This window comes from Lampetra planeri, chromosome 5 (genome assembly GCF_965212315.1).
Source record: "Lampetra planeri chromosome 5, kcLamPlan1.2.h2, whole genome shotgun sequence".
NCBI classification, from domain to species: Eukaryota; Metazoa; Chordata; class Hyperoartia; order Petromyzontiformes; family Petromyzontidae; genus Lampetra; species Lampetra planeri.
This window is the reverse complement of record NC_136111.1, coordinates 22,033,350-22,177,528: the sequence shown is the minus strand read 5'-3', so window position 1 is coordinate 22,177,528 and position 144,179 is coordinate 22,033,350. Positions and strand designations below refer to the sequence as shown.

The 144,179-nt window shown below is 48.0% G+C and overlaps 3 protein-coding genes and 1 long non-coding RNA gene across 4 annotated transcripts in view; 2 read left to right on the top strand and 2 right to left on the bottom strand.

The window, feature by feature from the left end:
* The window catches only part of SELENOI (selenoprotein I), a 25,326-nt gene extending 19,651 nt beyond the window's left edge, over positions 1-5,675 (top strand). Inside the window, exons 9-10 of the mRNA XM_078595023.1 lie at positions 1,344-1,529; positions 3,246-5,675. Coding sequence (XP_078451149.1) covers positions 1,344-1,529; positions 3,246-3,311 — 252 coding nt within the window. The 3' untranslated portion in view covers positions 3,312-5,675. The remainder of the gene's footprint in view (positions 1-1,343; positions 1,530-3,245) is intronic.
* Positions 5,676-25,956: 20,281 nt separating this feature from the next.
* DEPTOR (DEP domain containing MTOR interacting protein) lies at positions 25,957-69,895 on the bottom strand (the record flags this gene model as incomplete). Its single annotated transcript, XM_078595021.1, has 11 exons — positions 25,957-28,605; positions 29,488-29,592; positions 30,383-30,453; positions 31,447-31,584; positions 33,251-33,442; positions 35,824-36,002; positions 38,704-38,827; positions 41,106-41,284; positions 58,565-58,656; positions 65,421-65,506; positions 69,658-69,895. Coding segments are annotated over 11 exons (1,530 nt in total), but the record flags the coding sequence as incomplete, so codon positions are not given.
* An 838-nt stretch (positions 69,896-70,733) lies between these two features.
* Positions 70,734-86,397, top strand: LOC144719149 (uncharacterized). Its single transcript, XR_013585534.1, has 2 exons — positions 70,734-73,866; positions 85,896-86,397. It is a non-coding gene; the product is annotated as an uncharacterized LOC144719149 (long non-coding RNA).
* An 8,400-nt stretch (positions 86,398-94,797) lies between these two features.
* LOC144719147 (uncharacterized) lies at positions 94,798-138,807 on the bottom strand. The gene is made up of 4 exons (XM_078595020.1): positions 138,609-138,807; positions 136,214-136,273; positions 113,190-113,296; positions 94,798-99,574 (listed from the first exon to the last, which is right to left on the bottom strand). The coding sequence occupies exons 1-4, from the start codon at positions 138,699-138,701 to the stop codon at positions 99,115-99,117; spliced, it is 720 nt and encodes a 239-aa protein (XP_078451146.1). The 5' UTR covers positions 138,702-138,807; the 3' UTR covers positions 94,798-99,114.
* Between the last annotated feature and the right edge of the window lie 5,372 nt (positions 138,808-144,179).

The following is a 144,179-nucleotide window of genomic DNA, read 5'->3' as shown; positions in this document are numbered from 1 at the left end:
ACCCAATGCCAACAATACCTGGCAAGCCCCGGTGCTCGCCCATCAAAGTCAACTCTGCTTAGCTTCTGAGGTCTGATGACATTGGGCGGATTTAGTGGCCGATTTTGTAAACGTGCGTTCTTCACCATGCTGCGAGACAGTTGTCCAATAAAATCCCAAACACTGGCCTGAAAAGCAGGGCTTGATAGCTGGAGAGAGAGAGACGAGTCTCGCCTAGCTGGGGGGTTGACAAAAGTTGTTACCGTTTGGTGGTGGCGGCGCTTTGAGGAATGGCTGTGACTGTGGCTCCTCCCAGTGGCCAAAGAGCAGCCAGATTTAAATAGGGACTGCTTGACTGGGAACATTGTGGCCCTCTGGATGAATGTGGATTGTCTAAAACATGTGGCCAGACTCGTTGCTTAGCAATATTAATTAATTGTCATTGGCAGATTTTTTTTTTACTTCTGCCCATGACTGAGACTGTAAAATGGGATTATTATACAAGTGCAGTCATCTACAGTTAGTAGAGCGCCTCACATTTAGCACTTCCCATTTCAGTTTCTGAATATATATGGATAAAAAAAACAACTAAACCTGATTGAAGTTTTTTCCACATCGCATTCAAGAGTCCACCTTGTGTGTAGGGTTCGTTAATTTGGCGTGGCATTTGGTGCTTTTGTGCCAAATGCGTCATGTGTCGTAGAATCTGCGGGCGGTCTCTCGCAAAGCAATGCGACGCTTCGTGTTAGAGAACGGCAGCAGCCATCTCTGAAATCCCTTCAAACGTTCTCTGATTCACACAGTAGGGGGCAGCATCTGCCCGTTTTTTCTGCGTTTGTTGCAGAGGTCGCAAACGAGTTTTGATTCCTTACCCGTACTCGACCGCACCAGGGTCGCAAACGGGTACCCGATACCCGGCCGGGTACGGGTAGCCGGGTATCGGGTAGGGTACGGATATCGGGTACCCGACTGCGACCTCTGGTTTGTTGTGGTTCGTGTCAATTGAGGCCTTCACTAACCCGCTGCTTTATGAGTCAAGTGACAATACCATTCAATAATTACAAAATTGCAAGACTAACATTTCCATAAGGTTTTATTCTCTGCATTCATATATTTTATAATAATATGCAATAATGAGTTTCACGGTACCGTAAGCTTCCTTGCCTAGGTTTCATAAAACACATTTTTCATGCATCCAAGGTGTGAAATCGCCAACTGTAAGATACCAGTGCATTACTGCAAACAATCATATTGATGGGACTTGCTCGATTGCGTTGTGGTTTGTGCCCGTCCACAATCGTGGATTCTGGCAGCAATATCCGATTGTTTCTGTCGTGTCTTGTGTCTCCCGTGCACGCGAGCAGTGCAAGCTGATCGTGTGCCAAATGAGCAGCACGCGCTGCCAGCCGCTGAACTGGCTCCTTGCGCCGCTAGCGTGCGCCGTGGCGTTCGTGGCGACTTTCCAGCCGAAGGTGGAGGTCGAGACGGCCGTGCTGTTTGGCATGACGGCGCTCGTGACCGCCGCGCACATCCACTACGGCGTGTGCGTGGTAAGTGGCGCTGGGCCGGACGGAGCAACACGGAGGCGGCGCTCAACGCAACTAGCAACCTTTAAACTAAAAACTAAAAAAATTTTTATTTTACTAGGTAAGGCCCACTGACCTGTGTTTTGCTTTTTTTTAGAAGTGACCTTGCCACAATTGATAGCTCAATGAAGTGGCTTATCATGTGGAAATTTATAACAACCAAATACTCTTAAACGCATGTTTCTAAATGTGGAGGGAAACTCGGAGGACCCAGGGAAAAATTCTCGTGATCACGGGGAGAACACGCAAACTTCAAATATACAGGCGTAGGGTTTGTGATTGAACCAACGACATCCTGTATACTAGGAGAGGTGATTTATTATTTATATTTTATTTATATTATTTTTATAAATAAATGTTTTTATTTATTTATCCCCTACGTGACTTTACCGTAAAAACCTAAGAGTACTAAGAGAGGTAGTTAACATCTCGCAACCTTGTCGCTCGTTTCCACGTAATTTTGCATTTCAAATGTGCGCATCCGCGATGAATATTTTAAGCGAATTAGTGAACAACGTTGCAGCACGAGTGAGCTGCAGCTCACTGCTTTCATGGACATCGTGGCTCACATGGCCAGTGTACAATACCTCCACTGTGCACTTAATAATGACATCTTTACATTTAAAAAAATTCACATTGATCAATGACATTCTTGGTCTTAAAAGAAAGAATACAAAATAGGCGACGTTTCGGGCAATGGGGCCTTCTTCATAGCACCTGATTGCTGTGTTCATGATATCCTGCTTCGCAAATAATAGAAACGTTCAATATGAGAGCCTAAAATAATTTAGTGATGCGCGATGAAGAAGGGCCATTGACCCTGAGCGTCACCTATTGTATATTTTGCTTTTTAAGGCAGTGGTTTTGATGTTATTGACGAATATATTGAGTTTGTTACTTGTTCTTGTGCACCACTGCCAATGCAGCATCACCAAATAATTTGTTGACATGTTGGTCTGTTAAATTATAAATGAAGCATGCAGCCAGATTCAACGGAGACGTTGGCATATTCCAAAAAGTTGACCCTAGAGGCTACAGAAAACGTATTTTATATAGGACAATTTGTATCTGAATATTTTTACGGAATAAAACTTCTGATCACAAGTTAAATTTTAAATGGTGTAAAATGTAAGTTAATGTTTGTTAAATGGTAGATTTAATTTTGTGCAAATATGAAATAAAAATGTCAATGGTTTTGTACCATAGAATGTATATTTTTAAAGCAAAAACTGATTTTAGTTGCAACAGAAATATAATTTTAAAATGGCTTTGATAGAAAAAAAATTGTCATTTGTGGAGTTAAGGGAAAGGCTCCTTAATACTGGAGTTTCAGATTCCTCACTTCATATCTCTTGGGTTGATGTGACCCCGGGGAACACAGCAGGATTACGCCGTCTAAATTGTGAGTAAAACGCCCTCCGCGTGGCGTCACCCAAGGGTGTCTGAAATCAAGTGCAGCAAGCCTGAAGTGGCAATAAAATGTAAAACCCGCGAAGAGGGCCTTATGCTCACACATTCGTGAAAACGTTTAAATGAGGATGTGTGTTAACCAGCGCTGGTGAGATTTGATCTCGCACTTCGAGCCACTCTTAATTTCCTCTGCCGCCTTCCGCCCCCCCCCCCCCCACGTTTCCCTCCTTCCTTTTTTACCCCCCCCTTCCTTCCTCTGCCGCCGTTCAGGTGAGGCAGCTGTGCCGACACTTTGGCATCCGAGCTTTCTCGCTCGCGAAGCCAAACAGCGACTGACGAGCCGGCGGCCAAGGGGAGGACAGCTTCTTCGACGAGCAGAAGCAGCCGCTGGTGTAACGCGGTTCGGTGCCCCGTCCCCCCGTCCAAGCCAAGTGACCACTGCCCACTCTTACTCTAGGCAACGCACGCCTCGCAGGCGCTTGCGTCCCCACGCCCCCCCCCTTAACTTTCATCGTCGGCACTGCGCACAGAGGCCCTGTACATTTAGGGGTGGTTGCATTTTACGATCAAATTTAGTGAAATATTGACGTTTTTGTTTGTTTGTTCATGAACGTAGTGTTGTGTAAATATCCAAATACGGCAGTAGCCTGGCGCGGGAGAGATTGTGTGCGTGGGTCATTCGTTAGTGGAGCACATTCTAACGGATGACTTTGTTGAAGCTGGCCACGTCCTCAGCATTGGTTCATACTGCATGCTTTGTGTTTTGCCTGCGTGTGCCGTGACTCGTGTATGCCAGTTACACGGCGCACCTTTAAATGCAGTAACGACATCGAGCAATGCTGTAGTTCGTCACCTCCCCAAACATCTTTGGTACCATTTTATTAAATTGGTTTCCCTCCCACCCACAAAGCAGACTTAAAAAAAGCCACAGAGCGGGTCTATGTATAAAGCCACAGAACGGAGTCTATATTTTTCTGTGGGACCATTCGTGCCTGTACGGTCGTGCAAAAATGATGCACGAACTTGCAATCCATTTGGCCATTCCTGTAGCCACGTGACCTCTGAACTGTGGCAGATGATTGGGCCTCCCTCCGTTGCTGTCGCAGTCCAGAGTGGTCGAGTGGTGGCATCACGTTGGTTTTTTTCAAGACTGCTGATGAATGTTGTGATTAAACATGCACTCCACAAAAACACATTCGACCTTTTGTTCAATAACATCGGTGTCCTCTAACATCGGTGTCCTCACCTTGGCGTGTCACCTAAATCGTCTTTTGCAAGAACCTTGAAGTTGTGATCTGTCGAAGCGGCTGCGTTGAAGTCAACAGGAAAAATAACATTAACATGATCGTAGGTTTACATGTATCCAATTTCAAATATATGAACGAATGTATAACGGTCTAATTTATTTATATATAGTATATATATATTTCTTGATTTGTATTTGAAATTGATTTATCCATTTGAAAATTGCCTAGAGTTTAGTGGTGGGCACGTTAATTCACTTTAGTTTGTGATCGAAGTATGATTTTTGAGCGCCAGTTGCCTTCTCGCGGTTGCCGTGTATGCAATGAAGAGCGCGCCCTAAAATCTGACACAGGTGGGGCGCGCGCTGATACCCCTGTACACGCGCACGCGCGCACGCGCACACGGCCTCGCCCGACGCCACGTCAACCCAAGTGGCCGGGTCGTAACGGGATAGGGAAGGGAAACCGACGAAAGACGCCGGTTAATTCAAACTGAGCCACCGTGCCGCTCCCCCACTGCTCTCGCCTCCGAGGAGAGCCCCACCACCCCAGGTGAGGCTACACTCTTCTAAAGCCAAGGAATTCAATTGTTATATTTTTTAACCGCGTTTAGTCGCCTGGTATTTTTCACCCATCCTCGCATACTCGGCACGAGAATAGACCGATCCAGGTTTATCTGGAAGTAAATGACGACCACTCTTTGTGCTATCTTCCGGAGCGTTCCATTTCGGTAGCAAGTGTGTGAGAACACCTGATGTTACGCTCATTAATTTGTTAACCACTGGGACCCTGTAATGGGTAAAAACATCACCGGCTTGCTACTTAGCCAGATAAATATACAACGTCATGTTTGCTTTTAACTTTTAGTTTAAGTTCTTTGGATTAAACTGGCTGGCTCTGTGCATCGCAGGCAGAAAAAAAAATGTTTGTCAGTGTTCTGTAACACGTTTTCCACGGTTGCTACAAATGCATCATATATACGTGCGTGTGTATATATGGAATATAATATTCTCATCGAAAAAAGTGTATTTTTAGCAAAGTGTGCGGCTGAATTTTGTAACGTAATCATGAGTAACAACACCCGTCTTAAATAGCCCCCTGCAATGTAATCGTACCGAATTTACAAAAGGTCATAGGCACAACTTTTAACTGTATGGAACGTGTGTGGCGGTGGTTAGCGTGGTTGTGGCAGGGGGGGGGGGACAACTTTTTTTTTACATTGACAATTCTCGTTTTTTTCCAACGCAATTTGACTTTAGCAATCGAAACAGTGTTCGTGTGTGGTGACTGTGACTTCCAACGCATGCTATGAATTATCATTATTATTGCCACTTGCCTTCATGGAATGGCTCTATGGCAAGTGGGTGTTTGTTGTGTCCATGTTATTAAATGATTTTTTTTTTCTTTTAAAATTAGTTTTGTGTTTTATGAATTAATACAAGTGCAACCCACTCTACCTCCGAGTGTTTTTTTTTTATCAGCAGGCTTGCAGTGCTGCACTGTTGGATGCCACTGTTCACAACCTGTGTTGTTTTGTTGGGAAATTCCAGTGCTCTGTGGCATTTTGCTGAGCTTTGTTTATATTTTTTTTCTGTCCATTTATCACATACATTGGCTGCATTATTTAAACACTACCAAAAAAACCCTGCAGCCTTTTTAACCGTCGGAGCTCATCAGAGGTCGTCACTTCGTTGTGTTAATCAGTTTCTATTTTACAATGCATTAATAACTGTTCACTGTTTTGACACATACCAACATAGCTTCTTTTCTGACGATGGCTTTTTTTAAGCTGCTGGTTTTGTTTAAATGTGTTATAAAATCTTTTCAACATTTACGGTATTTTTTTTATTCATGTTTGCCTTATCCCTCCTCATGAGCCAATGGTGCACTGCTTTCACTCCAAGTACTTGCTGTGTGCATCTGACGGGATTCGCTTACACGTGCCCAGTGGGTTTTAGTTGCATGTCCTGTAAATGCCCCTTGTAAGAAGGTACTCTGAATCATTTGGCGTTAACGTTTTTCAAAGAAGGAAAATACAAACGTGACGGTGAGGTGCATTAAATCGCGTTTTGTAATTGAGCTTTTTTTTTAATCTAATTTAAATTGACTGTCAATGAACTGTGGCTGTTTCGCTGGCACAATATTAGCAAGCTTTCTGGTGTTTTGTGTGCATTGGGTGTGAATTGGTGAAACCTCGTTTTTTCAAAGATTATAAGTGGAAATAAACTGGATGTAACTGTTTATTGCAGGTTGGTTGAGTTTTTAATCAAGTGTAGCGTTCAAACATTGTACAGTTTACTCGATGGTTCTTTCGGTAAAGTCACGTAGAAAGAAAATAAATTAAATGATAATAGAATACGACGTTTCGATTGCAACACAAGCAACCGTCATCAGGTAAGAATGAATGAGAAAACAAACTTAGAAATATAATGCGACACAACACAGTCGGCTAACACAACAGTCAACACCCTACCTGGTTGATTACGTTCTTCCAAAGATTGCTAAATTTGAGAGAGACAAAACAGACACGGAGACACACAGACAGACACAAGCAGAGAGAGACAGAGACAGACACCGAAACAACGCCTCTGTGTCGAGGCCTTAAAAAGAGAGGGGGGTGGTAGAGAAATTAGCATGTCAATGAGAGAGTTGTGTGGACATTTTTTTGAGCGAAATATGAAGTTTGAGAAAACAAACTTAGTAAAATTTGAAAGTGTAATGCAATGCAACACTAAGAGTCGATTAACACAGTTAACGCATAGCCTGGTTGATTACGTTCTTCCAAAGATTGCTAAATTAGAAGTTAAGTGTGAGTTGTGTGGAAATCCTCCCCGTAGAGGTGGTTCGAACTAGATTTGTAGCTTTCGTGACTGCAGGAATTACTCTGGTTCTTTCGGTAAAGTCACGTAGAAAGAAAATAAATTTAATAATAATAGAATACGACGTTTAGACTGTGTTGCATTGCATTACACTTCCAAATCTTACTAAGTTTGTTTTCTCAAACTTCCTATTTCTCTCTCAAATTTTGCCATGCTCGTTTGTTGAAAGGTCCATTTTCTCTCCGGCCGCTACGGGGTGGATTTCCACAACTCTCATTGACATGCTAATTTCTCTACCACCCCCCTCTCTCTTTTTAAGGCCTCGACACAGAGGCGTTGTTTCGGTGTCTATGTCTCTGTGTGTCTCTCTCTGCTTGTGTCTGTCTGTGTGTCTCCGTGTCTGTTTTGTCTCCCAAATTTAGCAATCTTTGGAAGAACGTAATCAACCAGGTAGGGTGTTGACTTGTGTTAGCCGACTCTCTGTGTTGTATTACATTATATTTCTAAGTTTTTTTCTCATTCGTTCTTACCTGATGATGGTTGCTTGTGTTGCAATCGAAACGTCGTATTCTATTATTTACTTTATTTTTTTTCTACGTGACTTTACCGAAAGAACCAGAGAGTAATTCCTGCAGTCACGAAAGCTTCAGTTTGTTTTATTTTAGTATCCTTGTTATGCGACCACCCAGAAATGAGGTGGGAAATAATTGGCCGCTCAAATCACCTCGGCTGTGTGTCACTTCATTATTTGGTGATGGATGATGCTGCCGTTGCGTTGGCAGTGAGGCCATAGACGCTTCACGTCAGCGATGTCACATTCAGCCAAGTCCCTGGCATGGCAGCAAGAGCCCCCTACTGTGCTGCCCGTGTATTTGGAAACGTGTCAAAATGCAATTAAATCCAGTAACAGCACAGCAAGGTTACAACGATGGCAGTAATTAAGTAGTGCACTAAGGCACAGTGGTTTGGGTCTGAATGTGTGTGTAACAATTCCCTACTCTACTGTTATTAATTGGTAGGCGTGCCAGTTTACAGGCACGAGCTGAGCACGGTGACAATGTGTTACGTGCCTAATGTGCGTGCGATGTTAAGACGTTTCACTAAACTGTTTACAGGTTTACTCTGTCCTTGTCGGAGTGCGCTGCTTAATAACTGCCACGCACACAACCTTGCTGTTACCATTATTGTCGGGGGGGGTGTGTACATTTTGACGCACTTTCAAATGTGCTGACTCGGCATTTTTGTTGGTGTAAATTAGGGTGGGGAACGTCCGGCCCGCGGGCCGTATAAGGCCCGCGAAATCATTTGATCTGGCCCTGCCAAGGCAACCGCAGGCGAGACTCGAAATTAAATTAATCTAGGAGCAAACCTGGAAAAGCAGTTGCGAGTAGCAACATCATCAATATCCAGCTAACATCACACGCCTCACCAAAGAGAAGCAGTTCCAGCCATCACATTAGGGGTGAGTTCATTAAATGTTTGACCAAATATAACAGGCTGATTTTTAAGTTGATAATTTTGTATGGCCCGCGAATGTTAGAAATATCCAAATGGCCCTTGGCAGAAAAAAGGTTCCCCACCCCTGGTCTGTAAAATGTTGCGGCCTCAGCCAAGCCAAGAGCAAATTTAAAAAACGCGTGAACATCGCCCATCGCGTGTGATTAGTCCTGTGACGTTACGTGCGTATGCCCCCAGCCACTTTCCAGTAAACACGACACGTTGACTCAACGTTGGTCTTACGGTGCCAACCACGTCATGCCAACGTTGATGCTGTTTACTGGGTTATTCCTCCATGATGGGTAACACCGACCCTCTGTCTGCCCTGCATCGTCACATTATATGAGCGTGGAGAAAGAGACGCGGTGAGTCAAGTCATGAAAAAATGGGGGTGGGAGGGGGAGGTAGAGAGATTTTAGTTTTTACATGTATGGACACAGACCGAGGCATTTTGGGATGAGTAGATTTGACTTCGCGAGGCTGGGATAGGGAGGGACAGTGTGCTGTGTTTTAGCTAAAGAGGCTCGGAGTCCGTAACTTCACAGAGGATGACAGACAGACGCTCAATCATAGTTATACGAATCTGAATTTTAAGGAAAAAAAGTTGAAATGGATAAAACATGGGTAAACAATTATGTTCAAGTACGTAGTTATCTGGGTTCGAGATCACGTGAGACGCGTGGTGTTGGTTATGTCATTGTGTGTAAGTGGGGAGCGGTGGTGCAGCGGTTAGCGCGCTTCGCTACGAACACGGCGACCCGGGTTCGATTCTCGCTCACGGCCAACACCAGTGGCGATTATCTGAACCGGTCCTGGGTTTCCCCTAGGTCGACTCAGCCTCAAATTAGTACCTGGTGCGGTGTGTAAACATCACAACTAGGGAGACAAAGGCGGCCGGGCGTGGTGTTGGCTACCCACCCCCTCGTGTGCCGTGCCGGCCTTCATAGGTGCTCGCTAACAGCACTTGCCCCAACAGTCTGTTCAGGCTATACGGAGGATCTTTGCATTTGGGGGTATCGCTTTTCCGTGTTTCACAATAAACAAAAACTACCCGCACGAGGGGAGAAGAGGGATCTTTGGACCACAGCAGCGGCGTCAACACCGCCACAGTTCGTGAAAGGGGCAGCGATCTTTTCCGTTCGCTGTGCGTGGGTTTGGTAATAACGGGAGTAACGCGTTTGGCCTGCGTCGCTCACTAGTCATTGGACGCCGTTCCGATCCACAGCGCACTGCGTGGGCTTTACCGGTCAATTTTGCGTGTGCGCACCCCTCTGAAATTACCAATGGATTTATGGGGTGGGACCCTGATTTATGCAACTGACAAGCAGGCGACTCTGCGCCTCCTTTCCATCTGGCGTTACACGAGAAAAACATGAAAGTGTTATTTGACACACACACAGCCTTGCGGGAGCGAATGTTCAATTTCTGTCATCGTTGTTATCGTATGAATGTGGATTTAATATTTTAAAAACGTCGATGAGCTAAATAAGACACACTCCCGCTGGTGGTGCTATTCCCCGTTTTCGTTCAGATCTATTTTGAAAAGACCGATTATATTATCCAACTAAAAACTCTGCCGTTGTAAGTTTGCTGAACGCAAACTGCCAACGCAGATGCGCCACGAGGTGTCAGCATCATTTTCAGCTGAGAGACGACTTTTTTGTGAAGTTCGAACGGCGTTATGAACCAGTGTGCGTAGCACCTCCTAGGGCCGTGTTCTTCATCGCAAGGCCCGCGGGGGGCACTGGCGGCCCGTGGTGGCCTTTAGTGCGGCCCCCGACAATACACAAATGGTGAAAACATCCCCCCCCCCATCATCATCGTGCCGCTGTCAAACCACCCCAATGGTTTCAAATTAGAGGCCGGCCGAAATTGAATTTCTGGTTTCGGCCGAAACCGTAAGTTAAAAATTGACTTTCGGCCCAAACAGAAAGTATGCCGAAAGAGGTAATTTAAAGTTCAAGTTTCAAGTTCATTTATTAGGTACTAGCGGAAGTACCCGGCTTTGCCCAGGTGAAAAATATGTTTCTTAAAAACCTTACATATATATGTAGTGGTGATACGTGCTGGCAGGCGGGATCGTGAGGCAGCGCGTGGTGGGTGGTTACATCACGGTCCGCAAGCGGGTGCTCACATCGCGGTCCGCATAGGCTCCACCCCCTCGGGAGCGGAGGGCTATGTAAGGCGATGCGCGCGGGCACTCGGGGAGTTGGTAACCGGTGAAGACAGAAAACGGAGGAAGAGATAGGCCCTGGGACCCCTAGCCCCGCTGCCCTTGTAAGGGCCGGGGCTCTGTGAGGCTCAGAGGCGAGGCCTTGGGATTCATGGTCCAACGCCCTTGTAAGGGCTCGGGCTGTGTAGCCCAGTGGTCGAGACCCGTGGCCTGACAAGGCGGGTCTGATAGCTCCCCGTGGGGAGAGCGTAGCCGGAGAGCCTGAGTTGAGGCAGAGATAGGCACGCGTACCCTACGGGAGAGACTGAGTGCGGCCCGAGCCGGATGCGCGTAGGGGTCTGATAGCTCCCCGTGGGGAGAGCGTAGCCGGAGAGCCTGAGTCGAGGCAGAGTTAGGTACGCGTACCCCACGGGGGAGACGGAGTGCGTGGCCGAGTCAGGCACGCGTGACATAGGTGTTATCTCGGTTGGGACTGTTACATGTGCAACCGTTGTGAATAAACAGTGCTGCCCCGTCAACTCGTCTCCCGCCATTATTGAAGATATTACATATACACAGATACTAAGGTATTGTCAAAGCCCGGTGGGCTGTTTGTACATTTCTCCACCAACAAATATATAAGAGGCTTTCACAAGTCCAAAAAGTTGTAGAAAGTGTGGGGTAAATAGTTGATGTCAAAAGGTTTCCGAAAATTGTGGTCTCCCCCCCCCCCCCCTCAAAAAATATCTTTACCCCTCGTAGGTATATATACTAACAACACCTTGCATACAACAGAGGAAGTGGTATCTATTGACTCTGTAGTAGTATCTACTGACTGTACTGTAGTATCTACTGAGCCAGTAGTAGCTACTGACTGTGTAGTAGTGTTTAGTGACTGTAATAACTACTGACCATAGTAGTATTTACTGGGCCTACAGTAGTATCTACCGACTATATACTCATAACGACTAACTGTAAAGTATCTGCTGACTCTATAGTTGTATCCACTGACTATAGTAGTAACTACAAAATCTATAGCAGTATCTACTCACTCTATAATAGTATCTACTGACTCTAGTAGCTACTCACCGTGGTAGTATGTACTGACTCTATAGTAGTATATACTGACTGTAGCAGTATTGACTGACTGTAGTGGTATATACTGACTGTTTTAGTATTTACTATAGCGGTATCTACCAACTTGATAGCAGTATCTACTATCACTACAGCAGTGTATACCGACTGAGGTCGTACCTGCTATCACTACAGCAGTGCATACTGCTGTGTTGGTACCTGTTATGATGACAGCAGTGCATATTGTGGTGGAACCTGCTATGATTACAGCAGTGCATACTGCTGTGGTGGTATCTGCTATGATGAGAGTAGTACATATTGTGGTGGTGGTACCTGGTATGATAACAGAAGTACATACCGAGTGTGGTGGCACCTGCTATGACGACAGCAGTACATACTGTGGTGGTACCTGCTATGATGACAGCAGTACATACTGTGGTGGTGGTGGTACCTGCTCTGATGAGAGCAGTACATACTGTGGTGGTGGTACCTGCTATGATTACAGCAGTGCATATTGACTGTACTCATCATTCACCCTCACCATTCACCACTCACAACTCACCCTTACCACTCATCCTCACCACTCACCACTCCCACTCACTATTCACCATTCACCCTCACAACTCACCACTCACCAATCTCCCTCACCAATCTCCCTCACCACTCACCCTCACCACTCACCCTCACCACTCACCCTCACCTCACCACTCACCCTCACCACTCACCAATCACCACTCACCCTCACCACTCACTCTCACCACTAACCCTCACCACTAACCCTCACCACTCTCCCTCACCACTCTCCCTCACCACTCACTCTCACCATTCACCTTCACCATTCAGCCTCACCACTCACCCTCACCACTCACCCTCACCATTCACCATCACAACCACCACTCACCCTCACCACTCAACCTCACCCTCACTACTCACCATTCATCCTCACCAATCACCACTGACCAATCACCACTCACCACTCTCCACTAACCCTCACCACTCAACCTCACCACTCACCCTCAAAACTAACCACTCTCTCACCACTCACCCTCACCACTCAGCACTCACCCTCACCACTCACCCTCACCACTCACCCTCACCACTCACGCTCACCACTCACCCCTCACCGCTCACCACTCACCCATCACCACTCACAACCGCCACTCACCCTCACCACTCACCCTCACCACTCACCCTCACAACAACCACTCACCCTCACCGCTCACCACTCATCCTCACCAATCACACCCTCACCACTCACCAATCACCACTCACCCGCACTGCTCACCCTCACCACTCACCACTCACGCTCACCCTCACCACTCACCCCTCACTAATCACCACTCATAACCGCCACTCACCCTCACCATTCACCACTCACCCTCAACACTCACCCTCACCACTCACCCTCACCACTCACCCTCACTAATCACCACTCATCCTCACCAATCACACCCTCAACAATCACCACTCACCCTCACCACTCACCCTCACCACTCACTCTCACCACTCACAACTCACCCTCACAACAACCACTCACCGCTCACCACTCACCCTCACTACTCACCCTCACCACTCACCACTCACCCTCACTGCTCACCCTCACCGCTCACCACTCACCCTCACCACTCAACATCCCCTCACCACTCAACCTCACCCTCACCACTCACCCCTCACTAATCACCACTCACAACCGCCACTCACCCTCCCCACTCACCCTCACTACTCACCACTCATCCTCACCACTCACCAATCATCCTCACCACTCACCACTCATCCTCACCAATCACACCCTCACCAATCACCGCTCACCCTCACTGCTCACCCTCACCGCTCACCACTCAACCTCACCCTCACCACTCACGCTCACCACTCACCCCTCACTAATCACCACTCACAACCGCCACTCACCCTCCCCACTCACCCTCACCACTCACCCTCACCAATCACCACTCACCCTCACCACTCACCCTCACCACTCACTACTCACCCTCACCACTCACCCTCACCATTCACCCTCACCACTCACCCTCACTATTCACCCTCACCACTCTCCCTCACCACTCTCCCTCACCACTCTCCCTCACCACTCACCCTCACCACTCACCAGTCACGCTCACCACTCACCCTCACTACTCACCACTCACCCTCAACACTCACCCTCACCGCTCACCACTCACCCTCACCACTCACCCTGACCACTCACCACTCATCCTCACCAATCACACCCTCACCAATCACCACTCACCCTCACTGCTCACCCTCACCAATCACCCTGACCACTCATGCTCACCCTCACCACTCACCCCTCACTAATCACCACTCACAACCGCCACTCACCCTCACCACTCACCCTCACCACTCACCCTCACTACTCACCACTCATCCTCACCAATCACACCCTCAACAATCACCACTCACCCTCACCACTCACGCTCAACACTCACCCTCACCACTCATGCTCACCACTAACCCTCACCACTCACCCTCACCACTCACTAATCACCTCTCACAACCGTCACTCACCCTCACCACTCACTCTTACCACTCACCCTCACCACTCACCCTCACAACAACCACTCACCCTCACAACAACCACTCACCCTCACTACTCACCACTCATCCTCACCACTCACCACTCATCCTCACCAATCACACCCTCACCAATCACCGCTCACCCTCACTGCTCACCCTCACCGCTCACCCTCACCACTCACCCTCACCACTCACGCTCACCCTCACCACTCACCCCTCACTAATCACCACTCACAACCGCCACTCACCCTCACCACTCACCCTCACTACTCACCACTCATCCTCACCAATCACACCCTCAACAATCACCACTCACCCTCACCACTCACGCTCAACACTCACCCTCACCACTAACCCTCACCACTCACCCTCGCCGCTCACTAATCACCTCTCACAACCGTCACTCACCCTCACAACAACCACTCACCCTCACTACTCACCCTCACCACTCATCCTCACCAATCACACCCTCACCAATCACCACTCACCCTCACTGCTCACCCTCACTGCTCACCCTCACCGCTCACCCTCACCACTCACCCTCACCACTCACGCTCACCCTCACCACTCACCCCTCACTAATCACCACTCACAACCGCCACTCACCCTCACCACTCACCCTCACTACTCACCACTCATCCTCACCAATCACACCCTCAACAATCACCACTCACCCTCACCACTCACGCTCAACACTCACCCTCACCACTCACCCTCACAACAACCACTCACCCTCACTACTCACCCTCACCACTCATCCTAACCAATCACACCCTCACCAATCACCACTCACCCTCACTGCTCACCCTCACCACTCACCACTCAACCTCACCCTCACCACTCACCCCTCACTAATCACCACTCACAACCGCCACTCACCCTCCCCACTCACCCTCACCACTCACCCTCACCAATCACCACTCACCCTCACCACTCACCCTCACCACTCACTACTCACCCTCACCACTCACCCTTACCATTCACCCTCACCACTCACCCTCACCATTCACCCTCACCGCTCTCCCTCACCACTCTCCCTCACCACTCTCCCTCACCACTCACCCTCACCACTCACCAGTAACGCTCACCACTCACCCTCACTACTCACCACTCACCCTCAACACTCACCCTCACCGCTCACCACTCACCCTCACCACTCACCCTGACCACTCACCACTCATCCTCACCAATCACACCCTCACCAATCACCACTCACCCTCACTGCTCACCCTCACTGCTCACCCTCACCACTCACCCTCACCACTCACGCTCACCCTCACCACTCACCCCTCACTAATCACCACTCACAACCGCCACTCACCCTCACCACTCACCCTCACCACTCACCCTCACTACTCACCACTCATCCTCACCAATCACACCCTCAACAATCACCACTCACCCTCACCACTCACGCTCAACACTCACCCTCACCACTCATGCTCACCACTAACCCTCACCACTCACCCTCACCACTCACTAATCACCTCTCACAACCGTCACTCACCCTCACCACTCACTCTTACCACTCACCCTCACCACTCACCCTCACTACTCACCACTCATCCTCACCAATCACACCCTCACCAATCACCACTCACCCTCACTGCTCACCCTCACCGCTCTCCACTAAACCTCACCATCACCACTCACGCTCACCCTCACCACTCACCCCTCACTAATCACCACTAACAACCGCCACTCACCCTCCCCACTCACCCTCACCACTCACCCTCACCAATCACCACTCACCCTCACCACTTACCACTCACCCTCACCACTCACCCTCACCACTCACCCTCACCACTCACCCTCACCAATCACCACTCACCCTCACCACTCACCCTCACCACTCACTACTCACCCTCACCACTCACCCTCACCATTCACCCTCACCACTCACCCTCACTATTCACCCTCACCACTCTCCCTCACCACTCTCCCTCACCACTCTCCCTCACCACTCACCCTCACCACTCACCAGTCACGCTCACCACTCACCCTCACTACTCACCACTCACCCTCAACACTCACCCTCACCGCTCACCACTCACTCTCACCACTCACCCTGACCACTCACCACTCATCCTCACCAATCACACCCTCACCAATCACCACTCACCCTCACTGCTCACCCTCACCAATCACCCTGACCACTCATGCTCACCCTCACCACTCACCCCTCACTAATCACCACTCACAACCGCCACTCACCCTCACCACTCACCCTCACCACTCACCCTCACTACTCACCACTCATCCTCACCAATCACACCCTCAACAATCACCACTCACCCTCACCACTCACGCTCAACACTCACCCTCACCACTCATGCTCACCACTAACCCTCACCACTCACCCTCACCACTCACTAATCACCTCTCACAACCGTCACTCACCCTCACCACTCACTCTTACCACTCACCCTCACCACTCACCATCACAACAACCACTCACCCTCACAACAACCACTCACCCTCACTACTCACCACTCATCCTCACCACTCACCACTCATCCTCACCAATCACACCCTCACCAATCACCGCTCACCCTCACTGCTCACCCTCACCGCTCACCCTCACCACTCACCCTCACCACTCACGCTCACCCTCACCACTCACCCCTCACTAATCACCACTCACAACCGCCACTCACCCTCACCACTCACCCTCACTACTCACCACTCATCCTCACCAATCACACCCTCAACAATCACCACTCACCCTCACCACTCACGCTCAACACTCACCCTCACCACTAACCCTCACCACTCACCCTCGCTGCTCACTAATCACCTCTCACAACCGTCACTCACCCTCACAACAACCACTCACCCTCACTACTCACCCTCACCACTCATCCTCACCAATCACACCCTCACCAATCACCACTCACCCTCACTGCTCACCCTCACTGCTCACCCTCACCGCTCACCCTCACCACTCACCCTCACCACTCACGCTCACCCTCACCACTCACCCCTCACTAATCACCACTCACAACCGCCACTCACCCTCACCACTCACCCTCACTACTCACCACTCATCCTCACCAATCACACCCTCAACAATCACCACTCACCACTCACGCTCAACACTCACCCTCACCACTCACCCTCACAACAACCACTCACCCTCACTACTCACCCTCACCACTCATCCTAACCAATCACACCCTCACCAATCACCACTCACCCTCACTGCTCACCCTCACCACTCACCACTCAACCTCACCCTCACCACTCACCCCTCACTAATCACCACTCACAACCGCCACTCACCCTCCCCACTCACCCTCACCACTCACCCTCACCAATCACCACTCACCCTCACCACTCACCCTCACCACTCACTACTCACCCTCACCACTCACCCTTACCATTCACCCTCACCACTCACCCTCACCATTCACCCTCACCGCTCTCCCTCACCACTCTCCCTCACCACTCTCCCTCACCACTCACCCTCACCACTCACCAGTCACGCTCACCACTCACCCTCACTACTCACCACTCACCCTCAACACTCACCCTCACCGCTCACCACTCACCCTCACCACTCACCCTGACCACTCACCACTCATCCTCACCAATCACACCCTCACCAATCACCACTCACCCTCACTGCTCACCCTCACTGCTCACCCTCACCACTCACCCTCACCACTCACGCTCACCCTCACCACTCACCCCTCACTAATCACCACTCACAACCGCCACTCACCCTCACCACTCACCCTCACCACTCACCCTCACTACTCACCACTCATCCTCACCAATCACACCCTCAACAATCACCACTCACCCTCACCACTCACGCTCAACACTCACCCTCACCACTCATGCTCACCACTAACCCTCACCACTCACCCTCACCACTCACTAATCACCTCTCACAACCGTCACTCACCCTCACCACTCACTCTTACCACTCACCCTCACCACTCACCCTCACTACTCACCACTCATCCTCACCAATCACACCCTCACCAATCACCACTCACCCTCACTGCTCACCCTCACCGCTCTCCACTAAACCTCACCATCACCACTCACGCTCACCCTCACCACTCACCCCTCACTAATCACCACTAACAACCGCCACTCACCCTCCCCACTCACCCTCACCACTCACCCTCACCAATCACCACTCACCCTCACCACTTACCACTCACCCTCACCACTCACCCTCACCACTCTCCCTCACCACTCACCACTCTTCCTCACCACTCTCCCTCACCACTCTCCCTCACCACTCACCCTCACCAGTCACGCTCACCACTCACCACTCACGCTCACCACTCACCCTCACTACTCACCCTAACCACTCACCACTCACCCTCAACACTCACCCTCACCACCACCACTCACCCTATTCCCGTTTTAAAAACTTACTTACGCGTCGCCAAGTATGCTTGAGGGTGATTGGTGATTGGTGAGGGAGAGTGGTGAGGGTAAGTAGTGAGGAATAGTGGTGAGGGTGAGTTGTGAGGGTAAGTGGTGAGGGTGAGTGGTGAGTGGTCAGTGATAGTGAGTGGTGAGTGATAGTGAGTGGTGAGGGTGAGTGGTGATGGTGAGTGAGGGAGAATGGTGAAGGAGAGTGGTGAAGGTGTATATATTTTTGCCTATGATGACAGCAGTACATGCTGACGTTTTGTATGTTAAATGTACAGTGATACCTCGGTTCACGAACGCTTCTGTTCACGAACAACTCGGTTCACGAACAGAAAAGTTCATAAAAATCTGCTCCGGTTTACGAACTCCGCTTCGGTTCACGAACAGGAGCCGCGGCCATTTCAATGCTATTTCCAGGCTGTCACGTGGTCGTGACTTCCTGTAGGAAGATCGTGGAGAGAAGCAGAGACGCAGAAAGAAGTACTGTGAGTACTGTGAAGACACTTTCAGTGACTTTTTGCTTTTTGGTGTGCTTTTTAGCACATACAGTACTGTACTGCACTACTGTACTTACTGAAGTCATCTCAAGCAAGGTTAGTGTTCTCTCTTTATACATTACTATACTGTGTAATGTAATTTGTTTCATATTTTTGTGCTTCAAAAACCAAAAAAAAAGGTCAGAACGGATTAACCGGATTTACATTGAACCCTATGGGAAAACGTGCCTCGGTTCACGACCAATTCGGTTCGCGACCAGAGTCAGTTCACGAATTAAGTTTGTGAACCGAGGTATCACTGTTAAAGCTAAATGTGTGAATGTGTGTGTCTGTTGGCGACACGCAGTTTGTTAAAAACGGAATAGGGAGATTCTAAAGTAATCTCCAACCCTCGATTCCTTCGCAACGATTGCAAAGAATCGCTTTTTTTCGCGCTTGGGCTACATTTTTAATTACAGAGTTTTATTTTCATTGATATGTTATGTTTTAAAGTTTTCAGGAGTTTTTAATTATATTTTTGCCCCAGTCAACGCCGGATATTTCCCATTTGTAGCAGTTTATATCAACTCTATAACCAACATATATTAAACGGGAACAGGGCGATTCTAAATGAATCTACAACCTTCGATACCTTTGCGCGATTCAGAGAATCGATTCTTGGTTTGTCGGTTTTACATTTTAAATTACGCAGTTGTATTTTCATTGGTATGTTATGTTTTAAAGTTTTCAGAAGATTTTAAATGTATTTTCCCCCCGGGCAACGCTGGGTATATCGAGTTTATACCACAAAGTCGTCGCCTGAGACGTGTGGGGTGTCGAGGCCTAGTACCGTGCAGAGCCTCCGGCCTCGCCTAGATTGCCCACCCGGCCGAGGCTGGGTGCTGTGGCCGTTACCCCCCCCCCCCACGCTACAAAAATACTGTCTAATCGCTATAATTGTATTATCTACCGACCCTATGATAGTAATTGCACACATTGGGGTGGGGGGGGGAGTGAAGAGGACGTGAAACTTTGATGAATTTACCTCAGCGTCGCGTGTTAATGCGTGTGCATATTTTTAACGGGAATTAAAAATGGCGTCCACCCCGCAGCGACGGCGTTACTGCCCGTTGCCAGGGGCCAACCGCCCGTTGCCAGGGGCAACCGCCTTCCCGCATGCCAGTCGGCAATAGTAAATAAATAAATAAAGAGAAATCGCACTAAATCGATAATCGGTCCGATTTAAAGTTTAGAGACGAAAAATCGGAAATGTCTAAGTTTACCGCGGGGCCGGTGCGTGCCCACCGGCAAAAATTTAATCTCGGCGAACCCCACGGTCCGAGAGCTAAATCCCCCGGAAGCGAGCGTACGCAGACGGACGGACAGACAGACAGACAAAAAATGAATTATATAGGTTAGATAGATAGCCCTGTGAGCCATTCGGCTCTTGAATCGGGTGCAACCGCAACAAACAAAAAACATGAACAAGAAAACATCTTAAAGTGACTATGTGCAAACAGAAAATTTGCCAACTTTCGGCGCCGAAACCGAATTTCGGTCGGCCTCTATTTCAAATGGTGTGGCGGCCCTCACACTGATGATGTCTGAAAATTGGTGAAGAACACTGCCACAAAAGCGTGGAAATTGACAAGCGACAGCGAACAAAAGCTGACAAAAGTGTGCAGAGAAGGGCGGAGGCGGCGCGCTCTTGGAAGTTGCACAGAGACGCAGAAACAGGAGGCACATGGGGCACAGGGGACACAGGGGTCACAGGGGTCACAGGGGGCACAGGGGGATGAGAGAACATTCGCCGCTGGTTTAGAGACACCGCTTTGGGGCCGGCCATAAATGACGTCACGCACCTAGGGGGAGGGGGGTCAGACATTTGTGACGAGGCGGGGGGGGGGGGGGTTTGAGAAATGTGACGTCACATCAAAATGCGCAACTTTAAATACATATAGAATTGATATAACAACACTCCTACAACATCAGAGTGCAGCGCCACATTAAATACGCACTACAATGGCAAAAGTTTAAAGCGATTTGAAGCATGTTTTATTTTCAAAATGGAAATATGGTTTTGGGGGGGGGCAGAGCTTAAAGACGTTATATTTGAGGGGGGGAGGTGTGGCTTTTTGTGACGCCGTGTGACGAAGGGGGGGGGGGGTCAAAAATCGTCCAAAATCGCGTGACGTCATTTATGGACGGCCCCTTTGTTAAAAAGTAAGCGGGCTTTGGGCCAGACGCGTCACTGCAGGAGAGGGATGGTGACCACTTCGTCGACTCATGGCGGAGTGGCAGCCAGAGAGAGGGACGGACCGCGCTCAGAAGGGCGTTCACACGAAGAGGTGCAAAGTGATGAGAGCGGCTCGCGTGCAGGAGGAGCTGGATGGATTGCTGCAACATGACACATCGAGAGATGGCGACGGCGTGGTGAGGACTTCATCCTGCTGTGGATCAGGGACGTGCGGTCAGGGGAGGCAAGGGAGGCAGAGCCCTCACCTGTCATTCTCCAATGAAAATAGCTGTTACGAAAAGTAGAAAAAAAAATAATCGAATCAAATAAATATTCAGATTGTTCCACTGATCTGTGTTATAAATGTCATTTCTGTACGATTCCAATCATTTTTATAGTCAAAATCCCCAAATTTTCGGAGCTCCGCTACAAATACAGGAAGAGACGAGAGGTGAGGCAGCGACAAGCTCAGCCTCCCCTCTGATTGCGCAACCCCTCAGTAACTGGATGGAGCGCGGGCAATAAGCGCGTGCCTGCTACTATCTCAGTATGTCACCAATGTAATGTTTGTAGACCCCTTCATTTCATGTCCTCCAGGTAACTTATTTCACGTATGTGTAGAAAGATATTTAGGCTCGCTGGTCTCGTCAAGAAATTGCAATGAAAAAGCACCAGGGGAGGCAGCTATTACATCTGCCTCACTGAGGGGGACGTGTCCAACACGCCCCCCTCAGTGAGGACACGCCCCCTCCGCGAGACCACGCCCCCTTCAGTGAGACCACGCCCCCTCAGTGAGGACACGCCCCCCTCAGTGTGTGAATCTGGCTCTGACACGAGCCATTGCCTCCCCAGCCATTGACCTCACCCCATGTCACTGCTGTGGATAGATCATGGCTGACGATGCCGATGAGCTATTTCATTCCTCAATCCAATAGCCGCAGATTGGAATCGAGACGTGTGAGAAATGCAAGTGAAGGTTTCCTTCGCTTTGTACGGCTTCCATTTGCGCGCTTTCGCCTTACATGCGGCGAACCTATTTCTAGTCGCGATATTGTGCGCTTTGACTGCGCTCATCATGCGGCTGTGCGGTTGGACGTGGGGCAACATTGTGGACAGTACCGTGTACGCTCCTCGGCAGGAAGCCGCGGTTTCGTTTTTTTTTTGGAACGCATCTACCGCACAAAGCGAGGGAAACCTGTCAATCGCCTGTGGGAACTCAGGAAAGTCATTAGTAAAATAATCCCTGGCTTCACATTTCTCCGTTTTCATTTAAATTGTAGCGTAGAGCAGCAACGCATGACTCCGCTGTTGGCTCATTTCAATACACGCCCACGACTCCTCAAATGTTTGCCCAGGTTATTGGTTTTGCTACGAAATTAATTTGACGGGGCAATGCGATATGGATCTCCGGGCTACTCGTTCTCATCCCACGTGCACCGAAAACAGGAGGACCCTCGTGGAAGACACGGGGAGGCGTTCCTGGGGGGGGGGGGGGGTGGGGGGACGTTGGCATTGTTTTCACAAAAGCAGTACCACATCATTATGTATTCACAAACCCGGTATTTATATATATTCCAAAGGAAGCAAATGAGACATCATGCTCATTAAGATGGAGAGATTGTGTCAATAATATACCTGGAAAAACGAAAACAACCGTCGCTCGGTTACTGACAGATGGTCCAATTTGCGAGCACCATTCAGCAGAGAAGACATGTAAATGCAAGCAGGTCGATTTATAATACAAAGGTCCAAATTAACATTTTTCACAGAAGTATGGCAAAGACAAAAAAGACAAAGATCCCCCGTATAGCCTTGACAGACTGTTGGAGCAAGTGCACTTAGCAAGCACCTATGAAGGCCGGCACGGCACACGAAGGGGGTGGGGTGGCCAGCACCACGCCTTTGTCTCCTGAGTGACAATATTTTTAGGCATCGTATCATATACTCATTTGAGGCTGAGCCGACCTAGAGGAGGTCCAGGATCGGTTGAGACAATTGTCACTGGTGTTGGCCGTGAGCGGGAATCGAACTCGGGTGGCCGGGTTCATTGCCCAGCGCGCTAACCACTACACTACCACTCCCCACATTAACACACACAAGCATGTATACAGATCACGAGTGCGTGTTTGCTTGGAGTTTGCATATTCACTCAATCCAATTGATTCTCTAAATTCGAGTTGAGAATGCAATATTTTCTTGTCCGGGTTTTACCATCTCAATCTTTATTTGAAGCTTTCGTGACTGCAGGAATCCATACTCTGTGGTTCTTTCGGTAAAGTCACGTAGGTATAAAATAAAATAAATCACGTTTCTGGCGCAACACATGATGGACGCTTGTGTTGCGCCCGAAACGTCGTGATTTATTTTACTTTCTTTTTTACCATCTCGTTTGCATTGATGATACTATTGTTCTGGTTTCGTTATACAGTACAAGTTTCGTTTGTCCCAAAAGCCCTGGCATAACATTCGTTCGTTTCGTTTCTCAATCCACTTGTCCTGGTGGAGTCGTGGCGGTCGCATGTTGAGTAGGGCGGTCCAGACCTCCCTTTCCATGGCGACGGACTCCAAATCTACATTACTATACACTACTATACACTACACTATACACTACTATACACTACACACTACTATACACTACTATACACTACTATACACATTATACACTACTATACACTACACTATACACTAATATACACTATACATTAATATACACTATTATACACTACACTATAACCTACACACAACTATACACTACTATACACGACATTATACACGACAATGCACTACACTACTATACACCAATGGCGGCTGGTGATATTTATTTTTGGGGGGGCGCATTTTTTTTATTTTATTGAGGGCGGCAAATAAATATAAAGCAGTACCAAAAACCATTTTGACTACTTGAATATAAATTTTGATGATCTTTATTTACATTTCAGACCAAAAGAAGTACCAAAAAGCATGTTTCCTACTTGAACATAAATGTTTCTCTTTTATATACATTTCAGACCAAAGTACCAAAAAGCATGTTTCCTACTTGAACATAAAAACGTTAGTTTCATGCTATTATCAATATGGCTGCGGCTACTTTCATGACGTTTGCATTTGTCAGAGAGATGTTTGAGGTCTCTTACCCCCGTCGTTGTCCACAAAACTTCAGTGCCGACACTTTGAAATAAAAGACAGGGAAAACAAAAAAGAGAATTGCTAACATCACATCCAGCCAGCCACCTCCGTTTCTCATAACAAGCGCGGGTGAAGCTTCGTGTGTAGCTTCGTCCTCTGTCACTGGCCTGCTGCTGGATTTGTAAATCGGGTTGGTCCGGTCCGAGATCCTTTATCTTTTTTATTTCTTCCAGCGAAAGCCTTGTGAAAGGGTTTTTTTGTAAATAAATTACAGAATTTGGATGAACTGCTGCCATTTTTTACACAAAAATTTGATCAGCCTAGCAAGTGTCGAAGTGGTGTCGCCTGCGCACTCGCAGTAGTGGCCCAGAGCGTAAATTTGAATGACAGGTGACGAGAACCAATCAGATTGGATAAAATAACATGTATCCAATTCTGATTGGCCAGGAACGCAACGACTTGCGCCCCGAGGAGAATCTTTAAGAAACCAATTAGAGACCAGCTTCAGGTCACATGCTGTCCGAAAATTTAAAGTCTCACATAGACATCCATTTGTCCGGCGCCCCGCATGAAACACATTGAAAAACATAGAAAATAGTTGACCGATTAAAGCCAGTTTTTATTAAATGCTGATGCTTTTCTTACTACCAGCCGGCACATCGTATGAAAAAAATATTTTATTTATGTATTTTTATATAATTTTTGTATATGTATATTCTTGAATCGTGATGGGGGCGGCGCCCCTGCGCCCTCTATTGACGAGCCGCCACTGCTATACACTACTATACACTACACTACTATACAATACACTATACACTACACTACTATCCACTACACTATACACGACACTACTATAAACTACACGATACACTACACTACTCTAGCTCTTCCTGGGGGATTCCCAGGCGTTCCCAGGCTAGCCGAGCGACAAAGTCCCGCCAGCGTGTCCTGGGCCGGCTCCTGGGTCTTCGCCCAGTGGGACGTGCTGCCCGGTAGAGTTCCAGGGTGAGTCTACAAAGAGGCAGCCTTACCAGGTGCCTGAACCACCTCAACCGGCTCCTCTCGATTCAGAGGATCAGCGGCTCGACTCTGCGGCTCTCCGAGATTACCGAGCTCCTCGCCCCATCACGGAGAGTGGTGAGGCCCGGCAACTCTGCGGAGAAACCTCATCTCGGCCCCTTGCACCCGCGATCTCATCCTTTCGGTCATTACCCAAAGCTCATGGCCATAGGTGAGGTTGGGAATGTAGATTGACCTGTGAAGCTTACATAACACGTGTAGATCATATGCATCAATATAAACAATCCATTCAACACGATTGTTCGATCGCTGCTAAAATAGCAAGACCAAAAAATCACACATGGGTAAAATCGTCAAATAATTTTTAGTGTAACGTCGATGAGAAATCAAGTGCAAAAATATCAATCCCGCATTTTCTGTTCGTCTTTATTTTAACTTTTGTTGTAATCCACACAGATACACTTTCATTTGACAATTCGTCAAACTATACAATGATCAAACGCAGCATTAACTTGTGCCTCTAAAGATCACTGCCCATTCTCTCTTTTTTAAGTAACTAGCTTCAACACAAAAGATGAAAAAATGTAATCTTCACAGTGTTTCCATTATGGTACCACTCAGCACAACCTCAACAATATCTCAAAGACATGAATGCAACGCGTAAAGTACGTTCGGCAGGAAAGCCTTGGCATTTTGTTGCATCAAATCTCAGTAGTTTACAAGGGTGTGCCACATTAAAACTGCAGAAGCACGGCTGACGCGGACATATGCTGCTCATGTTTTCATTACCCTTCCATATCCTTGCAGCAGAACATGTGGGCACAATGGCTTCAGCAACCAGCAACAGCTCGGAAATCGCTTAAGTATTTGGCCATTCTGTTTCATCCCACGTACATGCCACGCCGACTAAGGCCTCACTTTTACATTCGGTCCCCATAGCAACGTGGTGATCGCTCTGCTCCTATGGACTCGTGTGCTCCATTTCGTCCTTTGGCCGAGGAATTGTTGCGAGTGATTTTTTTTTGTTACAGCTTAGTTTTGGCGGCTTTTTCAACAAGTACCCAATGCGCAGCTTGTGCTCAAAATGGCAAAGGTTGAATTTGGCGGGCAATGCCGATGCGACCCGTCGATTCTTCCTGTGCAGATGCGCGGTGGCTGTACGCGTCAGGGCGCACGGTGTGCAGGATAGCAATGGCCATTATAGCATCTTTTTTTCTCCTTCAAAGCACTTAACAGCGTCCACATTAAACATGTTGACGCTTGGCCCATTGATATTAAACGGAAGAAACAATAAATATTGCCAATCGTTCTTAAGGGGTTATTGCAAATGAGTCCCATCGTAAAAAAATCATCGGTGCTCTGAAAGTCCATTTGATCCCCCTCCATTCTAATGTAAATACGCCATGGAGAGGGTACCATACCCCATGTAAGGTCGGTGCTCTACCTGATTAAAAACACACACATTCGACTCATGGGCACAAAGTTCACGCAGAGCCCCATGGCAGAATGGTAACTAAGTAAACAAAGCACAGTTGTGTGTTGAACACTCCCAAAATTAAGCCATCATTGTTCAATTATTATGTCAATTAGTGTTTGCCTTTATGGATATTTCCCTCCTCCTGTGTTGGGTACGAGACGGCCGTTTTGTATTTTTCGCGGGGGGTGTGGGGGTGTCCGGTACGATTCGGCATCTCGTGAAAGTGTGGCCGACGAATCTTGCCTTGCCGACACCACATCACACAACCCCGTCGTGACCCCCCCCCGCCTCCACCCCCTGGATTAACGGTGGCGCTAGTTCCATCTGTTCGCATGATAAGAAAAACAGATCAAACCACAAAACTACCTGAATAAAGAGAGACATTTGTTTTGTTTTTTTACCGAGCTGAATATGCACAGCAACCCGGGAACCTTCGTCCCTTTTGCTTATTCACATCTGCAAGAGTTGAGTAAAAAAGAAACAACTTTAATTACATAAAACGTATCCAAATAAAGCACGCAAACCATTTGGGCGAATGTGCACACTAATCGCGCGTGTGAGTGTGTGTGTGGTTTGTTTCATGCATTCGGTAATTCCCGTAAAAAGGGAAACACCTCGCATCTGAGAGTTGATGCGCAAGGTTCGTACAATCCAGTGGTGTGTATTTGACGATCCGGTGGTGTGTATTTGACGATACGGTGGTGTGTATTTGACGGCATCCGCGTTTGCCGGACTGTAAACGGCACACGCACCAAATTCCTCCCGACTGGAGCGGCTCCGCTTACACCGCACGCGGAAAAACACCGACGTCGTCTATGTACAAGTAAAAAAAACCATCAGGTCGCGCATCGCCAGCCTCGCGATGCCAAGGACGCACGAGCGACACGGCGCGTGACAGAAGCAGCAGCTGCTCTTTCGGCGACGGACATTAAAAAAAAAACCTGACAAATACTTCGGTAATTTCTTCACAATTTTTGGGTTTTTTATTTTATTTGAGCGAATCGTTGCGTTTCGTTGATCGCAAACGGAGTCGTCCGGCTTCCAGTCCATCGACAGCCAAAAACGGATGTATATACTTGTCCCGAACGCCGTGGCTGCCGGCGCGTGAATGAAACGCCGCTCTCCTCTTGAGCCCATTGCAAAGCCCCCACACGCCTGCACGGTTTCCATGAAAGGAGGCCGACTGCACGCGACCCCCCCCACCCCCCCCGTTGATCAAACACAGATTTTGGCCCCGTGCTTAAAAGTCGCACTGTACACAAATGGCTTTTGGAAACAAGAAATTATGACCACTTCAATAGTTTGAAATGTTCACGAAACTAAACTTTTTTTTGTTATCCCTTTTAACATTATTTTCTGTTTGAAACTCTTTGGCATGAATAAACCTGTGACTTGAAAAGAAACTAGATAACGAACTAAACGAAGCTACTGGATGAAGTGAAAACCGAGTCCAAAATCAGACCATGTCTTCCATGACCTCAAGGACGATTGTGCTAGGTCCCGTCAGGATGAGGTTGCTCAGGGTGCGGTAGTCGAGAGATAGAACGTTGTGCCCGTTCACCGACACCACAAACTGGCAAACCTGCATGGCCGCAAACAGCAAACGCGACGGCATCAGAGTTGGCTCCAAACACAAAAACCAGCGTCGGTGTTCTCCGAGAAGTACGGGTTTTGCATGCACACGCGTGATCTTAAATATGCGCGCGTGAAATTACTCTGCTCGTTTACAAAGTCTGGAGAAGTGCCAGCTTCAGTGTGATATCCCACACGGAAGTGAGAAAATACAAATGTACATTGCTTTGCCAATCGACTGTAGGGAGAAGGCTACCCTCCCGATGGTTGCCAGTCAGGGAGGTCGTTTGACCATACTTCACAGCGGAGGTCAGTGTGGGTGGGTGAAATGGCCGATGTCGGCCATGGCTGGGAATCAACCTCAGGCCGCTGGGTTCAAAGCGCAGGGCCGCTAGCCGCTCCACCCACGTGGAACTCTCAATATCGTGATTGCAGTCGGCCATCCTAGCTTCACGACTATCCAAGGAAGCGCACGTGAAGGAGCATCTGGAGATTATAAGGCTCGGCACACATTCGTCAACCACACAAAGCCGGGAGTTTGTTTCGAGTGTGTAATGTACACCGTCTAAATGTCATTAGGCATCCCCATCCAGATCAATATCAGTGTGATAAATCCGCACCCCCCACCCCCCACACAGCCATTTTTATCTCCGCAGTTATTTTGCTGTAACAGGTGCTTGTATTTGGCCGAGTCAACCTAGGAGAGGCGTGGAACCGGTTCACGGATGGCACTTGTCGGTGATGTGCATGGCTGGGAATCAAACTCGGGCCACCGAGAGTTAAGATCAGTGCGCTAACCGCCACGGCACGGCTCACACTCGCTTACACGGGCAAGCACACACAACAAGATCTAATTAACACTTGAATATTGGACAGCAAAAGCTCAAGGTACCTTCATGCCAGCTGTGGCCGCGGGCCCGCTGGGATCCACAGCCTGGATGTGGCACGGTTGAGCTCCCCGCACCACGAACCCCCAGCCAACTGCATCCCCCAGCACCTGCACGAGCCACCAAAAAAAACGACAAAGACCCCCCGTGTTACAGCCTTAACAGACTGTTGGGGCAAGTGCTGTTAGCGAGCACCTTTCAAGGCTGGAACGGTGTACGAGGGGCTGAGTGGCCATGCGCAACGCCCGGCCGGCTTTGTCTCCCTAGTGGCGATATCATCTGTCCCTCCTGTGTAGGATAGAGTATTGTCCCCTTGCACGTGTGGGGTTTCTCCAGGTGTTCCAGTTTCCTCACACATGTGTCAACTCATTTAAAGGCTGAAACATTATTTATAGGACAGCAGAGCTTGGGAAATTGTTGGTAGCGCCAGCATGTCTGTTGGTTGCTCAGCAATTGAGAAGCAATTTGCAGGAACGACTCAATATATATAAAACCAAAATAAACATCACATGCAATTAAATTCCTAGTCAAACACAAGATTATTTTTTTCTGGAAGCGTTTGCACATTTTTGTAACATCTGATAAAAAACACTTTGAAATCGAATAAACACCGCCCATTCTACACATTCTAACAAAATTGCTCACTGGGAAAAAAAACATTGTCTGGAGTTGTCCTCAGCAGCAAACATTGTTGTAGCCAATAATACCTCTTCGTTTACTCACCAAACGGTACGTCGTGCGCTGTTTTCACCCGTCTGTCATTCGCTCGCTCACTCATTCGGAACAGAAGATACTGGCGTTATCGTGCGCTGTATCCACCGGCCATTCATCCACAGCAGACAACCCTGTTGCACGCACCGTTCTGTCCGTCTCCCATTCACGTTTTCATCCCCGACTCACCGTCAATGTTTTCTTGAGGAAGGGGGCGCCCGCCATCAGCAGTTCCTCAACAGACACGGGACGTTTCAACACTGTGGCAACAAACAAGAAAAGTGGGAACAAACAGAGCCGTTGTTTTAAAGAGACAACCTCTCTATCTATCTGCACACACATATACCACACACACAGGCGCAGAAGTTACGTAATGAGCTCACATTTTTCAGTGGTCGAAAAAAAACACCGCACAGAAAAATGCGTGGCACGCCAATCCCCGCGGCCGTTGTTTGAATGGTGCCCACTGTACGAGGCGGCCATGAGCTCGTGAAAGGAGAAAAAAAAGCGCGACGCGAACGAGTCCCATGGTGGGCGATCGCTCGCACGGCGGAAAGTCGCCTCTCCCCGTGAACGCATGCAATGCACACCACCATTTTTTCTGCATTCTGCTAAATCGCACAAACGTACGTTAATCCGGGCCCCACGCTTTGGGTTCACGTCGGCGGGTTCTTTACGTCTAGGAATGCGTTCACTCGAAGAGGAAAGGTGTAGTTTGGTTTGCGCTAGTTACCCGATCAAACATTTATGGACATTTTTATTTGAACAGCTGTAAAAAGAGACGTAGACGTAGCAGCCCCCAGCTGCTGCAAGGGTCACACGCGCACACGACACGTACGATTCGATGCGTGTACCGCGAGCTGATGAATCAACGACTCAAGAGTGCTTGGCACGAGCGAGGCACTTCCCAGTCAGCATGCGAGCTGCATTTCAAGTTCCCGCATCCAGCGGGCTTCTATTAATCCGGAGCGGAAATAAAAGGAGATATTTTCTTGCGTGGTGACGAACTTATACACAATTCCTGTAAAGTGCACTGTGAGAGCAAGCTTAGCTTTTAAAACGCAGCTGCCCCCCCCCCCCCCCGTTGCTTGGCTCGACGAATATTTGTACGTTCGGCGCGCATGATTGGCCGGCGACATGAAGGCGATATTTTTTTTGTTCCACCGCGGGATCCAGTCGGGGGTTATCGATCGTGACGCAGCCTGACGCAACAAGTTGTTGACAGCGATGAGGTTTTAAACGAGGGATCGTACCTGACCGGGGCATGTACAGCATGGGAGGAGGGCTGCTGCTCAGGTTCAGGAGGGCATTCCAGTAGCCGTTGCTGGTGCTGCTTGTGCTGCTGTTGCTCATGCTGTTGCGTCGCAACACTATCTCCTTCGTCGGATTCGCTGCTCGACGACACCACGCACGCAGCCGGACAGGCAAAAATGAATTAGCGTCGCGAAAGAAAAGGCACCGCGTGTCACCGTGAACTTAGCGTGCACCGCAACGAGTCATGATTGTGTTTGAAGGCTCACTTTAACTTCATACTTTGTGTGCCAATGGCATCACTGCAATGCGACGTCGGAATTTTGCGCCCGAGCAGCGCTGAGAAAGCTGCACTTATACGATTAAAATGATTAAGCATTGAGACAACTGCGGCAAGATCAGGTCTGCCTGACCGGTTTTACACACTTGTACAAGTGGAAATGCTTCTTACCTTGTCCTCTGAGCAAAATAAGCGCAGATGCTCAGAGCGGGTCACATGTCTTTTTTTTACTGCCAGAAGTGGACACATGATGCTTGTGTATAATAATGAATGAGTCTCATAATACAACAATTTGGATTGCGATCTTCTGCACAAAATGTAAAACACTCATTCATGGAATTGGCCAAACAAAAAAATTGCAGCACTCCCTCCTAAACAACAGAGAATTTTAAAGTCTTCTCTCCTGGGCAAATGGCATTATTGTCGTAAGTAGGAATGCGCAGGGATAACTGGAATATACATTTATTTTTAGAAGACTTGTCTGCCAGGGGGAAGACGTAAGGTGTGGAATACAACAAGTCGGTAGAAGAATGTACGACACCACCAGCCACAAACATGTTGTGAGCAACGACAAGAGACGGAGTCAGTTTCTCTCTGTAGTGGCTTCATTATATTTCAGTTTTCCAACCATAATAACATCGCTTGAGGAGTTTTCTAAAAATACACTGCAATTTGTGTCATTATAACTTGCCAATTGTTACTGGAATTCCATCGACTAAACACAGCCCTGTGGATTAGTGTCAGATGACAATATATTTTTTGAGATTTGCCAAAAAGGTTGTTTTTTGTTATGTATTATTTTCCTCAATAGCCATTTGTAGATTGGCTATATGTTTAAAATAATGAAACACTAAATACTTTGATTCTCACCCTAACCAAGGTCCCAAGTGTCACATGACAGTTACTTTTTCGTAATTGTGGCTAATAAAAATGAAAAAAAAACTAAAACACAAGGTTTAAAAAAAAAATTCAAACCAACGACGCATATAGGTCTCATTAAACGCATGCAACCCATATATAAACTGGCCCAACAAAACAATAATACGACTCTGTGCCAATCCACTGCTTGGATGAGGGCCAACAAAACTCTGCGTCAGTCATGGGGGTGGTTCGGCCCTACTTCACCACGGTGGTCAGCGCGGGTTTGGCGAAGGCGGGGAGAGCACAGCTGCGGAAGCATATGAAGTTCAGGGTGGCAACTGAATCTGATTCACTGCCCTCTGCTGCCCAAGGAGTAGCCCCGCATCTGCCCTATCACGACCTATTTGCGTGTGGCGGTCACCCGTCCAACACTATGGTCACCCGTCCAACACTATTCCAGGATCAACCTCTGCCGGTCTTCCTACATCTGCCGAGTTCGGGCGCACCGTGGGTAATCTGTTCGTGGACGCAACACAAATAAGAATTGAGCAGGGCGAAAGAGAAGAAAAAAAAAATCCAAATTCACAACGGTTTGTGAATTTAGATTTTCCTTCTGGTTTTTTTTCTTTCAAAGTAGACAGCCGAGGCCTTGGCACAGAGCTCACCCATTAAGAAGCAGGAGAAATCGAAGTGGCCCGACAGCAACTGCTTGCGCAGGATGATGTGGCTCTCTCTGGTGGGGTTGGGCCGCACCGTTCGCATCCCGGGCACCAGGTCAGTGACCAGGTAGTCCTGCTGGAAGTCGAGATGGAAGAAATAGACCAGGTTCCTGTCCAGGAATTGGTCTGCCGGGGAGACTGCGGCGAGCCACAGATACAACCAACAGCCGAGGGTGGTGTGTGCGTGCGTGCGTGGGTGGGTGAGTGAGTGGGTGGATGTGGGCCAGCAAGGGGAGGGCAGACGGGGTGGTAAGGGAGGGAGGCAGATGGGGGGGGGGGGGGAGTTGAATTTCATAGAATGAAAGCAAATGCCACAATGACGAATGAGCGTCCACAGTCGATTTGACGAGTACTGATTTTGGACAAATTCGTCGTGCTCGGCTCTGGCTGGACACTTTGCACACCCCCACCGAAGGATCTCAAGTGGCTGGCCTCGCGTCTCAAATGTTGAGACAGATTTAGTTTTCCCTGGCATGAGCAGTGACCCTGCCCAGTAGTGCCTGCCGTAGTGCAGCTATAGACCCGCGTGCTTGCGTAATAAACAAACACACATGCCCACCCCAGTTCTCCCCTTAGCACGATCTACACTGGCGTGAGGATTGAGTTGTGTGCGTGTGCTTATTCGACAGCACACTTCCCCGATGTGGCGGTGGTGGTACTGGTGCTGAAACTTTTGGGTGATGCGTCATGCCTTGGTCTCCCCAGGACATATTAAGATCTGCTGAGTTAATGTTCTGCCGCAGGCAATCTGCACGATGAGAAACGAGTGGCTTGCAGCCTGTTTCCTCGATTACCAATGCGCGGTGGTGTTGCAGGGGGAGGATGGCGGCAAGGTGCGTCACTTAAACAGAGCTAATACATTGAGGCACTCTTTACTACGTTTAACAAGTGTTAAGGCAGTATTAGCAACAGGGACCAATTCCTTTTACCGTTGATCTCCTGAGTCACATTCTTCAACATAAGTGAAGGGTTTTGGATCAACTGAGCCCATCAAGAACGTGGAATTTTTACCAACAGGTCAGAGCCTACTGGAGTGGAGTACTGACCAATGCTCACCTGCTCACCGGAGCATGACGATAGGTCCAGCAAATGTTTGTGTTTTTTCAATTTTGGCAATATTTTGCCATCAAAGCTCTAACCTCACCAATTTAACCCCCACCCCCTACAAAAGGATGTACAGTAAAACCTTGGATTGCGAGTAACTTGGTCTGCGAGTGTTTTGCAAGACGAGCAAAATTTGTAAATAAATATTAATTTGATAAACGAGCAAGGTCTTGTAATACGAGTAGTGCGTATACGCTTTGTCTGCCGAGCGTCACGTGATCACAACTGATATACGAGTGCTTTGGATTACAAAACACGTTTCCAGAACGAATTATGCTCGCAATCCCAGGTTTAACTGTAATCATAATTCAGGCTCCAATTCATTTCTATATCAACCCAAGAGCATCGGTGTTTATCCGATGGTTTTCTAGAGCAACGGGACGACAGAGACCAAGCACGAGGTCTGTGTCATCAGCTTTCAGGGCGTCCTTCTGAAATTCCACGTGAAGAGAATAAACAAAAGGCCGAAAGGGAAGGTTGCCAAAACAAACACATGCAACAGCAGTTGGACTGCGGGTCATCCCGTAGGGGCACACTGGGTATGTGTCAGATCGAAATTCCATTAATTTCCCAAGCCAGGACATCAAATGATGATAAATCAGCTCTAATTTTGTCATCTAAGAATGTATAGGATTTAGGTTCACATCACCTGACTTTTCACAGATATCCAGGGAGAAGCCTCATTCATTAAGAATGACTCAAAGGCACACGTGACATTATTATGGATCGCAACAGCCTGGTGAATCCATACCTTGTGACCTAACTCTAGAAAAATGCAAGATACAATCCTGTATTGGCTAGCTTGGACTGGTATAATATTAATAATAACTCCCATCCCTTGTCGGTCTACTGCTAGATGAAGGCTTTCCAACGACGTGCTGGACATGAGGGTTGTTTGACTACACTGGACCAGACTTCACCGCGCTGGTTTATGGCAGTTCGAACAGCAGCGTGGTGTCCACAACTTGCTCAGATGTGGCAGGGAATGGAGCTCTGGGCGCCGGGTTCGTCGTGCACTCCGCGAATCACTTTGCCACCACTCCACCCCGCCCTCGACTGATACAGAAGAAAATAAATAAATACGTAAATAACAACAGGCTGACACCGCACCCCAACAGCGTTACATGTGCATCTACCCCCCTAGCCCTCCCTCCTTCCCTCCCTCCCTCGCCCGTGCGTTTCAGAGCAGCACAGTTCCTGACCCCCTGTACCAACGGACGTGCCCCTCTTGACACGGGGCTGATGAAGAATCCGGTCGTATCCCAGACCGGGCGGTGGCAGCTCCATGGTAGAGCGGTTGTGGGTGTCGATTTGTGTGGAACGTGCTACAGACAGCACGGTGGGGGTAGCTAGGTAGGGCGGAGGAAGGGTTGAGGGGGAAGGGCAGAGGTAAGCGGGCAGGGGGGGGCACTCACTGTTTCTGATAATGTAATGGTCGAACATGCGCTGGCACAGCTGTGTGGCATCCTCGCGGTTCGTCGCCTCGCTCTCCCACAACAACCAGGTGACCAGCTGGAAGCCGAGGAACACGAGTTCGTACACCGAGGCGTCATCGCCCCGCGTGCGCAGCATCGGGCTATTCTGTTTGTGCAGCCTGGCGGTGCCCGCGGTGGCGGGACGTCGTGGGGGTAGGGGTGGATAAACAAGGAGATGGCATTATCATCGTTTTCTCGCTTTATTTGCAAATTAACGTAGTGTACACGAGTGCTGCCATGGAGCGGTGGTTTATTGCACAGCGCTAACCCCCCCTCCCCACTAAAGGACATGGCGTGGGGAGGCCTTCACCCCAGCAGTGGTTTGACAAACAGCTATAAGTTGCATCGCGTTAGGTGTGCAGTAAACGGAGCCCTCTCGACACAGAATGGCGATAAACTAATTTAATTCACAACAGTATTTGGCGATCAGGCAGCTTCCGCTTACCGGGAGGCTTCACTTGAAACTCAATGGAAGAATTTTTCTTCCAAGGAAGAAACAAATCGTGGCTCGTGCAACGCGTAAGAAATATGCGACGTTCCAACTAAGGTGCTGCACTCGGGGTGAAAGTGCGTCTGTGTTGGTTTTTCATGCCAACGTGAGCGCAGCGGTGGAATAATGGCGGGGGCGAGGTAAACACGAGATATCGACACCGCTATTAGAGCCCCCTGAACCCCAGCACACGGTCACAGGGGAAGAGCGCTGGCCGGTTAAAAGCCAGCGTCGGGAGGCACACCATATCGTGAGCTGGCAGTGCGTGAGGAGGTTTGGGAGTGGGAGAGCTTTGGTTTTTCAGCTGAGTTTGTTGGGACTTTTGCGGCGATTGTCCGACATAAACGCATCTCGCCTCACATTGTTATTTGTCAAACTTGTAAAGCGGCAAACATTTCATCCGTAGATCTCACTAACGCGCCCCCGCCGTGTATGGAAGGCCAGGAAATAAACAACCTGCAGGGTAAACGGCCCGAACTAAGGGGGTGAAGGCCAGTTTTAAAGAGGTGCGTTCTCAAGGCAGACGTATAAATATATCAAACGACTCTTGATTGTTCCAAAACCCTGGGAGTTGCACTGGCAAAAGGCCCGATCACCCCAAACCATCGGCACAATGAAACGATACCGAGTCCCAAATGGGTTGCTCAAACCTCCCAGCAATCGCACGCATTGCTAAAAGAGCCCAAGAAATAATTCAGTGGCTCACCTGGGCGGCACGCATCTGGGGCGTATATGCGTGACATTAAAGCATAGGCTACCGGACATCCTCAATCACACTTTCCCACCCACCCTGCCGCAAACAGTAACATCTGTCGCATGACAGTCGAGGTGATATTTTGTCAAATTTTGTCAAATTAACCTAATTTTATGTGATGGGGTTATTTTCATGCAGGCATTGGTGACTGGGCTGACAGGACAAGAAGAACCAAATGATCTGCACTGTCGAGAGAAAGGAGTTGAATAGATATGAGGGCAGGAGGTCCGACAAGGGGTTAAATAGGTAGCCGTGGCATACCGCCAGTCCTTGTCTACTCTACGAGAGCACAAATAACAACACAACTGTATCATTAGACCTCCTTTTCCAGTACCAAAATATAATAATATGGTTTTTCCCCTTTTTTCTGGCAACAAAACTTAAACCTTTTTACGAAGATTCATGTCTGCATTAACCACAATGCATGAATCCTTGTAAAAAGGTTTCAGTTTTGTTGCCAGAAAGAAAAAAAGGGGAAAAACCCTATTATTAAAACTCAACTGGTTCGCTCATAACGCTGTGGGGCCTGAAAATGAAAAAATTAACCCGTAAAAACAAAGTTTTTCACTATAAATCCTTTATATGTAAGATCACCTCTTGACATGCCCCGTATATTCCCGAGGGCACTAGCGTTGACCCGTTTAACCACTTTCAAGAACCTGGCGGCTTCAATTTAACTGCTCTATAAATAGTCTCCACTATACACCGTGGGGGCAGGGATTTCATGCCATGTGGTTAGTCAACATTTGCGTCATCATGAAACGGGCGGCTAGAATCCTCTCGTCCTCTGGCTTGAGATGGCTGCCACCTATGGGTCAGATGATTGTCTGCCACCATTAAGCAATTGGTAATTAAATATATATAAAAAATTCCCTAAACAGTGTAAAATTTTCACGAAAATTAATTGTCACGAACAACGAGTCTGTGTGCAAAATGTCAGCTCGATTGGATCATGGGAAGTGGGTTAAAAAACGACCGAAAGATTTGCACGGTCGTAAGCAAGCAAGCACGCAAGCATGCAAGCAAGCAAGCAAGTGAACTTAATATAAAGGATTTAAAAATATCTAATCGGCAACGTTTCTGGTAAATGTCCCTTCTTCATTGCCAATATTATCAGCCATCATCATTCCACTGCTGCTTGCAGCCCTCCCTAATAATAACACTGGATCTCATCACAGTAGTATTATTATGATTATACTTGTTTACGCAGGAAAGCCTCAAGCATTTCAAGGTGGTTCCTGCCAAATATTCGCAGAAGGTATTACCACGTGCAATCCCAAATTAGCAATTTGTGGGTAATTTTACAGCATTGGGATGTTTGCCCATTACCCAGTTACACTGTAATGTGTTTTGAGCTTTGGGAGGAAACCGAAGAACCCGGGAGGGAAACCCCACGCAGAACGGGTGGGAGAAGGTATAAACTCCACACAAAAACAAGGTGCCCATGGTCGGGAATCAAACCCAGAAAACTCCTTACTGCCGCCCAATCAAATGGTGGTAAATCACGTGGTCCCCAGGCCTGCGCTGTTGAGAGCGAGTGAGAGCGTGTGCGAGCGAGTGGTGCGGCAGCACTTGCTTTTCAAAGATACGCTGTCCCCGCAAAAACATCCTGACCCCGTAGTTGAGTGTGTAGGTTCCGTCATCCCTGCGGAAGCGGTAGAACAACTTGGCATCCTTGAAGTCCTTGTGCTCGTCAGACACTGGGAGGGGGGGGGGCACACACAGCAACAGGCAGGGCTATGATTAGACAGACAAATACAAAGAGCCCCCGTGTAGCCTGAACTGACTGTTGGGGCAAGTGCTGTTAGCGTGCACGTATGAAGGCCGGCAGGATACACGATGGGATGGGTGGACAGCACCACGCCTGGCTGCCTCTGTCTCCCAAATGGCGATGATTACACGCTGCACCAGGTAGTCATTTGACACCGAGTCGACATAGGGGAAGCCCAGGACCGGTTCAGATATTCGTCACCGGTGTTGGCCATGAGCGGGAATTGAACTCGGGTCGCCGGGTTCGAAGTGCAGCGCGATTCGGGCTACGATTAACACACGCGCGCACGCACGAGCGCGTACCGACGTTGCGGAGGCGACAGATTCACGATCACTCTCCCATTCCGCACACCAATCGTACAACCTTTACGATAATTTTACAATGCACTTTACAGGCCAGTTGCGTCACTGCACTTTACGGCTGTCGCCGAGTTGGCCGTAACTCAAGGCGTGTAAGAAATTAACAGTTTATTTTGTGTTGCATTGCCAAGGTCTCTTGACAGTTGCGCTGTCGAGTTAGGAATCCCATAGCGGGGCTTTATAATCACGAGGAGCATCCTTCGAATCTAGTTTGAGCCCGAAATGTCGTGATTTAATTTATTTTATATTTTATACCTACGTGACTTTACCGAAAGAACCAAAGAGTAACAAAAACACATCGCACTGACCACCTCCTCCATCCTTAACTGTTGTATTACTGCATTTATCTTCATCATTTTGTTTCTTTTCCCGCATAAAGTTAAAGGTGCAGCCCTGCAAATGCTTCCTCAGGCTACTGCTAGCGGAAGAGCCTTCAATAGAGGGAGCTTAAAAGAACCCCGGCAGAGGGTATTTGGCTGATTCTTCCATGCCGGCCAACCGTCTTTGACGAGGTGTTAGGCCCCACACTTTAGCCCACCACTCGTGAGCTGTCAATCAACCGAGTGTGGTGATGACGACAAAAATGAACAGGCTTTGCCATTTCCGGCAAGGGTACAGGTGTAAAGGCTGGTCTAACGCTGGTGAGACGAGATCATAAAAATTAACCCGTAAAAACTAAGTTTTTCACTATAAATCCTTTATATGCGTGGCGGCTAGAGTCCTCTCGTCCTCTGGCTTGAGATGGCTGCCACCTATGGGTCAGATGATTGTCTGCCAGCATTAAGCAATTGGTAATAAAATATTTAAAAAAATTTCCCTAAACAGCGTAAAATTTTGGAAAAAAATTTTCACGAAAATTAATTGCCACGCACAACGAGTCTGTGTGGAAAATGTCAGCTCGATTGGATCACGGGAAGTGGGTTAAAAAACGACCGAAAGATTTGCACGGTCGTAAGCAAGCAAGCAAGCACGCAAGCACGCAAGCAAGCAAGCAAGCGAACTTCATATAAAGGATTTAAAAAGGAGGCCGTCTCTGGTGTAGGCCAATCAGTTTCAAGGACAATGCATAATATTATCAAAGCCCATTTGTTAGCATGTTTTACCACAAGCACGTGTGGTTAATGCAGACTTGTTCCCTTGCGATAGGTGCCTATTTGGTGTTTGAACATCTTGCCGGGAAAGGGTAAAAAGCCCATTCATCATCTTGATATCGGCAAAAAGGGAGTCCTGAGTGTGTGGTGAACCCATTCGAACTGTTGGGCGGACAGACGCAGGGCAGGGGCATTTAAGAAACCTGCTCATTCTTTCGACTGCGACACCAGCGAGAATACATCGAACGGACAACCTCTGGATTCCAAGTCCAGCGTGATAACCACTACACGATGGCAGAATCCCCTCCACGCTGCACGACAACTCTCCACGGTCTCCGTTTGACCGTGCGGTGTGGGTCAATATTAAAACACATATATAGTGCATCTACTGGTTACAGAAAGGATATGTACAAATGGAGTGGCAGGGTGGCACAGTGCTTATACTTGAATCTCACAACAACAAGGGCCTGGGTTCGATTCACGTTTTGGGCTCCTCTCTATGTGGGGTTTGTATGTTCTTCCCCTTTTCTGCATGCGTTTCCTCTGGGTTCTGCGGTTTCCTCCCATAGCTAAACAAATCAGACAATGTAACGAGTATTGACCAAACATCCCAATGTGAAAAAAATCACCTGCTAATGACTCAATTTGAATTTCACGTAAGAGCATTGCCCACTGCTATGAAACACTTGGCGCGTGCACCCTTCTGAGATTCAGCGAAGCTCACCTAGGTAAACAGGCGTGACGTGAAAATACTAACCGTGGTGCACGATGTTGTGCGCCATGAGAACCTGCATGCAGCACACCGCTGAGGGGCGGTCCTCCACTTCCTCGCTCTCAAACAGCCAGTCCACGAGCTCGCGCCCCACAAAGCAGTTGGGGTAGGTGCGCAGGTGGTGGCGCCTGTCCTTGATCACTTTATCTTTGTGCATGCGCTGCCTGGGCGCATGTTGGGCCGATGGGGAGAGGGCGGGGAGGGGAGGGCACAGGGGGACGGCACAGCGACATGAACGATGCATCAGTCTTCCGCACAATCCCACAGTGCCGGATTATCCTAGCAGCAAAAGTAGCTACAGATGCTACGGGCCTCGCACTTTCAAGGAACCCGCACTAAATGCTTTTCAAGCTATCAATTCAGGTGCAGTGATTCTGCACTTGCTCTATTACTATAGTACTATACTGTCTTCAACTTTTATGAACGACTGGGTGTTTAAGGTTAGTGATTTGTCAAATTATCTGGCTGTATTGCAAATGAAAAAATACAATTACTTCACTATGTAAGTAAAAAATGTGTCTTTTAATATTTATGTGTTTTTTTTTATTTGGGACCCCCTTTATAACATATGCTACAGGCCTCGCAATAGCTTAATCTGGCACTGCAATCCCACCCTCCTAACTCCTGCCCCACCTCCCACTGTTGTCAAAACAAGCATTGCAAACGGTTTTCCATTCAGCGGCAGGGAAGTGTCTGCGCTCAGACGGCTGGTTGTTTTCCTTTTTTTCCTGCAAAGGTAATGAAGAGAAACACGGGCGAGCGGTTGCGCATTTTCAAAATAAACAGACCAACGTTGACGTTGGCATGTGGTTCGCACAGTCGGACCACCATTGGCCGAACGTTCCACGCACACTGGGTCGACGTAGTTGCAGGGGTTCGCGGTTGGAAGGCCTGAGGGCCGCTTTGGTTCACGGTTGAAGCCCCAAGGGCCGCTTTGGTTCATGGTTGGAGCCCTGAGGCCTGCTCTGGTTCACGGTTGGAGCCCTGAGGGCAACTCTGGTTCTTACCACTGGGGGTTTTAACAATTAAAGGGGTTACATGCTGTCCGCTTCCCAGGGCCCGTTAATGATCCCGTTACTTGATTCGAACAAAGAGTAAAGCCATCGCCATGTGCCTGCATCACGCTCTAAATTTTCTAAACAAAATAAATACCTGCAAATTACACAATTGGGAATATGCACAGCAATCATCTTGTTACCCCCCCCCCCCCTCTGCTGTGAAATTTAGCAGAAACGTCTTCAGATTGCGTGAGGTTTTCTTGGGTAAAAATGTTAAATAATGATAACATTCTTTACGTGTGCAAAAGGGACATCAAGGCAAGTGGTGGTGTGTGTTGTTTGTGCATTCTGCTAATGTGCATAATGTCAACGTGAAACTTAAACATCATTGGCTATAATTGTTTAATAAGCAAAACAAAAAACCCCACTCAAAATGGCTATAGACAGCGAACCATCAAAGATTTCAATACAAATCAACGTTGAAATATCGTCGAGCTTCGGGCAATGAGAAGCATCATAATATAAATGTATTTTGAGTTGAGTGAAGTCTTCCCAGTGAATTACAAGAATTCCCTTCTGAGAAAAAAATTATTCAGAAACTTTGCTACATCAGTGGATTTTCTATTACTTGCAGGGAACATGTGAAATAACAATGATAAACTATGATGGGTCATTGCCGGGACAAACTATTGTTCAACAGCAACTTTATTTGCTAAGACAGTAGAATCTGTAATTACAATTTCTGCTTGTCCATTTTGTGACAACAATGTTGTAACATAAGGCTCGGAGTACAGCTTGTGGGTCCAACGTCAATCATCCTGCATGAGCACTATCCCGGATTACAGTTGCATTTGAGTCGACAAAAATAAAAGCAACTTTGTTGAAACAGCCTTTTTGGAACTTGTCTGATTGCAAACGCAATGCGCAACACGATTGGCCAGGTGGAGTCGCACGGCGTCATGGCAATGTTTGTATGTTTTATATTCTTTGATATCACGGGAGAGCTGCTGAGAATATACAGGGTGTTTCAAAAAGATGGACCCAATTTCAAAGCAGTATATTTCACGATGGTTAATGAGTTATCAAGTTTTACTAACCATTTTATAAATGCTCTATGTGCCCTCCACCTGTTGTACAGACAACATCGAGACAATAGTTGAATTCGTCCAAAACGCCTCTCTTCTGACGTTTTCCTCTGAGGTGCGTGGTCGCCCTGTGCTCTTCTCCTTACACCAACAGCCTGTTTCCTCAAATTGTCGGTACCAATGACGAATGCTCTTTGACATTGGCGGATCAATGCCAAAACGCCGTTGAAACTTGAGCTGATTTATATACAAGTATAAATTATTCGGCGATGATATGTAAACTCGGTTAACCCATCTTTATAAAAGGTGATTAACACGCTCACCTAGGGTATTTTTTAAAAATGTTTTATTTTCTGTCAGTTAACTGGGATGTTTGTTGAATTCATCGGCCTAGTAGGCTCCTAACAACACCCTCCCAGGCAAAAGGGGAAGATGGTGAGTGGGCAACCCAGCCTATACTTTTTCTATAACTTAAAACCTGGGCCCTCAATGATTTTGATGGCTCAGTTGCATTTAACTATGTTAAAAAAGCCCATTTAACTATGTTAAAAAAGCCCAATTAACTGACTCAGTTTAGCCTGTCATTGTTATGGAAAATGCAACAAAGTGTACGTTTAACTTTGGCTTGACATACGACACCGCACAATTCATGCACACCTTTTGTTCGATTTAGTTTAGCGAGACTTTCACCTGCTGTACACGGTCGATAAATAATGAAATGTGTGCGGGTGTCCACTCGAGCGTGTGTGTGCACGCATGGGGGGAGCGGCAGTGCAGCGTTTAGCGCACTGTGCTACCAAACCCGGCAACCCGGGTTCGATTCCCGCTCAGAGCCAACATGGGTGACGTTTATCCGAACCAGTCCTGGGCCTCCCCTAGGTTGACTCAGCCTCCAATAAGTACCTGATGCGGTGCGTGTGCATCACCGCTGGGGAGACAAAGGCGGCCGGGCGTGGTGTTGGCCACCCACCCCTTCGTGTGCCGTGCCGGCCTTCAAAGGTGTTCACTAACAGCACTTGCCCTAACAATCTGTTACAGACTATGTGGGGGATCTTTGTCTTTGTGCAAGCGCCTGCCGCTTTGTGTATACTATACACACTCGGACAACCAAAAGTAGTATATACAAACGCAGGGCTTAATATAGTCTGTCAAAAGCACGCAGTCACGTTTCCTAGCTAACCTTAAACGCACCCAAACCGATTCACCCATCGCTCCTCCCGTCCTTAGTCTATTCAGCCAAACGGCAGACGGTTTTTCTAACAGCCACAGCACGGTCCACGAAAAGCCGCATGTACACTCACTATTCACAAGCGTGGCAGCAGGAGGGAGGGTGATCTGGTGATCCCCAGGAAATCCGAATCCGTTGCTAAACAAGCCCAGCAGCCTTAACCCCGGTCCCATCTGCAACATTTGCAATGCAGGTTTGCACGAGGTGCACACAAGCACTAAGTTACAAAAAGTTTGCGTAGCTTGTTGTTGTGTTTTAAATTACATCTCGTTTTGCAATGTTTTAACCGCAACTTAATTATCGTCTTGTTCAGCTATGTTTTGGTTGAACTTACATTCGTAATTTAATGTTGTACTCGCTTTAATGACGGCCATTAACGACGCAATGCCTCGAATCCACAAATACGAAGGAGACATCACAGCGACACAGACACCACTGCTCCTGACGCGTTTATCTGGCTTGACCACCTGAACGTGAAATTGTAGCTGCTGCTCCGCATCTTCATCAGCCATACGAGAGTAGAAGATGTAACCAGAAAGGCCTCCCTCGCAAGAGTCTCCGGACTTTTCAGGTGGGGTCCGGCAATAGACCACTGCTGTACTGTCATCTCCTGACCGCCTTCCAAGCCAAAACCTCCAATACCTGGTGTTCCCAGGCAGCCTCTTATCCAAGTGTAATGCGGGCGTAAACAGCTTCGCGGATATGACGTCATGGGGGGGAGGAGTTAGGTCACGTGGGAGAGAGGGGTGAGGTCTTAAGGGAGAGATACCGGAAGAGACGGGAGAGTGTGGGAGATAGAGTTAGAGTGAGGCCACGCAGGGCGGAGGTTGGAGAGTGGCGAGATCGCCACACACACGCAGAGTAAGACTCGGCACCGTCGGCCAGCGGTGACCGAGCACGGAGGAACGAGGAGCAGCGGTGGAGCTGCAGTGAGGGCAGCCGGAGGACTGCACAGGGGATCTGCAGCAGAGCTGCAGGAGCGAGGAGGCTACGGGAGCGAAGGCAGCTGTGGAGTTGCCAAGCGGAGGGGCTCTGAGCGAGGGCCGTGTGGGACAAGTGTAAGAACCCAAATAAAGGACAACGGAGACAGACCCAGTGATCGAGTCCTTTATTACACTGGTGTCAGAAGTGAAACGGCATGTCAAAACAGCTCAGAAGAAAGAATATTCCTGGGCCATCATCTGCTACATCATCCGACGACGACGACCTTCCTCAGGCGGTGGACCTGCCTGCGATGGTGGAGGAGATCCGTCCGGGAACGAGTACGGGTCCGGGAGTCCAAGATGTCGACGCGTCGGTGGACCCGTCTGTACCAGAGGACGCGGATTGGCGATGGAGGCAGATGGCGGCGCAGCTGGAGACGCTGAAAATCGTGCTCGCGCAATTGTGCGAGCTCGTCACGCCGAGGACGGCGTTGGGGAGAGCCGATGGAGGTCCGCAGGTTGCTGCCTTGCCTCCGCTGTCGGCGCCATCGGCCACGCGGCAAGAAGACGGCGGGAAGCCGCCATCTTGCGCTCTCCGCGGCGAGAGGCCGCCATCTTGAACACGTTGCGATGCGACGCCATTTTGAATATGCCGCCTGGTGAGTCATCGGCTGAGGACGGTGCAACAAGGAGTCGCAGTCGTCATCTCACGACCGTTAAAGAATTCTCCATCGGGGGCGATTGGAGTGCTTTCGCCTGCAGATTTCTGGCGGCGGTACGCTCAGCAAGGTGGACGGACGCTGAGGCATTGGAGGTTTTACCGACTCTTCTCGATGACGAGTCGGTGAGATTCTTCCGTTCTATAAAGGCCGAGAAGAAGAAAACATTGAGAGGAGTTTTCGACGAGATGGCAGATGCATATGAGCCACCGGATGATGCTCATCGCCGGTTTGTTCAACGTCAGCGAGCACCCGAGGAGTCGCCGGTGGCATACAGGGGTGCGGTATTGGAGTTGGCCATGGCTGCATACCGGGAGACGGAGCCTGACCTGCTCGAACCTCTCATCTTGGGTAAGATGCTCGAGCTGTCCCGGGATTTGGGGATTCCTATGCCGGTGTGTGGCCACGAAAAGCTCACATCCCGGGCGGCCGCTAAATGTCTTGATGCCCAGTTCAACCTGCGTCGTTGGAAGCAAGTCACGGCGTGGACGGGGGGGCCCATCGTCGATGGAGGTGCCGCGGGTTGGGATCCCAAGAAGGCGGTGTACGTTCCTGACGGGGGGGGCCCGCAGGAGCTGACGGCCGCCTCTGCTCAGTGGTCGGCCCGCAGTAGGCCGGGGCCGCGATCTGCACCGCCGCCACGGGAGCGTCGGGACGGGGGGCCTGCGGCGCGGCGCAACGACATCGACTGCTTCCGCTGCGGCCGTAAAGGCCATTACGCCAGGGACTGCTGGGCCCGTGTCCCGGGTCCGCCCCAGCAGGAGGCCTTGACAGCGGACGTGCCACGGAAGGATCCTCCAGGACAGGCAAGTCGGTGCGCACCAGACACCCGGCAAGGCTTGACACCTCACTCATCACCGTTGTCGTGCGATCCGGGTGTTGTTAATAACGGGGGGAGGCCATCGACTGGGCCACGTCGCTCGGTAACGCAGTGGCGTAAATTGGCACGGCGGGTCGTCGCGGCCGCTACTGGTTCGTCCACTGTACCTGGTTCTATACAAGGGGTGGACGTGCGTATTTTAGTGGATTCCGGGGCGTCCGCCACCATTATATCGGATGTAATTTTCCATCTGTTGGACATCCCACCTGAGGCCGTGCGTCCGGTTTATGATTCCTGCGTCGCTGCCAACGGGGGTAGCATGGGCATTGTGGGCCAGGTGGACGCTAAAATATCTATCGGGGGAGTCTCGGCCTCGGGAATTGTGTTAATTTCGAGGTGCCTCGCGGTTCCATGCTTGTTGGGAACTGACTTCCTGGCCAAGATGCCCATTCTAATTCGAATTAATCAAAACTGCATTGAATTACCGGGTGGGCGAAAAATTACATTTCTACCGTCGCCCTGGGAGCGACCTGCTCCGGTCGCGCAGGTGCAGGCGCTGTCTGAGGTATCTGTTGATATTCCACCTGGCTCACAGATGCTTATCCCCTTGCGATATCGGAAGCCTGTACCTGGTCGTCAGGGTGCAATTGGGGTTTTGTTGTCGCCGTCCGCCACCATAACGGGCGGAGCGGCGCTCGTTGGGGCGCAAACTATTGTCCGGCCAGACCAGCAGCCGTTTCTGCAGGTGCTTAATGCAAGTACCGAAAATGTGTGTGCCGGCTGGTACGGTTGTGGCACATGCCACTACGGCGTTTACGGCACAAGATCATCTGGGCAGCCAGGTCATGGTTGGTGGTGTTTCAGGTCCTGGTGCCGCAGATAATCGCTGGATCGCCGAATTGTGTGGGGAAAATTCTTCCCTTTCCGGTGAACAATGTTGCGCGCTTCGTAAATTATTATTGAGTTATTCTGATGTGTTTAGCTCCGACGATTTGGACTTGGGACGCACCTCGTTGCTTTACCATCATATTGACACAGGGGACGCTGCCCCTATTCGGCTAAACTCGCATCAGATGAGTCCGGCGGAGCGGGATCAGGTTCAAGGGGCAGTGGATGACATGTTGGCTGCGGACATAATATCTCCATCTAACAGCCCATGGGGCGCACCTGTTGTTTTGGTTAAAAAGAAGGATGGCAAATTGCGATTTTGTGTCGACTTTCGAAAATTGAATAAAGTGTCTGTGGCAGATGCGTACCCCCTGCCGCGTATGAACGACTCCCTCGATGCCTTGTCGGGGGCGAAGTTCTTTTCAACGCTAGATCTCTCTTCGGGATTCTGGCAGCTTCCCCTTGACGAGCCCTCGCGGGAGAAGACTGCTTTCCGTACGCCGCAGGGGTTATTCCAATTTAATTGTCTTCCGATGGGGTTGAATGCTGCCCCTGCCACATTTCAAAGGTTGATGGAGTTGCTGTTAACGGGGTTGCAGTGGGAGACATGTCTGATATATTTAGATGATATTATCATCTTCAGCCGCACATTTGATGAGCATTTACTGCGGTTGTAGGCGGTGTTCGCCAGGATGCGTTCCGCAAATTTGAAATTTAAGCCTAAGAAATGTCACCTACTGCAACGGTCCGTGCGCTATTTGGGGCATATTGTCAGTGCGGACGGGGTGGCCACGGATCCCGACAAGACAGCATGCGTCCGTGACTGGCCAAACCCCGGCCACGGTGAGGGATGTACGTCGGTTTTTGGGGTTTGCCTCATATTATCGGAGGTTTGTTCCGGATTTCGCGACGATCGCGAGGCCCTTGCACCTTCTTACGGGTAAAGGAAGGAAATTTGGTTGGGGACCGCCAGAAGAGGCGGCGTTTCAGGGCCTGCGCGATCAACTGGCTACGGCACCGACGTTGGATTATCCTGATTTCGATCACCCCTTCATTCTGGATACAGACGCGAGTGACACGGGCATTGGGGCCATGTTGTCTCAGTCAAAAGGTGGTGTGGAGCGCGTGGTGGCGTACGGTAGCCGGGTTTTGTCTCCCGCAGAAACCCGCTACTGCGTCACATGCAGGGAACTTTTGGCAATTGTTTTCTTTCTCCGCCAATTTCGACCGTATCTCTACGGTCGTTCGTTTATTGTACGCACGGATCATGCGGCCTTGCAGTATGCTCTCAAGATGGACCAACCATCCGGCCAGTTGGCGCGGTGGTTGGACACGCTGCAAGAATTTTCCTTCCAAATTCACCATCGGAAGGGGGTGAGTCACGCGAATGCGGACGCGCTTTCTAGGTTGCCGCAGCGATCCCCTTGCGCGTGCGCGTCTGGGGCGCATAGATGTGCGCCGATTCAGCAACCCCCTCAGCCTGTTGCGTTGGCGGTCGAGGTGCCGGAAGCTCCAAAGGAGCCGGGACCGGCTGATGGGATTTTGAATCTTCCAAGGGCTGTGTGGATTCGGGAACAAATGTTGGATGATTCATTGGTCACGTTACGGAATCGGACTGCGAAGAAGAGTGGGGGACTGGGTACGGGGGGTATGCCGGAAACCGCTCTCCGCGATGGTCTGCTGATGTGGAGGGAAGGGTTACAGGAACGCTGGCGTCTGGTTGTACGGGCATTCTTGCGGTACGAATTGATTAGGACTCTGCATGGGGACACGCTTTTACATCTGGGGGTGCAGAAGACCCTATTGACGTTGCAGCGAGACTACTTTTGGCACGGCATGACAACGGATGTCGTCGGTCACGTTCGCGCGTGTCCCGATTGTGCCCGGCGAAAACCACCTAAACAACCATATGTGCCGCCCATACAGTCTATTCAGGTGTCTAGAGTTAACGAATTGGTGGCGTTGGACATTTTGGGACCCTTCCCGCCATCCGCTAAGGGTAATGAATACTTGCTAGTTGGGGTGGAGTACCTCTCCCGCTGGCCGATGGCCTGGCCTTTGCCTGACCAGTCAACGGCGTCTATCAGACGCCTTTCTTTTCGGGTACGTTATGGACAAGGGGGCGCCGGAGAGGCTCCTCACAGACCAAGGCCGGAATTTTTCTTCTAAATTGTTGGGGGAGGTGTGTGCGGCTCTTGGCACTAAAAAGATACGGACATCTCCCTACCACCCACAAACGGATGGTATAGTCGAACGGCTAAATCGGACTTTGTCCGCCATGTTGTGTCGCACCGTGAGTGAAAAACAATCGGATTGGGATTTGCATATCCCTGGGGTACTTTCGGCATACCGGATGACGCCGCATGCGGCTACAGGATAATCGCCGTTTTTCCTTATGTACGGTCGCGAAAACGTGCCGCCAATGGATGTGCAGTTGGGAACTGGAGTGAGGGGACCTGCTAAGCCTCTTACTGATTACATTCAGGATACCGTTCGCCGGGTTACTGAGGCGCGGGAAGGGGCCCGCATGGCTACTGCCAAAGCCCAGGCCCGGAACGAGCGGTGTGCTCGACGCTCAAAGGGGGAGTGCCCCTGGAAGGTGGGGGATATGGCCTGGCTCCATTGCCCGCAGGTGCGGCCAGGTACCTCTCCTAAATTACACAAACCATGGCAAGGGCCGGTTCGCCTCATCGAGGTTCCCAACCCACAGTCCGCGCGTGTTCGGTTTGGATCTCGCCGTTGGTTCGTTCACACGTCGCGCTTGAAACCATATGTGGCCCCTCGAAACGATGCGTCATCTCCTGATGTTGCCTTGCCGGGGTCTGTTGCTGCCGACTCATCCTTGCCTGTGCCTGTTGACCTTGCAAGAGCGCCTGTCGTGCCTTTTACAGACAAGCCGGCCGTGACATTGCTGGAGACAGGAGACTCTGCTCGGGGTGTGCCTACCACGGTTGCGGGGACTCCGAGCCCCGCCGCCCTTCCGACCCCGTCGCGGACACGATCGCGACGCACCCCCGACGCTGGGCCTTCAGAGACACGGGACCGGGACGTTGACGGGCCTCCAATAGCGACAGGAGGACTTCATCCTGTCGCTCCTAAAACCCCGTCACGTTCCCGGTCTGCAGGAGGGCCGCCGCCCGTCCGGGACGGACCGGCGACCCGAACGCGCTCAAAGTCCCTTACATTTCGTTGAATTTTACTGTTGTGTTTTGTTGTTGTTGTTATATTTATTGTATGCTTCGTTGTCCTTGAATGTGTGATGGTTGTGTTCGTTCGCATTACTTGTCTCGTTATTGTTCAGCCGAGGTCGGCTGGATTTTCTCTACGGGGGAGGGTGGTGTAATGCGGGCGTAAACGGCTTCGCGGATATGACGTCATAGGGGGGAGGAGTTAGGTCACGTGGGAGAGAGGGGTGAGGTCTTAAGGGAGAGATACCGGAAGAGACGGGAGAGTGTGGGAGATATAGTTAGAGTGAGGCCACGCAGGGCGGAGGTTGGAGAGTGGCGAGATCGCCACACACACGCAGAGTAAGACTTGGCACCGTCGGCCAGCGGTGACCGAGCACGGAGGAACGAGGAGCAGCGTTGGAGCTGCAGTGAGGGCAGCCGGAGGACTGCACAGGGGATCTGCAGCGGAGCTGCAGGAGCGAGGAGGCTACGGGAGCGAAGGCAGCTGTGGAGTTGCCAAGCGGAGGGGCTCTGAGCGAGGGCCGTGTGGGACAAGTGTAAGAACCCAAATAAAGGACAACGGAGACAGACCCAGTGATCGAGTCCTTTATTACACAAGTACAGTGGTACCTCGGTATACGTCGTTAATTCGTTCCAGAAGGTAGGACTTATACCGAAAATGACGTATTCCAAACGAATTTTTCCCATAAGAAATAAAGGGAAAGGAAATAATCCGTTCCAGAGTTTAAGAAATGATATTTTACATGGCATATTATACATTAATGGGATTTTATAAATAATTTTGACACTACTTATTACTAAAATGCATACATAAATTAAAATAAATAAATTTAAATAAATGTAACTAAAATTAAATTTAACATCACTTTACCTTGGTGGAGCAAGGGTTGTGCACTGAACGAGATCTACTGTACAGGCAGACTGAGGAGCGGCGCTTTGTTTCAGTCGTGAACGGGGTCTACGCGGTGACTCATCCCGACCCATACAAGTTCTAGCAAGCGCGTCATATCCCAAGCAAGACGTCGTATCGACGTATACCAAATTCGACGTATTCCAAAGCGGTCGTATACCGAGGTATGACTGTACGAACCACGCTGACACTGCTTAGCTTGCAATAACTGATTAGATCTGATGCTTTCCTGGTGATTTCGTCATATAGGCTACCCTTGCAAAGAAGACGTTTTGGATTCAAAGGCCTCTCACCTGGTCATCAAGGGCTTCAAACTCATTCGATATTTAAAGCAGAGTAGACAAGGCAGGGGAAATCACATTAGGCAACTTTATGCAACTGGCTGTAGACTTTAAATGAATTGTACTTCATAAGGCTAGACTTGCTCGCATGAAATCATATTGCATGGCACTAAGATTGATACTTGACACCAACTTTTATCATTACAAATAAAACTCAAACTCGCCATTAACCTTGCCATACAAAAGAAAATATACATTATACAGAAAAAGGCTTAACCACGCCCTTCTTATGCTATATTCACTATTTAAAGGTCGTGATGATAAAGCCAAATTTTAGTCAGTATCCGTCAAAGTACATTAGGATGTGAAAACAAATATACGAACCAATCAGACCTAAAATTGTATCAATTTTCATTGGCCAATCACAAGACAACTTTTACAGTGGCCTAAAATAACTGGACACAGTATGTACAGAATGTATCGTGCCAATATTCAAGCTGGGGAGAAACACACACCACCCTTAAATATCGTCTGTCGTCTGATGGCTTGTCATTATTATGGGCAGAGGTTGGTTTATAGAAATCTAATTTTAGTGCTAAAAAAGCATTACGTGTATTTTTTTTCGGAATTAAGTTAACTTAGAAGATGATGTATAAGAAGTGGATGACGGGTCACCAATGACTGTACCAACAACAAAAAATCGATCAAGTAAAATTTGATTCGGCACTTAATTCCAGCTCCGAGAATTAAAAATATTGGTTTGACTGCCATGCAACGAATATTACTCTCTGCACACAAAAAAAGTAATTCATTATTTACAAGATGATTAATTAAAAAATAGGCTTATATCTACGTGAGGTTAGCGAAATAAGCAATAAAAAAAAGTTGTCTGCACACAAACAAAATGATTAATATATTTCCAAACCAATTGTTTTAATATAATTTTTCTATGTACATGAGTTTAGCGAAAGAAGCAATACAATCGTACTGAACATTACCGTGGTGAGGCCTAGTCCGGTGCAGAACCCGCGGCCTCGCCTAGATTGTGCAGCCGGCCGAGGTGGCTCCCTGGCAGGCTGTGGGCTGGGCCACTCCCCCCGCCCGCGCCACAATAATTACTATCGAAGCGCTATATAATTTAGATTTAAAGCTTTCGTGACTGCAGGGATTCATCTTCTTGGTTCTTTCGGTAAAGTCACGTAGAAGGGAAGTAATAAAATAATAAAAATAAAACATAATAAAATTATTCTCACGACGTTTCGGCCACAACGCAAGCAGCCGTCCTCAGGTGAAAACCAGGTCCGTCGAGGCGACAGAGTCTGAATGAAACAGCACACGAGCTTGGAGCATATATATAAGCTGGGCGCCTTGACAAAGGAATTTGCATATCAAGAGGAATTTAGCATATTTATGGGAAATGCAGGAATGTGATTAGTACTACATATGCATGTGCATTATGCAGGATTAACAGCATCAAAGGGAGCTGCAGTTGCTGCTGCTGCAGTTGCTGCTGCTGCAGTTGCTGCTGCTGCAGTTGCTGCTGCTGCAGTTGCTGCTGCTGCAGTTGCTGCTGCTGCAGTTGCTGCTGCTGCAGTTTCTGCTGCTGCTGCAGTTTTTGCTGCTGCTGCAGTTTCTGCTGCTGCTGCAGTTGCTGCTGTTGCTGCTGCTGCTGCAGTTGCTGCCTTATCCATTTTAATATAACACTATGTATTATTCTACCCACCCTAATGTGTATCACACTGCTATATATTTACTATACAATTACGACACCATACATTACTCTGCACACTGCACCATGCCAGTGTGGTTCCAGACATACAGTACCCTGGCGTCTACAAACTAAGTTGCCTCTGTGGTAGCAGTTACATTGGAGAAACCAAACGACATGTCTCGGACCGCATCCGTGAACATAAAGCAGACCTGAAACACGGTAGGACAAACACCTCAGCCGTGGCAGATCACTGTTACAATTCAGTGGGCTCACATGACATTGACTTCTCCAAGACAGAGGTTCTCTGCAAGCCATCTGGCTATCATGAGAGATTCGTTCATGAGGCGATCCACATACACAAACACAGAGACAATTTCAACCGAGAAGATGGATTCTGGCTTAGCAATCATTGGAAGGACGTAATAAACCATTTCGGATCTTAACTGATTGTGTTCACGTTTACGGTGATTTTCAGACCGCGTTCCACTCACTGGCATGGTGCAGTGTGCAGAGTAATGTATGGTGTCGTAATTGTATAGTAAATATATAGCAGTGTGATACAGATTAGGGTGGGTAGAATAATACATAGTGTTATATTAAAATGGATAAGGCAGCAACTGCAGGAGCAGCAGCAACTGCAGCAACTGCAGCAGCAACAGAAACTGCAGCAGCAGCAGAAACTGCAGCAGCAGCAGAAACTGCAGCAGCAGCAGCAACTGCAGCAACTGCAGCAGCAGCAACTGCAGCAGCAGCAACTGCAGCTCCCTTTGATGCTGTTAATCCTGCATAATGCACATGCATATGTAGTACTAATCACATTCCTGCATATCCCATAAATATGCTAAATTCCTCTTGATATGCAAATTCCTTTGTCAAGGCGCCCAGCTTATATATATGCTCCAAGCTTGTGTGCTGTTTCATTCAGACTCTGTCGCCTCGACGGACCTGGTTTTCACCTGAGGACGGCTGCTTGCGTTGTGGCCGAAACGTCGTGAGAATAATTTTATTATGTTTTATTTTTAATATTTTATTACTTCCCTTCTACGTGACTTTACCGAAAGAACCAAGAAGGCGCTATATACTATTAATGTAGGAACTCTATAGCAGTAACTGCACGCATTGGGGTGGGGGGGGGGGGTACCTACGTGACTTTACCGAAAGAACCAAAGAGTAGGGGTACATGACATTTTGAAGAATTAACGTCAGCGTTTTGTGTGAAAATGTCCCCGTCACCCCGACCGACTTGGGAAAAGCCGTCCCCCCCAGTGAACGCGTGTGACTTGGTACAGTCGATCCCAGCCATTTAATAAATAAATCAAGGAAAACTGCATTAAATCGCTAATTTAAGTCATTTAAAGTTGACGGATGTGAAAAAGGAATAGCTCTTAACCACGGCGTGGTACCTGGCTATTTTTTTTTTACGTAAACCCCACCGTTGGAGAGCCAAGCGCGCGACCACACACAAACCCTGCCACAAACTCACACACTATTTTTTACTTTTATATATATACTGTAGATAGAATAGATTCAACCAGGATAATTAAATAAACCCATTTAGACGCGTGAAACATTGTCCCTTTTTGCAGGGGCCATCTTGCCCGAGTATTTATCACAGCAGAGCCATCAGCAAAATACAATTCACGGTGAGGGGGAAAGTTACTTTGGGCTCGCGCAAGAAACCACAACGTAGTGATCAATGATCTCCAAGTGTTCCTAGACCATGGAAACACAGCTCTAAAAAGAATGTATGCTAGGATCCATCTTGGATAGTGAGATTTTAAATTAAATGGTATCAACGTAGTAATCAGGATTATAAACATCACATTTCAAAAAGGAAAATCCAAGTATGGCTCAAAGTATAAAAGGAACATAAAGGAAATGTACATCGGAGCTGAGTGCCCCGATGGTAAAACCCTAACTCAGTTACAGCTAACCCAGGGCAACCTCTAGGACTTGGAGAAATCACCTACGTTTACCATGGGCAAGGGACTTGTCATAAGTAGCAAAACTAATCTATGGGACGGCTGGCATGGGGCATCCGAGGCACTAACAACACCATGTAGGAGGTAGGCCAAGCCGGGTTGGAAACCCCCAATTCCCAGTTTCACGCCACTCTCCTAGAACTCAGGTGCAGTCACAGGAGCAGAGACAGTGTGGCTGGATGCAGCAGCAGCAGCAAAATGTTGCATAAATGACAATTGGATAAGCGGACTGTGACAGCAGAGATGAGGTCATAGTCATAAAACTCGGGTCATAAGATGAACATGGTGACAACCAAGTCGCAGTTCACTAGACTTTATCGTATTGATTTGAAGCTTTCGTGACTGCAGGAATCCATACTCTTTGGTTTTGCTGCTGCTGGGGCAGACTATTTTAAAACAGTCTGCCTCAGCAGCAGACCATGCTTTCCCACCTGATGATGGACGCTTGTGTTGCGCCCGAAACGTCGTGATTTATTCTATTTTATACCTACGTGACTTTATCGAAAAAACCAAAGAGTATACTTTATCGTATGTTCGAAACAAAATTGAAGAGGTTCCATTGATTGCAGGATTCGACCTCGAGGTCAAAGCATTGTTGACGAGGCTACGGATTGAAGGCAGCGTCGACTAAGTTACAGGGTTGCAGAATATGTTCATACACCAATGAACATTTCCTCGGTTATATCCAAGCACTGACAAAGTAGCACTGTCCAGGTGAAGGCCAGGTATCGCCACACTGTCACGCCCACTGGTAACCTCAGGGACCACTGGACATTGACAAATGGCACGCTGCAGGCAACTGTAATTATTTACAGACTAAGACGAGGTGGTGTTTGGCAGGGGTCTCCAGGCATCGCCAGACAATGACGAGGTGAAGTCCTCCAAGCATCCCCAAGTTTCTCACGGCTAACTGACGAGGTGGCACCAGACATCCTTGACGAGGTAGCATCCGGTGCTCAGCGAAGGCTGCGCCTGAGGTGTTTAAACGGGGCGGCACACGGAACGCATATCCAAGGTAGATATTGGTCGCGACCTTCCAGGCAATTCCAGGAAAGCGTAAGGCTGACCGCGAGTCACAGAGCAGTGCCGCCACGCTTGAGCCATTGGCTCGAGTGCGGGGGCACTGCTGGGAGCAACGGCGCTCCCCAGTCTTGTTCACGATGCCTGCCTCACCAACTCACGAGATGGTGACATCTCCTCAAGATGGATGCCGTCCTGTGGCCTCTTCTGGAAGAATCACCCACTTCCGGAAGATTTCAATCCTCGTTTAATTTGATCGAAGATGCCACCGTCTACTGGAAGATGTCATTTGAAAAGGGCTTCTGAGGTGTGTTTATGTTGACCTGCTCTGGTGCCCTCTAGCTTAACCTCCACGAGGGGCTTCTGATTTGTGGGAAGGGACAGATAGGGTACTACACGAACGATCATTCGGAGCGCCAAAGTGGGATGTGACTTTTTCAACGTTTAACGAGTGCCGATGCAATGTCGCAGTGAATGTGGCTGACAATTTTGGCTTGAGTGTCAAGGCATAGTGTGTCTCACGGTTAGCATTGAAAAAATAACAATTACAGTAAAATATAGCTTTTGGTATAAACTAGAGACTTCATAAATCAGTTTTTTTTGCAGGATTTGGTTACATCTTGTGGCTTTGCAAAATAAAATCTGTAAATAAGACAAAACTCAGTATGGCTATCCCTATGGCATCTGAGCTAAAGATCTGTAGATTTTATCTCAATAGAAAATGAATAATAAAGAATGTAAAGCCCTCTGTCAATCCTCGACTGGATGATAAACTGTTTGACCATACATCACTGCGGTGGTCCATGTGTAGTGGTGATACGCGCTGGGGTAGCGATCAGGTGCCAGCGCGTTGTGATTGGATGTGTGGGTGGTGACGCGCGCTGACGGTGAGGGATCAGGGGTCAGCGCGGGATCGTGGGTTGTGTGGCGTTGATTGGCTGGGTGCCGGTGACGTGCTGGTGTGGGAGTGATCGAGTGGCAGCACGGCGTGATTGGTGGGTGAGTGGAAACACGCGTTGGGGAAAAAGGATCGTACAGATAACGCGTTGTGATTGGTTCACTCACAAGCGATGCTCGCATCGAGGTCCGCATCCGCTCCGTCTCCCGGGAGGAACGACTATATAAGGGGAAGGGGATGCGCACAGGCGCATCCCCGTCAAGGAGTTTCCTGCCGTCATTTCCAATACTTCACATGTGGTGTTCGCCATGGCTGGGAATTGAATTCGGATCACTGGGCTCACAGTGAAATGCGCAAACCACTTTGCCACTGCTCCCAATAAAAAATGAAATCACTAAACTACACTCAGACAAACCCTAACACAACCAACAACAACAACACAATGGCAGCTGGCTTTGTGAGTGTCGTCCATACTTGCCATGACCAAGCGAATGCAAAAAATTGCGATATCAACTTTGAGAAAAGCTTTCCAATTTCATACTACTTTTACGACCCATGTGTGTAGCAGCTGCTTCACAGCACCATTCCGTACTGTATCGCCGTGCTGTGAATTGAGGTTTTTCCGGAAGGCGCTAATTATAGACCCTGTAAATGGACCCGTACCTCTCACTCTCTTCCACTTAGCTGGCTCCGCGTTGGGAACGTTAGTGAGATCATCCCACTGGTTCACTTCAGGTGCCCTGCCATCAAAATAAACAATTATATAATTGCAGCTACGATTGTCCGGAATTACCGTAGCTGATCGCCGATAAGGAAGACTTTCATGTCGATCGAGTCCTTATTCAGCATGGGCCCTGTGTCGTCCATGATTCTCTTTAGTCCGTCCTGGAATCACACACGCGCAAAAACACACGTTCCAAGCGATATTAATGCCTATGACATCATGTGTAGGTTTGACCGATGGCTACAGTGTGCCATGTGCACATGCACGTGAATGTCAGTCCCACCGCATTACGTCAATCCACCGTCGGATGAGGGCCTCCCCGTGCCACATGGAGGTTATTTCCATCATACTTCACCACACTGGTCAGTGCAGGTTGGTCAAGGTGGGAAGCCGAGAAGTAATTGATTTTCTCCTGCACTGCCCACTACCTGGTAGCCTCCCCCCGCCACAGCCGATGGCAACACTTTGTGTACGGTGGTTTCTCTTCCAAGCACTTTCCACGTTGAAAAGAGCTTAGCTTCTGAGATCCAATGAAATCGGGCATATTCTGAGCAATGTGGCCATTGGCACTGCATGTATATAACAAAATATACAGTTCGTGTGCACAGCACAGTGCCTTCAACACTCCAGCCAAACTGTTAATAAAAACATGGTTTTTAAATCATTTACAGCCGTTTGTCAATGCAGTGCTCGCTGGAAGCCTCCACACCGTGCTGGTCATGGTGGCTGTTTCGGCGTTATTCTCCACTTTGGGGACTAGGGCCAGTACAGATATCACTCGTTCCTGACACTAGCCATGGCCGGGAATCAAACTTAGAACCATCAGGTTCATAGTGCAGTGCGCTAACTACTGCAGCACTGCTCCATCCTATGAAAACCCAGGAAAGAAATCATATAAATTCTTCCTAAATAGAATTTGCCAGTCCAACCAACGGATTGCAGTCGTTTGTTCTGTGCTTCTCATCTCACAAGAAAAGTCGTTAGCTATGTAATGTTACACTCGTGTATGATGTACAATGCAAAATAAATCCACGGTGACCGACTCTTAATAGCACTGTCCACATTTCATGAGCGCCGATGCAAAGCTACGGACGGATAAGTGAGGATTTACGACAGGTAATTACCAAACAATCTGTGCATGCTGATCTCATCCAGAATAAAAGTGACTTGTTAAAGTATTCTGTAGGGTCCAGCCATCACATTCAATTAATGCCTCGGGACTATGTTATATGGACTAAGCCGCTGTAATTAACGCAGGCACTGTAATGCATTACTGGCAATTACAACTAAGGGTCATAAGGGGAGAACGGGTATAATTTTTTTTTATAAAGAAGGCTTTTCATTATCAACTTACATAATCGTACACACATTGAACATTAATTCCATCGTACACATTCGGGTACACACGACTAGATACCAACATTAACATTCACTGCTCGTGGTCTTGTGTAGGTGGCACTTCATGTATGTAGCATGGAACATGTTCCATAAAACCACTTAATCATTAGTGTTGCTTTATTTGCATGACAACTGTATTTCATCGTCATAGTTTTTAATTTGATGCACACATGAGAGCCGATATATTGTCGTAACCATCAACTGCATTTTCACACATTTTATAAACGTCGCCGTTTATTTTCGCGCAGTTTTTTTTTCTGACACCGGATTGCTGCTCTGGTTCTCATTCACGTCTTTGCCCTGTCCACACGCGTCTTATGCAAAAGATCTTTGTCTCAGCAGGCTCTCTTAACTTATCTCACCTGCGCCTGTATCAAGACTTACGAGATAAGTGACAGTGCCAAGTTGTTGGCGGAGCGGTGGCACAGCGGTTAGCCACAGCGCGTTACAAACCCACCAATATAACTATTGAACGATTTTTTTTATATTTGACCAGATAAGGCCTACTGAGCTATATATATTTTTTCAGAAGTGACCTGGCCACAATGATAGCTCAACTAAGTAGCTTATCACGTGGAAAATCAGAGCAGCCGAGGTAGTAAAGGATATGCTTCGTATGTGCACATTTTTTAGTTTTTACTCCTTGTGTGTTGTTCTGTTACGTGATACTTTCACAATAATGCCCTTCCTCCTTTAACATAGGAAAGCCTCACAGATTGTCAAGAATCTCTGAAATATTAAACTACTACACGATTTTTTTTATTTTACCGGGAAAAGCTATTTTTTTCAGAAGCGACCGGGTATCACAAACGACAGCTCAATGAAGTGGCTTATCACGTGGAAATGTTACGCAGCCTGATACTCTAAGCGCATGTTTCTAAATGGAGGGATAAACTGGAGGACCCAGAAAAAAAATTCACGCGACCACGTGGTCGCAGAGACAAACTCCAAATATTCAACAGGCGTCAGGGAAGTGATCGAACCCACGACCTCCTGTATAGCCAGTAAGGTAGTTAACATCTCGCCACCGCGGTGCCCCCATTCCAAGTTCGATTCCCAGCCACAGCTAACATCAGTGGTATTATCCGAACCAGTTCTGCCCCCTCGCCAACGTCACCAATCCGCTCGCACTGACCAGCGTGGTGAAGTATGGTCAAAGAGCCCCCACGACTCGCATGGCTTTCGGGAGAGACCTTCAATCCATCAATGGATTGGCAAAGGGCTGTGCATTACACGGATTGCAATGTGTTACCGTACTCTGGTTCTGTACTGCATTCAAACGCACACTGTGTCCAGCGTGGTTATGCTGGATGATTGTGAGCCATTTATTAAAGCAATCTGTCAACCCTCGCACACACAGCCTGGAGCAAGATAGGCAGCACATGTGCGCTGGGAATTCAACAATCCGACGTGCTGTGTCCGTCGCTGTAAGTTTTCACACAACTTGAGTCTTCACTGATAGTCTTGCTCTGTCTCTAACACACACACATTGGAGAGGAATTGAGTTTCTCAGCCAGAAAGATTTTCTCTCTCACGTTATCCAGCTTTCTACCTGTGCACACTTTTCCACGTGCGCCGATTAAATCCAGCAACGTGCGAAACAGCCTGCACCAAACGCAAAGAACAACCCCGTGAGCTGCGACTTCAGTCGGCCGTGAAGTTAGTGAAGTAAAAATCATTCTGGTGGAGTAATCGAGGTGCACAAAGACAAAGAACCCCCCCCACGTGTAGCCTTAACAGACTATAGGGGCAAGTGCTGTTAGCGAGCACCTACGAAGGCCGGCACGGCACACGAGGGGGTGGGTGGCAAAGACTGCGCCCGGCCGCCTTTGTCTCCCCAGTGGCGATGTTTACACACCATTGCACCAGGTACTAATTTGAGGCTTAGTCGACCTAGGGGAGTCCCAGGACCGGTTCAGATCATTGTCACTTGGTGTTGGCCGTGAGCAGGAATTGAACCTGGGTGGCCAGGGTCGTAGCGCAGCGTAGCGCTAACCACTGTACCACCGCTCCCTCCACACACACTCACACAGTGCGCTAACCACTACACCACCGCTCCCCACACACACTCACACAGTGCGCTAACCACTACACCACCGCTCCCCCCCCACACACTCACACAGTGCGCTAAACACTACACCACCGCTCCCCACACACACTCACACAGTGCGCTAACCACTACACCACCGCTCCCCACACACACTCACACAGTGCGCTAACCACTACACCACCGCTCCCCACACACACTCACACAGTGCGTTAACCACTACACCACCGCTCCCCACACACACTCACACAGTGTGCTAACCACTACACCACCGCTCCCCACACACACTCACACAGTGCGCTAACCACTACACCACCGCTCCCCACACACACTCACACAGTGCGCTAACCACGACACCACCGCTCCCCACACACACTCACACAGTGCGCTAACCATTACACCACCGCTCCTCACACACACTCACACAGTGCGCTAACCACGACACCACCGCTCCCCACACACACACTCACACAGTGCGCTAACCACTACACCACCGCTCCCCCCCCACACACTCACACAGTGCGCTAACCACTACACCACCGCTCCCCCCCACACACTCACACAGTGCGCTAACCACGACACCACCGCTCCCCACACACACTCACACAGTGCGCTAACCACTACACCACCGCTCCCCCCCCACACACTCACACAGTGCGCTAACCACTACACCACCGCTCCCCACACACTCACACAGTGCGCTAACCACTACACCACCGCTCCCCCCCACACACTCACACAGTGCGCTAACCACTACACCACCGCTCCCCACACACACTCACACAGTGCGCTAACCACTACACCACCGCTCCCCACAAACACTCACACAGTGCGCTAACCACTACACCACCGCTCCCCCCCCACACACTCACACAGTACATTAACCACTACACCACTGCTCCCCACACACACACACAGTGCGCTAACCACTACACCACCGCTCCCCCCCCCACACACTCACACAGTACATTAACCACTACACCACTGCTCCCCACACACACACACAGTGCGCTAACCACTACACCACCGCTCCCCCCCCACACACTCACACAGTACATTAACCACTACACCACTGCTCCACACACACAGTGCGCTAACCACTACACCACCGCTCCCCACACACACAAATGCTGAGAACAGTTCGCACTTACATGCACACACAAAGATAGCACTTGCGTACACAAATACACTGCACAAACACACAAAATGTATCCTTGTAACACAAGAGTGTACACAGTCAAAAATAATGTTTAAAAAGCGCACAAATTAAGTGTGCAAATTGGCACAACACACATTCACTATACACAGACAACATATAAACTCTTACACAGAACCATAACACTGAAAAACACACACACTGCAAACTGCAGACACAGCAAAATGTAAATGCATGCAAACTTGTGCAGAGCACACGCTCGGAAACACATGCAGGACCTGCATAAAAACACGATAATATATTTTTGCACACAGCGGAGCACACAGAACGCAAAGAGCAAAAAAACACTACAAACATGCAGAGTACAGACACACAACATAGTACACATTGTACACACATACAGCCATTCACACGTTGATGCATAAACATAGGACAGTTCGCAAAACCACACACAGCACACACTAAAACCACACACGGCACACACTAAAACCACACACAGCACACACTAAAACCACACACAGCACACACTAAAACCACACACAGCACACACTAAAACCACACACAGCACACACTAAAACCACACACAGCACACACTAAAACCACACACAGCGCACACTAAAACCACACAGCGCACACTAAAACCACACACAGCACACACTAAAACCACACACAGCGCACACTAAAACCACACACAGCACACAATAAAACCACACACAGCACACACTAAAACCACACACAGCGCACACTAAAACCACACAGCGCACACTAAAACCACACACAGCGCACACTAAAACCACACACAGCACACAATAAAACCACACACAGCACACACTAAAACCACACACAGCGCACACTAAAACCACACACAGCACACAATAAAACCACACACAGCACACACTAAAACCACACACAGCACACAATAAAACCACACACAGCACACACTAAAACCACACACAGCACACAATAAAACCACACACAGCACACACTAAAACCACACACAGCACACATTAAAACCACACACAGCACACACTAAAACCACACACAGCACACAATAAAACCACACACAGCACACACTAAAACCACACACAGCACACACTAAAACCACACACAGCACACACTAAAACCACACACAGCACACACTAAAACCACACACAGTGCACACTAAAACCACACACAGCACACATTAAAACCACACACAGCACACACTAAAACCACACACAGCACACAATAAAACCACACACAGCACACACTAAAACCACACACAGCACACATTAAAACCACACACAGCACACACTAAAACCACACACAGCACACACTAAAACCACACACAGCACACACTAAAACCACACACAGCACACATTAAAACCACACACAGCACACACTAAAACCACACACAGCACACACTAAAACCACACACAGTACACACTAAAACCACACACAGCACACACTAAAACCACACACAGCACACACTAAAACCACACACAGCACACACTAAAACCACACACAGTACACACTAAAACCACACACAGCACACACTAAAACCACACACAGCGCACACTAAAACCACACACAACACACAGTCAACAACACACACACAACACACAGTCAACAACACACAGACAACACACAGACACCAACACACAGATAACAACACACAGTCAACAACACACAGTCAACAACACCAACAGACACAACACACAGACACAACACACAGACAAAAACACACAGACAAAAACACACAGACAACAACAACACACAGACAACAACAACACACAGACACAACACACAGACAACAACACCAACACAGACACAACACACAGACAACAACAACACACAGACACAACACACATACAACAACACCAACACAGACACAACACACAGACAACACACAGACAACAACACACAGTCAACAACAACACACAGTCAACAACACCAACACACAGTCAACAACACCAACACACAGACACAACACAACAACACACAGACAACAACACAGACAACACACAAACACAACACCAACACAGACACAACACAACAACACACAGACAACAACAACAACAACAACACCAACACGGGAGGGAGGGGGGGACAGTCCAGGCGCCAGTGAACCGCGTGTGGCTCTCGAGGAAGGCGGCCACCACCACCACCACCGCCACCACCCCGTGCCAGGAACTCGGCTGGAGCGTGGCGGCATTGAGCAATTGCGGCTACAGCTACAAGCAGCAGGCGGTAAACACAACAACAACCACAACAACAACAACAGCAGCAGCACAATCATAGAGAGCATAGGCAGCTGGCGGTGTTGGTCCGTGCGCTTTACACACCAGGAGGAGGAGAGGGATCCGCTGGCCCGGCTCGGGGTGGTGGTGGTGATGGTGGTGGTGGAGGGGTTCGCTGTTGTTGAGGGTCGCTGGTGGCGGGGGATGGGGGCCAGAGAGAGAGAGTGGGAGGGCGAGTTTGGTGGGTGTCGTGGATGTGTGTGTGGTGGTGGGTGTCGGTTGTGTGTGTGTGTGGTGATGGGTGTCGGTTGTGTGTGTGGTGGGTGGATGGTGGGTGTCGTGTGTGTGGTGTGTGTTGTGGTGTGTGTGTGTGTGATGGTGGGTGTCGGTTGTGTGTGTGTGGTGGGTGGGTGGTGGGTGTCGTGTGTGTGTGTGTGGTGTGTGTTGTGGTGTGTGTGTGTGGTGGTGGGTGTCGGTTGTGTGTGTGTGGTGGGTGGGTGGTGGGTGTCGTGTGTGGGAGTGTGTGTGTGGTGGGTGTTGTGGTGTGTGTATGTGGTGGTGGGTGTCGGTTGTGTGTGTGTGGTGGGTGTTGTGGTGGGTGTCGTGTGTGTGTGTGGTGGGTGTTGTGGTGGGTGTGTGGTGGGTGTTGTTGTGTGTATGGGTGGTGGGTGTTGTGTGTGTGTGTGGTGGGTGTGTGGGTGGTGGTGGTGGGTGTTGTGTGTATGTGGTGGGTGTGTGTGTGGTGGTGGGTGGTGGGTGTTGTTGTTGTGGGTGTGGTGGTGTGTGGTGGGTGTGGGTGGGTGTGTGTGTGGTGGTGGTGGGTGTTGTGTGTGTGTGGTGGGTGGTGTGTGTTTTGGGTTGGTGTGGGTGTGTGTGTGGTGGTGGGTGTGTGGTGGGTGTTGTGTGGTGGTGTGTGGGTGGTGGTGTTGTTGTGTGTGTGGTGGTGGTGGGTGGGTGGTGGTGGGTGGTGGTGTGTGTGTGTGGTGGTGGGTGGTGGTGGTGTGTGTGTGTGGTGAGTGGTTGTGTGTGTGTTGTGGTGTGTGTGGTGGTGGGTGTGTGTGGTGGGTGTTTTTTGTGGTGGTGAGTGGTGGTGGGTGTGGGTTGTGTGTGTGTGGTGGTGGGTGGTGGTGGGGTGTGTGTGTGGTGGGTGGTTGTGTGTGTGTGGAGTGTGTAGTGGTTGGTTGTGTGTGTGTGTGGTGTTGGGTGGTGGGTGTGTTGTGTGTGTGTGGTGGTGGTGGGTGTTGTGGTGGGTGGTGGGTGTTGTGGTGGGTGTGTGGTGGTGGGAGTCGGTTGTGTGTGTGTGATGGTGTTTGTGGTGGTGGGTGTTGTTGTGGTGTGTGTGTGTGTGGTGGGTGTGTGTTGATGGAGTTGTATGTGTGGGTGCATGAGGGTGGTCAGGGGCTGGGTGTGTGGGTGTTGGTAGGTAGGTATGTGGGTGTGTGTCTGCGTGTGTGTGTGTCTGTGTGCGTGTGTGTGTGTAGGGTGTCTGTGTCTCTGTGTGCGTGTGTGTGGGGAAGCGGTAGTGTAGAGGTTCGCGCACTGCGCTACGAACCCGGCGACCCGGGTTCGATTCCCGCTCACGGCCAACACCAGTGACGATTATCTGAACCGGTCCTGGGCCTCCCCTAGGTCGACTCAGCCTAAAATGAGTACCTGGTGTGGTGTGTAGTAAACATCGCCACTGGGGAGACAAAGGCTGTCGGGTGTGGTGCTGGCCACCCACCCCCTCGTGTGCCGTGCCGGCCCTAATAGGTGCTCGCTAACAGCACTTGCCCCTACAGTCTTTTAAGGCTAAATGGGGGGTCTTTGTGTGTGTGTGTAGGGGTGAGTAGCTGAGTATGAGTCTGTGTGCATTAGCTGGTAGGGTGTTGTGTGTGTGTATGTGCTAGCTAACCCCACTTGCCCCAAACAATCTTTAACGAGGCTATATGGAGGGACTTTGCGTCTTATTTTAGGCATTGTGTGTGTACAGCTGAGTCGGGGGCGTGGGTCTAAGCACGTGGGAAGCTGTGGGGGATGGTTCGAGTTCGTGTGTGAAGGGGGGTGGGTGTGAGTGGCCGTCCTCTACTTACGATGGAGATGCGTTCCGACGACCCCATCGTAAGTAAAAAATGTCGTAAGTCGAAGATGGCCTACCCAGGAGTCTTAAAAAATTGTGATAATTTAGCAAAAACAGAGCAATTTACAATACCGTACTGTATAAACTATATACTGTGTGTAATATTAATTATAATACTGTATTGCACAGTAAAATGTAAAGTAAAAAAAACCAAGGTAAATTCTTAGCATACCTATATGAACTGCAATTTAATAGAACGTTTTTTCAGGAAACAATCCTATCTGCTATACACACTTTAACATTAATTTTGTCGATATCGCCATCGTAAGATCGAATAAATCGTAAGACGAACTGTCGTAACTCGGGGACTGTTTTCCTACGCACATTCAACTCGGCCAACAGCAGTGACGGTTATCTGAGCCGGTCGTGGGCCTGCCCTAGATCGACTCGGCCTCAAATGAGTATCTGGACCAGTGTGCATTAAATCGCCACGAGGGATACAAAGGCGGCCGGGCGAGGTACTGGCACACGCTCAGACGGGGGGGGGGGGGTGATCTTTGTCTCTGTAAGAGTGGGTGGATGGTGATGGGACGCTGGCTGTCTTAGTGTTTGATGGCTTTAGGGGCCGTCCATAAATGACGTCACGCACCTAGGGGGGGGGGGGTCAGACATTTGTGACGATGTGTGACGAGGGGGGGGGTGAGAAATGTGACGTCACATCAAAATGCGCAACTTTAAATAAATATAGACAACACGTTCTACTTAATTAAATATACTTTTTACTAAATGTTTTCTCTTACAACATTAGAGTGCAGCGGCACATTAAATACGCACTACAATGACAATAGTTTAAAGCGATTTGAAGCATGTTTAATTTGGGGGGGGGGCAGAGTTTTGTGACGTAATATTAGACTTTTTGTGACGTCGTGTGACGAAGGGGAGGGGGGGGGTCAAAAATCCTCCAAAATCGCGTGACGTCATTTATGGACGGCCCCTTAGGACAGGACTCGGCAGTCATTTGTTTTTGTCTTTGGTCAAAACAGTTTGAGAGCCGCATCGCACGTGTTGTACACAAACACAATACAGTTGGACTGCTGTACATGTTGTCACCAAGACATTCCATATTGACCATTAATGCCTGTCATATTTTATACATTGCTTATCCTTTGCATTAAATTGTGTTTAAAGATTTAAAGTTTGTTTTTTAAACGACTGCCCGCAAGAGGGCACCCAAAGAGCCGCGCTCAGCAGCAGCCCCTGGTTGCAAACCCATGATTTAGGGAGTTTGGGTGACTGGTTGTGTGGACGTGGTGAGTGGAGATATGCCTTGGTGTGTGAGTAAGTGTCTGGGTTAATACATTTGTTTCTGGGTCGGATCAATATGCCATCGTGGCCAAAGCCACTGGTGTCACCTGTAGGTTAGAGGTGGTATTTTGTGGGTCTGGCTGGGTGTAAGTGTAAGGGGCTGGCTGGACGTGGATTCGGCAGGAATGAAGGTGGGGGTGGGTGTGTATATGCCTTGGTGTATAGGTGGTTGGCTGGGTGGGTGGCTAAGTGTTGATATGCTTTGGTGTATGAGTGGGTGGCTGGGTGGGTGGCTGGGTGTGGATATGCCTTTGCCTTGGTCATGCCGTGGTCTTGTGGGGAGCTGTGGCGTTTTGGTTGGCACATGCTACGGACATGGGCACCCTTAGTTTGATCCCACTTGCCACATCAATGGCAAGTGGTATCTGAATTGTTCCACAGCCTCCCCAAGGTTGACTCAGCCTTAAACCAGCACTGGGGAATTTTTTTTTTAACTCAGGCGTTGGGCTAACCACACCACCTCCAGGTACACTATCCCAGCCTCTCAGTAAGTGTTCATTAACCGCACTTTCCACAATAGTCTATAAGACAAAACAGGAATACCGCATTTGGCTTGATATATGAGTAGGTTGCTGGGATTATATTTGTGAATGGGTGGGTGTGGATGTGGGTATCCATATATGTGTGTGAGTGGTTGTGGGTATGTATATATGAATGAATGGGTGTTGGTGGTATGGGCATATCTGTATGTGTGAATTTATGGATGATTGTGGGTATGTCTTTGTGAATGAATTAATGTGGAGTGGAATGAATGTGAATGTGTCTTTGTGAATGAATGGATATGGTGTGGTGGTTGTGGGTATGTCTTTGCGAATGAATGTGGTGTGGAATGATTGTGACTTTGTGAATGGATGGATGTGGTTGTGGGTACGTCTCGGTGCGTGACTGTGTGGCTCATGGTTGCGTGTGTAAATCTACCTGGGATGTACGCGTGGCTCGGCTGGGCAGAGAGAGAGAGAGGGAGGCAGATGGAGATTGCGGTTCGCGTGGGTAGCGGTGGATTACACTGAACGTGCCGCTGGAATTGTTGGTTGCAGTGTGAGAAAATCGAGTGACCTTTCTGTCTAAAATCGATCACAAATAAGATGCACCCCCGTTCAAGCCGGCCTGGGTAAAGCGGTTGATCCTCCAGCGGAGGAACTGTGGGAACGCACAGTCAGCATGGCTCCTCCGATCCTCCTGTGCACGCTACACACGCAGCATAACTCCACGAGGCGTGTGCATCAACAACATCATACACGAGCCTAGAGCCCGTCCAAGGACGCCTGTATTGCAGTTAATCTGAAACATTCAAGCGAAAATAATGACCGGCTCATGATTATTAATGAGGGGGGTTGGGGGTCCATATGAGTGACGTCATCAGCTCATGATTATTGATTATGGGGGGGAGCTCCATGTGGAGTGACGTCACCCGCTCATGATTATTAATTAGGGGGGTTGGGGGTGGGGTCCACATGAGTTACGTCATCAGCTCATGATTATTGATTAGGGGGGGGAGCTCCATGTGGAGTGACGTCACCCGCTCATGATTATTAATGAGGGGGGTTGGGGGTGGGGTCCATTTGAGTTACGTCATCAGCTCATGATTATGGGGGGAGGAGCCCCATGTGGAGTGACGTCACCCGCTAATGATTATTAATGAGGGGGTGCCTCACGTCATCCGCTCATGATTATTAATGAGGGGGGGGGGGTGCTTCATGTGGAGTGTCGTCACCCGCTCATGATTATTAATGAGGGGGGGCTCATGTGGAGTGACGTCACGCGCGGGACACATTCTTGGTTTATTATATTAGTAACTAGTTTTTTTTGGCCGTCCAATGACGGGTGTATATTGCAGTAAATCTGAAATATTAATTAGAAAAATTGTTCAGCTCATGATTATTAATGAGGAGGGGGGGGGGCCCATGTGGAGTGACGTCACCCGCTCATGATTATTAATGAGGGGAGGGGTGCGGCATGTGGAATGCGCGACCTTGTTGTGCGTGAGTGTAAATTTCCACACGGGCATGAATATTAATGAAGGGGGGGGGGCTCTTTTTCAGTGACGTCACGCACGGACGTATCACTGTGCTGCGTAGATTATTTTTTTACCGTCACTTTCTGTAAAGAAACGTCAAATTTGAAGCGACTTTGCCCAATAAATTATTTAATTTTGCTCGACCTTCCTCTGCGTTTGTGTTAAAATCCACCCACTCATGAACATTAATGAGTGGGGTGGGCCTAATGTGGAGTGACGTCACGCGCGGGACGGACAGACATTCTTGGCTCATTATAGTAGTAATCCTCCCCTCTACGCTGCTGCTGCGTCTCCCTCCACCCACCCCCACACGCGTGTGTGTGAGCGCCCCCACGTGTGTATATCAAACGCTGCTTGTACGGTGGTGGCCGGCCTTGAGAGATGTCACACATCGATCTGGCCAGCAACCTCTTTCGCGTGGCAGCGCCTTCATCCAGCGCAGCAGAATTCGTCTGTTTGTCCCGAGTGCTACCGTGCCCCCCCCCCCACCAACAATCCCAAAAATAGCAGCATTGTGCTGAAAAATAGTCTTAAGAATCAATTAGTTTTTTTGTTAAATAAATGAAAGGACGTTGCAATGATGGTAAACCCTTAGTGGCCAATTATTGTTGCCTTGGGCATAGATTACCATAATCAGCAGCAGCCGTTATATATCCGTTGCTGCATGTAGGGCTCCCTAAGCCATCGTCATCTCTCACCACAGTGTTGCCGTGCGACAATCCATCGAGCTCCGATTTCGTTTCTCCATTTTCCTCCGGGGCATGCTTCCTGCTTTGGTTGAGGTTATAACATCGGTGTGAGGTTGGGGGAGTAGTGGAAGTTCAACCGTGGTTTTGCACTGCAAGGATTCATTCTCGCCAAGGAAGTGGTATTTTTTACCATTTGGCGCCAACAGAGATGAACACTGTTGGCTAGCTATTTTTTCTGAGAATGGAATTCCTTTTTTTTTCTTTCAAATCTAAAATATATATTGTTTACCAGATTACCTAACTTATTATACTGGGTTTTTTTTTCAGGGCCAGTGGTCTTAATAAAATTAGCTTAACATGTAAAACATGTATTTTACTCTAAATCTTTCCACATCGAGCGAATTATAATGTAATGTCACCGTATCTCGTTGGATAGCTTAATTTAGATTGGCTTCAGGGCGAACAGCATTCCAAAAGTGTCATACACTGCTCCCAGGAATATTATACCTGAACATATAAAATATCCTCCAGTATGAATAAATATACTGATCCTGATACCTGCCCCCTTTTGCCATTTTGCCTGTTTATATGCCATGCGTGTGCCAGGCTGGTGCATTCAGTTCTTGTCTAGGGGCACTCGATTCAAGCTCCGACTACCCAGTCACTTGGAGGCCCTTCCAGCCAGCCACTCAGTCCAACGGCACACCAGCCCTGCCTGCTGCTATTAAAAAGATACAAAACCTCGACACGCAAACGCCCTTGTGGTCAATGCCAACGGGTTGGGTGTGGGGCCGCGGTCTGGGGGTTCACTGGAAGTTGAAACAAATAAAGCACGAATCATGGCATCGGTGTGGGACGGAGCAGTACAATTTCGTTCACGTATTGCAAATTGTGACATTTGCAAAAAAAACGAACCCGATTACAGATGCGCGTCTGCTCACGAGCTGCGAAACAGCCACGGGGAGCGAGCCTCTCACAGGGTTCCATCTATTTGAGCCCCCATGAGCCCATCTGCTTTTTGTAGAACATCTCCACCTCTGTACGTCTCTCTCAGCAGGCATGGTTTTGCGCACTTGAAGCCAAGTTGGTGATTAACAGCAGGGAGGTTTTTTAACAGTTGTTAAGAGGCACAGCCAAGGTGTCCTTGTTTGGGTCGCAGCACTGCTGAAGTCTGCGTAAATATTACTCCCCATGCTCATTGCGCCTGCTTTGCATTTTAATTGACCTGCCGTGAGTTGCTATGAAGCTGCACCCAGTGTTGATATTTCACATTGACACAGGATCGCACCCTGGGTTTCTTGTAAGAAAAATTGGGAAAATGTCCGCTTAGTTGAATTCTTCCTCCCACAAACCACAAAAGAAGGTGCAGTCGGCGGTGTGGGCAGTAGAGGGCTATCGAACAAAATCCATCGTTCCGCATTCCACCTTGGTCAAAGTATAGTCGAAGAAGCCTCACTTTGCATTGACAAAGGAGCTGTAAATGTGCACGAACAAACGGTATTTACAAATGGCAATATATTCCCACCTTTGCCATTCAAGTATGCATATACAAACTGATAAATCATATCTTGATTTGAAGTTTTCGTGACTGCAGCAATCCATACTCTTTGGTTCTTTCGGTAAAGTCACGTAGGTAAAAAAATAAAATAAAAAAATATGATAAATCAAAGCCAATTGGAAAGAAATCGACTTTTTGTTTTACAATGAAACAAAGCAAATGTATTATTTTAATAATCATTAACATACAGTATGTTAATGAAGCACGTGTATGCGAAATGTGTTCTCTTGTGTTATGTTATTGATTAATGAGATTCGGTGCATTACCGTAATTTAATTGTGCACGTTGCCTCTCTAATTTCGAAACAACCTGCACTTTGCCTTTTCTTTACACAACTGATAATCAAACCTTCCCAAGTCCAGATTAGCATGGTTAACCTTTAACGTAAACGCTCCAAATGACACTGTTGAAGTCAGAGCCAATGATTGCAAGCACTAAATTCAAATTCCCCAGCTCCATGGAATAGAAGGAATAAAGAGGTAATGATTTTTAAAATGCAACTACTGTATTGTATTATAAACTCATCCTGTCTATTCTAATATATAACACCAAATACATGCACTGTAATAGTTTACGTTCTAGTGGAAAGTATAAGTAACAAATTGAACAAACAATGGGACACTTTCACATATCTCCCTCCACAAAAAAAAATATATACTGGATCCTTAACATATATATTTGATACACCTCATCAGTCACACAGCCTTCTGGGAGTGTTTTTTTCAGCAGGTCACCAGCATTGACGAAAGCAAGCCTGACTGCTGATGAGACACTGCATGTTGAAACCGGCTCAGAGTTTGCTTTCGTTAAAGCAATGCTGCTGAAAAAAGACACTCGCAGAAGGACACTCAGTGGCTGATTGGGTGAGTAAAAAAATAACCTTTAACGTTTTAGGGGGAGGGAGAGATATGAGAAGGAGGTTTTTTGTCTGCTTCTTTGTTTCTGTCAATCGAAAGTTTGCAGATGGACAAGCCCACATGCGATTTTCGTGCGAGCACAAAACTGCAAAGAAAACGTATAGAACACTCCAGATCTGTTCTCCAGTTTTTGTTATGATAGACCGTTGGTGTCGTAGTCCCCGTCAGCCCAAGATACAAACAGATTTAACAACACACAAGGATCTACAATGCTCTGAGCTTCATCGAGACTCACCATCTCAAACTAACCAAATGTGTGGCCATTTGATCGTTGAGATCACAATCTCAGAGTTGAGAAATTGTCACCGGCAGCAAGCGGCATTGAAACAGAGACACGACGGTAGCCATGGTTTTCGTCCTCATCGGGACTCATTGGCACAGCACGGTCATCAATGTTTACGGCTGCCACGTGCCTCTGGAAAACTCGTACGAGCAGAGGGGACTTGCAGCTGTACGTTACGAGGACCCCGTCAGCGTTTTAGCCTGAAGGCAACAGTGCAGACCTGATGACAAGCAAAGTTAACACAAACATGTGCAATGCGTCGACAAAAACTCACAGCCTAATCCGGACCACATAAGGGGCCGTCCACAAATGACGTCACGAACCTAGGGGGGGGGGGGGGTGTCAGACATTTGTTGTGACGATGTGTGACGAGGGGGGGGGGAGTTTGAGAAATGTGACGTCACATCAAAATGCGCAATTTTAAATAAATATATAATTGTTATAACAACACTAATTGTTATACCAACACTCCTACAACATCAGAGTGCAGCGCCACATTAAATACGCACTACAATGACAATAGTTTAAAGCGATTTGAAGCATGTTTTATTTTCAAAATGGAAATATGGTTTTGGGGGGGGGGGCATAGCTTTGTGACGTCATATTTGAGGGGGGGGGTCTGACTTTTTGTGACGCCGTGTGACGAGGGGGGGGTCAAAAATCGTCCAAAATCGCGTGACGTCATTTATGGGCGGCCCCTAAGGATCCAGCAGGCTGAGTTTGAACCGGTCCTGCATTTGCCCTTCACCAGCCCACACTGATCAGCAAGGTGAGTGTGGTATTTAAAAAAAAACTTCTGTTACCAAAATGTCGGCTGCAACCTTCATTTAGCAGTTGAATGACAACGGTTTGTATGTTATTATTTGTCACTGCAGTACTGTACTGCATTTGAATGTTTCTATATCCAATACTGAGCACCTGCAATGTTCACGGTGCAGATAATTGCTGAGTAAAGTACCTATGGGACCTTGGCCAGATCACATTGGTTTTAGTGTCCACAGATCTTGTTAATACGTAATTGTGGGGGTTGTTTTCCGGACGGATTATTCGTGCGTAAAATTCCCCGAGATGTAAATTTTACCATAAGTCTCAGGAATGCAGTATTCGAAGACACGGTGGATTACTTTGCAAGTTCCAGTGCTTGTGAAATTCATTATCACACACAGCAGTATCATATTTTGCAATGAAGTGGATAATCTAGGTAAATGTTCATAAATAATTTAATTCTACCCCTTCTGCTGGCAATTAGCCAACCATCCTGTGTTTATAGTAAACATTAACTAAATGGTCTGGCTGATTTAAATGGATGAAACTACACAACGGTGTCTCGTTCGGACTTTCAGGCGATTTGTTTGGATTGTGGCATAGGGTGGCTCCACAGTGTTGTCATTTCTGTCGAGTGAACTGAGTTACGATTGTTGCTGTTACCGCTCCCAATTAATCATTTACATGTACATGTCTTTATTCTGTGTGAGCATGTGCGTGTTCCTCTACCTAAATTTCAGTTCACAAAACCTTTCATCCCTACCATTTATAACAACTAAATTACAGCCTGAACTACATACTCATTACACTGTGTCTTTCCAGAGTGGAATGTTTGCAAGGCGGTGTAACACAATACTTGTTCCTGGGTACTAAGTGTATTTTTTAAATTGCTTATGCCTAAAAAGTGTAGAAAATGGTATTATTCCCCACAAACTTAGCTTTTGTGACCAGGACTTTGTGCGAGCGAAAGACACAAACTTCCCCCCCCCCGTTTTTTCTCATTGAAAATAGGTACATTTCCAAATAGACACGTGATCTGGAGTGTCTACAGAGTAGGCCCCAGGTGGGGAAGCTAGGGGGTGATCATGTGTACAGGGATAGCTCTCGAGGGGGATTGAGAGGGAGCTAGAACACTCGAGAAGGCGGATGGGGCGGGGCGGATGGGGCGGGGCAGAGCCAGCCCCGACCCGGGAGGATATAAGGTGGGTCCCTGAGTGGGTCCGGGGTCGCTTCGTTCAACAAGCTGGAAGCTCCACGTCTACAAGCTGGAAACTCCACGTCTACAAGCTGGAAGCTCTACGTCTACAAGCTGGAAGCTCCCCATCTACAAGCTGGAAGCTGCACGTCTACAAGCTGGAAGCTCCACGTCTACAAGCTGGAAGCTGCACGTCTACAAGCTGGAAGCTCTACGCCTACAAGCTGGAAGCTCCACGTCTACAAGCTGGAAGCTCCCCGTCTACAAGCTGGAAGCTGCACGTCTACAAGCTGGAAGCTCCACGTCTACAAGCTGGAAGCTGCACGTCTACAAGCTGGAAGCTCTACGCCTACAAGCTGGAAGCTCCACGTCTACAAGCTGGAAGCTCCCCGTCTACAAGCTGGAAGCTGCACGTCTACAAGCTGGAAGCTGCACGTCTACAAGCTGGAAGCTCCCCGTCTACAAGCTGGAAGCTCCCCGTCTACAAGCTGGAAGCTGCACGTCTACAAGCTGGAAGCTCCCCGTCTACAAGCTGGAAGCTGCACGTCTACAAGCTGGAAGCTCCCCGTCTACAAGCTGGAAGCTGCACGTCTACAAGCTGGAAGCTCCCCGTCTACAAGCTGGAAGCTCCACGTCTACAAGCTGGAAGCTCTACGTCTACAAGCTGGAAGCTCCACGTCTACAAGCTGGAAGCTCAACGTCTACAAGCTGGAAGCTCCCCGTCTACAAGCTGGAAGCTCAACGTCTACAAGCTGGAAGCTCCACGTCTACAAGCTGGAAGCTCTACGTCTACAAGCTGGAAGCTCTACGTCTACAAGCTGGAAGCTCCACATCTACAAGCTGGAAGCACCACGTCTACAAGCTGGAAGCTCAACGTCTACAAGCTGGAAGCTCTACGTCTACAAGCTGGAAGCTCAACGTCTACAAGCTGGAAGCTCCACGTCTACAAGCTGGAAGCTGCACGTCTACAAGCTGGAAGCTCCACGTCTACAAGCTGGAAGCTCCACGTCTACAAGCTGGAAGCTGCACGTCTACAAGCTGGAAGCTCCCCGTCTACAAGCTGGAAGCTGCACGTCTACAAGCTGGAAGCTCTACGTCTACAAGCTGGAAGCTCTACGTCTACAAGCTGGAAGCTCTACGTCTACAAGCTGGAAGCTCAACGTCTACAAGCTGGAAGCTGCACGTCTACAAGCTGGAAGCTCCACGTCTACAAGCTGGAAGCTGCACGTCTACAAGCTGGAAGCTCCACGTCTACAAGCTGGAAGCTGCACTTCTACAAGCTGGAAGCTCCACGTCTACAAGCTGGAAGCTCCACGTCTACAAGCTGGAAGCTGCACGTCTACAAGCTGGAAGCTCCACGTCTACAAGCTGGAAGCTGCACGTCTACAAGCTGGAAGCTCCACGTCTACAAGCTGGAAGCTGCACTTCTACAAGCTGGAAGCTCCACGTCTACAAGCTGGAAGCTCCACGTCTACAAGCTGGAAGCTGCACGTCTACAAGCTGGAAGCTCCACGTCTACAAGCTGGAAGCTGCACGTCTACAAGCTGGAAGCTCCACGTCTACAAGCTGGAAGCTGCACTTCTACAAGCTGGAAGCTCCACGTCTACAAGCTGGAAGCTGCACTTCTACAAGCTGGAAGCTCCACGTCTACAAGCTGGAAGCTGCACGTCTACAAGCTGGAAGATCTACGTCCTACGAGGCATCAACATGTGGCCGGGGACCCAAGTGACGGTCCGACCCTTCGTAGCTGTAACTCCGACGTATAGTGTAGTTAGCCGGGTGGTCACCACCCCAGGCTGTATCTGGTAAAGGGGCAGTTACCCCTTTGTATAGACGTGTTACAATAAATGTGTTGCCTCTAAAGAATAACGTCTACGACTCAGTTGGACTCACGACACAAACACTTGATGAATAACAACATTTGCGAGTAGAATAGACAAACGTAGAACGTTGGTCTAACAGTTACAAACACATGCCAATGCTAGTCCATCGTTAGCATGCTTACTGGGTATAGGTATGAGTGGTGGTGCAGTGGTTAACGCACCCTGCGTCACGAACTCGGCAGCCCAAGTTCGATTCCCGGCCGTGTCCAACAACAGCGGCGAGTGTTGCGTGAACCGGCTCTGAGCACCAACGTCCTTGACCAATGTGGTGAAGTATGGTCAATTAACAGAGGCCTTCATACATCAGTGGATTAATTGACAACAGATTGTAAATGATTATATTTTATAGCTAATAACCGAGTAGATTATATTTTTTATCTGTAGCTTGGGGAGAAATTTATACCACTGTGAATCATTTATAAATTAACTGCAATTTCTGTAAGCTCCAGGTAATGACCTCAATTAAAATTCACAGAGATATGCTGCTTGGCTCATATTTATTCGACGCAAATGCCAATGAATAATGAACAAAGCCAGCGACTTGTAATTGCTGAATATTCAGCTGCAATTGATCACACATTTGCAGTTGGTTGCTGCACATTCATTCCGTTCTACAGTTGTACCTGTCAGTAGATTTGGATTAAAGTAAAATATAAATCATTAATGTTGACTTGACAGCCTTAAGTTTAATTGAACTCTAACTTTCCCCATTTGTGACTCGCGTAGAAATATTGTTCTTGATATCCTCAGAAGACCTAGATGATGAGCATTGCTGATAGTGCAATGCATGCAGGGGTGGTGATCAAATTTTTGACGAGATTCAGAGTTGTGATTTGATCCAAGACTTCCGTTTTTCAATATTGCGTATTATCCAGCATCTCTGAACTACAAATGCATTGCATGGCATATATAACTATATATTTATTTGGCAATGTGCCAAATAAAATTTTGCATTTAGCTTGGCCTAAAGGGATTAATCTCTGAAAAGTATAATTTAGGATAGATTTGGCATTGTTAGTGATTGATATATATTTTTCACAATAGATACTAAAACACAAAGTCCCACTCATGCCAATACATTGTAGTAATGCCATTGTGTTTGCGCCCATACTAATAATCCCTTGGCGTACTTGCTTCATCCTATCTCTGCATAGCACATGTTTCTGCATCTTGCTGTGGGGCAATGGTGCTATTTTGAGGTAATTAAGCCATCAACAGTACCACCAAACGAATATCTTATTACCAATACTATTTTATAGAACTGCTGGATGAAGGCTTCCCCTCGCCGTCGGTCTTGGGGAGTTGTTTGACCATACTTCACCACTCTGGTTGGTGAAGTGGGGTGCCCCAGCTGCACTGGTTCAGGCACCACATGCCCCTGATGTTAGCTGTGGCACCACTCTCCCCCAGAATACTTGGGTATTGTGTTAAATATTAATTGTATTACATATGCGTTGTGCGGTATTGTACGTACATTGTGAAATATGCAGCATATCATGTGACACTTGCTCTGAGGCAATACAGATTATCATGGGAGTGCCATGGTTGCGCAGTGGTAACAACTGTGCCTCACAGCATGAAGGGCCTGGGTTCAATTCCCGACTCGGATGCCTTTCTGTGGTGGAGTATATATTTTATCACCATGTTCTGCACGGGAGGTCGCCAGCTTAATTAACGAGGAGTTAATGAGTGAGGGGATATAAGGCGATGTGAGGAGACACGTGGGGAGAGTTGTGAGTCGGGTTGGTTGGAGTGAAAACAAGTCCGGGGCCCCGCTCGCCACACCTCGTCCTCTCCAGCGGGGATGCCGGGTCCCCTGCTGGAGGCAAGGGTGAGGATGGAAGAGCGAGGGTAGACAGACTAGCAGTGGAGAAGCTAGCAGAGAGTATAGCAGAAGGTTAGCAGTGGAGAAGCTAGCAGAAGATATAATGAGAGGCTAGCAGAGGAGAGGCTAGGAGAGTGAGCTTCTGGGGTTAACTTTATATCGTCAACAGTGAAATGCCATAATGTTGCAAAATGTGTCCAATGTTTTACCAGCAGTTTTTGACATTCAGTTTTGTCTTGACTTATGAATAAAGCCCATGTGAGTGTTGATTTAAAAAAGAGAGAGCAGGCTAGCAGTGGAGAGGCTAGGAGAGTGAGAGAGAACAGGCTAGCAGTGGAGAGGCTAGGAGAGTGAAAGAGAGAGCAGGCTAGCAGTGGAGAGGCTAGGAGAGTGAGAGAGACAGAACAGGCTAGCAGTAGAGAGGCTAGGAGAGTGAGAGAGACAGAACAGGCTAGCAGTGGAGAGGCTAGGAGAGTGAGAGAGCAGGCTAGCAGTGGAGAGGCTAGGAGAGTGAGAGAGAGAACAGGCTAGCAGTGGAGAGGTTGGGAGAGTGAGAGAGAGAGAACAGGCTAGCAGAGGAGAGGCTAGGAGAGAGCGAGCGAAGCGTGGCAGGCGAGCAGAGAGTTGCGACGGAGTCGCGTGGTGTTGAACGCGTGGTGTTTTGTTGAATAAAAGTGACAGGAGGAAAAAGAAAGAAAGAAGAAGTTGCCCGTGTGAAATAAAAAACACTTCACATATATCAACAAAACATGTTTGCATGTTCACCACAAGTAATGCAGTACTTGATTCCTTTCAAAATGTATATATTTGGTGTATGAACACCTTAACGCGTGTTTTATTGCCAAACAGGGTCACACCTATTCTTATATTCTTGGTTCTTTCGGTAAAGTCACGTAGAAGGGAAATAATAAAAGAATACAAATAAAACAATCAAATTATCACGACGTTTATTTTTTCATACTTTGATGCTGGCAAAAAGGTCCCATGACAAGTGTAAATCAACTGAAATAATTAGAATGAACATCCATAATAGAGGGTGTTTTGGGTTGGATCGCGTAAATATATACCAAAAAACCCCCTCTATTATGGATGATATTGGTCGCGGAAGCCGACGTGTTAAATGGCCATTATTAACACGTAGGCTTACGCGACCAATATCCATAATCGAGATTTTTTTGCGTTAGATCACGTAAATATATAAATGTGTCGTTTAAACCCTCCACCACCCGACACAGTCAACTAGTAAGGGTTGGCACGTAAACACTAGTACAGCACTAACCGGTGTGTCGGAGAGCCAAGCCACAACATTTACAATCTGAGTACTCAGATCTGAATTGACACGTCCTGTTTACGTGACAACCTTTTCTAGTTGGCTGTGTCGGGTGGTGGCGGGTTTTAACGAAACATTTATACATTTACGCAATCTAACCCCCCCCCCCCCCCATAAAACCTTACGTTATGAATAATGACCATATCTGCCACTAGGTGGTGATGGACGGTCATATTCCTTCAAATTCGTTCAATTCACCAACGAATTAGCATTGGTTGGTTGCGCTCGGCAAGGGGGAAGGGGCATCGTTACAACGCACGCGGCGGCCAGGGCTGCCGCTCGTTGTTTGCGAGGAAGCTGATTGGCCCACACAATCTGCATTGCAACAACGCATTCGAGGCCACTCTGGTTTTTAATCTGCAACCGCGTGTCCCGTCAACGGGAGCGGGCCGGCAGGGATTTGTCTCGGTGGCGAAAGCGTTGTTCGTCGTCTTCTTCTGTAATATCGTTCCTTATTTATTGATGTATTTCGATCGCCCGTTATTAAACGCTGCCACGGGTCAGTGGGGACAATCCATAGGCTACAACACACACACACATTGCTGCTGCTGCGTTACATCGAATGCATTGTCGGAGACAATAACATCAATTGTGATTCCAGGCTAAAATTACACGAAATTCTCTTCAGGCCCCACGGTGTAAAAAAGTACGATCTCCAACTCTTGTCAATCACTCCCACCTCTCCGATCGTTCTGTGTGCCATGAAGAAGGGCCATTTCCTAAAACGTCGCCGATTATCCCTTTGAAGGGGCCACGGTCTTGTCGACGAGTGCGTTGAGTTTCGTTGCTGTTTATCACGCACCGCTGCCAATGACAAAACAATAAAAACAATCCCTTAAATGAGATGGCTTAAAGATTTGAAGGGACGTCGGCGGTTATTGTGATATTTACAAACGGTGCAACGATGCTCCGATTTATCAGCGACAGGTTTCCCTCGCTTTATGCGGTAGCAGCAGCAGTAGTAGTAGAAGATGCGTTCCAAAAAAAAGGCGCACAAAGCGAAACCGCACGAGGGTTCGCTTTGTGCGCCTGTCGAGTAGTACACGCAGTTACAACACAAACACAGTGTTGTCCCACGTCCGACCGCATAGCCGCATATCAGTGAATTAAGACCGCATTAAGCGAATTATGGGTAGATATACAGTGAGGGAAAAAAGTATTTGACCCCCTGCTGATTTTGTACGTTTGCCCACTGACGAATAAATGATCAGTCTATAATTTTAATGGTAGGTTTATTTGAACAGTGAGAGACAGAATAGCGACAGAAAATCCAGAAAAACGCATGTCAAAAATGTTATAAATTGATTTGCATTTTAATGAGAAAAATACGTATTTGACCCCTCTGCAAAACATGACTTAGTCCTTGGTGGCAAAACCCTTGTTGGCAATCACAGAGGTCAGACGTTTCTTGTAGTTGGCCACCAGCTTTGCACACATCTCAGGAGGGATTTTGTCCAACTCCTCTTTGCAGATCTTCATTAAGGTTTCGAGGCTGACGTTTGGCAACTCGAACCTTCAGCTCCCTCCACAGATTTTCTATGGGATTAAGGTCTGGAGACTGGCTAGGCCACTCCAGGACCTTAATGTGCTTCTTCTTGAGCCACTCCTTTGTTGCCTTGGCCGTGTGTTTTGGGTCATTGTCATGCTGGAATATCCATCCACGACCCATTTTCAATGCCCTGGCTGAGGGAAGGAGGTTCTCACCCAAGATTTGACGGTACATGGCACCGTCCATCGTCCCTTTGATGCGGTGAAGTTGTCCTGTCCCCTTAGCAGAAAAACACCCCCAAAACATAATGTTTCCACCTCCATATTTGACGGTGGGGATGGTGGTCTTGGGGTCATAGGCAGCATTCCTCCTCCTCCAAACACGGCGAGTTGAGTTGATGCTAAAGAGCTCCATTTTGGTCTCATCTGATCACAACACTTTCACCCAGTTGTCCTCTGAATCATTCAGATGTTCACTGGCAAACTTCAGACGGGCATGTATATGTGCTTTCTTGAGCAGGGGGACCATTGCGGGCGCTGCAGGATTTCAGACCTTCACGGCGTAGTGTGTTACCAACTGTTTTCTTGGTGACTATGGTCCCAGCTGCCTTGAGATCCTCCCGTGTAGTTCTGGGGTGATTTCTCACCGTTCTCATGATCATTGCAACTCCACGAGGTGAGATCTTGCATGGAGCCCCAGGCCGAGGGAGATTGACAGTTCTTTTGAGTTTCTTCCATTTGCGAATAATCGCACCAACTGTTGTCACCTTCTCACCAAGCTGCTTGGCGATGGTCTTGTAGCCCTTTCCAGCCTTGTGTAGGTCTACAATCTTGTCCCTGACATCCTTGGAGAGCTCTTTAGTCTTGGCCATGGTGGAGAGTTTGGAATCTGATTGATTGCTTGCTTCTGTGAACAGGTGTCTTTATACAGGTAACAAGCTGAGATTAGGAGCACTCCCTTTAAGAGTGTGCTCCTAATCTCAGCTCGTTATCTGTATAAAAGACACCTGGGAGCCAGAAATCTTTCTGATTGAGAGGGGGTCAAATACTTATTTCCCTCATTAAAATGCAAATCAATTTATAACATTTTTGACATGCGTTTTTCTGGATTTTGTTGTTGTTATTCTGTCTCTCACTGTTCAAATAAACCTTACCATTACAATTATAGACTGCTCATTTCTTTGTCAGTGGGCAAACGTACAAAATCAGCAGGGGATCAAATACTTGTTTCCCTCACTGTAGGCAGTGGCATTACTAGGGGGTGCGGACCGCACCGGGTGACACCATCAGAGGGGGTGACACCAAAATGACTGTCTATAAAACACATTCCTGCGGAGGGAGCTGGTAGGAACGTTGGGTTGCTCGGTCAATGGCCAGGGTCAACGGCGGCGTGATGTATTCCGCAAATATGCACGACTGAGGGCGGGCACAAGCCGGCGTGAGTAGGTTAAACTTTGAGTTTTATAAAGGCACCACGGGGTGACCAGCCCCTCCCCACCCAGCCCCATCCCTCCCAACCCCCACCCAGCCCCACCCTCCCAAACCAGCCCCACCCTCCTCACCCAGCCCCTCCCCATCCTCCCCACCCAGCCCCTCCCCACCCTCCCCTCCCCTCCCCACCCAGCCCCTCCCCACCCAGCCCCTCCCTTCACGACGGACGGATACAATAATCCCCTGTGGGCTGGTGGAACCAGTGAGTTCCTACCAGTACAATTTTTGTGCAGTGTTTCAGCAGAAATGTATTATTTTTCATTAAAAAATATCCATGTAGATAGTTATAACAAAACATTTTTTCGTAAGCCCAGCTTACATGTACTGTATCAATATATCTACAAGGCTAAAACTCTATGCTAATTAACTTTTTGAACCTTCTAATGCGCTCCGGTCAGAGCTGTCATTGTTACCCAATCACAATGACGCTTCGGTCACGTGGTGGTTTCATCTGCACGTGCTGTTTTCGTTGCTGTCCGTGTTTTTATAGTCGCTGATTTTGTCTGGTGTTTTAGCTACAATATTGTGTTTTAGCTACAAATAAAATAATAATAGAATACGACGTTTCGATTGCAACACAAGCAACCATCATCAGGTAAGAATGAATGATAAAACACAGACACGGCAACAACATAGGCAGACACACATGCAGAGAGAGATACACACAAAGACACACCGGGCGTGACACACACCAAGATAAAACACAGACACGGCAACAACATAGGCAGACACACATGCAGATAGAGACACACACAAAGACACACCGAGCGAGACACACACCAAGATAAGACACGGCAACAACATATAGGCAGACACACATGCGTTGCATTACATGGCACTCTCTAATTTTACTCAATTTGTTGTCAAACGTCCTACTTCTCTCTCTGAATTTCTCCTTGCTTGTCTGTTCCACACTTAACTTCTAATTTAGCAATATTTGGAAGAACGTTAATCAACCAGGCTATGCGTTACCTGTGTGTTAACCGACCATCTGTGTTGCATTGCATTACACTTAATTTGACTAAATGTTCTTTCTCAAACGTTCGATTTTCTTGCTCTAAACCCTCGTCTCTCCTCCGGCCACTGTGGTCCCGAATTCCACGCTGCTCCACTCGATTGTCCTTCGCAGTCCTCTCTCTGCCCCGGCTCCTACCCCCCCCCCCCTCTCTATTTAAGAGCTCGGCACAGAGTCGTTGTCCTTCTGTTTGTCTTGGTGTGTGTCTTTGTGTGTGTCTCTCTCTACATGTGTGTCTGCCTGTGTTGTTTCCGTGTCTGTGTTTCCTTGGTGTGTCTCGCTCGGTGTGTCTGTGTGTGTGTCTCTCTCTACATGTGTGTCTGCCTGTGTTGTTTCCGTGTCTGTGTTTCCTTGGTGTGTCTCGCTCGGTGTGTCTTTGTGTGTGTCCCTCTCTACATGTGTGTCTGCCTGTGTTGTTTCCGTGTCTGTGTTTTATCTTGGTGTGTGTCTCGCTCGGTGTGTCTTTGTGTGTGTGTCTCTCTCTGCATGTGTGTCTGCCTGTGTTGTTTCCGTGTCTGTGTTTTATCATTCTTACCTGATGATGGTTGCTCGTGTTGCAACCAAAACGTCGTATTCTATTACTTGATTTGATTTTCTACGTGATTTTACCGAAAGAACTAAAGAAGAACTAACATATCCAATAGATTTACATTTTCTTGTTGTTTTTAATATTGCTAATTCGTCTCTTTTTATTGTGCAGGGATATTCTATCATGCCACATGGAGTGCATAACTCAAAGAGACCAAGTGGATGCCAGCAAAGCATAGCAAAAGAGGCAAGAATGAAATCACTCAAGACATTTGCTGGATCCATGCTTCAATATGTCAAAAGACCGGATGATGTTCAGGGTTCATCAGAATTCACTGCTCGTCAGTCTCCAATTGCTCAAGCTGATTCTTCTAATGCTAGCATGCATTCTGCAGAAGAGCAAGGAGTGGAAATGGAAGAATTTGAACCAGAAGAGAGTGCTGAATGTGCCATGTTACTGTAAACGAGAGGAGTGACGTTAAGGAGAAAGATTTGCAAATTTTACGTGATGTTTCTTTCTGGGAGATACCAGTTCCAGATCATTTTCGGGTTGAAATCATCTTTCCAGAACAAAGTTGGGAATTTCAGTGTTGCGGCAAGGCAAGATGCACAAGCAAAGGGAAATGTGCGCCAGCTTGCAAAAGAGTGGCTTTTACAAGGTGATGCCAAATGGCGAGAAAATTCTGCGATAATGGATGGTTTACTCACTCGTCAGCGAGAATTTATACTCTTTTTGCTACCGACTGTTTGCCGTTAAGTGCTACAGATACGACATCCACATTTGTGACTGGGTTTCAGAAGTGGTGGAAACTGAGCCAGAAAGTGCATAACCATGAGACATCCGAAGAGCACCTGCGTTGCCTTGAAAAGTGGAAAACATTGGCAGCAGGACTGCGGCTGCACAAAACCTATTGACGCCGAAACTATTGCTTTGATGTAAATGGAGAAGAAAAAGTGGGGACATCTTGCACAGATTGCTTGATATCACATTGTTTCTTGCCAAGCAGAATCTGGCATTCCGTGGCCACAAGGAAGATGAATCTTCATTGAATAAAGGGAACTTTCTTGAGATGGTTGAGATGCTTTCAAAATGTGATCCAGTGCTGAAAGAGCACTTAATGAGATTAAAGCGGAGCACATGTAAACTTAAAGTATCAGTCTCTTGCACCAAAAACTAAGAATGAGTTTATAAGTGCCCTGGCAAGTCATGTGAGGAGAAGTTTGTCATTGACATAAAGTCTGCGAAGTGATCATATATGCAAAAATCAACAATAGGAAAGTTGAAGTGAAGGAAGTATTTCTAGGATTTTTCCTTTTAAAAGGGAAAAAAGCTGCTGACCTCAGTTCTGACATTCTTAAAAAAACTGGAAAATGATGGACTGGACATGATGATGTGCCGCGCTTAAGGTTACGATAATTCTGCCACTATGGCTGGAATATATGAAGGTGTACAAGCCGTTCTAAAAGGAACGAACAAGAAAGCTATTTGTAATGGTTGTGTGGACCATTCGCTTAACTTGTGCGGTCAGCACTCTTTTGCTGAAAATGCATCGTGACATTTTTTTTAATTCGAGACAATGTTTTATTTCTTTGCTGCTTCCCTCCTTCGATGGGATGTGTTAATTGACCATACTGGAGTGCAAAGGCGTAGCTAGGATATTTTGCGCCTGGGGACGAACTATACAATTGGCGCCCCCCCCCCCCCCCCCGTTTAATCACATTTTCCTATTACATCGAATAAGGAATAACAATTTAAATTTTAATGAAACATTGTATTTAAAGAACCAAATTTATAGAAATTATATTACATGGCTCACTCAGTCACTGTCGTAGACTGGTTGACATAGTCTACAAAAGATACATTTTTCTTGATTTCACTGTCGCAAACTGGTCAATCACGTAATCAAAATCTGTTTTTTCCAATGTTTCTCTTTCAACGCTAAGAAGAGCAAGATCGCTGAGACGATCTTGCCCCATTGAAGCACGCAAATACGACAAAATAAGTTTCAATTTGCTGAACGATCGCTCACAGCTTGCAATTGAAACTGCTAATGTTAATAAAATTTGCAGTGAAATTCGCAAATTCGGAAATGTCGTCTCCATAAAACACAATAAAACCAAGAAGATCCAAAGGAGTTTCTAGTAGAACTTCATTCCGGTTACTGAGCAGCATTTTACAATCTCCAATTTCTGTGAAAAGTTCGTGGCCATTGATGTCGGTGTCATAGAAATTTCCAAAATCTGTGCAATTTCGACGAATTGCATCGACATCTGTGCCGGATAGAAAAGTTTTGACGTCCAGCAGAAATCAAAATTTTGTGTTCAGGTCTTTTAGTCGTAAAAACCGTGTTGACATCTCCTGTTGAAGTCGATAAAATACGCTCTTCATAACGCGCACAATTTTTTCTGCTGCTGAAAGTCCTGCATCTCTTGCTAGTTCTCCTGGCATCTTCCGACGTCGCCTAATTCTTCTGTCCACATCGATCCCCCAGGCTGTGCATCTTATTTTGGCGTTTTCTACAGCAACTTAGCTCAAATCATCACGAAGCTTGACAAATTCATGCTCCAAAGATTCAAGATCAATTGCTGCTTCCTTGAAATTCATAGTAGGATCCTATAAGCGCTTCTGAACACGATCAATTTTTACAAGAATGACATCCCAGAAATGTAAGAAAACTATGAAGTTAAAATTTAATACGCATGCCTGTAACTGTTCTGCATCACTTCTGGTTTCAGGCGTCATAGTTACGTCCTCCGATAATTTGTCTAGCAGCCTTACTAGTTCATCCAGTCCTTCATAGATAGCTTTAACAGCTTCTGATCGTGTACTCCAGCGTGTTTCAGACTCCTGCTTTACTGTGATGGGCACAGCTTTTTTAAACTCTTCCCAACGAATTGTTGAACGAGAGAAAAACAAATATATACTTTCAACTGTTCCAAAAAATGTGACGACAAGTGGATCCTGTTTAGCTGAGTGTACTCCTGCTAAGTTTAAGCTGTGGTTGTCACGTCACAGTTGACAAACAATGCTCTGTGATTTTTGTCACATATTCGTTGTTGAAGGCCGGATATATGCCCAGTCATCACAGCAGCATTGTCATAACATTGTGCCCGACAGTTGGCTAGAGGTATGTTGTCAGATTTCAGTCTCTCAACGATGACTCTTTCTAGGCTTGCTGCATCTTTTGCATGTATCTCGATATAACCTAAAAATGATTATTTGATAGTTACTTTTTTAGTTTGAAAATCCACATCCACAAATCTTATGACCTGAGAAAGCTGTTCCCGATGTCCTAGATCAGGAGTTGAGTTAAGTAAGATACCGTAGTACTTGTTTTTCCTGATATCACTCAATAATCGGTTCTTTACAGTCGACGCAAGTAAGTGGATAAATTAATTCTGGATTTCCGGTGACAAATAAGAAACTGATCCCGGATTTTCTCCTGCGTGCTGTACGTGTTTTGCTAACAATGGGTCATCCTGAGCAACGAGTTTGATCAGCACGAGAAAGTTTCCAACATTTTTATCCTCATCCGCATTCAAATTTTCCTCATGGCCACGTAGTGCCAAATTTTATGAAACCAGAAACTTAATACAGGTGAGTATTCTTTGCAATATATCTCGCCAACGTTGTTTTTCCAAATGAATCTGAGCTTGAACCACTGCGTCAATTCCAGTACCATCAATTATCCTTCGTTCGGCTTCCTTCCATGTAGTAAAAGCTGTGCGGTGGCTAGGATTGTTTTCATGAGAATTTAGTTTTTCTGGCTTTCTCCACTTGTTGAAACCGTTTGTTAACTCAAACGAAGCTCGTGAGTTTGAACTCGATGATGTAAATAATATACAATAGAAACAGTAAGCAGCTTTATTGATTGGTGAATATAATAGCCACGAACGATTCACTTCCTCTCCGTTCGCTAGTCGGCGTTTAAACCATGCTGATGTAATTTTACGTTCTCTGGATACTGATGATAGATTGTCTTCTGTGCTAAAAAGGCAAGGATCCGAGAGTAATCATTTCATTGCGAAGAGGCTGTGATATTTTCGATAGCTTTGTCGTTTTATCAAATTCTAAGTAGCCAACATCGTGAAACCTTAGTACAGCAGGAACAGCATCATAATGAGTATTTTCAGCTTCTCTATCAGAAGATTCTTCTATCTCATCTTCCCCGTTACTGTGAACAATTTCATCATCATGTTGAACCTGTTCAACGACGACGCCCTGGTCTTCAGTGTTTTCGGAGTCTTCCTCAGCATAGACAGTAACATCTGTCTGAACCATGTTTTTCTCCGAGTCCTCAATGTCTTCAACCTTCTCGTTTACATGCTCTGAAATAGGTGGTTGATAGCCGCCATCTTCTGATTCTGAAGAGTTGGAGTTTGCAGCGTCAGCTTCTTTCTTCTTGGCTTTCTTTAAAAAGCTAGCCAGTAATGTACTTGACTTTTTTGATGCCATTTCAGCTTTTTTTCTTTTACGACATTGAGCTCCACTTCGTTTTCTTCCTGACATGGCTGACAAAAATTATAAATATATTCTTATATCACTGAGTACACTGAAGTGGCACTGGCATAGTACTACTACAATAAATAATTATTACAATAATTAGGCTATACATGCAGATTAAAAGTACATAATTTATACGCTTAGAGGCAGATTATGCTGCATATATTTAAAAATATCGATAGTCTATATTAAAAAAAAAAATGTATTTATCAAAAAATATCATAAAACATACCTCTTGTTGTTCAAGTAACCAAAATAGGTCGCCGCTTTGGACGCCACCGCCTATAAGCTTCTACTGTCGGTCGTACGCGGCCATGTAACGGCATAGACTTACCCGCCGAGGTTGACGCTCGTCCGGTGGCTTGTAGTCGTGGCACGGTGGTCTAGCTAACACAGTAACACTCTCACTTAGTATCCGCCAGCGAGCATGGCTCGGCTCTTAGGTCAGTTCAAATATAAGGTACGAGCGACGTACACGTATAAGTGAGCCTTGTAGTAAATGCTGCTAAATGAAGGCCACGCTTTGTTGACGTGCGTGGGTTGCTCCTGCTGCTGCAGCCGCCTGGAGCGTGGTGTCACTAATAAGAACTAAAAATAGGCCACGTAGAAGGGAAATAATAAAATAATAAAAATAAAACATAAAATCATTCTCACGACGTTTCGGCCACAACGCAAGCAGCCGTCCTCAGGTGAAGAACAGGTCTGTCGGAAAGACAGCGTCTGAATGTGGTGATTCATTTAGACGCTGTCTGAATGTGGTGATTCATTCAGACGCTGTCTTTCCGACAGACCTGTTCTTCACCTGAGGGCGGCTGCTTGCGTGGTGGCCGAAACGTCGTGAGAATTATTTAATTATGTTTTCTTTTTATTATTTTATTATTTCCCTTCTACGTGACTTTACCGAAAGAACCAAGAAGATGAATCCCTGCAGTCACGAAAGCTTTAAATCGAAATTTAAAAATAGGCCGTCGTAGTTTCCACCACCAAAAAACAGGCCAGTGACTAAGGCTGAAAGACTGCGCCTGACTGTTGTTTGGGACGTTCTTCCATGTAAGTTCTTAATAGGCGCGCGTACCAAAATGTAATTACATGACATGTAGGCTGTGTGTGGCGGGATATATAAACTTTTAGGCTGAGGTGTAGATTTGTGCAGTAATTTCAGGCTGCTGCGCCCGCCGCAATAAGTTATAATGTAACGTTGTAAGCCTCATTTTGGCGCACCTTTACCTTGGCGCCCGGGGACATATGTACCCCCCTGCCGCCCCCTAGCTACGCCTCTGCTGGAGTGTCAGTGAAAAGGCTATCAACAACACGCTGCAGTGCTCATTATGCTGCAGTTAAGCCAGTTAAAGAATAGTTCGATAAGTTTGTGGCGGCGATTGAAGCTCTTTGTGATCCACGTGAAAATTTGGACACAAGAGGAGCAGCACAAGGTCGTTTGCCTGCTGTCTGTGATTTCACTTTTCTGTGCTGCCCGTACTTTGTTGTGATGTACTTCAGGAAGTTAATCTTACACAGCAGTACCTGCAGACTAAGGGCTTAACTCTCGACAAGGTGGTGACAAAGCTCGAGGCGCTCAGACTTTTTCTGCACGAGGAGTGCAGTCACCTCGTGGAGCATGTAGTTGAACAGGCGATTTTAAAATCAGACGAATATGGAATTGCAGTAGAGAGAAGAGCCGATAATTCCCTTTAAACCCTCCTGTACCATTGGCATGCTATTTTTTTCACGCTCCGCCCACTTACCCCTGGGGTTGAGCCCATCAAAACCCTTTATAACCTCTTGTTGATAGCAGATCTTTCTCCTAACTCAGCAGTTGTCCTTCTGTATCGGTTCCACCTGATGACGGTTGCTTGTGTTGTGATCGAAACGTCGTGATTTAATTTAAATTTTATGTTTTCTACCTACGTGACTTTACCGAAAGAACCAAAGAGTATGGATCCCTGCAGTCACGAAAACTTCAAATCTCGAAAGAAGAGCCAGGTTCAAGAAGAGGATGGTAGGGGAGCAGGCAAGCGATGCTGGACTCACTCTGCAAGAAGAAAATAAGAGGGCGATGGTTGAGTGCATTGATCGCTTTCATTCTGAACTCCAGATACGATCAAGAGCCATCAAGGAAGCAGCAGGCATGTTTGAGGCCGTTCAAGCAAATAGTCTCATCTGCCACTGAAGAAGCGTTAAAGGTGTCCATTCCAAAATTGACCACTTTCTATGATGAGGTATCTGAGAGTGAGTTTTTAACAGAAATACTCGGGCTGAGAAGGCACCTGAAAGCACCAGAGATTGATCTGGAAGAAGCCAAAGATTGGGCAACATTAGACGTTTTGACATTCATACCTGAATGGGACTTCGTAGAATCTCTCCCAACCCTTTCACTCAGCCTAAAATAATTTATGACGATCGGTGTGTCTGTGGCTTCGTGTGAGAGGAGCTTTTCAAAGCTGAAACTTATAAATAACTATTTGCGATCTACTATGGGACAGTCATCAAGGCTTTCCGTTCTTGCGATATTATCAATTGAAAGTGAGTTGGCGAAAGGCATTGATTTCGATTAAGTGATTCACAAGTTTGCAGCTTGGAAGGCCAGGAAAGGAAAGTTCTGATTTAGTCGAGATGTTCACTAAGTGCTGAAATGCTTGTGCATTTGTTCCTGTTTCTTTTTTTGGTATTATTTCATTTATGAGTATATTTCCATATGCATTTGTCTACAGTTTCTACATTATATGGGCCGTTATTGATTATGCAAACCTAATCTATTAATGTATCCCATGTAATGGTAAAGTTTAATGTTAACATAAACACAATTTTTATGTAGTTCTTAAACGTTCTTTGGTTCTTTCGGTAAAGTCACGTATAAAGATACGTGACTTTACCGAAAGAACCAAAGAATAATTCCTGCAGTCACGAAAGCTCCAAAATTAAGATTCTTAAACGTTTTTACTTAGAATTATATTGTTTTCTTACCGAATTTTCATTTTAACCACGTGAAACTATGTAAATACATTTAGGATGTGCGTATGATATTGTTATTTAACGGTGTAATTTAATTTTTGCTAGTTGTTTATATCACAACTTTTGCCATTACATTCAGTGATATACGGGAATCACGATTTACAAGTAACAGTATAAAAACATGACTAAGGATTCTGTATGGTGTGGTACGGGAGGAGGCCCAGGGGGGGGGTGGGGGTGACACCACGAGTTACCGCACTGGGTGACACCAACCCGAGTGGCGCCACTGGATTTCGGTGAGCTGCACATACACGTAATCACAGAAACCGAATAAGCATAAAGCGAGGGAAATCTGTACTCAATATCTCTCACTTCTTTAGCCCATATGTAAGGACCATTCTAATGGGATCACGTCATTCCCTGCAGCCACCGCAGGCGCAAAAGCAACCACCACCGCGTTGGGGGAGAAAAAAAATCAGTTCGAGTCAGATCACAACCGTGAATCCTCGACAATTCATGAAATCCGCCGGGAGTGGTGAATAGGTTTATGCCTGCAATTTACAAACAGCCATGCGTGGTGCTTATGTTGGATTGGTTCTTTCGGTAAAGTCACGTAGAAGGGAAATAATAAAATAATAAAAATAAAACTTTTTATTTTATTATGTTTAATTTTTATTATTTCCCTTATACGTGACTTTAGCGTAAGAACCAAGAATATGAATCCCTGCAGTCACGAAAGCTTTAAATCGAAAGTTAAGAATATTATGCAAATTACATCGCTGTCAAAGCCAATGCGTTATAAAAAATGTTTTGTAAATGTTTAGTAATGTGTCCATGTTGTACGCGTAGATGTAGAGCCCCTTTAGTCAATCCACTGCTGAATGAGGGCCTCCACTAGCCACGCCGGTCACCACAGGTTGCCTTAAGGCAGGAAGCTTAGAAGTGGTGGCATAGAGGTACAGTACAACGCAACAATGTATGTTGCTGCTCTGTCCTCTGTTTCCCACAAGGCCATATCTGCTGGCATTTCATAAAAATCAATGGATCCGATTTAAACATAGCATGGGACACACACAGACTATCTCAAACACATTCCTGCGGAGGGAGCTGTTAGGAACGTCGGGTTGCTCGGTCAATGGCCAGGGTCAAGGGCGGCGTGGTGTATTCCGCAAATATGCCCGACTTTGGGGGCGGGCACAAGCCGGCGTGAGTAGGTTAAACGTTGAGTTTTATAAGGGCACCACGGGGTGACCAGCCCCTCCCCACCCAACCCCACCCCTCCCACCCCCCACCCAGCCCCACCCTCCCCACCCAGCCCCTCCCCACCCTCCCCACCCAGCCCACCCAGCCCCTCCCCACCCTCCCCTCCCCACCCACCCAGCCCCACCCTCCCCACCCAGCCGTTCCCCACCCTCCCCTCCCCACCCAGCCCCTCCCTCCCCACCCAGTCCCTCCCTGCACGACGGACGGACGGACACAATAATCCCCTGTGGGCTGGTGTAACCAGGAGGTTCCTACCAGTATAACCTGAGATGCACGGTGATCTGGATGGATTGGAGATAGGACTCGTACAGTCGGCACCCGTCTTACCTCAGCATGAAACACAACCACACGTTCATTGAGTCTGATCATCTCAGGCCAGTTGTTGAATTGTCGAAAAAAAAAGACAAGGACTTCATTCTGCTTCGCTTCACTTAATCTCAATCTCCAAGGAGAGAGAGAGAACATTGCAACAATATTGTTCTCTTGTATGCATACTGAACTTATTTCGCACCGTACATGCTAATCGGAGGTGCGGGGGAAGGACAACAAACTAAACACAAAAAAATATGTTCTAAAGAACTAAGTTTTCAATCTAGATCATGAGCTGTGACACGGCCCAGCCGTAGCGTGTTCGTTGCTTGTTCCAGAGGTCTCCGGTTCGCATCCAGCAGTTGCCCTGGTTAATACTGCGTTGTGTGTAATAACCGAAATAATAACACGTCGTATGCTTCTCAGTTGATGTTAAACACCCCCCGACGTCATTCGCAAGCGTTAGGCCACTTGTTGTCGGCGTTTGAGTTCAAATTTTTAATGTATTTGCAAATTATTCAATTGGTATTATACATAGCAGTGATCACGCTCTATGGATGCCCCAGGTCTCTCTTGCAAAATGAGACTATTCTGGTCTCTTGAGTTCTTATCTTGGTTAAACACATAAAAAAAACGTGAAACTTAAACAGAGAAAGTGCATAATAATCTGGCAGATCGCCACGAGACAAAACAACATTCTGTCTGCCGCCAAACTCAATACGCTGAGTAAACCTCTGTTCCTCTGTAACATATGGAGCCATCGCTTTCACTATAAACGATCGTCTGTTGAGAAGAAGGTAATTAGAAATCAATGGGGTATCTATAAATTAATTCCCCTGAATAATTGAAAATGCTGCTCAATTTACCAATATACTCGACTGATAAATAAATACGTTATTCACCTGTGAAGCTGCGAAATATTGACCAAGAAGACGCTAACGTGTTATTGGAAATATTTGCAGAATTAAATTCGGCCATTCAAGAGGTGACCGGGTGACTCAAGAGATCAAAACGCCGACCCAGCACCATCCCGGGTTCGAATCCAGATCCTAGGTTCGAATCCACGGTTTGAATTCCAAATCCTGGGGTTCGAATCCAAGTTTCAGCCACCTGCAAAAATAATCTGGGTTTCTCACATGTGGCAGGCTGACGGTTTCAGCTCAGTCACCAACGACTCCACAAACACAACTCCCATCACGTTCATATTTGGTTTGGCACTAAATTTGTATCAATTCCAGCTGTGAGAAAAACAATGAAATAATATCAGTTCGGTCTGTCACGTGACGAACAACCTCACAGCAGAGTGTGTGGAAAAGAACGACCCCTGCTGTGTAAAGAACAAAAAGGTCACCTGAAAGATTCTTTTTGGCGGGGGGGGGGGAGTCTTGGAAACACCTGCCTCTTCCGTGGCCATTCTCTACCACGCAATAATTGTTTAAAATTGATCCGTCGCGATGCCGAGAGCGTCATTGCGATACATTTGTCAGAAAAGACCAAAGAATATTTTAAACAATTCTATCATTCAGATAATAAGCCCAAATAATTGGCAAGCAACATGAAAGAGTCCAAGTAAAAGAGGGAAACTTCAGTCATGCGTGGCGCATTTGTCAACGTCTATGAAATGTCATTTCTGAAATTATTTAATACACAATCATTAAAAATACATCTTCTGGAAAATGCAATTTTTTATAGAATCTTTCTTCGACCTACAATATACAGAATGGAGAAGAGTTAAGCAGCAGTTACAATGAAGCAAAATACAACGCTTGCACATTTCTCTCGTGACAAAGAGTCCGTCAGATCGCACAGCTGCACAACAGTTGCGCCTAACAGCATTTTTTTGCAGTGCTTTCTAAAGTGCTAAGATTTCCAAATTAGCCCAGTGTCTAACTTAACAGAAAATTAGTAGGATAATACTGATTGAACTGTGCAGTGGCATTAAAGCTATGTTTTTACTAAGACATCACTGATTTAGCATGAATGTAAAGACATGCTTTGAGCTGGGTTATTTTTGGCACGACGTTTTAAAAGAATACATTTTTAAGCATTCAGAAAACAGCAATCACGCAAATTCATCGCAACCTCTGAAAATATATTTTTGGAGAACGAAAATTAAAACCCTATAATTTGGCACTTTTTTAACATGAGAAAAATCACCAGCATTGTGGATTTGACACGAATGAACAGGCCGTTACTAGCGTTACAGCAGCATCCTTCACGCAGACTTTAGAGTGTATTGCAGCATAGGCAGCTGAGATGTAGTATCGTAGAGATGACTCATTTGTGCCAGGCTTGGGTTTGTTAATCGTCTTTTCAAAAGCTGCCATTATAATTGAAATTAATTGCATTCACCTGGAGAGTGAAAATATAGCACGGGACAGATGCGATTTTAATTCGACCCTTCAAACTGCGGATTAATGTGGCGGGCGAGTGAGGCTGATCGCTTCACATGAGCTCAGGACTCCTCTGCTACCGATCACATCGAGTACAACGCCAAAGGCAAAACAGTGTGCGTTATGTCTTACTCTTGGCAACCACAGGGTAATTGGGAAGGTGAAGCAATACGGGGAAGGTCTGCAATATGTACCAAAGGGGATACCTTCAGGATGTCTCCCTTAGCGAATCACCAGTGAATCGTTAAGGTTAGATCATGTAGGTGTAGTGTACATTTTCGTTTTTAAACTAAAACCTGTCACGGCTGGGCAGAGACAATCAAATTAAGCTGTCACCTCGGCGAACTTTCAGTATTTTTCTTTCTTTTGCGAACTGGGATGATGAAGCACATTGTCACATAGTCACTTTAAGATGGTTTCTTGTTCATGTTTTTGTTTTTTGTTTGTTGCGGTTGCACCCGATTCAAGAGCCGAATGGCTCACAGGGCTATACCAAATAAATGAAACTGAAATGAAACTGAATAGCAAAGCAAAATAGCATGCGGTTTCATACAATTGCCAATATTACTTTTGCCTGCTCTTCAACATCGCAGTTTGCTGAAACACCGATATCACTTAGCATATTTGCCAAGGTGACAACTTGATTTTATTGGCTGTCAGATGGTAGATAATCAGTAAAAAAACATTTACATGAGAATCTAACCCAAATAAATTAATGATGAATCATGATATTGGTTGTGAGCGCCTACGTATCTGTTCACCAGTGAATAATGAAAGACCAATCTTATACACAAGGGCAGGGTTGACTATTCCCAAATTTGAGGAACCTTCATTTGAATAGTTCTTGCTTTAGAATCGTTTTGGGTGCAGCCATCTTTACATCCTTCCGATTAGCACGGTTGGCTACGTACGGTGCGAAAGAACTTTATAGTACGTACACCCCTCTCGATCATTTGCCCTTTGCATCATAGAAACTCGGGGATCTGTCCTAAAGGTCAAACGCCCCGAGTTTGAATGTTACAGTTTCCCGTCTCTCCAGAACGTATGGCTGGCAGGGGATTTGTTTAAAACGATGTCAGATATAATGAGTCTCATGTTTATGTCGATGAGAAGAGTTCACCATTGGTAGAAATGTCGCGCTCTCTGCTCACTTACCTCTGAGAAAAAATAGCATGGATACCGTGTATGGGGATTACATATTTTAAGTGTGTAACAGAGAACTATATGGATACAATTTCTGTTTAAAAAGTTGTTGCATTTTCATCTGTTGTATATAAATGCAAAACGAAACGGGCAAAATGAGAAAACTGGCTGAAAATGCAAAGGGATACTAGGAATAACAAAGAGAGTGAACTGATGTTCTTGTCGAAGGCAAGTTACAAAATGCCTCGGATACAAAAGCATGTAAAGGTCACGTTAAAGTTGTGGAGAAAATTATTGAAAACTGACAAAAGAAATTCCAGACAATGACGCCTCAAGCATGGAAAGGAAATGTGGCGATGGAATCAGGGACAGGATGAATGGGCAGGACCCGCATTGGTGTTTTCAGAAAGGGCTTCATCGTTTTCTTTTAAACTTAACCAATTAAAGTTGTCAGTGTCGTTTCAGCAATGTACTTAACCATTCAGGCTACCAATCACAAACGTAAACGGAATTCTAATACAACTGTAAGTCAGAATCCCAAAATGTATTATCAAAGCTTTTTAGAAAAAAGTTGAAAGCATATTTTCCAAAACATAGTTTTTTGCAAAATTAAAACTATCTTTCCATTCACCTATTGAAAAATCAGAAGACAACATGTCCAATCTTTTTCTATTTTCCTGCAAGAGCACTTTTCTCTCTGCAGCAAACTCTTGAGTGTACAGTTGCCATCGCTACGGGGTCTCTGCCGTCCTGCAGCACAGCCGAGCGCGCCGGCAGGGAACGCCAATCGTCCCCGCGCGCGCACTCGCGATCAACGCCACCGCGGGTCACTTTATGGGCCTCCATCCCCACTCGCCCCAGCCCTCCTCGTCCTCAGCCTCTGCCGCTTTGCCCTCTTTGCTGTCCACCAGGCCCTGCCGCTGGCCTCGGTTACCGCCGCCGCCGCCTTTGATGCGCGGCGGGTGCGTGTCTCGGCCCGTGCCGCCCTTCTTGCCGCCCTCCCGCTCGCCGAAATCCGAGTCCAGGATGTCCCAGCTGCTCGAGCGCAGGAATTTCCCCTCGGCCTCACGCCGCTTTCCCCACGACCTCTGCGTCTGCGTCGTTTGCTGCTCCCAGTCGTTGCCTCCGTCTTCGTCGGCCTCCGGGGGCCATTGGGGAGGGTCTCCCTTCGTGGGGCTGCACTGATTGCCGCTCCTTTCCCGCGCCCGCGGCTTGCGGCCAAAGTTGTTCCAAAATTCTTTGCCACCGACGTTGTTGTCTGCGGCGTCTTGCTGAGCCCGTGTGGCCCTGTTACGAGTACACAAAACACGGGCACATCCGAGGAATAAACTGTGGATTAAAACGAAATTTAGGAGTTCTTTTTTCAAGTGTTTCCTTTCTTGTATCAGCATTTCACTGTCACTCAGTATCATTACCAATGCTGTACCGGTGGTGAAAATTCCACATTCCCATCCTGTTTAACAGTCTCTTTATAGAATGACTATTTTTTTTCTTTCTGCAAAATTGTACCTATTTTAATGACCCCGGAATGATGATAGGCTGACTTTATATGAATACTTTATTTTTATGAGCAGTGATGTACAATTCTACCTCTGTAGATTGAATGCGGTTATTTTAATGCGATTTAGACCTGCAACTTAATGGAAAATTGTATTATTTATTTCCAGGCCTTGGTCAAGTTTGTGTTATGTAGCTAAAACAACTTATGTATGGAAATTGATTTTAATGGAATACATATTGATAAGCAGCAGCTTCTACATCAAAGGGGAAGTGAGCGTGGGGGGTTTTAAACAAATATTAAAGGATGAGAAAAAAAAGAGAGTTTAAAATCCGATATGTAATCTAGGTTTGTGCATTTGACTGTCTTGCTGATGATTCGTCCTCAGAAGAGTTTTGGCTTCTGAGAAACAAAAAAGCAACTGGGAGCTTTTGCCGAGGATGGAAGTACTTCGTGTTTATTGAGCAATAACAGGCGAAAATTAAGGTGAAGGCATTGCAGCAAAAATGTTAAATCGGGGAACGTTAAGCCGATGGCTCTTGAAGCAGATGCCGACGGGCAACTGGGGGGCAGTGGTTCTCAGCCTTTGTGGAATGGCAGCCCGCCCCCCCAAATCAGAACCACTGGCCTGTGCCCCTCCCCCACCAGTTTATTGAGGCCACAATACACACAGACCGCCCGTTCACACCTCTAAGTCAAAAGTGCTAGCAACTTGGCATTTGTTGCACCCTGTTCAACCCGTTTGCATTTCGTCGTCGGCAAAGTGTCGCCGCCGTTCCCTGTGCACGCGAGACATTGCTCCTGCACGGTATCCAGACTGCGGCCTGCGGATTGGGAACTCGGTGGTGTCTGGGGGGGAAACGTTGGATGGAAGTCGTTGGCCCGAGCAGAACCCTGAGCCACTGCAGTGCTTGCGCTGCGTTGCGTTGCATGGCGAAACCGGGAGATGTACGCACGCAGCTCATGGCTGAGCGCTACAGCACTGCGGGGTTTTTTGCCCGCTTGTTGCGAAGGTTAGTGGTTCGAACCCCACTTCCGCCCTGGTCAATGTTGTGGCGTCTTCTTCACCATGGATGGGTTTAAAAAATAAATAACCACTCGACGTTATTCGAATTTGAGGCCGTAGAAGAAAACACGTAGCGTGTGTTGTCGCCTCCTACCGTGAAAACTGAGCAAACTCATCCTGAAAAATACTTGAATACATACATTAGTCGACTGTACTGTATTAAAAGAATATCTATGCCTCGAGTGTTCTGGCTGGCTGCTGGCTGGGCACCTCTCAACCCCAACAGTAACTTGGTCGTCAGTGGGTGCGGGCCTCTCCCACCGAAGCTATGTGGGTGACTGGCTAAATGGGATTTCCCGGTGTTACAAATGAACATTGAATTGGGTTGAAATGGTGGGGAAAGGTTTGGAAGACGTTTTAATAAAAAATGACCAGCCAGCGGGCGTTCGACACTTCACGTGGTCTTAACGTGCACATAGCCTGGCACAAGCGCCGTGACGTCACCGCAACTTAGTGGCGAATGGCAGTTGTTGTTGGAAAGGGGCCATCCATAAATGACGTCACGCGATTTTGGACGAATTTTGACCCCCCCCCCCTTCGTCACACGGCGTCACAAAAAGTCAAACTCCCCCTCAAATATGACGTCACAAAGCTCTGCCCCCCCCACCCCCCAAAAAAATTAAACATGCTTCAAATCGCTTTAAAATATTGTCATTGCAGTGCGTATTTAATGTGCCGCTGCACTCTGATGTTGTAGTAGAACACATGTATTAAAAAGTCTACTTAATAAAGTAGAACGTGTTGTCTATATTTATTTAAAGTTGCGCATTTTGATGTGACGTCACATTTCTCAAACCGCCTCCCCCCCTCGTCACACATCGTCACAGATGTCGGACCCCTCCCCCTAGGTGCGTGACGTCATTTATGGACGGCCCCAAAGGGTTCATATGACGTCTGCAGCCACTGAAGGCTACATATCATCACTGCAATATGTGCATTTAAAAAAAAAACATTCTGGAATTAAGTCGCAAGGCTAAATTCCCTTTAAGAGGGTAGCACCTGTGTTTGTCATGGTGTGAGGATGATGTGGATGATGATATGCCTGCGTCGTGTACTGATAACAGACTTTCTGTCACCATATAAACCCAAAAACGTTGATTATGAATTCCTGTCACCATGTTCAAGTTTTCCAAAAGCCACTCCAACGTGCTCCCATATCCCCTCTTTATGTGGCCGGAGTGGCACCCAAAGGAGGGGACATACAGGAGAGAACGTCCACTGAAGGGATACAACGATCAATTCATGTGTAGCGCCAATATAGATGTCTGTATCGTATGACTGACAGAGGTGGCGAGTGCCTGTGGAGGCCTTCATCCATCAGCAGATAGATCATGACTGATAATAATAATGAAAGAAGGATAAGAATACTGCCTGCCTGGTACGAGGATACATACATGTATTTATATTAAGCGAGCTTGCAATGAAACTGAATTTACGAGTCTGACTTGTGTTTTAATTTAATACGTTATTGTCCAGCAAACGTTACATTTCCCAACAATGTGTACAGTCTATTTCAAGTGCTATTCAATTTTTATGTGTAATTTTACGGTGTCTTTTTTCCTCTCGAATCCGACAATGAGACTCGTGGCCTGGGAAATCTTAATTATTTTCGCCAATTGAATGACCAATGATGTTTCTAAGCAAACAAAACAAAAAGCACGTTACATTCTCGCCTCGCCCTATTCCATCATGCACGTCATTATTTCGTGGCATATCATCGAGGACCAAGAGCTCTCCGCGTGGAAAATATTGTAACTCTCCGTTTGAAAAGAATGTCAATATGATCCGTTGAGTTTTAACGTACAAATGCGAAAACGGTGCCACGATAAGCAGAAAGTGTGTTCCGGAGAAAATAAAATTAAATAATAATTACTCTTTGTGTCTTTCGGTAAAGTCACGACGTTTCGATCACAACACAAGCAATCGTCTTCAGGTGAAAAAATACAGCAGGCGGACTGCTGAGACAGGAAGACATGTAGCGGGAGAGCTACTGCAGCCAAATGTTATATAGGCTTGAGATGGGTACAACCCCAGGGTAACTGGGCAGGGCTGGAGATGGAATTTGCAAATAAATGTAAGATCGCAGAGCTAGGTATACCTCGGCTATTGTGTTGCTAGAGATTAGCATGTCAATCTGTTAATGTAACTCCACGGCTATGGTGCTGAAGCAGCCTTTGTATGGCTCGAGATTAGAGATTAGCATGTCAATGTGAGACGGCTCCCGCAGCAGCGGCTGTGTTAATGAGAGACATTCAGCCTATTAAATAACGAGCGCCACCGCCGAGGAAAACGGAGCAGCAGCTATGTTATTGAGATATTTAGCCTGTTAATGTAAAGACATTTAACAAGGTAATGTAACCCAGAGAGTCGGAAATAACTATCTACGGGACTTTACGGAAATACCCAAAAAATATTAATTCCTGCAGTCACGAAAGCTTTAAGTTGAAATAATAATAAAGATATTTAAGGAAATAAAGATTACACCTTCAAATCAGGGTTGTCTAGACACAAAATAATTGTATTTTAAGGGAGCCAGAATGGTGGTGTTTTTGTATTTGTAGTGATGTCGGGGATGTCACTGTATGGTGCCGGGTGCCGGCCTGAAAGGGCCGTGGCGCGCGATGCACCGTCATCGCGTACACCCCGTAGACGGGTGTAGTACCAGCCCTAGCGGGGCTTTGTGAGCGCTGGGATAGCACGCGCACCACGCATGGCGTGCAGTGCGGGCTCCCACAAGGGAAAGTGGGAGAGTGTCAAGCCCAGGGGCAGGGTTGCCCCGGGCCATGGCACTCTGGTTGACCCCGTAGACACGTGATCCGGAGTGTCCACAGAGAGGGCCCCAGGTGGGGGGACTAGGGGGTGATCACGTGTCCGGGGAGAGCTCTCGAGAGGGATCGAGAGGGAGCTAGAACGCTCGAGAAGGCGGGTGGGGCCAAGGGCGGAGCAGCCCCGACCCAGGGGGATATAAGGTGGGTCCCTGAGAGGAACCGGGGTCGCTGCATTCTACAAGCTGAAGCTCCACGTCCTACACGCTTGAAGCTCTACAGGCATCAACACGTGGCCGGGACCCGAGTGAGGGTCAGACCCTTCGTAGCTGTAACTCCTCCGTATAGGGTAGTTAGCTGGGTGGCCACCACCCGAGGCTGTATCTGGTGAAGGAGCAGTTACCCCCGTTGTGTTACGTGTTGATGTTACAAATAAATGCGTTGCCTCTAAAGAACAACGTCTGCGACTCAGTTGGACTCACGACATATTGATTCCTAGCAGCAGGGATCACAGAGCAGGTGGGAGCTGTGGAAATTTTACCGTATTCTCCCAAATATAAGACGCATACCTCCCTCCCCCCTCCAACTCCCCATCTCCGTATTTTAAAACAAACTTTGGGTATGCGTTTTATCATCCAGTCTCTGTGCCCGTGCGCACTGCATATGCGTGGATGACCAGATCTGTGTATACGATTGTTCAAACAAGTTTGCAGAGCGTGTCTGAATTTTTGTTGCAACCCTGATGGACAACGTCCAGGTTGACGAGCAGCGCATTCGATTAGAGGTGGCTTGCACATACCACTCTGTCCTCCGTACTCCTGCGGCTCTTTTGAGATTCACGCTGTCTGCAGACTGCCAGAGCCACAGGCCACGCAACCTTCCAATGCAGGAGTTCAACATTCACGCACCTCCGATGAGCACGGTTGGCTACGTACGGTGTGAAAGAAGTTCAACATACATCATACATACGAACAAGAATGATCATCATCATCGCTAAAGCACATTGGACGGAAGCATTCCCGAACGGCCAATCGTTTATTACACTGTGGAACCATTTTTTTTTGTTCCTGGGTAGTAAGTGTTATTTACTAATTGCTTATGGCTCAAAGTACAGAAAATGGCTATTATTCCCCACAAACTTGGCTTTTGTGACCAGGACAGTGATATTTTGAAATTTACCTATTTTCCAGAGTAAACTTGGAGTAACCTCTAGAACATTCTATAACTTTCCAGTGATATAAATACGTAGTATAAATACAGGGGCCTTAAGCCCACCAGTTCAGTTTGGTTCCAGCTGCCTAAGTGGATGCATATCTGCATTTTCTTAGATGGCGTCAAGAGGCTGCATTTTGCTATGTCTGCAGCCAATTTATCAAGACAAGAGCGAAAAAGTACTCTGTGGAAGCATCTGCTAAGATGTGTGAGGCCTATAAGGCATATTTCGGCATGCCTGTCGGGGATCAAGACAAACCCTGGGCACCTCATTTCACTTGCGAGTAATGCAAACAAACTCTAGAAAGTAAGATGGACAATTATTGCTCGGATTTTAAATAAAAAAATTTGTAAAAGTTTTTCATTTTTAAATCTTTTACAATTTTCAATGTTATTGAAAAAATATATATCAAATATGAAAAATGATGCGAGAATCTCTTCCACATTAGTCATGGGTGAAATAAATTTATTTTTGTAGGATGGTACAGAGGGGAAAAGAGAGCCATGAAGTTTGCTATCCCAAGAATTTGTCGGGAACCCACTGACCACTCAAGCAACCGCTAATTCTGCACAGTGGACCCTTCCAAACATCGGACTGGCAAGAATGCACCTGCCATCACGTATCCGAACCTTCCTTCATTCATCGCCCCGGTGCCACACTGCCATGAGCTCCCTGTACCCACTCCTCCGGAGAGAGAGCAGCCGTCTTTAGAAGAGAGCAGCAAGTCAAATTGTGAGGAAGACATTGTAGATCCAGATGACAATTTCAGAGGTGGAGCTGAGGAGAGAAACCCATACTACCAAACAAAAAGACCTCAACGACTTGATCAGAGATCTTGGTCTCACCAAGCCCGATGCCTAGCTGTTGACGTCTAGGCTCAAGCAGTGGAACTTGTTGGATAAAAGTGTTCAAGTCGCAGATCAGAGAAAGCGTCACCAACCTTTTTGCAGCTTATTCACCCGTCAAGATGGGCTCTGCTTCTGCCACAATGTGACATGTCTGTTCAAGGCAATCAGAATCGCCTGTAACCAGAATGAGTGGCGCCTCTTCATTGACAGCTCATCCAGGAGCCTCAAAGCCGTGCTGCTCTATAATGGTAACAAGTACCCGTCTCTTCCCCTGGCTCACTCGGTGCACCTCAAAGAGGATGACAACAGCATCAAGACCTTGCTGGACGCCTTGAAGTATGATGCGTATGGCTGGGAAGACATCAGAGACTTCAAAATGGTGGCATTCCTGATGGGTCTCCAAGGCGGGTATACCAAGTTTCCCTGCTATCTTTGCCTTTGGGACAGCAGGGACACCAAGGCGCACTACCACAGGTGGGACTGGCGACAGAGGACCAATTTCTCTGTGGGGAGGAACGAACAACGTCAAGTGGGAGCCACTGGTGAACCCCTGGAAGGTGCTGATGCCACCACTGCACATCAAATTGAGCCTTATGAAACAATTTGTCAGAGCTGTAGATATGGAGTCAGCAGCCTTGAATTACCTTCAAGACTTCTTCCCTAAGCTGTCTGAGGCAAAGGTCAAAGCCGGTGTCTTCGTCGGACCACAGAAAAAGATAATCCAGGAGTATAATGAATTCCCCAAGAAGCTCACTAGTAAGGAGAAAGTGGCTTGGAACAGCTTTGTCGCAGTGGTTCGTGGCTTCCTGGGCAATCACAAGGTCGAAAACTATGTGGAGCTGGTTGAGACTCTGGTGAAGAACTACGGCACAATGGGCTGTAGGATGTCCCTCAAAGTCCATATCCTTGATGCTCATCTTGATAAATTCAAGGAAAACATGGGAGCGTACTCGGAGGAGCAAGGCCAGCGCTTCCACCAGGATATACTGGACTTTGAACGCCGCTACCAAGGACAGTATAACGGGAGATGATGGAAGACTACATTTGGGGGCTGATTCGTGAAAGTGATTTACAGTATATTTGTAAATCTCGAAAAACTACTCACTTCTAAATCTATTGTAGGCATTTTGTTGTTGTTTTCTTTTTTACTTTATGTCAACGAAAATACACAAATTCGCCCGTTTTCTCATTGAAAATATGGTAAATTTCAAAATATCACTGTCCTGGTCACAAAAGCAAAGTTTGTCGGGAATAATAGCCATTTTCTATACTTTTTAGGCATAACCAATTACGAAATAACACTTACTACCCAGGAACAAAAATTGTGTTACAGTGTTATTGTTAAACGGGTTGGCCATTCAAGAAAATCACGAAAGCCGCACAAGGATTGTAAATCCTTTACAATTATTGCTCCATTGGTTTTCTTTCTTAACGTTCAATAAAAGTAAATTGTGGGTATGTTTTTTTTACTTTTTCTTTAAAGTGTGATATGGTATGCGACTTTTCATTGTACGACATGCCTATTCGGACTGTGTTGTTTCATATCAATAATTCATTAAGTCGACATGAGTAACATACACACGGCTTTGTGGAAAGTAGGGGTGGGGTGGTTGGAAGGGGGGGGGGTCACCCGTTGGGTATGTATGTTGCCAAACAGAGACCGTGGGTATGTAATGTATCACTATGCATGTGCACCCTTATCCTGCAGATTACCAGACGTCCCGGAAAGGAAGACGCACCCCGCACTCCCCCCCCCCCTTCCCCAAACTTGTGCGCGGTGTCTAGAACGTCATCCACACCTGGTCACAAAGACAAATATCCCACTTAATAGCTGTAACAGACTGTTGGGGCATTGAAGGCCGGCACTGTGGTACACGAGGGGGGGGGGGTGGATGGGCCAGCAACGCTACGCAAGCACACAGCGACCGGATTATGAGACGCACCCCAAGCGTTTGCTTTAAAAAAATAACAGCGGGGGGGGGGAACGGGGGGAACGGTACCACTGCCCTTAGTTCCACCTGGCTGCATGAGTTAATGACGCCGGATCGCCTCTGCAAAATATAAATTCAATTGCGCTGGCAAAGCTGCATTTTTGTTATAACGTGACAAACGTGTAACTTATTTTATTTATATTTTTTATCATTATTATTATTTCTTTTTTACCTCCGTGACTTTACCGAAAAAACCTAAGAGTGTGTAACTTGTATGAGGGAGATCTTTTTTCTTTTACCGCTGGAACACTGAGAGCGGACATGAGTCCGGGTGGCTCACAGGAGTCGAGAGCCTTGAGCCGGCACCGCTGGCATCCTTGTATTTACATCTGGACGGCAGCATCTGATCAAACGACTGCATCTCAAGCATCGGGTCGAGTTGATGGTCTCTGCCCGGTCACCAAGGAGTGTTTAAAAAAAAAACGTTACATTTTGCTTTGTCACTTAATTCGGGAGCGTTTCAACTTCGGAGGCTTAATAACATTTTGGTTTCAGTTGATAAGCGAAGAACAACGCTTTTCAGGGAATGTGAAAGTTGCGCCCTTAGGGTGGGTGGCCTATTGAAGTGACTTCAGAAGACGCTTTGCTGCACAACATCTCCCGGGCTACTTTCTGCTGACACAAGGTATGTATGTATGTATGCATGTAGAACTTATTTTCGCATCGCGCGTAGCCGACCGTTCTAATCGGAGGTGCGGGGGAAGGACAACAAACTGAACACAAGCAGTTATAAAGAAATGAGTTTTCACTCCAGGTGATTTAAAAGTGCACAGCCCCAGTGGCTTCCTAATATCGGATGGAAGAGGATTCCAGACGGAAACATGAGTGCATCTGAAAGCGCGCGATGCAGTGACCGCCTTTCTTCGACGGGCAGCCAAAAGCCGATGCTGTGAAGATGTATGTGACATGCTGCCAGTAAGAGAGTCCGGAGTGGAATACGTCTTCGATCTTGTGACACGATGCCGACGGAACGACAGATCGATTGGGATACAATGCGGCGAAAGGGAATAGAGAATGGGGAGGGAATAGAGAGCATCCGAAACAATCAGCGCATGCATTAGTGGCCGAAGCCTGGAAGCCTTAAGTTGGCGCGTATTCCACAGACGTTGGGAAGCTCCGTCAGAAGTGGGAAGAGAATTCCATAAATCTTCACTCTCCAGTTTGTATTCAACTCATGAGGTTTAGTTGATCGGGAGGTAATGTTTCCGCCGGTATAAAAATCCCAATCAGTCCTAATAACACTGAATTCCATGGTGGGCGTGGAGGCGCGATTGTTGAATGGCGGGACCGTTTGTGATAGCGACTGCTTCGGGAGGCCATCATCCAGCAGTCGATTGATCAAGACTGATGATGACAATGCGAGCAACGACAAACGTGGCTGTGGTGAACGGAAGAAAAAAAAATCCACTGAGCCAAGTGTTTGTTTAAGGGGATGGTGATGCCGGGAGATTCCTTCTACCGGGCTGACGTTTTGTAAACCGCGCACGTGTCGTCAATTCGCTGCACAGCTGACCGGTAAGAAAAAAAAAACACGTTAATGTAGAAGTGAAGAAAGAGACAGTGAGCGATACTGACTCCAGCTTTATCAATCCAAAGTGTTTAACATCAACGAAGGCAAATCCAATGACCAGAATTTATGCATTGTCAATATATCGGACCGAATCCCGTTTTTTGGCTACGTGCTACCAACATAGTTCCGATTTCAAAATACGCACACACATCAGCTCCATATATAACCCCCGTTGAGGATGCAGACCCATGGCTTTGCTAGACGAAAATTGGTATTGAATGTTCTCTACATCACAGGACCAAACAATATTCACATTTTTCAGAGTTGCAGAAAGCTGAAATAGCTTTCAAAGGTTTTTGCATTCTGCCCCCCCTCTCCTATTACTGTCTCCCCCCCCCACCCTCCCCCCTCTAACAACAAGCTCGTTCCAACAAGCTCGAACCCTGTGGGCAAGCAAAAAGAGGCCCCATAATTTGAAAATAAACACGAAAATGTGGCCGTTTGTTGTACCGCACACACGCGAGACGCTTTGCAGCCCCAGATGTCTTTTGCACATGAAAGAGCATGCTCAGCAAGATTGGCAATCTTGCCATTTTTCGCCATTCATTGCCGAGTTTAATCCCACAGCCTCGCACGCCAGCCGAGGCAGGTGACACGACACCGTGTTCCGCCTGTTTAAGGAACAGCGGGGGGCGGCGGGGGGGGTTCTTCCGCCCACGTTTCCTGTCATCTCCCTCGGCGGAACGTTGGATAATGGTCCGTGTGAAGAAAAAAATATCGGTCCCTGACCAACTCGTGGCAAAGGTTCTTGAAAGGCAGCGAACAGACGCAGCGGCAGAGCGAGGGACATATGCACCGCGTAGAAGTTGGTTCTGCGAGAGGGCTGGATTGTCACGTCGGCAATCCTAGCGCAGGTTTCGTAAAAATGTTGCGAATAACGCTGAGAAATTTGCGAAGAAGCGTACAGAGGGGGTGGTGTGTGCTGGGAATGAAACTGAGAAACAAGAAGTGGAACACCCAAAAAGCCTCTTATGGATAATATTGGTTGTGAAAGCCTCCTTCGTGTTAAACAGACCAGAGAATATATGCACTTTGGAGCCATAATTTGTCTCTTTGGAAAAGTGAAGTGGGTGTGTTAACAGACGAGGTCACAAAAAGGGATGACGGCAAATGACGGCCCCTCCCCCCCCCCCCCCTTTTATAAACTATCATCATCACACGAACTCCGGTCATCCTCGCAGCAGTGGCGGCGGCTTGTGGCTACGCCATCAGACAAAGACGGCGGTCACCGCATCGCGAGCTTTTAGATGCGCTTCCGCGGCCGTCTGGAACGTTCTTCCTTCCGATATTAGGAAGCCGCTGGAGCGATGCCCTTTACAATCATCATCTAGATTGAAAACTCATTTCTTTATAACTCCTGTTCTCCTTCCCCCGCACCTCCGATTAGCGTGGTTGGCTACGTATGGTGCGAAAGAAGTTCAACGTACAGACATATACACTGCTCCCGATCATTACCCCTTCCGCTGTAGGGCAGCGAGCTCAGATGCCCTCATTCCTTCCCTAATGTTGAGGGTGTATTACGCCCAAGCTTGATATACGTTATATGTTGTTTTTCTATTCTTTTGAATTCCCACTGTATTTCTGGGTTCTTTAATGACAATAAAAAATGCTTGCAAAAATAAGACTTAACTAGGCAGTTGCAGCCAAAGTAGGGAACGTGCCCTAGTGGACGTTTCGACATGGAGATGGAGCGATGCAGGGACCAGATGGATTGTTGCTTTACGAGATCATGAGTGATGGTGGCTCTTTGGGAAGGCCTTCACCCAGCGGTGGATAGATCATGGCTCACGATGATGATAAAAAAACCTTCTTTAATAATTTCGTAGTAAACCTACGTAAACAAACACCACAATAACGATGGCAATTTGCGGAACGTTGACATGTAATTACGTGAATATTATAAAGGATAATTATACAAGTACGCTGTGTACTAATTGGAAAAGACAATCAATGAAATGGTTCTATGGGAGTCTTGTGGGAGGAAGGTGGTGGGGGGGGGGGTGAGGAAGCGCTGAGCGGAGGCCCCGGGTAGGAGGGTTTCGTAGACTGGATGTTGTAGCTGGCCGCCTCTAGAACTGATCACTGTGACATACAGTTCCTGAGGATAACCAAATAAAAAAAATTATGCCATTTATTTACTCGAGAAAGCCCCCTTCTGAGACTCCCACGATTATCCTTTTCATCAGAATCCTGCAATTGGGATGTTTGATCAGTTCTATTTGAGTGTTTGGATTCGTGTGGGAGCAAACCGGGGTGCTCCGGAGGAAATCCACCTCGCTCTATACGAGGGGGAGACGCTCAGCACTGCCATTTCCTGGTCACCAGACACAAAGATCCTCAGTATAGCCTCAACAGACTGTTGGGGCAAGTCCTGTTAGCCATCACCTATGAAGGCCGGCACGGCACACGAGGGGATGGGTGACCAGCACCGCGCCCGACCGCTTTTGTCTCCCCGAGTAGCGATGTTGACATTTGACACGAGGTACTAAGGTGATGCTGAGTCGACCTAAGGGAGGCCTAGGACCGAATCAGATAATCTCCACTGGTGTTGGCTGTGAGTGAGAATCGGACTCGGGTCACCGGGTTCGTAACGTAGCGCGCTAACCGCTCCACTACCACTCCCCAGTGATCATCCATGTTTGGCAGGAGGGAGCATCATTGCTAGCAAAGTTTCCCCAATTCATAAAAAAATAATTTAATGACTAACTTGGATAATTTAACGCATAGGCTTTCGCGACCAATATTATGAGTCATAATTGAGTTTTGGGTTAGATCGCGTAAGTGAAATGCGTTGTGTCTTACATCCTCCTCCACCCGACAGGGCCAACTAATCAAATTGTCCCGTGAACAAACGTGGCCAATTTATTCCTTCTTCAACAGCACCACCGCTTCGTTGGAGCGTCATCCACACACATTTAACAATTGGGTGGTACGACGTTTCACTTCTAGTTGCAACCAACATTATGAGACAGAAATCCGATTTATAGAAACGGCTGCCTCCAAACTGGTGTTGAAAAAGAGCAGAAAACCCTTTTAAAAATTCGTTCTTTTTAAAATTAAACGCATTGTACCACATTTACAACCCAAAAGTGACAGATTCACGGTGCTTGAAATGGGGTCCTCTCACTTGCCTCTCCAACACAGGCCATCTGTTCATTCTGCCCACCTCATTTTCCCCATCGACTTCAAAGGTGCAGCCTTGGACGGTGCCGCGTGGACCACACAAGGACCAGGAGAGCTTTGAGGCTCAGCGTAATGAGGTGCGTGCTGTGACAGCACGAACCCAGAAACGAGAAGGCAATTGCATCGGAGTGTTCGGTGGGCTGGTGTATTATTCTGCTCTCCCGAGAACTGCATACAAATTTCATTGAGTATTTTTTCAGATGCAGTTTGAATCAAATATTAATTAGATACGTGTGTGTGTGAATTATGTATGAATACATAGCATTCGTTTTGTACAAAAATTATTTGTCACGGGTTTATGTTAAATTGAATAAATGGAGATTATCCTTAATTGGTCGTAAGTTATTTCTTGCTCACACGAGCACCCAGTGTTCCGTCTCCTCTTTACAGCCTTGGGACAGGAGTGAGAATTCCATATTCTTAGGGCAGGGAAGAGTCTATTTCATAGGACTGCCACTGTTGACTTCCCCACAAAGTGATACTCATATGATCGACCCCCAGAGGGACGGTGAGCCGAGTCAACCCCCACAGCCGGGAATTGAAGTTGCAACCCTCCGATTGCAAGCCGCTCCCTCTGCCGCCGTAGCCACCTGGCCTGACACTGTCACGATGACGGAATCATCTCCCGAGGGCAATCATCGCCATCAACGACATCATCATCATCATCACCGGCGTAATCACCGCCACTCCTACGGTAGCAACACGACAGTGGGGAGAGTTCCATTGCAACCCGATTCACCGTGAAGCCGACAATGACGCAGAACTCACCGCTCAAGTAAAGGTGAGTGAGTCTCGGTCAGCCTCTCGTGGTCACTGTGCTTTGCCGAGAACAGAGACGTCACATCCTTCCAGCCCTTGAGCCTGGCCCCCTGAACCTATGAGGAGATAAACACACAGGCGCTCACAAAAGACAACGGCAACCCTGGTGTAGCCTTGCATAGACCATGAGGGGGGCGAGTGCTATTAGTGAGCATCGGTTAAGATCTGCACGGTGCACCGCGGAGAGGATGATGTGAAGAGCGCGGCCCTCGCTGATGATTCGAGTCAACGTAGGGAAGGCCGCGGACCGGTTCTGATATCTCACTCGCCGCTGATGTTAGGTCTCCGGGTTTGTCGCGCGGCACGCTAACGACTGTGCCATGACTGCCTCGTACGTGGACGGCGAGGGTTGCGTTCCCGACTTGCGAATGAATCCATAAAATCCGGAAACCGAACCTCGGCACGGAATCTCGGAAAGATCCGTGTCGGTTCCGGATTAACCCAAAAACATGACCACCCGAACTGAAATAACGTGGCCTTTTGGGTGATGTGACTCTTGTTGTGAGCGGGAAGATGTTTTAAATGAGAGGACGATCAGAAAATCACAAAGGGATATGAAATAGGCCTTAACCACCCCCCCCCCCCAAAAAAAATTGTCATCCGAAAAAATTAGGCACATGCAGGCAGCATCCAGAGCCGCAAAACAGAGCAAGCACGTGCTGTTAAAAGCGTTTAAAAGCTGCTCTGTACCTCCATTAAACATCTTTCACCCACCAAATGACATATTGCCTAAAGACCTTGCGTTATATTTTGTCTTCTTCCTTTTGGCTGATGTGTCAAAAGGAAAACAGAGACATGATATGTAATTTAATGATATATAATTTTGATGGGGGTTTGTATCGAAAATGACTAATTTAGGCAAAAGCTGCCAAACGTGTGAATATGCAGACACATCCCATAAACACATTATCTCCTTTTAAACAACGTGTGCTCCTTGCGAGAGATTTATACCAACTGCCAAGATATTTTTTTGCCTACGCAAGGGGAAAACATGCAATAAACGATTATCCAGCGTCATGAGCCGTACTTTAATGAAACGAGGCATGCATACATCTTGTCGGTGTTGTGGCAGTCAGCCGTTTTGTAATCCGTTGTTAGGGAATAGTTTACTTTTCGAAGGGTCAAGGAGGATGTAATCAACAAAAACGGGACAATCATAGCAGCAGCAAAACAAATTGAGTCATCAGCTGCCTTGCCATTTGATGTTGTCGGATGTTACGCACACCGTGATGCACGCTCATCTCATCTGACGGTGATATGCCGTCGTTGGCTAAGGGGTCTCTGCTGCAAAGAATTTAAATGGGGTCTGCTCCATGTCAAATCTCTCCTCTCTCTATTCCATGGCCCGGTGCCTGCTCTCCCTCTCGCCCGCACAGTCTACGAAAGCTTCGCCGCTGCTTTGCATTAATGTAGCTTCGTTGGACTTCTTGCGCACCGTACGTAGCCAACCGTGCTCATCGTACGTGCGAAACGCAGCCACCTGCAACGTTGTGTATTGCGCAACGGCAACCCAAGCGCACCGATGACATCTCTACAAATCGCAGCATTGCCTCCATAATGCACGACGGAATGAGACAGTTTGCGCACGCCCGATGAATGTGCAGCGCATTGGAATTTTTATGGCTCCTTCGTTTTGGCATTTTTTTGTGTGTGCCGGTGGAGAGTGCGTGACGGATCGACGAGCACTGTGCTTATCGCCGACTTGTTGCGGCAGCAGCTCGGCTCGACTAAGCAAAGCCAGAGCCAAGGCTCGCTCCAATTACCGGCGCCGAGGCCACGTTGATCTGAAGCGCAACAACAAAAAACCCTTTGCAGCAACACACCCTGAACTTTATCTGCAAAACAAAGAAAATCCCATATTGCCCGCTCGCCTGCGCGCCGAGGTCCGATGCTGCCGGCGGGGGGCGGTGCGGGGCGGGGGAGCGAATGGGGAAGCGGTGGGACGGGGTTGAGGTCGACTCTACTGGGCTGCCTGTTCCCTGCCTTATCAGCACTGCTCTCCCGCAGTGAGCATCTACATCACTGGCGCAGCAGCACGCAGTGGCGCGGGCTGTCCAAGGTGCGTGCCATGGAATCAATGAATCGCAGCTGCCTTTATTCAGGACGGTCTTCACGAATGAATCAAACAAGCATCAGTTATAAATTTGCTGCGCTTTGTTGTGATCTGTATGAATACATATTTTTTTTGTGATATACATGCACGTGCGTATGCGGGTAGTCACACATATGTTTGCATGGGGAGATGTACTGTTGGAAATATGTCCATGTGAAATACTGTCCTGTATATGAGCAGTGATAGCGACGTGGTTCAGGAACTGCAATTTGAACCGAGTTAGATTCCTGGCCACGGCTAACATCAGTGGCGAGAGATATCTGAGCCTGTCCTGGGCCCTCCCTTCACAATCACACATTGACCGGTGTGGCAAAGTATTGTAAAAAAAAACATGATCGACCACCTTGACCATGAGAGATGATGAGAGCTTGGGGAGGCCTTCTTTTAGCAGTGGACACATTTTGTTGGCTATTGATAATGATGAGTGTGTGATGCATGCTAGTGCTGAAAGATATCCCAAAGGGTTCCATCATTACTTATGATAATTATCAGAATGTTTGTTTGTGCAAAGAATTATAACTCTTTGCACAAACAAACACAAAATAAATATGCAATTAAATCTGAACTAAAATTTGACTTGCATAACGTGACAGTTTTACAAGCATATATTACCACACGTTGTTCACGGTGAAATGATACATGGGGCTTCGTTATATGAATACATTACGGTATATATAAATAATATATTCATCAAATGTGTTAATGAGTCAATAGGTACAAGTATCCGTGGACTCACACGCACACACGTACATAATACCGTGTCAGGGAAGGCTGCCAGGCAATTACACAACATCTACTCTGCAACTCCATCTCCCGTCTCTTGCATGTTTCACAGATAAATATTCCGCGTGTAACCGTGCATTCCTCAGCCTGTGGGATGGAGATGTTGAATCATTTTCACTTTATTTTATTTGGCCACCGGTAGCAACACGTTGCATTAAAAAAAATCTGTATCGCCGTCGGTCGTGTGCCCGATCGCGCGAGCATCGTTCGCAGTGCAGAGGGCGGACCCCTTGAGTTGTCCTCCTTCGTTCGCACGGCTGCTGATGCAGATGCCGACCAGCAACGACAATGTCACATTCAGGTGATCAAGCCAGACAACCGCGTCAGGAGCAGCGGAGTGTATCGCTGTGATGCCTCCGTCGTATTTGTGGATCGGGGCATTGCGTCGTTACGTGTTGTACCGTCTGTTCTGGACGGCCACAGTCGCACACTGCTACTGGAGAGTTTTTGATGCTCAATTTGTGCATCGGGTTTCCGCACATTGCCATGGTTTGTGCAATGGATGCGGTTTAGGGTGGACCATGAGCTTCGTGGCAGATCAAAAGCAAGGAATCTCTTGAGTGACACAACATTCGGGTGGGTGGGTGGGGGGTGCCCGAGTGAGTTGTCTAATTGAGAGTGGGGTGGTGTGACAGCATGAGTAACTGATGGACATGCAGGGCCATCAACGGGGAGGGGACTGGGGCGGTGGCAATTTGACCCAGGCTTTAAATCCGGAGGGGGGGGGAGGTGGGCTCAAAGAGGTACAAAAAGGGGGGGCCTCATCCGGCACGTTGCACCGGGCCTCCAAAAGCCTTTTGGCGGCCGTTTCTGGAAGTGGAGGGTGATGAGTGACTTGGGGGAATGAGCCAGGGCCGCCCTTGAGATACGCTTGTGAGATACGCGGAGGGTGAATGAGGCTCCAAATCCGCTGGACTTTGACGGCTTTGTGTGTGGCTGTGTGTGGGCTCTGCTGAACCTGAATGAGATTATTAAATTCGGTCATTTATCATTTTGACTATTTTGCGTATTTTTTTTTTTTGGGGGGGGGAGGGGGGGTCTCTATTGAAGTCAGAGCCCACTGTAGTCACAGTAAATCTTGTGCCAACCCCAATAGGATTTCATGGTTAACCGAGGGAAGAGGCCTTAGGAAAACATTTTCTTATTTGCCACTGGGCTGGCCAAAAAGTCTTACACATGTTGATAATAATAAGTTACCCGATAGAAACATTTGCAGTATTAACGGGGGGGGGGGGGAAGATGAACACGGCAGATCGCATTATGACAAACACAGCCGCTTTGGAATGTAAATGTGATGATGCTCACGGTACGTGTGTTACATGCAGTATTACTTCTGTATCACTATTTTGCACGAGCAAGACAGATTTTACATTGGGGCATTTGAAACTGAGTGTTATATTCACAGATTGTGAATATGCAATACCATAACCTTTTATATACACAAAGACAAGATACCCCGTGTAGCCTCAGCAGACTGTTGGGGAAAGTGCTGATAGCGAGCACCTATAAAGGCCGGCACGGCACACGAGGGGGTGGATGGCCAATACCACGCCTGACCGCCTTTGTCTCCCCAGTCGGGATGTTTACACATGCCACTAGGTACTCATTTGAGGCTGATTGGACCTAGGGGAAGCCCAGGACCGGTTCAGATAATTGTCACTGGTGTTGGCCGTGAGGAGGACACACACACAAAGCCCTCTGTCAATCCACTGCTGGATTAAGGCCTCCCCATGCCGTGTCGGTGGTCACAGAGGTCATGTGACCATACTTCACCACGCAGCTCAGTGCGGGTTGGTGAAGGGGCAGTCGAGGACGCGTTCGGTCATCACTCGCCACTGACGTTAGCCGTTACTGGGAAGGTTAATTTAGGTTAACGTTAACAGTCGTAATGATTATCTTGTATTAATGTGCTTCCAGTAGAGCAGTGCACATGTGTCTGTGCACCCGTGGCCCTGTTACGTGTAGCTGAGGGATTGAATGCCCCAATTTAAATCGCCCCACCCCACGCAGTTAGTATTTAACAGTTTAACAGCATTGCGAGGAGGAACAGCAGCAGTGTTGACGCAATATTTATCTTGGTTAACGGAGCACAAAAGAACAATACTTTGTTAATAGCTTGAGACAAGGGGAAAAAGGGGGGCTTCTGAATTACATCGCATTAACATAACTCGACAGCAATCAGTAAATTGCCGTCAGCCTCCCCCGTGCGTCTCATCGTTTATTCTCCAGGTCAAGGGTAGTAAATCATTTTTTTTTCCCCGCCGCGCTCTTCACCAAACATCGCTTTAGATTACAACTCCACACGCGCATTTCCATCCGTGGGAAGCGAATGCATTGCTCGTCTACCGCATGTCTTTAACAAACGTTTGGCTTCGAGCGCAATGCCACACGCACAGAGTGTTCTTCCTGCACACAGCCCTGTGGAGTATTCGGCTTGGGGTGGGTGGAATGGAGGGGAGGAATAGGTGCGTGGGGTGGGGATTCCGATGGTATTCGATCACTCGGCCCCCAATATCTGCACGCCGTTCCTGAATGGTCCTGAATGGGGGAGCGGGGGGGGGGGGTCGCCTACGCCGCGTGGCCTTGAGTCGGCGGCACGGAAGGTGGATGCCGTTGCTTTCCGCCCCTTTCTCTCCGCCGCACAGGATGGAGGAGCCTCGCGAGGCAGAACGAACTCGACGCCGAGGCTTGGCGCACGCCTTCGGGGCAAGGCAGATGGCAATGACAATATTTCATCATGGAAAACAGTAACGAGGGGAAGACCCGGAGGCGAAGCCCACAATCTAAGATTGAGATCGCAACCTTTCCTATCGCTCGACTTTCTCTTTAGCCTTTCCCCACACATACGGTATATATGTGTGTTGTATTATATCATGCTAGCCTTTTGCCCGTCCTAGGACGGAAGCTGTAATATTTACGAAAAGAAACGTCTGTGTAGAGCTATTTATTTTATTAACGGTCAATAAAGAAACGTCAAATTTAAAGCGAATTTGCGTAAAAACATTTCTTGCTTATGATAGTAATGACGGGGGGGGGGGGGGGGGCTCTTTTGCGGTGACTTCACGTACGTTATGTAGCACTGTGCTGCGTAGATTTATTTTTGACCGTCACTTTCTGTAAAGCAGGGCTGGGGAACCTTTTTTCTGCCAAGGGACATTTGGATATTTCTTACATCATTCGTGGGCCATACAAAATTATCAACTTAGAAATTAGCCCGTTATATTTGGTCAAACATTTAAATAACTCACCCCTAATGTGATGGCTGGAACTGCTTCTCTTTGGCGAGGCGTGTGATGTTAGCCGGTATTGATGATGTTGCTACTCGCAACTGCTTTTCCAGGTTTGCTCCTAGATTCATTGAATTTCGAGTCCCGCCTGCGGTTGCCTTGGCAGGGCCACACTAAATGATTTCGCGGGCCTTAAATGGCCCGCGGGCCGGACGTTCCCCATCCCTGCTGTAAAGAAACGTCATATTTGAAGCGACTTTGCGTGAGTGTAAAAATCCACCTGCTCATGATTATTTTATTATTAACTAGCTTTACTACCCGGCTTCGCCCGGGACTTGGATTCACCACGCCCGGCCGCCTTTGTCTCCCCAGTGGCGATGTTCACACAGCAGACCGTTTTAGGCTGAGTCGACCTATGAGAGGCCCAGGACCGGTTAAAATAATCGTCACCGGTGGTGGCCGTGAGCGGGAATCGAACTCGGGTCGCCGGGTTCGTAGCGCAGCGCGCTAACCGCTACACTACAATGCGTTACGCTTTCACGTGCACAGGTCACGTGACATATTTGACGTCATAGCTCACTTGCCGTGCAAAAAATAAAAAAAAGAATAAAGTGTATTTTTACAATTTTTGCATGGTGTACAGTCTGGAAAGTACCCACATGTTAAATTTCAAGTTTGTTGCATGTCGGGAAGTACGCTAAACATTTTGAACAGACACATAATCACAACTTTGCCTTTTATATATATGGAGATGAGGGGGGGGGTGCGGCATGTGAAGTGACGTCACGTGCGTTACACACATTTCTGGGCTATTATAGTAGTAATTACGTATATATTGGTGCTCGCTCCCATCACTTGCCCCGACATTCTACTTAAGGCTATACGGGGGATCTTTGTCTGTCTTTGTATATATTACAGCTTTTTAATGTTCAGATTGTACGATGAAAATGTGTGACTCAAATTTATTATTTTATTTTTTACATTGAAAGTGGGTCCCATATTTGCCGTGGAGCGCTCTTGCCGGCAATTCAGCAGCATTTGTTTAAGCGAGCCTGACTGCTGATGAGACCCAGAAGATCAAAACCGAACGAGTGTGTTTGCTTAAACAAATGCTGCTTGGTAATACGAGTCTCGAAAGCCATTACATCTGATGGACTAAAACATTGGTTGATTTCACATGCTGATAGATAAATACGTAATATATAAAAAATACTTTAAAAAAAACACGCTTTAATGAAATATACCGTATTAGTTATGGAAGAACTCCACGACTCCACGAAGTGGCCCCGAAGCTTGCCATAACGTAAGGGACCGTGGTCAATTACAGCCAACATTTTTATTACCGTGGACAATTAGACCCAAGCCGAAACATAACATATAAAAAATAATGTTTTAAAATATGTTTCTTTTTTATGATAGAATATAGTATTGTCATCAGTATGACATAAGTATACCAAGTTTGCAGTCGATACCACATTGGTAAGTGGGTAAAAATTGAGTTACAAGATTTGAGGATACAACAACGACAACAGAGTGAGTAAAAAAATGGTTGCCCCCCGTATACAATTATGTACACAGCTTTCAGTACGTAATTCGGATCTTACTCAGCACTATTTTCACTCTTTACCTCTTCAAATAACTCTGGTTTTGACGCCACCTTCGTCTCAGAAGAACTATTTTACCAGGACACACGACTTTAAAGTACGAAGACGCTTTTGTGTGGGAACTTTGTCCATTATTGTTGAATTCAAAGTTGTAGCAAACCCCCACCGTGTGAATTATATGAGTAACGTCAGATATTCGCCTCAACGGCCTGTCCGCGCAGCCCAGCGTGGGATGGCACCGGAGACGCTTTGATGCCATCTCCCAGTGATAACATCACGTGCACCTCCCCCGAGAAATGGCACAACGCAGCCGTGGCAATGTCGGGCTCACTCCGGTGTAATTATCGTCATGAGGCCGTGATCAATATATTGCCGGATGAATGCCCTCCCCACGCCAAAACATGCCCTTGAACGGTATGCTCATCATATGCTGGTATGATGGAAAAAACTATGATCGAATACCAACATTTTATTTTATAAACCAAAAGTCACGTGATCAAATCCAATGCCTTTAACAAGGTATTGTGATATGCGAGACACACAGATGGGTCTTACTAAATCTACACATATACGGCCCGCTACCAATCCACTGATGGATGAGGCCTCCCCGCGCCAAATGGGTCGTGGCGGTCATTTAACTATACTTCACCACGCTGGTCAGTGCAGGTTAGTGAAGGTGGGGAGCACGGAATTTGCGGGCATAGCATTGCCCTTGTGCTGCCCACAAAGTATCCGTCTGTGACGTATCCCATTCAATCTTTCACGGGGCACAGCAGAAGTGAAGAAGGAAGTTTACGCGGTCAGCACGCTCCTTCCATTCTCAGCTTTACGAGGTTCATTTATTTTTCTCCAGAGACCTCCAGAGTTTTATTTAGTTAAAGGAATGTTATTGCATATATCTTTTTCTTATGCTGTTCACTTGTGAATACATAATTTGCAATGGGGGTAAAGGCTCCGAACACACACGTCACCATCCTCCCTTAGGCCCGATCTATTCGCAAAGGCTTCTGCCAAGCAAGGTAATTGATTTGTAAGTTAATAATTTGTTTCCATTCATTGGCACCACCGCTGCATTCATCACACAGATGCTGGCATCATTGCTCCATTAAATAACTCAACTTTTAAACCCCAAGCCTCAAGGATGATTCAATCATTAGCGACTGGTACGTTATCCCATCTGCTCATCACAATGATTAACGGCTGTTACATTGTCTCCTGCCCGTTCCTTTAGCGAAAGTACAGTCGTCACATTTGACTTTTGCAACGGAAAAAAAACGAGACAAATACATCTTTAAACAAAAAAACTGTCTGCAATATTTTTTTTCTCTCGGAAGGCTGTTGACATGGAAACAGAAATGTCATAGCCAAGATAACTTACGGGGCAAGGTAAATTGCAGGGCCCTCAGAAACGGCTCGACCACGTCAGAGCTGTAACGCCACTCGGGGCTTGCCGTGTTTCGTTTGGGTGTTTAGGTGTTCATTGCCTCGCGGAGGGGGCAGGCAGCTCTGCCAAGCGAGAACAGGTGGCACACACAGTGTCTCTAATTAATGTTTCGCGAGTCGTTTGCATTTTATAGAATAGTCTCGCATCCCATTAGCGTTCGGCTGATCGGGCAGAGGGTCCGTGCAATGACATTTGGAGCACCCTTCATGCGGCGATTGACTTTTAAGTTTCGCTCCAAGCATTCGTTGACGTACAGTGGTGGTGGTGTTGGACGGCCGAGCTGAACATCGCTAGTGGTGGTGGTGTAAGGGGGAGTTGTGGGAGGAGAGGCAGGAAAGAACGAGTGGACAAGGAGGGGGTGTGAAGTGAGAACTCCCATGCACTCTCGTTTGAAACGAATTCCTAAAAAGGTGATAGCAACAAACTAAAAGGTTAAAAATAAGACTGCGATTTGAAGAAAGAACATTTTAACGTAAACGTTTTATGGGCGATCCTAGTTTGGTTGCTTTATATTACATCGCAGAATGTGTTAATAGGTGAAACCACGGTCGTACAATTTATTATTTTAAAAGTCAAGTGAAAAGACGCAGAAGAGAACTTAAAAAATAAATAGCTCTTGCCATGATTAAGCACCGGAGCTGTTTATGCAGCATTTTTCAAGCAAATGTCATTTCTTGGGACCTCTACTCTAGCCAGGCATGCCATGGTTACAAATCAACAAAGACAAATATTCCCCTATAGCCTTCACAGACTTTTGGAGCAAGTGCTTTTAGCCAGCACCTATGAAGGTCGGTGTGGCACGCTGGGGGGTTGGGTGGCCAGCACCACGCCCGGCCGCCTTTGCCTCCCCAGTGCTGATGTTTACACACACACACCACACCACGTACTCATGTCGGGTTGAGTCGACCTAGTGGGAGGCCCGGGGCCCGGTTCAGATAAATCGTCACTGATGGCGTTGACCGTGAGCGGAAATCGAACTCGGATCGCCGGGTTCGTAGCGCAGCGCAGCGACAACCGTTGCGGCCACCGGCAGGAAGGACGCACGCATTTTAAAATCGGCACGTCGCGATCACGTGCACGTGGACGTGGGGGAGTAGCAACCAAGAAATGTGACCTCGACAGAAGAAGCTCTTCGGGGGCTGACATCCTGCCCACCACCTAAAGCACACAAATTGAAAATCACTTTGTTCGCAAAACGCTGAGCAACAGAGAGCGCTCCAATGATTATCTTCGCTGTGGAGGAGGTACATTTGCTGGCGTCCGAGGCCGCATCTCAGCCCGTGACGGGCGACTGTGCATTCATCCACCGTGTCGCTGCTCTCCGTCTCACGCCTGGTTTAACCCTTGTTAGAGCGTCAACGTGGTCAGGGAGTTGAGATCCACAAATTGATATCAAAGTTGATGCGGCACAATATTGCTCACAATCGCGTGTGGCTTAACGATTGACTAGGGATAAGGGGATTTCCCACCCGGGTTAATCTCTTTGAAACGAGAATCTGAAATGGAATAAAAATATAAATCTGTTTCATTGGGTGTTGCAATGACAGTGAAAATGCCATTAATAACAAGTGGTATTCCTGCATAATGCAAGAAACTCAAACTGAACGGCTGTACAGCGGTGTGCGTTCTCATTTAAATAATTCTCATTTTCGTGAACTAAAGGGCATTTTCATGCAGAAATATTTTGAAATTCCACTCGTGTATATCTGATTAAAAACAAACCACAAATACAAATTGCCATGGTAGCTTCCATTGTTTTGGAGCAAGCTCGAGTCTAGGTGATTTGTACAAAAACAAAGACAACCTTATTTCATCACCGTATCCATCCCCACACCCCCCCCCCCAATATAGAACGCAATGCAGGTGAAAAGCACATACTACGCTTCGCGTGTACATGGCCTGCGCCGTGAACCGTTATCAGAAGACGGCTTCCAGAATAAAAGACACGGGGCAAAATTAAACACCTACGACACATTCAGTTGGTGGCTCTTCCACAGGGCTATGAAAGAAATGAATGCATGCATAGGCAAACAAATACATCTGTGGTCGGATAAAGCCAAACCCCGGTGACACGGCGGTGCAAATCTGGCTAAAGCTCAGTGTCGGAGCCGATGGCGTGCAAGATGCAAGGGGCAAGAATTCGTTGGATTTCCACCATCGCCATGGCAACACGTGGCAGTGTGAAATTGAACGGGCAGTGGGAAAGGGTCCAAACATTTACGTGGGGAAATATGAATTACTCTTTGGTTCTTTCGGTAAAGTCACGTAGAAAGAGAAAATAATAAATTAAATAATAGCATACAACGATTCGATTGCAAACACAAGCAATCATCATCAGGTACAAATGAAAGCGAAAACAACCCTAGTATACTTAGAAATATAATGCAACACAACACAGAGTCGGCTAACATAACAGTCAACACCCTACCTGGTTGATTACGTTCTTCCAAAGATTGCTAAATTTAGGAGAGAGAGATTAAGCACAGAACCGAAGACACATAAGCAGAGAAAGATAACACAGAGACACACAGATAGGCACACAGAGAAACAACGCCTCTGTATCGAGGCCTTAAATAGAACGTCATCGACCAGGTAGGATGTTGACTGTTATGTTAGCCGACTCTCTGTGTTGTGCTGCATTATATTTCTAAGTTTACTCGGTTTTGTTTTCTCTTTCATTTGTACCTGATGACGATTGCTTGTATTTGCAATCGAAACGTCGTATGCTATTATTTAATTTATTATTTTCTCTTTTTACGTGACTTTACCGAAAGAACCAGAGTAATTCCTGCAGTCACGAAAGCGCCAAATCAAGTTTGAAATATGAATGAATGAATTCCCCGATCGGAGCAATCGAATCAAATTCACCACCGCCAAAGGCATTCATCGGCATCTGTTTCCATCTGTACGGGGTTGGAGCGGTGCCCCCTCGCACGCGTGTGTTTTCTCCGGGTGCTCCGGTTTTCTCCCACGTGTATAGATAGTGACAGCGTAATGAGAAAGAAACTGGCACTTTTTGGACACACATGTAGGTTGGACAATAACAGGAAAATGTAAAAGTGTGTTGTTCGGAAAAATGGAAGGAACCAGAAAGAGAGCAAGACCTAATAGAGCCTGGCTTGATGACGGCATAAGAGAGATTGGTGCCAGGAAGATATCGCACTACTTGAGAATATTGTTACAATACAGAGAGGAAAGTGGAAACAAATGACGAAGTGATGTATAGTAAACACGCATTAATTGAATGAAAACATCTTAAAATTAAAACCCTTCTGAAAAATAGGCAAATGACTCAGTGTGGCTTTCTCGGATAAATAAGCAAGTTAATAAATACGTTACGAGAAATGTATATTAGAATTAACATCGTACAATGTCCCTTTGACGAAATCGCACGGAATGTGCCCGATCATATGCGATCTCGGAAGCTAAGCAGGCTCGAACCTGGATAGGTGCTCGGATGGGCAACCACCGTGCTTAACAGGTGCTATAGGCTGCTGCGGGGCTATACCGACCGCAGTGCAGCGAAATATTGTACCGTACTTATTGTATTGTACTTCTATAGTCCCATGCTCCCCACCGTCACCAATCCACACTGACCAGCGTGGTGAAGTATGGTCAAATAACCCCAACAATCCGCACGGCGTGGGGAGGCCATCATCCAGCAGTGGATTAACACACGTGCTGTACAGTAGCATGCGTACCTGTGCTCGCTATGAATTTTTGTTGCGTCCCACACAGTTCTACTGTATTGCATCTTAAAAAAATATAAACCGAGCACTGAATGTAGATGTAATTATACAGTTTCATCGGAGCTTGGCCTGGCAGTAAATACTGTCTCTGGCGATGCATCCCCCTATCTCTGGCTGGTGACTAATGCAGATGCATCTGCTGACTCATTTCCCTACCCTTGCTTGCCTTGATGACGAACGCGGCACCTGAAATCAGATTAAACCCACGCGGATGTGTTCCGTGTACCCCGCGATAAAATCGTTGCGAATGCACCAGAATCCCCTTCCGATCTCAGAGACTAAGCAGGGATTTTGGGATCGTCCATAAATGACGTCACGCGATTTTGGACGATTTTTTACCCCCACCCCCCCTCCTCGTCACACGGCGTCACAAAAAGTCAGACCTCCCTCAAATATGACGTTACAAAGCTCTGCCACCCCCCTCCCAAAACCATATTTCCATTTTGAAAAAAAAACGTGCTTCAAATCGCTTTAAACTATTGTCATTGTAGTGCGTATTTAATGTGGCGCTGCACTCTGATGTTATAGGACGTGTTGTCTATATTTATTTAAAGTTGCGCATTTTTATGTGACGTCACATTTCTCACCCCCCCCCCCTCGTCACAAATGTCTGGTCTGACCCCCCCCCCAGGTGCGTGACGTCATTTATGGACGGCCCCTTTGAGCCTGGCCCGTGTTCGTATGGGCGACCGCAGGCGTCGTGCAGATGGTAGTGCAGCAACACAATATTGTTGGACTCTGCTTCTATGCTCCCACAGCTCTGCTTCCTGCCTTCACCTGCCCGTACTGACCAGCGTGGCGAGTCCCGGTCAATTAACCCCCACCACTCGCATGATCCAGCAGTGGATTAACATACCGGTGGTCTTATTCTGTATGGTAAATACCCAGTAAGCATAGAACTTTGGACCAACGTTGATTCAACGTTGGTCTGTTTACTGGGCAGTGCCCGCAAATCGTTCAGTGGTAAAATGGCTTCACGAAAGAGTTAACGGCGCTCTGCATGCTGTTCGGCAAAATTGTCAACGCTTATTTTGATTACAGTTAGAGTATTTAGCGCTGAATGGTTTTATTTTTGTTGCGAGACATTAATTGCACACAGCAGTGCCTGCTGTATTCTTTATTTTTGGTCATAATAGCGAGAACTCAGAGGGCCACATTCATCAAAGAGTGTTATTAATACAATATAATACGTTCACCCAGACGGGTAATTAGAACATTGTTTTGCCACAATGCATTTTAATAAAATGTGATCATTGCGTTGTTGAACTGAAAGTTACGTTACTTGGTTAACTCGTACAATGCATCTCATGAACCTTGCCGAAACGCGTAATGATTAAAGAGAAGCTGAGATCCCGTGGGTGTTTATGTGTGTGGGGAATAAATTATACATGTGTAGTGAGTCCAACTGAGCCGCAGACGTTGTTCTTTAGAGGCAACACTTTTATTGTAACATCAACCCACTAACACAAAGGGGTAACTGCCCCTTCACCAGATACAGCCTAGGGTGGTGACCACCTTGCTGACTACTCTAAACGGAGGAGTTACAGCTACGAAGGGTCGGACCCTCACTCGGGTCCCCGACCACGTGATGATGCCTCGTAGGACGTAGAGCTTCCAGCTTGTAGACGTGGAGCTTCAGCTTGTAGAATGCAGCGACCCCGTCCCTCTCAGGGACCCACCTTATATCCCCCCCGGGTTGGGGCCGCTCCGCCCTTGGCTCCACCCACCCTCTCGAGTGTTCTAGCTCCCTCTCCAACCCTCTCGAGAGCTCTCCCCGGACACGTGATGACGGTGCATCGCACGCCACGGCCCTCTCAGGCCGGCACCATTCAGTGACATCTCCAATGTCACTACACATGCGTAGAGTAGTGAAATACGCGGCGCATCCCGGTTGTGCACGCTGAGACCGGAGGTGTTGCCAGGGAGACGGGAGATAAGGGTTGATTGATGGGCCGACAGGCGCCGGACTGGTGAGAGCTTAAAGAGACGCACGAAAGGTCTCGGATAATTAGCAGAGGAATATAAGGGCGTGTGCGTGAGCGGAGCGGGGAGTTGTTGCCGGGGACCAAGTGTGAAGACATCTCGCCGCTGCCGCTCCAGCCGTCAACGGGACCTCGATCTTCACGCTGTCGCTGGGCGGGTGTTGGCTGATCCCCCCCCCCGCCTGGGACAGACGGGAGAGCGGGTCTGAGGGAGCATAGGTGAGGGCAGCGGTGGAGGTGTCGAGTTGCTGTGTGCAGAGATGCTGTGTGCGGAGACGCTGTGTGCGGAGTCGCTGAGAGCAGAGCTGCTGAGTGCAGGATAAGCGAGGTCAAAGGTAGATAAGAGTGGAGAGAAGTTACCGTATAGATAGTAATAGGAGTGCCTACAACTGGTGCAAGAATAGGAGAATAAAGTGTAAGCAGGTGACTTGTTACAATGTGTCGGTGTGAGTCATTTTTGAAGACACTACACATGCACCTGGGTTTTGGCCAAAAGCTTCAAAATGTGTCCCTTCTTCAAGAACTCCGTCCCAATCCCTCTCATGCTCCCAGGATTATCCCTACCCCTCCCTCTAAACCTTATCCCCGGCAAGTCTCAGGCATGTTGGGATGGCTGGAACAAATGTATATTTTTGCGACCCTTCTTCTGCGTTGCTGCTGTAGACCAACAGCTGTGATTTTACACCGAGGTGGCTGAGGCAGGTAATTGCGTCAGGAGCAAGCGGAGTGTATCATCGCTGCAGTGATGCCTCCTCCTCCTTCGTAACTTGTGAATCAGGCATTGAGGTCGTTATTATGTCCCATGGGCTGTTTCACGTACGTGGCTCTATATCAGTTTAAACCTGACCTTGCACCCAAACTGATATTTGTAAAAAAAATTGTGAAATTCGCTTTCCATCTTACCCCAGCGACCTGAGTTGGATTCTCGTCCCCTCATGACGTCAGTTGTAGGCGATATCTGAACCAATGCTAGCCCCTCCATCCATCACCAACATGTACTGACCAGCGTGGTGAAGCAAGGCCGTAATTATAATATATATTGGGGAGACACATCCCCCCAAATATTCAAATATGCTCAAAATGTCCCCCCCAATATATTGCTATAAAAAATTGCTATGCTATGTAAATAAAAACAACAATTTGCTAAACCTTGGCCACAATATCTAGACTTGTCTTCATATAAATCAGTGCATAGATTTCTGTTTATATGATTGTGGTCATGGTTGTTCTTTACTAATCCCTAATCTCTGCCATTACATACAATGAAACAGGAAATGGTAAACAAAATAACAACAGAGCAATGTAATACAATACACTAGTAGACATTATTGTAAATAAAATAAAAAGTCCATCCCATGTGTTAGTGCATTTTTTAAATATTTTAGGCAGGAAATTAGTTTTGAAATTTAGTTTTTTTTTCTGGGTTGGGACCCCCAGACACCCTGGAAGATTTGGTCCCCCCCAATGTTGGCTCCATAGCTACGGCCTTGTGGTGAAGTATGGTCAATCGACCCTCATGAGAGACAGTGTGGACGTGCCTCATCCACCAGTGGAAATCTCCATCGTATACTTATGTGTTAATGTTCTCCTCGTTCATTAACTTATCCTCATTAAGTCGACTGTCATGCCGGTACAGTGTGTACAGCTACCTTCACAGTTTAACACTAACTGTACTTAAAACCAATTCCGTTGTAAATGTTTTATTAGTTTCTTCAGCACCCGGTCTGCTGAGCGTCACATTTTTACTGGAACTTGCATTTGTATTCTGCGGGCAATGGCTTGTCTGCATACACGTGTGTGTATATATATGTGTGCTCGACTCGGCTTCAAATAAGTACGACGTGTAAAAACATTCCCTCTGGGGAGACAAAGGCGGCCGGGCATGGTGCCGGCCACCCACCCACCTCCTCGTGTGCCGTATCGCGCGCTTGCAGCACTTGCCCCAACAGTATGTTAAGGCTACACGAGGGACCTTTGTCTTTGTCACATTTGAATACATATTTATGTGCAACAGCTACACTTGTCATATGTCTGTGCACACTCCGTGCCAAGCCGTGGCACAATCAATATTAACACAACTGCAGTGAGTGTGTGTCTGTGTGTACTACGAGAGACAATGTCGTGGCGTGTGTCACTTTGTCGCAGAGCACATATTCTGTTTGTGCTCATTGGCTTCGTCACAATAAATCAATTAGTCGAGGCAGAGCTTATGTATGTGTGCCCATGTGTTCATCTTTTGTGCAAATCCTGAAAGCCAGACTGTTTTGTGCATTTGCAGTTATAAGTGTGTGTGTGTGGAGTGCCGGTCCTGGGCCTCCCCTAGGTCGACTCAGTCCCAAATGAGTAGCTGGTACAAATGCGTAAAACACCGACACTGGGGGAGACAAAGGCGGCCGGGCGTGGTACTGACCCTCCCACCCCCTCCTCGTGTGCCGTGGCGGGTGCTGCTCGCAAACAGCGTTTGCCATAAAAGTGTCCTAAGGCCACACCGGGGGATCTTTGTCGACTTTGTCGTACTCCGGGGGTCAGTCGGCGAGGACGGAACGAGACGATCCTGCCGTGGTGTGGCTAAACACGGCACGTCGATAGCATGCGTGGTGGCCAGCGAGCCGGCCGGATTTGCCGGCCGGCGAGAACGCCGGCGCTTACCCTGCTGATAGCGATCCAGACAGCTGGCCACACAGCCACCACGGACAGGCAGCCAGACAGCCAGCTATAGGACAGGCAGACACACTGACAGTCAGCTACAGGACACAGACACACTGACAGTCAGCTATAGGACACACAGACACACTGACAGTCAGCTATAGGACAGGCAGACACACTGACAGTCAGCTATATGACACAGACACACTGACAGTCAGCTGTAGGACACAGACACACTGACAGTCAGCTATAAGACAGGCAGACACACAGACAGTCAGCTATTGGACAGGCAGACACACTGACAGTCAGGTATAGGACACACAGACACACTGACAGTCAGCTATAGGACACAGACACACTGACAGTCAGCTATAAGACACAGACACACTGACAGTCAGCTATAGGACAGGCGGACATACTGACAGTCAGCTATAGGACACACAGACACACTGACAGTCAGATATAGGACAGGCAGACACACTGACACTCAGCTATAGGACACAGACACACTGACAGTCAGCTATAAGACACAGACACACTGACAGTCAGCTATAGGACACACAGACACACTGACAGTCAGATATAGGACAGGCAGACACACTGACAGTCAGCTATAGGACACACAGACACACTGACAGTCAGCTATAGGACACAGGCACACTGACAGTCAGCTATAGGACACAGACACACTGACAGTCAGTTATAGGACACACAGACACACTGACAGTCAGTTATAGGACAGGCAGATACACTGACAGTCAGCTATAGGACAGGCAGACACACTGACAGTCAGCTATAGGACAGGCAGACAAACTGACAGTCAGCTATAGGACACACAGACACACTGACAGTCAGATATAGGACAGGCAGACACACTGACACTCAGCTATAAGACACAGACACACTGACAGTCAGCTATAGGACACACAGACACACTGACAGTCAGATATAGGACAGGCAGACACACTGACAGTCAGCTATAGGACACACAGACACACTGACAGTCAGCTATAGGACACAGGCACACTGACAGTCAGCTATAGGACACAGACACACTGACAGTCAGTTATAGGACACACAGACACACTGACAGTCAGTTATAGGACAGGCAGATACACTGACAGTCAGCTATAGGACACAGACACACTGACAGTCAGCTATAGGACACACAGACACACTGACAGTCAGTTATAGGACAGGCAGGTACACTGACAGTCAGCTATAGGACAGGCAGACACACTGACAGTCAGCTATAGGACAGGCAGACAAACTGACAGTCAGCTATAGGACACAGACACACTGACAGTCAGCTATAGGACACAGACACACTGACAGTCAGCTATAGGACACAGACACACTGACAGTCAGCTATAGGACACACAGACACACTGACAGTCAGCTATAGGACACAGACACACTGACAGTCAGCTATAGGACAGGCAGACACACTGACAGTCAGCTATAGGACACACAGATACACTGACAGTCAGCTATATGACACAGACACACTGACAGTCAGCTATAGGACAGGCAGACACACTGACAGTCAGCTATAGGACAGGCAGACACACTCACAGTCAACTATAGGACACAGACACACTGACAGTCAGCTATAGGACAGGCAAACACACTGACAGTCAGCTATAGGACACAGACACACAGACAGTCAGCTATAGGACAGGCAGACACACTGACAGTCAGTCAGCTATAGGACACAGACACACTGACAGTCAGCTATACGACAGGCAGACACACTGACAGTCAGCTATAGGACACAGACACACAGACAGTCAGCTACAGGACAGGCAGACACACTGACAGTCAGCTATAGGACACAGACACACTGACAGTCAGCTATAGGACACAGACAGTCAGCTATAGGACACAGACATACTGACAGTCAGCTATAGGACACAGACACACTGACAGTCAGCTATAGGACACAGACAGTCAGCTATAGGACACAGACACACTGACAGTCAGGTGTAGGACACAGACACACTGACAGTCAGCTATAGGACAGGCAGACACACTGACAGTCAGCTATAGGACACAGACACACAGACAGTCAGCTATAGGACACAGACACACTGACAGTCAGCTATAGGACTCAGACACACTGACAGTCAGCTATATGACAGGCAGACACACTGACAGTCAGCTATAGGACACACAGATACACTGACAGTCAGCTATAGGACAAAGAGACACTGACAGTCAGCTATATGACAGGCAGACACACTGACAGTCAGCTATATAACACAGACACACTGACAGTCAGCTATAGGTCAGATAGCCACACATTGCCAGCTAATGAGCGAGTCAGCCACACAGACAGCCCAGTCCGCCAGTCTGCCAGCTTCCCTTCACAATGCGGTGCAACTCCCAGAGCACAGAGCAAAGAATCTGCTGCTTGTTGATGCCTGGAGGTAGCAGCAACATCGACAGAGCTAGAGGTCGACAACAAATGAGTAAAAACAATATATATACATCTCGTCTTTTAGTATACAGTCACGCATTATACGTTTTGCAAATGTCAATCAATGGCTTCTGAAACGCAGAGATGATTTGAAATACCTCGCATTTGAAAATGCGCTCGATTCGTTTTGGCGGTGTTTGTTTAGGGATCGTGAAAGGGCTCCGTGAGTGACCGCAGGGCCTCGCTTTTGTTTAGGAGGCTTGGGTCAGAAAAGGCAACAAATACAGGAAATGTAACTGTATCGTGAACACACACACAAAAAAACACGCTCGCATTCAGAATTGCGTAGCACAATAACCTCACGTCGGATGTAGTCAACTATTAATACATATTCTTGGTTCTTTCGGTAAAGTCACGTAAATAGAATATTTAAATTAAAAATAAATTAAAATTAATAAAAGGAAAAAACCCACGACATTTCGATCGCAACAGAAGCGGCCTTCATCGCAATTAATCGCAAACAACAATTGCCATGCCTTTGTCAATCCACTGCTGGATGGAGACCTCCCACACCACATTGGTCGGTTAAGAGTTTGTTTGACCATACTTCACCACACTGGTCAGTGCGGGTTGTGTGACGGGGCCAGGATCGGGTCAGACATCACTCGCCACTGACGTTAGCCGTGGCCAGGAGTTAAACTCAGGTCAGCGGGGTTGTAGAGCAGTGCGCTAACCGGTGAGCCACCGTTCCCCCCGGTTCAATATACGGTCCGTAAACATGTTGCCATTTGTTAAACTGAGTCGCATTTGCTTTGAAGCTGTTTTAATATGACTACTTCATCGTTACTCTTCCTCCGTCGCAAATGCCTTCAGCGTCACGGCAGAGAATAAGAAGAGGCCACGGCCAATAAGGGGCCGTCCATAAATGACGTCACGCGATTTTTGACGATTTTTGACCCCCCCCCCTCGTCACACGGCGTCACAAAAAGTCAGACCCCCCCTCAAATATGACGTCACAAAGCTCTGCCCCCCCCCCCAAAAAAAACATGGTTCGAATCGCTTTAAACTATTGTCATTGTAGTGCGTATTTAATGTGGCGCTGCACTCTGATGTTGTAGGAGAAAACATTTATCAAAAAGTATATTTAATTAAGTAGAACGTGTTGTCTATATTTATTTAAAGTTGCGCATTTTGATGTGACGTCACATTTCTCAACCCCCCCCCCCCCCCTCGTCACACATTGTCACAAATGTCTGACCCCCCCCCCCCCGCCTAGGTGCGTGACGTCATTTATGGACGGTCCCTAACGAAACGCTCCGTGCTCGCAGACTGCCCGCAGAACCGCGATGGTTAAAACACTCGCAAAGGGCGTTGCTTACACAATGATTTTCCCCCACTTTCAAGCTTACATTCCACGTGAATAGCGTATTGTTAAAGAGGAGAGGTGGCGGGCGGGGGGAAGGTGTTTTAACGTGCATTTTGCTGACAGTCCCTTCCATGCAAATGTTTTGGCGTGCGGAGTGGCGGCTCTCGGCGAAAGCGAACCGAGCAAAGATTCAGGGCCCCTCGTAGATCAAATGTGGGGGGTGTCGGATTCATGAAAAAGCATCCAAAATAAACCACAAAGAGCGAATTCTCGGAGTTTTGCTTGTTTCTGTGTGTGGAGCCAACGCGGCAGAAATTGCGCACTCCCAGAAGGCCACGCGGCTCACGAGACGTGACGTACTCGTCTATGGATGTTGAACTTCTTTCACACCGTACGTAGCCAGCCATGTTCATCGGAGGTGTGAGATGTGTAAAAACAATATTTTTTTTGTAAGTGGAGAGGGGCTGGCGTGTGAAGGAGGTGAATTGTCCGCTTATTTGTTTAGTTTCTTGAATGTGTAATTAACATGAACACAAATATCCAATCGATCTCGACAATCTCGATCTTGCCCGAATCTCTCTCTTCGCTCATCTCGCTGCATGTTTACGTCTGTCTGTATGCTCCTTATCGCACTACATCTCAATCTCTCGTCTATATCTATTATGTTATCTCGCTAGGATATTATAAAGTGCTAGGGCATCACCCTCACTCTCCCCTGAAAATAATTTATGTTTAGGGCCCCCATTGAACCAGCACGTACATCGAGTGCTCGACAAGGGGCCGTGTTGTGAGAATCTGGGTTTGTGGCATGGCATGACATTTCCAACATAATTTGTTGGGGACAATGTATTCAGTCAAATTATATGAAAATTTAAATCTCGTGGCAGAATGCGAGGCCTCTGTTCCTCCCCCGTTTAACCCGTGTTCGTGACAATGATACGTGTTTCATAATCGTGATTATTCCTTCATTAGGTATATTTTTACAGACACTCGGTCGTCTCGGGCATTGCACTGGAGGTCCTAATGAAACGCAATGATCCAGTTAGAAAACGATAGACTGCATAAACAAAATAACAAATATCTCCCCGTATGGCCTTCGACGGACTGTTGAGTCAAGTGACGTTAGCGAGCGACCACGTTGGACACAGCGCGACGGAAGAGGGGGTGATGTGGCCGGCACCACTCTGGCCGCCTTGCCTGATGTTTACAAGCCGCGCCAGATCCAGGATTGGGGGTCCGACATTCGCCACCGACGTTAGCCGTGGCCGGGAATCGAACTCAGGTCACTGGGTTTCGTAGTGCGACGAGCTAAATGTGTAAAAAAAAATTGTTCGTCGTATCTCAAATTAAACCGATATACTAAATATATATTTTATTCCCAGGGATGGAATTGAACGAAATCAAGTCGCGCACGCGCGTACACACCAACGGAGACCAAGCGAGCACCCAACGACGTCCGTCCTAAATTCGCGTGACAACCGTGCACCCACTCAAGAGCTTCTCGCAAGCCACCGCGGCGGTGTGCGTTTGAATTGGGAAAGTGCCCCCCCACCCACCGTCCTACCGACCGGGTGTGCGGCGTGCGGTATGGCCACGGTGAGCGAGCGAGCGAGGAGCGCGGTGCAGGCTGTGCGCGTCACCTTCGTGGCGAACTGGGACACGGACGTGGAGACGTCCTCCAGGAGACGTCCGTCTTTAGGCTGCAACGCAAAGGGGCGGGGAGCGGGGGGGGGGGGTTATCCGGCAGAGCGTTAGCTACCGGTCGGTGCATGCGAGACTTTCGTTTATCGCCGGACATCTTCTGGCTCGCCGCTAGACTGGACTAGTAGGGCACGCGCCTGCTAGTCGCCACGGAGCGAGAGTTTTGCTCAATGTGGTGCGACGGTTGCTGACAGGCTCGGCTGACCATGAAGCCCTCCGCATAGGCCACTTGAGGTGAGCAAAAATACCCTCTCAAAGGATGTGCTGTGTTGAGGCTATCGTCAACATCAGCCACGGTCAATCCACTTCTGGGTTAAGGTCTCCCCCCCAAAGCCATCTCCATCTCACGCCGTATTGTGACGCAGCAATCCGCCCTGTGCCGGCACATGAGCCGAGTTCATCGCTCCATCTCTGTGTTGAATGTCCTCTCACATCTCTTCCTTTCCTCGGCTACCACTGCCGGTAAGCCTCTACCCCCAGCCACGATCCCGTGACGTGCCCTGCCCAACAGACTGCTGTCAAGTGGGCACATCGATGCCTGTAACCTGCGCATGTTGTTTAATGTGTGCGTTTCTCAATTCCAAGCCCTGCGCCTCTCCATGCCTCCTCGTGCCCTTTTTCCTCTCGCGTTCCATTTTCTAAAACGTCGTCCACGTTTCTGATGCGTGCCTCGTAGCGGGCGACACGCGGCACTCTTGAGGTCGCTCTGAGCTATCGTCCCATTCTCACCGAGGCATTTCGGCAATCGCCACCGCCGGCTACCGTATTGGTTGTGCGCCAAACCCCCCCTCTCTCCCCACCCCCGTTCCTTCCTTAACGTTCGCCAACTGATGGGTAGCTTGACCTCGGCAGTCCTCCCATCTGGGGATTCTAAGGACATATCCAATCCAATGAAAGCACTCTTCCAGAACACAGACCTCCTCCTCGTCCTATGTGAGCTTCCAAACACCGAGAGCACTCTTGCCGAACTGATTGAACAGCCGCTTTGCTCATCCTCCCTCTCCGTCGCAGGATCGCCGTCTCTCCGTGTTTGACCGCGAGCTTCCGTCAAGTCAACGCTTCCCTTCAATACAGATATTTGTCAGCCTTCCGAGCCACACACACACACTCCTAACGACTGAACTAATTACTTGAATAATCTTCGCGTAGTAAGCTACCGATTTTTGTGTCGTTGCGGGCATTTGCTCATCCATCAAAGGCCGCTGAAGTTACCTCCCAGAGACGGCTTATCTGCTGCCGTGCATCCTTGATGTACGATTTTCTCAGGGTGCTGTTGGTAATTCATTGCTTCATTCATTCAATTGACCATGGAGAGCCAACTCCGATATCGTTGCCACGGCGCTGGTACCATGGATTTAAAACCTCGTGCATAACTCTAATCACTTTGCTGTGGTGCTTTGTGTTTTTTCTTTGAATTATTACTCTGCTTTCATTTATTTCATATATTCACCACTTCTAACTTAATCTCAGCAGCATCGGCCACCATTGTTTACCAACGCAAGAAAGATCCCAGCAGCATTTCGTGCACATTGTTGACCGTTCAGAAGCGAGATCCTATCCCAAATTATCTCCACACGGACGCACGCAAAAGGTCGGCTACCCCCACATGAATCAAAACTTTTGCAGAAAAATCACACCGTTGGAGGAAGAGCAAACCCATGCATGAATACTCAGGGTTTGCGTACGGCTAAGGAACATCCATTGACTACAATGGAGGGGGGAGGGGAGGGGGGCATTACGGGCTCAGAATTGAAGGCAAAACAATTCAACAGAATGGAACACCTTCTCTGTCAAGTGAGGAGTGCGCATGGGGGTCTGGCAGAGCGGGTCAAGGTGAGGTCGCTCGGAATAACGGGGGAGTCGCGGAGTGCAGGAGGAGGAATAATGACGGCGAGCGCCAGATGAGAGCCAGGGGGGCAGTCATCATCATCGTCGTCGTCGTCGTCACCGTCGTAGATCACTCGAATGTGTACCTCAACCGCGCGCCGGCCACATTCATCGGAGCAGCCAGCGCCGCGGTGGTTTGAGAAATACATCTGCGGACGATCTTACGAGCGGAACAAAGAGGCTGGCGAAATTAAAGCATTATCGCCTCGGCATTAAAATTCCTCCCGTCTAATCGTCTTAGTCATGCCGACGGTGCCGATTCCCACTTGAGGCCATGAATTGTGGAAAGAATGAAGGAGCAACAACAACCCCCCCCCGCAACGCTTTGTGTGAAATTTACGGCAAGAGCGACGGGCAGAATGGACAGGAGAGGGGTCGGGGTGGGAGCCTTACGGGGCTTGGGGGGGGGGCTCACGGAGCCGAGGGGGGGGGGCGAGTGGAACTGACCTTGCACGTCGAGAGCCGAGCGTCGTCCTCTCTGTCAGGTACGAGCGTTTTCATGGACTTGCTTTTGTACAGCTTCCAGATGCCCTGGCTCATGTTCGCAGCGCTGTGCGGCAGCTCATGCGCAGCGTGTGCGGAGCGCGCAGGGCGAGCGGCTACTGCTGCTGCTACTGCCTCAGCCTCGGGGCTCCTCTCGGCTACACGCACCCTCCCATCCTCGCGCCGACACCTCCCACCACCACCACCACCAACCACCACCACTAACCACCACCAACTCCCCTCCCTCCCTCCACGGCACCCACCACCCACTCCAGCCGCACACGCAAGCACGGACGGACGGGGGCTGCGCGCGCTCGTGCGGGGTGGTCCACGTGGCCGCGGCTTGCGCCGTGGTCAGGGAGGGAGACGGGAGGAGGGAGATGGGAGGAGAGGGAGGGGAGGGGGGAGGGGGTTTTGGTGGCGAGACGGTGAGCGGTGCTGGAGAGGTGGAGGGGAGCAGAAGGGTCGCGTTTGAGGGTGGGTGAGTGTGGGTGAGGGTGGGTGAGTGTGGGTGAGTGTGGGTGAGGGTGGGTGAGGGTGGGTGGGTGAGGGTGGGTGAGGGTGGGTGAGGGTGGGTGAGTGTGGGTGAGGGTGGGTGAGGGTGGGTGAGTGTGGGTGAGGGTGGGTGGGTGAGGGTGGGTGAGGGTGGGTGAGGGTGGGTGAGTGTGGGTGAGGGTGGGTGGGTGAGTGTGGGTGAGGGTGGGTGGGTGAGTGTGGATGAGTGTGGGTGAGGGTGGGTGAGGGTGGGTGAGTGTGAGTGAGGGTGGGTGGGTGAGTGTGGATGAGGGTGGGTGAGGGTGGGTGAGTGTAGGTGAGGGTGGGTGAGTGTGGATGAGTGTGGGTGAGGGTGGGTGAGGGTGGGTGAGTGTGGGTGAGGGTGGGTGAGGGTGGGTGAGTGTGAGTGAGGGTGGGTGGGTGAGTGTGGATGAGTGTGGGTGAGGGTGGGTGAGGGTGGGTGAGTGTGGGTGAGGGTGGGTGGGTATGAGTGTGGGTGAGGGTGGGTGAGTGTGAGTGAGGGTGGGTGGGTGTGTGTGGGTGAGGGTGGGGGAGTGTGGGTGGGTGAGTGTGGGTGAGTGTGGGTGAGGGTGGGTGGGTGAGTGTGGGTGAGTGTGAGTGAGGGTGGGTGAGTGTGAGTGAGGGTGGGTGGGTGAGTGTGGGTGAGGGTGGGTGAGGGTGGGTGAGTGTGAGTGAGGGTGGGTGGGTGAGTGTGGGTGAGGGTGGGTGAGGGTGGGTGAGTGTGGGTGAGGGTGGGTGGGTGAGGGTGGGTGGGTGCGTGTGGGTGAGGGTGGGTGAGGGTGGGTGAGTGTGGGTGAGGGTGGGTGGGTGAGTGTGGGTGAGGGTGGGTGGGTGAGTGTGGGTGAGTGTGAGTGAGGGTGGGTGAGTGTGAGTGAGGGTGCGTGGGTGAGTGTGGGTGATGGTGGGTGAGTGTGAGTGAGGGTGGGTGAGTGTGAGTGAGGGTGGGTGAGTGTGAGTGAGGGTGGGTGGGTGAGTGTTGGTGAGGGTGGGTGAGGGTGGGTGAGTGTGAGTGAGGGTGGGTGGGTGAGTGTTGGTGAGGGTGGGTGAGGGTGGGTGGGTGAGTGTGGGTGAGGGTGGGTGAGGGTGGGTGAGTGTGAGTGAGGGTGGGTGGGTGAGTGTGGGTGAGTGTGGGTGAGGGTGGGTGAGGGAGGGTGTGTGCCGGGTAAGGTCCTGGCAAGGATTATTCAACATCGCCTTGCTAGGCATGCTGAGGAGAGGCTTGCGGAGCCCCAATGTGGTTTCAGGAAAGGGCGGTCCTGCACAGATGCCATATTTTCTGTCCGTCTGCTACAGCAGAGGTGTAGGGAATTCCAAAAAGACCTACATCTCTGCTTTATTGACCTGGTCAAGGCCTATGATACCATCAGTAGGACTGGGCTGTGGGTTGTTCTTCGTGCTTTCGGAGTCCCTGACCCTCTGCTCACGATCATTAAGGACCTTCATGATGGTGAGCGGGCCCGGGTAAAACTACGTGGCCGGGAGTCGGAGCCTTTCCCTGTACACCTTGGGGTGCGACAGGGATGTCCTCTGGCTCCCACATTATTTAACATCTATTTCAACTGCGTAGTTCGTGAAGCCTTCAATAGCTGTACCGGGGGAATTACCATTTGGTACAGATACAATGGGAGGCTGATCGACGCCCGGGTGCGATCAAGGGATGGCTCCCTATTGGTCAACCACGTTATGTATGCCGATGATTTGGTAATAGCTGCTCATTCAGAAGAGGAGTTGGAGACGCTGCTGCTGAGACTGGAGCGTGCCACTAAGAGGTGGGGCCTTACCATCAGCCCCACCAAAACTAAGCACCTGCCTGGGTATTTTGTACCATCGGGCACTCCGCCCCCACAACTCCCAATCGGTGATGGGGCAGTTGTGGAGAGAGTAGAGAGTTTCCCATACCTGGGCAGTGTGCTCATGACCGGCTCCAGTTTATCAGCAGAGGTCTCACTCCGAATCAGTCGAGCGGCAATATCTTTTCATCGGTTGCGTAACGCTGTGTGGAAGCTACCTGGTCTGTCGCTCCGCACGAAGCTTCAGGTCTTCTCGGCCACGGTCATTCCCTCCCTTCTCTATGCTTGCGAAACGTGGACCCCCCTAGTGGAGCATCTTCGCCGGTTGGAAACATTTAGGCTGGCCTGCCTACGATCCATCCTGGGTTTAACCAGGCTGGATTGTGTGAGGAGCTCACAAGTCCTTGAAAGATCTGGGCAAAGTCCCATCAGTGAGCTCCTCCGGCAGGCAAGGCTGCGTTGGCTGGGTCATGTAGCCCGCATGCCCAGCCACCGCATGCCTAAACAGCTTTTGTTCGGCCGGATCGAGGGGGCTAAACGGGCGCGGCACGGGCTAGAGAAGAGATGGAGTGATGTGGTACAGGAGGACGTGGAGCTGAGTGGACTTGCCGATGACTGGTACCAGCGGTGTCAAGATCGGCCTCAGTGGAGGAGGCTCGTGAAGGACGCTACTGGGCAGTTGGAGGCAGTCGCCCTCCAACAACAACGGAGGGCGGAGGAGCGACGCTCACAACAACGAGCGGAGCGCCGGGTGGCTAAAGCACAGCAAGTTGGCACAGTAGGGGGCACAGGTGGTGCATCAGCCAGTCATCTCGGTCATCTCGGTCAGTCGACCCGTGGCACCTGGGTCTGCCCCGTGACCTCCTGCCAGCGGGCGTTCGACACTTCACGTGGCCTCAAGGTGCACATGGCCTGGCACAAGCGTCGTGGTGACGTCACCGCCACTTAGTGGCGAATGGCGGTTGTTGTGGGTGAGGGTGGGTGAGGGTGGGTGAGGGTGTGTGGGTGAGGGTGGGTGAGGGAGGGTGGGTGAGGGTGGGTGAGGGTGTGTGGGTGAGGGTGGGTGAGTGTGGGTGAGTGTGGGTGAGGGTGAGTGTGGGTGAGGGTGGGTGAGGGTGGGTGAGGGTGGGTGAGGGTGTGTGGATGGGTGAGGGTGGGTGAGTGTGAGTGAGGGTGGGTGAGGGTGGGTGAGGGTGTGTGGGTGAGGGTGGGTGAGGGTGTGTGGGTGGGTGAGGGTGGGTGAGGGTGTGTGGGTGTGGTTGAGGGTGAGTGGGTGGGTCAGTGTGGGTGAGGGTGAGTGTGGGTGAGGGTGTGTGGGTGGGTGAGGGTGGGTGAGGGTGGGTGAGGGTGTGTGGGTGGGTGAGGGTGGGTGAGGGTGTGTGGGTGGGTGGGTGAGGGTGTGTGGGTGAGTAAGGGTGGGTGAGGGTGGGTGAGGGTGTGTGGGTGGATGAGGGTGGGAGAGGGTGGGTGAGGGTGGGTGAGGGTGTGTGGGTGTGGTTGAGGGTGAGTGGGTGGGTGAGTGTGGGTGAGGGTGAGTGTGGGTAAGGGTGTGTGGGTGGGTGAGGGTGGGTGACGGTGTGTGGGTGGGTGAGGGTGGGTGAGTGTGGGTGAGGGTGGGTGAGTGTGGGTGAGGGTGAGTGTGGGTGAGGGTGGGTGAGAGTGAGAGTGGGTGAGTGTGGGTGAGGGTGAGTGTGGGTGAGGGTGGGTGACGGTGTGTGGGTGAGTGTGGGTGAGGGTGAGTGTGGGTGAGTGTGGGTGAGGGTGTGTGGGTGAGGGTGGGTGAGTGTGGGTGAGGGTGAGTGTGGGTGAGAGTGGGTGAGTGTGGGTGAGGGTGTGTGGGTGGGTGAGAGTGGGTGAGTGTGGGTGAGGGTGAGTGGGTGGGTGAGTGTGGGTGAGGGTGAGGGTGAGTGTGGGTGAGGGTGGGTGAGGGTGGTTGAGGTTGTTAAGCACTGCTGGGCTGCTGTCCCCGGTTGGATTTGAAGAATGGCGGGTGACGGGGGAGATGTAACGGAATGGTCCGATTGAGGGATTGAGGGGGCGGAGGCGAGGTCGAGTGTGGAGGGGAGAGGAGAGATAGAGAGGGGAAGTGGGGGGGGGGAGTTTGTTCGGAGCTGACGAGTTGAGATAAGGGGGTTTGGAGCACAGACGGCATTGTGGTCGCAGATGTGTAGAGCCAGGGATGAATGCATATCGAGACGTACTCAATAAGGGAAAGATGTGGGGAATTGGCAGGAGGAGGCGGAGAGGAAAGCTGGCAAAACCGTTCAATCATTATTCTTAAGTCTTTTAAGCGTACATACTAAAAAAGGGAACGGATGAGGAGAGGGTGCGAGATGAGAGGAGGAGGAGGAATCACTGCCTCGGCACACGCGAGGCCGAGTGTGAAACACTCATCAGAAGATCAGAACACGGCAACGTTATTCAGGAACAATTGACAAGGACGTCTTTAGACCCAGAAAGAACTGCAAACAGAGGGTTGGGAAAGAAATGCCCCATCATACATTTATAGAAGAAAAATGTTGTAAGGGGGAAAAGTTATGAATTAGAATCATAAAAAAAACAATAATTGTTGAGACTTTTAATTGGCATCTGGGTTACGAATGTGTGGGAACATAAGGCTACCAGAAGTCACCCCCCCCTCACCACCGCAGATGCCACATTTTGCCACCCCTCCTGCTCGCCGCGGGCGCGGTCTTGCGACGATTGTCCGATCCGCCTCGTCTCCCTCCGCATCATTGTCATGTTGTCTTTCCTCGCGAACCAAGCACCTGACGAGAGGAGCCTGAAAATCAAAAAAAATAACACACACACACGTCGTGTACTTAAGAATCAGTTGTCAACAATTCGGAAATGCCAACGTGATATGTTGTTGTTGTGTGGGAGGGAGGAAGAGTTGGTGCAGTGGTTGGAGAACTACGCCGCACAACTTGAGTTCAATTCACCAGCCACAGCTAACATCGGCGACCTTGTCCTGAGCTTCCCTGTCAACAATCCACACTGACCAGCCTGGTGAAGTATGGTCAAACAACCCCCAATGGCCGACATGGCCTGGGGAGGCCTTCATCCGCAACAGTCGAGGCAGAACAGAGTGATGTTTAGGCTCACGGAGTAAACTTAACTGCGCAAACGAAGGTGCCAAACGAGGAGCAATGTAGAGTGTACTGTGGGGGGGGGGGGGAAATGCCACCTAGACTGTAAAGACGAGAGGTGGAAATAATGTATTTGTGAA

Coding starts and splice junctions, on each gene's coding strand:
- LOC144719147 (XM_078595020.1), bottom strand. CDS start 138,701: ATGAGCCAGGGCATCTGGAAGCTGTACAAAAGCAAGTCCATGAAAACG. Junction 136,274..138,608: donor CTCGGCTCTCGACGTGCAAG/GTCAGTTCCACT, acceptor TTTGCGTTGCAG/CCTAAAGACGGACGTCTCCT. Junction 113,297..136,213: donor TGTCCCAGTTCGCCACGAAG/GTGACGCGCACA, acceptor ATCTCCTCATAG/GTTCAGGGGGCCAGGCTCAA.